This window comes from Gigantopelta aegis, chromosome 4 (genome assembly GCF_016097555.1).
Source record: "Gigantopelta aegis isolate Gae_Host chromosome 4, Gae_host_genome, whole genome shotgun sequence".
Lineage (NCBI taxonomy): Eukaryota > Metazoa > Mollusca > Gastropoda > Neomphalida > Peltospiridae > Gigantopelta > Gigantopelta aegis.
In genome coordinates this window covers 33,110,293-33,222,716 of record NC_054702.1, presented here as the reverse complement: position 1 = coordinate 33,222,716, position 112,424 = coordinate 33,110,293, and the positions used below count along the sequence as shown (strand labels likewise).

The 112,424-nt window shown below is 36.9% G+C and overlaps 2 protein-coding genes and 1 long non-coding RNA gene across 7 annotated transcripts; 1 reads left to right on the top strand and 2 right to left on the bottom strand.

Moving 5' to 3' along the window:
- Window positions 1–9,011: 9,011 nt before the first annotated feature.
- LOC121369796 (baculoviral IAP repeat-containing protein 2-like) lies at window positions 9,012–25,217 on the bottom strand. The gene is made up of 8 exons (XM_041494869.1): window positions 25,128–25,217; window positions 24,454–24,571; window positions 21,657–21,820; window positions 21,311–21,359; window positions 19,261–19,425; window positions 13,828–13,983; window positions 12,236–12,292; window positions 9,012–9,780 (listed from the first exon to the last, which is right to left on the bottom strand). The coding sequence occupies exons 1-8, from the start codon at window positions 25,215–25,217 to the stop codon at window positions 9,584–9,586; spliced, it is 996 nt and encodes a 331-aa protein (XP_041350803.1). The 3' UTR covers window positions 9,012–9,583.
- Window positions 25,218–25,283: 66 nt separating this feature from the next.
- Window positions 25,284–77,389, bottom strand: LOC121370419 (baculoviral IAP repeat-containing protein 7-A-like). Of its 3 annotated transcripts, none has more exons than XM_041495636.1 (2): window positions 75,466–77,389; window positions 25,284–27,175 (listed from the first exon to the last, which is right to left on the bottom strand). In XM_041495636.1, exon 2 carries the CDS (start codon window positions 26,726–26,728, stop codon window positions 25,748–25,750), a length of 981 nt encoding a protein of 326 aa, XP_041351570.1. In that variant the 5' UTR covers window positions 26,729–27,175; window positions 75,466–77,389; the 3' UTR covers window positions 25,284–25,747. The 3 variants fall into 3 exon arrangements, with proteins under 3 accessions (XP_041351570.1, XP_041351569.1, XP_041351571.1); XM_041495635.1 differs by lacking the exon at window positions 75,466–77,389 and adding an exon at window positions 64,083–64,181; XM_041495637.1 differs by lacking the exon at window positions 75,466–77,389 and adding an exon at window positions 42,796–42,813.
- Window positions 64,446–80,108, top strand: LOC121370421. 3 transcript variants are annotated; one of them, XR_005957679.1, is made up of 5 exons: window positions 64,446–64,509; window positions 65,150–65,335; window positions 65,762–65,860; window positions 71,208–71,299; window positions 80,052–80,108. It is a non-coding gene; the product is annotated as an uncharacterized LOC121370421 (long non-coding RNA). The 3 variants fall into 3 exon arrangements; XR_005957678.1 differs by having other exon boundaries at window positions 64,454–64,522; XR_005957677.1 differs by lacking the exon at window positions 64,446–64,509 and having other exon boundaries at window positions 64,664–65,335.
- Window positions 80,109–112,424: the final 32,316 nt, after the last annotated feature.

The window sequence follows — 112,424 nt, the reverse complement described above, 5'->3', positions numbered from 1 at the left end:
TGACAGGTACGGTTACCGTGTGTGGCGATTTGCACGGCTTTTATTACAAACTGCTAAATACTGTAGGGCTAGAGGAGGACCAATATATCGTATTAGCGTAAAACCCCAGTGAGCTCATACATTGTTAGGTTATATTTCCAAACAAACAACAAACGTGGCAATCGAAAAAAAAACAATCAAGGATTTCTCGAATAACACATGCACACACTAACAAGTCATCGCGTTTTTTCCTGGCATGCAAAGGTGAAGATCATTTAAAGCATATTGACGCTTAACAATTTTCGTTGTTGGCTACTGCTCTAGGGCCTAGGTACCCAGAATGTGTTAATATACACGGGTGTGAGCCTGTAGGAAGATACTAAAAAAGCGGGGTGGGTGGGGCACACAGGAACACGTATAAAATTCATATATAAACCATCGATGCTGATTACAAAGTACCACTTCCCCGCTTACGATGCCAGTGATGTATAGGCCATAATAAAGGCGGCGCATAGGTAATTAATTAAATAAACGGAATATTCAAGAATAACCACAAACATTAAAACAGTTCCATTATTGCAGGGTTTCATTTAATGGGGGAATAAAATAATTTGGGTGTGATTTTTCGCAGGGGTCCGTTCAATAGGCTAAAAAACATTAAAACTCTATAGTCCGTCCAACAGGGAACGCCTTTTTTTATACTATGACATTTACAAGTTATTCATTTCCTAAGCCGATTGAGTTTAAATTGAACACAAAAAATAGTATTGTTTTGTTATTTCCAATCCACTTTTACGTTTTCTGGTTACGTCAAACAAAAACGAAAGTAATAGCAAAAAAATATTTTATAGGAATGATGGGACAGGGACTTTGTTTTATAATGTCAAAATTTGTCATGGAAGAATATAGATAGACACACAAGCCCCAAGTTCAGCCAGCAAACATTTGTCTAATGTTCGTGAACTATTTGATTGGTTCTCACACGTTGACCATTCTGGTTATGTGAATCTGAAGCGAATAAAACAGGTCTAGCGGACGTTTTCCCACGGCGGGTTGGGTTGAAAGCAGCTGACATTAAATAGCTATAAGTAATAATAGTAATAATCATCATATTAATTAATAATAATTTTTACCTGGAAATAAGGAAAAACGTTTTGGCAATTTTTGGCCCTCGCCTTACGTTGTTTCTCAGAATCTTTTTGAGTCTATTTACTACTCAGGCATGGTTTAGCCGAAAATAAAAAAATAAAAAAATGCCCCTGGGATTCTTTTTCGGGTTTATTTATGTGGTTTTTGTCGTAAATGGTACGACGTTAAAAACTTTCTGCAATTTACGGTGGGGGGTGTTCCCGTAAACGCTGTGAAATTTCAACCGTATTTATAATTTATCATTTGTTCCGTTCGATATGTAATTTATGAATAAATGACCAAGAAACTGTATACAAACCACTACCAAGGAACATCGAATTCGTTGAGTTTTTAAACGTTTTAAAATAAACGTGTGAGGTGTATTTACAAGTTTAAAAAAACAAAACAAAACATACAACACAAAAGGGCACCACGGGCAGGTAAATTAACATTAATATAAAACTAGACACGGTTATTCATAGGCCGTAAAGTAACTGGTATTTTTAGGACAGCACGGCAAAAAGCACAAGGCATTACGGCAAATGCCGTGGAGCCGTCGTGAATGTCGAGCCCTGGAGTTCCCCTTACTTTTTCTATGTGGGGATATTGGAAATGATAGGGTGTATAAACTCGACTCGTGCCATATACCATATTGAATTGTGTATTTTAGTTGCGAGATGTCAAGAGGGAGATCGTGCCATTAACAGAGAAACGTGCCCAAATGTCATCAGTATACTTTAAACCACAGACTGGACAGTCATAATTGCCCAGACTGGAACGTCATGTAGAACATATTTTATGAATGGACACTGAAACGTATTGGCTGTCATGAAGGTAATGTCCAAGTATTATACATCAAGTAAATATTTATTATGTCTGCCATAAGGCTATGCTTTCCAATTTATTGTATACTGATGAGTGTAGAAAATACAACTGTACAGAATAATAAAGACAAATAATATGAAACACTCTGTATGTAGACAATCCCACAAAATGTACATGCATATGTAAATGATCTGGTTAGTCCTGATATGACACCACAGGGGCAGTTTTACCGGCTCCCAGCCCCAAGGTCAGCGAGGCAGTACATGGCAAAAGAAAAGGACCAATGAGCAATTCCCGAAACTGGTAATGTATGTCATATTTTCTTATGAATGTTCATTGTTTTAGAATATCTCCTTGTTCTTTCAACAAATCGGTTAATTAAAGATAATACCTTTTAAGATATATCATTTTAGTTTAGTTCCTTACCAAAAGGGAATTCTATTGACAAATTCAGTTATTTATTAAAACAAAGGACTGTTATTAAAAAGAACAAGAAAAGAATAAATTATTCCAATATAGAATATATTAGTAAATACACATATCAATGAAAAATGGTTTTTCCTGGGCCCATGCTTATAAAACCTTAAGTCTTGGGACTAAAATATTAATGAGATCAATGCATCAATTTGGATGACAATTTGTATTGTGTATTGTAGGACTGTGTTAGTCTTGGGAATCGATCCCCGGTCGTTGGGCCCTCATTGGGCTATTTCTCGTTCCCGCCAGTGACCACGACTTGTATATTCAAATGCCCGTGGTATGGCTTATCCCTGTCTGTGGGATGGTGCATATAAAAGAGCCCTGCTACTAATGACAAAAATGTAAACCTATCTAAGACTATATGTAAAAATTACCAAGGTTTGACCATCCAATAGCCAAGATTAAAACAACAGCAATGTAAGGTCGCTCTATTGGTGTTGTTAACAAATAAACTGTAACTGTTAGGCTAAGGTTCTAGACGAAATAAAATGTTTTATTATAAAGCAAAAGGGTACTAACCATCACAAAACAGGTAAACACAATTATATTTAGATTTAGGAGGTCTGTATGAAAATATTATTCACCTTCCCCCCACCCCCCCGCCCGAGGAGTTAAAGACGATCTGGACTTAGAGGGAATGAGAATAAATGGACACAGCAAAAAGGCGAGCAGGGGAGGCTGAAAGGGGCGCGACACGAGGTTTCTAGTAAAGGAAGTTCAAGTTGTTGTTTTTTGAAAGCTTCCTCTTGGGATGCCCATCATCATAAAAAACAGTGCGCAAAATAGGGCAGTCCTATTTATTCGGGCACTGGACATGACTGTGGGTCAACAGTGCATGCCTTTCCTTTGCTGAATTGATATTGCTGTGCATTTCACCTTTGGGAACCTTAATATAAAATATAATACATGCCGATACAGTTTTTAAGTTAATACTGAAATCTGCCATAGTAAAGACATATAAAGTCACAAACAACAGAGAAAATTTGGTAGGACGGGTCGTGGATTGTGCGAGCAAGTTACAGAGAGCAGTACACAATTCGTACAATGTTTTAGAAAATTGTTAAATAGTAGACGATAACAAAATCAGAACAATTTAAAATTTCATCCAGCTACATGTATCGATTAGAAAGGTGAAAACGCTAGCTGAACCCGAATGTGGCAGTCCGCATTTCAAGAACAAAAGGAATAACTTATGTTTCACGATCTCGATATCATACTGACACACCACTTGTTACCCTTTGGAATTATGATGGCAGTTCCTACCTAATTAGGACAGTGTCTAATGTACGTGGTCATCTGGTTGTTTTTGGTTGTTTGTGTTGTGTTTAATGGTGGGTGTGGGCCAATTTTGTAGGCATTGTTTATTTGGGGGCAGATGTATGTGTTACTGGGTTGGGGATGGGCGTTTGTTTTTTTTGGGGGGGGGGAGGGACAATTGTTGAGGGTTTTTAGGTTTTTATTTTTTTGTTTTGTCTGCCACGTACACTTATAATCATGTATACAATAATGTTTCATTTATGTATACCATAATGTCTTCATTTTAACATGTGGGGCATATACCTACCTTAAATATGTTTACACAAATATTTGATGTAAACGAAACAAGTACTGTTACTATAGGTGATGTTTTTTTTGTTCTGTTTTTAGGGTTAAATATATATTTAGCTGCAAACTTTACACTTATAATGCAATGTGTATAGGCCCTAATTTGGATTTGCAAATAAACCAAATATAGTGAGGAAACAAAAAGGGATGTGAAGGAAATGGGTAGAGGAAGTACGAGACTGGATAGTGGTGTTTTTAGGGGAGGGGTCGGGTCATGGTCCCCGTAAAAAATTACATTAAAAAAACATACCAAACAAACATAACACGGGGGAATAAGGGGACTGTTTCTGATCGGAATATTACATACTAGTCCGTCCAATCCTCCTACAAAAAAAATGGTATGTGTTTTGTAAATAATTTTAGTGTGGTTTGACGTAAAAATAAAAAGAAAGGTGTTCGGAAATAACAAAAATATTATATCTGTGTGTAATTTAGAAAAACAAGCGGCTCAGAAATCAAATAACTTGTAGTAAATTCAATAGCGATGAAAAATGTGTTCCCGGGGACGCACTATGTTTATATTATCTATTACAAACTGTGTTACGTCACAACAATCATGTAAAAAATCTGCAGCGTGTTGTTTATATGTTTAAATGAATTATGATAATTTAATGTGAGGCAAGATTGCCAGCGTTGGAAGAAAAAAAAAATTCCAAGAAGTGACCAAAATAATCAGGGGGGGGACAGGCTTGCTGACCAATCTCATATATTTAACACATGGTCAGTATAAAAAAAGACAATTTATAACGTAATAATAGAACAACGAGTGTGCCGTAACAAATTGCTAGATTAGCGTCCAAATGTAATTATACAATGCCAAAAAACAGCGAATTTACTGTGAAGACCAATCTGACTTGATCACCAACAAATATTCATGCAAAACATCTGCATGTTTCCAAACATATTCATTCTTGTGCAGTTGATAATTTTAAGATATTTCCAATATACAAACTATTTGCTAATCATCAAAAACAAAATGTTAATCTACTTTTGGACTCCAAAGAAATACATTTTATTGAGCTGTTTAACCCTCCATTGAATCTAGGGTTATCATAGGCCAATGTCAATTGTGTGCCATCCACATGTTACTTACAATTATTTATTTTATAATAATTTTCCATGTTACAATGTTTATGTCTCCAAAGTTCTATAGCTACACATATGTACATGAATGTATAAATACTGTAATAAAGCTGAACTATTTATGCCTTCTGATGACATGGTATACCATCAAGGAAAATGAATTAAAGGAACATTGCAAAATAGTATTTAAAAATTATTCTCCAAGTCAAGAATTATTTAAATCTTCATATACATATATAGACATACATATATAGACATACACAGACATACATATACATATATAGACATACATATACATATATAGACACATATAGATACATATAGACATACATATATACATTCAAACGTCGATAACTCCACCTTCAATCTCTCGAAAATTTCGATCTCTCGACTTAAAGCGACGGTCACGGCCGAATTGCTACACAAACTAGTAACAACGACCTTCGAAAACTCAAACTTTGAACACTTGATGACCTTGATCTCTCGACATAATTCTTTAGTCTCGCCATAAAGATTTAATTATTTATGCACCTCAATGTGTGGATTGGTCAAACTGTCATTGCTGTTAGTATTTTAAAGACGACCGACTTGTCTATCAAGTCAATCAGACGAAGCACGCCTGACGCAGGTGGTCTGGGCTGTCGAGGATTAAGGTGATAATTACAGAATAATAGATCGCTGGCTACGTGGAACGCACTGATCCTGTGTTTGGGCGTCGGTGTTCGTATATGGTGTCATACATAATTACAGATAGTGTCTGGTTAACTTCAAAGAGCACTTGTAATAATTGTTAGCACTTTAAAAAAAAAAAAAAATGTTAGTTCCTGATTTACATTAGTGCTTTTTAATGATTTTTCTTATTTAAAATGATAAAAATTATTAAAATAATTTTGTGAACAAATCTACTGAGTGTTATTTGGCATTCCGTGTTTTATTGGTTAATTGTGTTCCAACATGTTTTGATATCTGCAAATACATCAACGTTCATTCTATCATTTACTTACTTTTAATATATACGCAAAATAAGTGTATCACAGGCGTTGGAAAATGCCAACAAACAGGGTCGGGTACACATGTATACACATTGATAAAAAAAACTAAAATAATCTTTGCTCATGAAATGACTCAGTCAGTGGTGAAAGAAATGTAGAAAACTTTATGCCTGAAACTTACTTGTAAGCGTTGTTCTACAGCTGTTGACGAAAATTAAATGGTTCCCTCAACAGTGTAAATGTTTCACATGTTCCCTTCATTCACATTCATAACATATAAACTAAACACGAATCGGACAATTCCTCCCAATATAACTAAACGATCAGTACAAATACACACAGCAGCAAAAGGAAATGGCATTACTTGTAAAAATTATGTCATTTACCAAATGATGTAATTAAAAAAATTACCCGATTCAAATATTAGTGAATGAACGTTTGCAATCTTAATCACATAAGTATCATTGAAGTTTACACAAACAATACTACAAGCATATTTAAAGGTAAACAAAATAAATTCAGTCATGTATTGTTCAAATATGCATATCAATTTAATTATAAGATCTGACTGCAATTATTTTTTGGTTTATGCATGTATGCACTGGAAAAACCCGATGTGCACACTTGTATGACTCGCAGTAAATCACAGTACTAAAATTGCCTCCATCGGTAATGACATCATCACGATTAGCACAAATTAGTTTGACGACACGCATTTCAACTAAATCAGTTGGTCATATTTTAAATTTTAATACTGATAAAATGATCTATGTATAGGTTAGATGGCATTAAGATGTTTCTTCATTTCTTATTTCTGAAGAGACATCTTAAGCCTTCTAACCAATTTAGACGGCATTTCATAGGTTCATTACTTGATATGGGTCACAGGGTGGGGCAAGTGTCATTACGTGTTCGCGCCAGTTGTTTTGACATCATTCGTACAGCTCTTAGCAATGATGTCTGGCCAATTGTGTCGAATTTTGGTCACATGACTTGTTATTAAGACAGCTTTTAGTGCGTCTTCACGATTAAGACGATCGAAATGCTGATATCCAATTGGTTGAATTGGAGAGAAACCGTCTAAATAAATATATATATAATAATTAGTCCTTCCCACAGGGAATGCCTTTTTTACAACATAAAATTAACTACAAGTTATTTATTTCTGAGCCGATTGTTTTCTAAACTGCACACAAAAATAGTATATTTTTTGTTATTTCCAAAACACTTTTACTTTTGTTTTAATGTCAAACCAAACAGAAATTATTTACCAAAAAAACATTTTTGTAGGATGGATAGACCTGTAACTGACAAGAATTAAGAGTAATTTGCTCTATGGTTTTGGTGGACCACCTCCCCCCTCGAGGGCAATGATGACGAGTTTCTGTGTGTTAATTCAGTTATTGTTAGTGGAGACACAGCTTTGGCGACTCGTATCTATGGGGTAACCAAACCGTAAAGGACGAGGAGAATGAAGGAGAAGCAACCCGAAGAGACAAGGCTTTGATGACTCGTATCTATGGGGTAACCAAGATGAAAATGACGAGAAGGAACCCCAAGAGACCCGGCTTTGGTGATTCTTTATCTATGGGGCAACCAAGCTGTAAAGGACGAGGAGAAAGAAGCCGAAGAGACGTGTGCCAGGGGCAGTTTGGGTGTGTGTGCGCGCATCAAACTCAGCAGCTCAACTATCAGTAGCGCCCCCTTGTGCTTTGCCAGCCTTTTGATGACAGCTTCAAGACTACCAAGACTGACTCACAGAATGGAAGGGGGAGCTGAACTATAAGCTCAACTGCCAGCAGCAGTCTCATCTGCTTTGTTGCACCCACAGAAGACGGTGTCAAGGTTACCACAGAGGAGGAGATCAATTAACATGTTATGCATGTACATGTACAGGGTGTTTCATAATATCGGCCCTTATAAGAAACTGTTATAGCTAAGTCAATTTTCAAGATATTAAAACTATTTATGCACCATCACGAAGTAGATATATGGAAAATTTTACCAACATAAAATTATGGGAAATCAACTGAAGTCATGGCATCATGAATGACGTCATTTTGTGTCGGATTGTTTTCAAAATAATACCGTCCAAAGACCAGTGTTGTGAAGTTGTTAAATTGTACTACCAAAGTAAATCACTAAAAACAGTCGTAAAAACGATGAAAAAGAATCATCCAGACATAGGGCAGTTGAACACTAAACAGATCCAGAAAATTGTAAAAAGATTTAAAGACTCTGGATCAGTAGAAGACAGGCGGCACGGAAATCCGTCCAAGATCTAAGAAATGCTGAAACCGTTGAACAAGTGAAAGCTGCGAGGAAATTCATCCCAGCATTGAGAAGGAAAGGTATACATTGATGATATATGGCTTCAACAAGATGGGGCTACTCCCCACAAGCTGGTGATGTGACTGAATGGCTATGACAAACATTCCGATGCAACTTGATTTCTTTCAGGGCTGACCAGGAATGGCCACCACACTCGCCCGATTTGAGTCCCCTTGACTTTTTCTTGTGGGGATATCTGAAAGATAGGGTGTATAAACCTACTCTTGCCAATACCAATGAACTGAAAGTTGCAATCAAGAGCGAGATCTGTGCCATTAACAGAGAAACGTGCGCAAATGTCATCAGTAACTTTAAACACAGACTTGACATCATAATTGCCCAGAATGGACGTCATGTAGAACATATTTTATGAATGGACACTGAAACGTATTGGCTGTCATGAAGGTAATGTCCAAGTATTATACATCAAATAAATGGAGGTTGGAGGGTGGTGTGCGAGTGGGGGGGGGGGGGGGGGCAAGCAGAGATGTTTTTTAGACACCCCCACCCCACTTTTTGGCACCTTCTTACGCCGTGCCTGGAACCCAGACTAGACATGCCTGGACGTGAATGGTATTATACATCAAATAAATATTTATTATGTCTGCCATAAGGCTATGCTTTCCAATTTATTGTATACTGATGAGTGTAGAAAATACAACTGTACAGAATAATAAAGACAAATAATATGAAACACTCTGTATGTAGACAATCCCACAAAATGTACATGCATATGTAAATGATCTGGTTAGTCCTGATATGACACCACCAGGGGCAGTTTTACCAGCTCCCAGCCCCAAGGTCAGCGATGGCAGTTACATGGCAAAGAAGAAACACCAGGCCAAAAGGAAAGTTAGCATACCGGAACAGGCCCTGACAGATATCCAGGTACCTGTTGGAAGATCGCATGTGCCAAACTGCCCAAGAGAAAAACCTTTATAGTCCGTCCCAATATCCTACAAAAAATGTTTTTGTAAATAATTTCAGTTTGTTTTCATGTAAGAAAAAAGTAAAAGTGTTTTGGAAATAACATAAAAATACGAAGTTTGTGTGCAATTTAAAAATCAATCGGCTCAGAAATAAATAACTTGTAGTAATTTCCATAGTATGAAAAAGGCGCTCCCTGTGGGAAAGACTATAGGCCTGGGAACACAAAGCAACTATGATAAAAATGTGCGGACTGTGCCACGAATATTGCCCCGACAAATTGGACATTTTCGCATTGCCGGAGCACAAGCTGTACAGCAAACGAGGTGACCGCAGGGAAGGAAGACTACATTAACCTCAGCATCCATACATATGCGACACTGACGCTGCTCTTTCAGCTGTCGGTTCTCTTCCAGTAACGACTCGGTATCTGTAAAACATGAAAGCAATTTAGTTTTTACCAGCAAAAGAAGGGCCTCTGCAAAGCTAATCTCAACCTACTAATAATAGATAAAATAGAGCAAGCCATTCAACAATTATGCAATGTTTTTTTAACACTGAGACCACTAACACATCTGTACAATTGTAGACATAGTAACATATTGACATCATAGGATCCTATAACTTATATTACAAAACAACAAATTAACAACTATGATAGTAATAGTAACATGGTGTAAAATTCAAATCCATTGGCCTCATTTTAAAACATGATTTCTGTAAAACATGAGACAGTACCAAGTTTTCTGCTATCGTAACAACTAAAATTATAAATCAAAAGCATTTTTGGGTTTATAATACCAATGTCTGATTAAACAATGTGTTTTTGTTGTCCTGATATTTGTAGTAACCTAAACTGAATTTTATCTCTAAATAATTAATTTCCGTTATATTCATTACAACATAACGTCATCCCATTGGTCCAGACATAGCTACCGGAGTTTGTTCATTTCTAGATGAACGTAAAAATTATGTCTTATGGGAATGTCATATTTGATGACGTCATTTTATATGGGCAAGTTGTCTAATTAAGCATTATTGTTTATGCACCAAAAATATTCAAAATAAAGAATGAAGTTTTAGTGTTATTATTAGCTAGTATAAACAAAAAAAAGTCATCCGCAAACTTATGTGAGAACAGCTTCGCCGATTCACACAGTTTGCGGATGATTTTTTTGTTCATACCCCGATGAACATAAAAGAAATAACAGACAATCCTTAACAAATATTGACTTGAACGAAAGACGATTTACTATGAATATCAACCAGAAACGCACTATATATATAGGGAATAACTGATTTCTGTCTTAAGATATTGGCTTTATCCTGCGAAGGTTAGAATGGCGAATGCCATTCAACCTGAGCAGGATCAAGCTGATATCTTAAGACAGTAACCAGTTATTTCTTTTATCCTGCAATCCTACAGAAATATTCAGAAAATCATTATTTATTCTAGTTTTGTGTACGCAAATCGAGTATTGTCAACCTAGCAAGGGTTTTGCCGTGTGACGTCATACAAGATACATGACGTCATTATTTGTAAGACGCTAGCTACATGATGCCACATTAAAAAAACGTTTTTAAACTCTAATTCATAAATAAATATAAAAGTTTTGTATTTATCGCAAAACTAAAAGTTATTTGTATTCACTGTACTTCAACAAATGATTTAAAGAGTATGTTTACCGAAAACTACTCTGAAATACTCGAGTCGAGTCGGGCTTATGTCACGTGACCTATATTTTTGGTCAGTGACTGAAAATATAGAGATTTATCTAGTCATCATATCTTGCCAATGTATACAGTGATTGTGGGATAAATATATATACACAGACATTTGCACTATAATCAAGAAAATGTATTTAAAATTTGCATGTTACAATGGCAGTGAGATTTAGAATAGGCCTCTTAAGAACATAAATGTACATGCAGGAAAATTCATGTTTGAAATTTACTTGTGTTGTTAAAGCTAAATGAAACAAATCTAGTCATGCATGAACATTATCTTGCACTAATCAAAACTAATTCAAGCTTACATTTCACCTGCATCTATTTCAGTGGTCCATACGTAGGAGTCATTTACAGTGTGGATTTGATCTTTCTTGGCTCCTTGTTTTCAAAACTTATCTGGAGTTCAACCTTATTAGACTTAAATGTTATATACAAAAGCCATGTAGTTTATATACATGGCCTATTATGTTTAATTATAATTTCATTTATATATAATTAAATTTCTTTGTATGTCCATCATTTCACACCAAAATTAGTGGTAATCCATGTTCCTAATGCATATTCATTACTTTTCTCCCACTATATAGCTGTATGGAGGCAAATGCTATCTGAATATATTTTGATACCATGATACACTTTTTTTCGGGCAAAACCCAGCCTGCCCTGTAAATAGAAATGGGAGCCCGTACACCTATAAGTATACATATTGTTGTTTGGGTTCATACTTGCATGAACAAAAAAATAAGTACGGTCAATTCTTAAATGTGTTTTTCTTGCCTGTTATGTGCCCAGTTAAAATTATTTAGCCATGAGGTAAGGATACAGAATCCTCTCCCCCTCACCCCCAGAGTACACTTAACAAAATTAATTATGGGCTAGTAGATATTTCTGGAATTTTTCTTTATATATGGAACAAAGCTTGCATCACTGGTTAAAATTTACAAAAAAATGTAGGAATCGTTTGTGATCAAAACATTTTAACTAACACTAACAAAATTTTTTCAAAATGTCTACTGGCCCGTAATTTATTTTGTTGAGTATATGTAAATGCCCACTACCTATAAATAACTAAAACACCATATGGATATTGTAACTATAATAGTCGTACTTTAAGGAAGCCACCAGAAGATTCAATGATTCAATGTTCTTTTTACCTTCATTTGTGTCAGCAAGTTCTTCTTCTTCCATTTGTGAAAGCTTTTCTGTTTCGGCTGAGAGAATAAAACAACATTGAAAACTTTTATAAATTGTGAAATCTACTGAAAATTGTAAAATTATGTTAACAAGCATTATGAGAGTACTGCTAAACAATACATGTCCCCTACTGAGCTAAAAACAAAATAAAAAATTATCTCCTAAATCCAAGGGCCATAACTGTGAAAAATGGGTAATTTGCCATGAAAGCTTGTTAATCCCAGCACTATGAAAAGTAAAGTAAAGTTTGTTTCATTTAACGACGCCACTAGAGCACATTGATTTTTTTATCTTATCATCGGCTATTGGGCGTCAAACATATGGTCATTCTGACACTGTTTTAGAGGAAACCCGCTGTCGCCACACAGGCTACTCTTTTATGACAGGCAGCAAGGGATCTTTTATTTGCGCTTCTCACAGGCAGGATAGCACAAACTATGGCCTTTGTTGAACCAGTTATGGTGCAAGTGGTTTGACACCTACCCATGGAGCCTTGCGGAGCACTCACTCAGGGTTTGGCGTCGGTATCTGGATTAAAAATCCTATGCCTCGACTGGGATCCGAACCCAGTACCTACCAGCCTGTAGACCGATGGCTTAACCACGACGCCACCGAGGCCGGTGATCTGTAACAGAACATGAATGAATGAATGTTTAACGACACCCCAGCACGAAAAATACATTGGCTATTGGGTGTCAAACTATGGTAATGCAAACAAATAAAGTGATGATCAGCATCAATACAAAAACTCAAGATTTAAATAAAAACACAGTGTAAAAAACTGTGCAAAAACACAAATATCACAGATGGATACTGACTTTTACTCAAAACTTCAGTTTTGTGCTGTATTGGCCATTCTCAAAGAGAATGTTACACCCCTGCACCACGGTGAGGTTACAGCAGTAACAGAACATGATAAAGCTTTACACAAAATTTCAACTCAATATCTTGAGGCATTGCAAAACAAATCTGGAAAATAATAGGTGGAACGAATAGACAGACAGACAGGAGGACAATGACGAAACCTTTAGTCCTCTCCAGTTGGACCAGTAGGGTACTAATACTAATATGAAACTAATCCTAGAAATGTTACATAAATGTTTCTGTGACTATGAATACAAGCAACAGAGCCTGCACCTACAATGATTTTTTCCTGCTTTATTCAGTTTTATTCCTTCAATACAATCCACTTGTAAGATTTTTCTCCAGGCATTTCTTCTAGAGCCTTTTTACTAGCTAACTTAACCAGATATCTTTTACAAGCAACATTTATGCAGGATACATTTAGCGTGTTATGGGGAGTGGGAGTAGAGTGAGATGAGGTTTTAACCGGCTATCTGGTGTCTAATATATAGTGTTTTTTTGTTAAAGAGAGAGGGAGGGGACTGACTGTCGCCACATAGGCTGATTTAGCAGCAAGGGGTATATGCACTTTACTACAAGTGGGGGAACGATAAACAAAAAGGGTTAAATTGGGAATATACTAAAAGCAGAAGATTGTAAACAAAACTACTAAGCAAAAGTAAGTTAGATACAAAGTTTTTAGACTAACCTGTGTCTGCTGCCGTTATCTCTGCCATCATCTCTGTTTTACCACTGCAAGTCGAAGAAGATGCTTCAGATGCAACAGCTTCTGTTTCATTTTGTTCACTGTTCTGATTAGCAAACACTGCTTCAAGAAGAGCCTCCGCAGATGAAAAATCATCACCTGTGGTCCCACAGAGTGGGGCAAATATAGTTTATTATATGAATCTGTCATCTATAGACAAGTCAGTTTACGAAATGTTTTTGTTTTTGTAACGTAATTCTTTATATTACCAACATGCTGGGTAAACCTTAAAAGCAAGGATTCCACACGTACAATAAACTTATTCGGTTGCACCCACAGATGTTCATCTCAATACATGTCTAAACAAAAATAAAATAAAAATTAAACATATTTAAAAATAAATATAAATAATTTTTTTTTATATTTTTTTTTAAATCCAACATTTGTTTGCACAGTTAGAGATGCAACTATTTCATTGATCTAGAACTTATAGTTTGTAAGAAATGAAGCTAAACTAGAAAACTGACAACGTCGATGTCACTCGAAAAGTAACACAGTTGAATCTCGTTGGTTCGAACCCTGTCGGTGCTCGAGAAAGTGTTCGACCCATGAGGTAGTTTGACCTAATCATTCGGTTAATGTGTAAGTGTAACTCGAGACTTCATTTTTGGCTCGAGTGTTGTGGTGTATTCGACACTTCCGAGTTCGACCCAATGAGATTCTAATGTACCTATATCGTGTCTTTTGACATCGTCTGGCGATGCAAACATTCTGGATTATTCAATCTTACCAACTCGCCAAGATCACTAACCATCACCATTTCACATCAATGTACTGCTAATGGGTTTTTTTGTTTGTTTTTATTTTCAAAGGCAAGATTGCACAACTGTTGACATATTAGAGGTAAATTGTGTGCCTTCAAATATATACTGTGTATACATTCCTCACTCCAGCTAGCCATTGTGTATGCATTCCAAACAGCTAACATTAGCTAAATGTTAACATGCACAGTTTTTCTGATTGATGGTTATGTGGGCACAATTCAGTTATGTACTGATGGAAAGAAATAAGGGAACAAGTGTTATTAGGGACTTTTTATGTGATGCACAACATGAAAAAATTCTCTTGCAATTTTGTTGAGATCAAATTTAAATCACTACTAGTTGTCTTGATGAACTACAGAGATGTATTGTGGTACTTAATGTCAGTAATTTGGTTTTCTTACATACCCGTTGGTGAGAGCATCATCAGTTATTTTTGGTAACATGTGGCTTGTTTACACACATATGTGTGTTAACAATTTCAAGACATACGATTGGCTGCTCATAGGTGATGACCAGGTCACCAGTGCCATGCATCCAATGAAAAACAACACAGTGGAAATAGATTACACTGTGACGTATAGTTAACCTTACAATCATGTGTCTGTGACATGTACCGGTAAGTTAGCTACAATGGCAACGGCTGTAAATAACTTTTAGTCAAAAACAGATGTTAAAATTTGCTTAAAACAAGGTCTTTGAGGATATGTTAGAAATAGAATAATACATTGGTGTCCGTTAGATACCATTTATCTCACAACTCGTTTAAAAACGTATCAAACTCACTTTCACTCGTTAGATACATTTTGAAACAACTCGTTGTGAGATAAATGGTATCTAACGGCCACCCATGTATTATTCTCTATATCTTACTGATACTGTGGACGAGGGTTTGCTATTATGTGTTCCCTTATTTTTTCCCATATCGTTAACTTCACAAATGGAAAATGATGACAATACTTTGAGATAAAGTAAATGAATATATTTTCAAGACATATTTTGTTGAGCCACTTAGTAGATTAACTGCCATATGGCATTGCCTTTAAAAGATAGTTGCTCATGTTTCAGTTTTGTTTTAACTATGTTGACTGACCCAAGTGCTGTTAACATGTTGGTTAATATGGATGTTTGTTAGAATATGCTGTGCCAGTTAAGGTAAAAATCTGTAATGGCTGTCCTAATGGCTCTATAATGGGCTTGTTCTTTTATAAACTAATTAGGTACAATTGATCTTAGCAGTTTTGGACTACATTTTATGTTGCATTCGAGTGTGCCCAGAAGTTTTGTTTGTCTTCTTCTTTTTTTTTCTTCTTTTTTATTATTATTATTATTTTTTTTTAAAGATTTATTGCCCCCAGAACATAGACAGTGAACAGGTTGGGGAGCCGTGGTCACTGCCTTACAAAGTACATATTTAAACAATAGTATCTAAACAAAATGTGCTATTTAAATATGTTAATGCTTTCTATGATATTTATAAGATGGAAAGGAAGGGAGAGAGAGAGAGAGAGAGAGAGAGAGAGAGAGAGAGAGAGAGAGAGAGAGAGAGAGAGAGAGAGAGAGAGAGAGAGAGAGGGGGGGGGGGGGGGAGCAACAGCAGTAGATAAGTATAAAGAAGTTGTGGGGATATTGAGAGAGTATTAGAGATGACATTTTAATTAGTACTCTATTTCCAAGTGAACTTTCAAAGCATTATTTTTAATTAAAATATTCTTTCAAAGAGTGTTTTATAGGGTGTCCATTGCTTATAAAATGCTTCATAGTTGCAATTTTTGTAATAAATATATTTTTCTATTTCAAAATTATTTTGTAGAATATTTTTCGCGACATTGACATGTAAATTTCTTTTTTGTATTTTCATACTGTAAATATAATATTTTATGTTGATAGTCAGCCAATTTACAAAATCACCTTTTTCGTTGTTGATCATGCCTAACATAACTATGTCTCTGCTTAGAGTGATATTAATTCCAGTTTCATTTCTTATCCATTCTTCTATTGCTTCCCACAGAGAATATACTAAACTACATTCAAATAGGTGTTGTATGATTTCAGGTGATTTGTTGAAAAAACTACAGGCATTGGAATCAATATAATTAATCATATTTAGAAATTTGTTAGTTGTAAGAATTCAGTGTATGATTTTATACTGAAACCAAGATAATGTTGTGCTTTTGACAGATCTAAAGGGTAGAATGTAATATTTTTCCCAATGATATATATCATACAGGGTAGAATTAAAAAAAATTCAGGGCACGGCCATTTTGGCTTTGGGTTTGAGGAAATTTTTGGGGCACCAAGGCCAGTGGGCAGGGCACCAAGGGCAACATTTCTTTCAAGGGTAGGGCACCAAGGCCACTTTCTGTAAAGTTTTCACTGATGCGAGTGAGAGATGAGGTTCCATTCCACAGGACACACAATGAATGAAATAAAGTAAGTGATGATTTTTCTCTCAACAAACGAGTAATTTTAAGACTAAAACTGAAAGCGAAACAGAAGAAAAACGGTAGTAAATCGTTGATTTTAGCAAAATTTGAAAACTAATTGTAATAGGTTTTTAAAATTTTGATTCAAACTGACAATTCACTACAGTTTATCTTCATTTTTCCCTTTTTTATAACCAGATTTACTCTTTATATTTTGAAAAAAAACCTTGAAATACACAGCAATACAGCCAGTTTACAGTGTTTTGCCAGCCAAATGGCTTCAGTTGATCACGTGACTCGGCGTGTGACGTCACCGTGAAACATCCTATAAAAAAAAGTGCGTCTCTCCCATTATCGCGTCCTGGACAGAGGGAACCGGCCAAGGCCGGTCCCTGTGGCCAGGATAGGCGTGTGCTACAACAGCTTGCTCTGAATGTGCACGTAAATCTCTTTGTCCTTGTCCTTGTCCCATTATCGCTTTTAGATCTTGGCTTTGTAATTCCCTTGTAGCCGGTATTGTTTTTATTTTGGAGCCAATCAATTGCTCAATCAAAAACTCCCTCTTTTAGGGCAATACTTTATTTTATAATTTATACCCTTTTGACCTGAGCACAGAAAAACATATTTAGTCCTGACATATAAATATTTATAATTCAAAATTTTAATAATAAAAAGTCCATTAATTCAATAAATGATTATTATTAAAGCAATAGCAGTCTATTTCGCCTTTTCTCCCACGTGATCTTCCCTGCGCAGAACAGTCTTTATAGAGCGACTGCGCAGTTACTTCTCGGCGACCACGTGGTTCTCGGATCTGTGGCTTGTAAACAATAACAATATGGCTGCGCCCATCGAAATTGCGTGTCTGAGAGTCAGCAATAATTTCTTTGGATTTCTGTTCTTATGGATGAATACACGGCAAGTGACAAATTCTGCAAAGTTCAATTTAGTTGGTACCAGGCATGAGAAGGGCACTTGGGCATACAAGGAAGGCAACCACGGCTACTTATGGCCGTGGACACAGTCCAATTTATCGGGGCACCATGTCCAGTAACAAGGGCACCTACGGCAATAGCGTAGTGCCGTGGGCCAAAATCGATCCCTGATCATAGATATATCCTTCTTTAGAATATTTTATTTGTGATTTTGGAATGGTGGTTTGAGTGTTCAGTAAATCATATATATGTTTGCAACCTTTCTGATCTTTGAATAAAACCCTTAAGTTATATGGAAGAACAGGATTTTGTAATGCTATAAAAACGTCATCATTTAAATTATCTAGGTTGTAAATGAATGATTTTATAGCACTGACCAATGAAGCATATTCCCGAAAATTGGTAATTATGTCATATTTCTCTATGAACTGTTCATATGTTAGAAAGTCTCCTTGTTCTTTCAACAAATCGTTAATAAAGATAATACCTTTTGAGATATATCATTTTAGTTTAGTTCCTTACCAAAAATGAATTTCATTGACAAATTCAGTTATTTATAAAACAACTGAATGTTATTAAAAAAGAAAAGAAAAGAATAAATTATTCAAATATAGAATATCATTAGTAAAAACATATCAATGAAAATGTTTTCTCCTGGGCCCATGCTTATAAAACATTAGAGTCTGGACTCAAATATTTAATGATATCACATGCATACAATTTGTATGACATTGCTATTGTGTAATTGTAGGACTGTGTTAGTCTTGGGATCGATCCCCGTCGGTGGGCTCATTGGGCTATTTCTCGTTCCAGCCAGTGCACCACGACTTTTATATCAAATGCCGTGGTATGTGCTATCCTGTCTGTGGGATGGTGCATATAAAAGATCCCTTGCTACTAATGCAAAAATGTAACCTCTCTAAGACTATATGTCAAAATTACCAAATGTTTGACATCCAATAGCCAATGATTAAAAAAATCAATGTGCTCTAGTGGTGTTGTTAGACAAATAAACTTTAACTGTTAGTCTAAGTCTAGACTAAAATGTTTTATAAGCAAAGTGTACTAACATCACAACACAGGTAAACACAATTACTATTTAGCATTTCTGGATGCTGGATGAAAATATATTCCTTCCCCCCCCCCCCCCCCCCCCCCCCCCCCCGAGTTATTAAATACTATCATTTTGACTTATAGGTGAAGATATAAATATGACACATGCAAAAATTCTATCATTATGCTAAATTTCTCTACCCGTTTCTCGTAAATGACGTTCAATTGTTTTTTGAACAGCTTCTCTTGGGATGCCCATATCTAAAACAGTGCGCACAATAGGTCGATCCATTCTGGCACTGACATGACGTGGGTCAACAGTGCATGCCTTTCCTTTGCTGAATGCTTGCTTTTCACCTTTGGAACCTAATAAAATATAATACATGCTAATACAGTTTTTAAAGTTTAATACTGAAATCTGCCATAGTACAGACATATAAAGTCACAAACAACAGAGAAAATTTGTTCAGTATCGTGTCGTGATTTGCTATGCAAGTTACAGAGATCATTACACAATTCTACAATGTTAAATAGTAGACGCTAATCAAAATCAGCACAATTTAAAATTTCCATCCAGCTACATTTAATCTATTAGCAATAAAACTCTGTCTGAACCGGATGCTGGCTATTCCGCATTTCAAGAACAAAAGAATAACTTATGTTTTAACGATCTCTATCTCAACTGACACACCATTTTACCTTGGAATTATGATGGCAGTTCCTTAGTAATTAGGACAGTGTCTAATGTACGTGTTCATCTGGGTTGTTTTTGGTTGTGTGTGTGTGTACTGGTGTGTGGGCTTATTTTGTAGGCTATTGTTTATTTGGGGGCAGATTTGTTGTTGTTACTGGGTGGGATGGGGTTTGTTTTTTTTGGGGGGGGGGGGACAATTGTTGAGGGGTTTTTATTTTTTTGTTTTGTCTGCCACTTACACTTATAATCATGTATACAATAATGTCTTCATTTATGTATACCATAATGTCTTCATTTTAACATGTTGGGCATCTACCTACCTTAAATATGTTTACACAAATATTTTGATGTAAACGAAACAAGTACTGTTACTATAGGTAGATGTTTTTAGGTTAAATTATATATTTAGCTGCAAAATTTACACTTTATAATGCAATGTGTATAGGCCTAATTGATTTGCAATAAACAAAATATTTAGTCAAACAGGCGCATGTGCAGGAAATTGTGTAGAGGAAGTCTAGACTGACTAGTGGTGTTTTTAGGGGAGGGGTCGGGTCATGTGTCCCCGTAAATACATTGAAAAAAATACCAAACAAACATAACACGTGGGGAAGGGGACTGTTCTGATCGGAATATTACATATAGTCCGTCCCATCCTCCTACAAAAAAATGTTATGTTGTTTTTGTAAATAATTTAAGTTTGGTTTGACGTAAAAATAAAAATAAAGGTGTTTCGGAAATAACAAAAATATACTATTTCTGTGTGTAATTTAGAAAACAAGCGGCTCAGAAATAAATAACTTGTAGTAAATTCCATAGCATGAAAAAATGTGTTCCCCGTGGGACGCACTATGTTTCTATTATCTATTACAACTGTGTTACTGTCACACACAATTCATTAAAACTGCAGGTGTGTTTATATGTTTAAATGAAATTATGATAATTAATGTGAGGCAAGATTGCAGCTTTGGAAGAAAAAAAAAATTCCAAGCAAGTGACCAAAATAATCAGGGTGGGTGACAGCTTGCTAGATTCATCTCCTATATTTAACACATGGTCAGTTATAACAAAATACAATTTCATCAACTTAATTTTTACCTGTATCATTCTTTATTTTAGGTAGGGACGTTTTATGATGCCAGGGACTGGCATGCATAAATTTCAGCTGAAGATTCACAAACAACTGTGGTCATCAGCCATATTTGCTATAACTGGAACGCGCCGGAAGTGGTTAGTGGTTAGGGGATGTAACTCTGCCTATTTCTAATAGAGGCTATAGTGAAACATCACGAGTCAGAGATTTAACAATCATCATAAGCCATTTGTGTGTTATACAAAAACAAATTCAGGTAACCCTATTCTATTTTGAATATCCCATCAAGACTATGTAAATATTGTTCTAAATTTAATGAGAAAAAAAAAGAAAAAAAGAAATATGCTAAATTTGACATGTGTGAACGATATAATAATAATTTATTTAAAGTATATTTATAAAAATAAAATGGTCAAAGTACTTGGAAATAATTAAATTAAATGTATATTAACAGTAATACACACCAAGTGTTCGGTTTTTCTTGTTGTCATTTCGGGTTCTGGCAGCATTCGCCTAAAATTAAATACAAACAGTATTCAAATGCAAATATTTTAGTAAATTGAATACATTCACCACTTTCCATTATGGAAAACATACCTGTGAATTGTGAATGTTGTATTGTACTGTTGGAGTAAACATATTTGGAGTAAAAATATTAAGGATTAAAAATTTCATAAATAACTATAAGGAATCAGGACACTCAATTATCAATAACATGGAATATTTAAAGAAGTCCCTAATATTTATGTAAAATAATGAAAATGTATATGCTTTGAACTGTGAATGGCTGCTGAAGTATATGTTACTTACATTGGCGTTCCTAGATGCTGCTGCAATGAACTCGGGCCCCTTGACCTGACGGACATACGGACATTTTGCAAACCAACGAGCATGTTCTCTCCATGGATCATCACCAGGTTCCCAGGTTCTTAGACCACCATCACAGAAGAAACATTTAACGCTGTCTCCAATTCCTAAAACATAATTTCATCATCATCAGTAACCTTCAATTCCTAGAACACAATGTAAATCATAAAATTAATGTGAGCAAGATATTAGTGCAAAACAAAATGTGTCGGATGTATCAGGGCAATTATTACATGACACATTATCATTATATTTCTAACCAATGTCACCCTCACCAAAAATAAAGCTAGTACAACAGAAATGTGCATCTGTTACAGTGAAGTTTCCTACATTGATTTAACCGACATTTTGGAAACACCTTCATATTTTGTTTTGCCACCTTCATGTATCAAAAGACCCAAAATTATTTTTAAACTTGTACTTCTGAAGATCGATGGCGCAGATGCAGTTATTTATACACAACAGTTCATGGAACTTCAACACAGGTAACATGATTACATTCCTGTTTATTTATAGATCATGGGATGGGAATTCTGTGGCTTCTGCTACAATTTTTCCATCAAACACAATAATTACTATGAGATTGCCCGATTCAGCATCAATATTCACTGCTAAAATTTGGGCAATCATTAAAGCCCTGGAAGAGATTATGGATTCATGTGCATCCAAAATTTCACAGACTCAGCATGTGTCTCCAAGCATTACAATACATGAAGCTAGAACATCCCTTGGTTGGGATGGTCATATGAAAGTATGTCTTTTTATCCACTGCCAATAAAATGTCATATTTTGTTGGACACTTAGCCATATTGGCATCAAGGGCAATGAAAAGGCAGATTCAGCTGCCAAGTCTGCTTTGAATTTGCCCCATGCCAATGTTAGTGTCCACATCAGTTATTTTAAATATATTAAACAATATTAAACAATATATGTTTTCGACTTGGTAAGATAACTGGAATGGTGCAATAAGCTTCATTCTGCCAAGCCAGTCCTGATAATGGCAGTCCTTCTACAAGAAGTGCAGGAAGGATGAGGTGGTCTTGAATCATGCTCGCATAGGTTATACACATTTAAACCATTCATTTATTTTAAAGAAAGAAAGAAATATTTTATTTAACGACACACTCAACACATTTTATTTACGGTTATATGGCATCAGAAATATGGTTAAGGACCACACAGATATTGAGAGGAAACCCGCTGTCGCCACTTCATGGGCTACTCTTTTCGATTAGCAGCAAGGGATCTTTTATATGCACCATACCACAGACAGGACAGTACATAGCATGGCCTTTGTTATACCAGATGTGCAGAATTGGCTGGAATGAGAAATAGCCCAATGGGTCCACCGACGGGGATTGATCCTAGACCGACTGCGCATCAAGCGAATGCTTTACCACTGGGCTACGTCCCGCCCCTTATTTTAAAGAAGGATCCTCCTAAATGTGACAGTGCATCACATTTTGGTGGAGTGTAGTCGTCCGAAGCCAACGACAAAAGATATATTTGGTAACAGAAATATATTCGAATCTTTTAAATTCTATCCAGAATATTAAAGTTTTAAAAACAATTTGATTTTTATACAAAGTTTTAAAATATTTTACTTTGATATTCTTTTACCTGTGCATGTCTTTACACTGTGTTTTTTTCAAAAACCTAATTATGCTAGTTTTATTTTTAATTTAATCCTATTCATATACTTAACGATGTGTACTTTGGTGCTGGGTGTTGTTAAACATTCAATCATTCTGTTACAATGAAAGTACTACTAGTATTAAAAAGTAATCATACATGTAATGAAAAAAAAAGACAAATGTAAAAGAAATGTGTTCTGGACTTGTAAGTGAATCAAACAGTCCTTGAATTGTTGGTGTTGCATAACACTGTCATAAAAAACCACCAATTCCTAAAATATCATAATTTTATTATCATCATCATCAGTAAATACCAATTCCCAAAACATTTCATCATCATCATTAAACACCAGTAGTATTCCTAATACATAATTTCATCATCAGTAAACACCAATTCCTACAACAATTTCATCATTATCAGTAAACACAAATTCCTAAAACATTTCATCATCATCATCATCATCATCATAAAACTCCAAGTCCTAGATCATAACTTCATCATCAGTAAGGGGCCATTCATTGAAGGCTCATGAAATTGTTAATATTTATGAACGACCACTAAAAAGCATACATGTCAAGTAAATATGCCTCAGTAAGTTTATCATAATACCGGTATACACTTTTTTCAAATACAAGTACATGTATTTCTGAAGGGGGCATGGGGAAATTCTAAGAGAGTCTTTTTTAAACTCTAAAGATTAACTGATTCAACAAAAGGTTATTTCATTCTGATATATTAAGCAACTCAATGTTCCTTCAAGATATGAAAACTTCTCATTTATATATCAATTCAGTAAAATATGTCAGTGCTTTAATCTCTGGGAGGGGGTATATGACCCTCATGTCTCCTTAGATTCATATTTTTTTTTTTTACATAAAGTGCTACTAACGAACTTAGGTATATTACAAACATGACATCCTTAATCATGATTTTATTTGTCACCACATGTCACAAACGTAGACAAAATTCATAAGTATGCGCTTAAAATATCACTTTATTTCTTTTTAATGATTTTGCACAAAAGCAATATCACTACATATACAGGTATGTGACCTCCCAGTGAGCATGGGAACATCAGGTCACATTTACGTGGTCGGTATCTCACCTGCATAAAAAAACATCCTCGCCTTTGCGCATTTCTGGAGTCTGTTCCTTTGTAGTGGGCCAACCACGAACGAATTCAGTCGTACAGCCTCAACTGCATAGTTTGTCAATGTCTTGGTCTGTCAGTCACAATACCGAGAGTCATATCAGAGATCTCACATCACAAAGTCATTGCCTGCAAATAGTATCATCAACAATGCAACAGAACTAACAGTCTTTTGTTTTGAGCAAAATCAAGGGTGACCTGACCTGAAATGGTGCTAGATGAGCAATCATATGAAGCTTCAATTAAAATGTATTAAAAAATTCACAAAAAACCACAATCAATTTGCCACTGTCCTAATACTTCTTTTTAGTGATTTTGGCACAAAAGCAATCCTTGTGACAGATACAGGTATGTGACCGGCCTCTGTGGCGTCGTGGTTAGGCCATCGGTCTACAGGCTGGTTAAACACTCTCACCTGCATAAAAAAGTCGAGGCATGCCTTTTTAATCCATTTACCGACTCCAAACCTGAGTGAGTGCTCCGTTCAAAATCAATTCAGTCGTAGGTGTAAACCATAGTTTGGACCGTCCGGTGTCAGTCCATAACGAGAGTCAATCAAAGGCCACATTTGTGCTATCATTGCCTGTGGGAAGCGCAAATAAAAGATCCAACAGAACTGTCGTCTTCACCATGTAGCCTATGTGACGACATGGGACCTGAAATGGTGCTATGTGACGATCAGCGGAAGCTTCCTCTAAAAACAGTGTCAGAAAAACCATCATGTCTGACGTCCAATTGCCGATGTCCTAATAAATTTAATGTGCTAATATGGAGCAGAGTTAAAGGTCACTTGCCTTCCTTGTGAAGACTGACTTAAGACATATGATATTGTAGTTAATAATGGTTTTTATTATCAATTTCATCAAAATTAACTTATGGTACAACACTAACACATGCATACTATAAATACACTTATCTTACATCCTTAAAACATGCATCATCTGGATGGAAATTATTTTGTCCAGTTTTCAACCCCTCCCTATCCTAAATCTTCAAATTCTTCTTTGTGAATTGTGCCAATGTTAGGTATCCTGAATCTGGGTATGTTTTGTTAGTATAGATTCAGGGTAACCGTATTATATTGATACTGCCTTTTAGTAATGTGGACTCTTAAAAAAGGAATTAATAAAGGTCAGTTTGAACTATATTAGATGATTTGGTTGAACAAAAATGTGGCCTCTTAACACAGATGTTAACAAAGCTATTAAATACAAATGGCTGCTAGAGCAGGTTTGACTATACATAGTACTTAGAACAAAAAAAGTATATATGTTTTGGGCCTCAAGTGGGTCCAGTTCCTAATACTACTACATTGTATTAAAATGTTACCTTCAGTAATGTGAACATCTGGTATGTTACCAACATTTTCACCATTGACAAATGGACAGTGGGGAAAGTGCTCCAGATGTTCGTCTGCAGGATTATCCTCCTCTGTCCAGTTCCTGAGAATGCCTCTGCAGAACACACACTGCACTCTGTCAGCAATCCTTGTGTATATGAAACCATTCCTCGCTAGATCACGGGGGTCGGCCCTCGCAGTGCTAGGCCAACTGTTGAATGTGGCAAATCTGGCAGCTTCAGCTTTGAAACGGGCAAACTCCTCCCGAATGGGAGCAGCTTCAGAATCTCTAGAAATGTAGTCCCCTATTGCCTGCTGAGTGGTACCGGCAGACGCACTGTCTCTAGCCACAATGGGATAGTTGTGACTGTCTGAGGAAGTGGTCACAGTAGCAGCTGGTTGTCCAGCTAGCTGTCTGCCTGTAGGTGGTGGCGGTTCCAATGCATGTGCTGCCACTGCCACAGAACTTGATCCTCCCGATTCAGGATGATGTCCAGCAGAAACGCAGTATTGCTGATGAAGCAGATCATTAATACTTTTGTAGGCATCATCATCTGGGATAAACACGGAGATGTTAATGTTGGGAACATGACGCACAAAGGGACACTGAGAGTTCAGTTTGACATGTTCCGTCATAGGGTCCAAGTTCTTGTTCCAGTCTTGTTTGTTGCACCGACATACAAAACACTGCACAAGAGAGCTATGCCCAGTGTATACAAAGCCTGCTTTTGCTAGTTTGATTGGACGGGCTTTGTCGTAATCATTCCATTGCTCATAAGTCTTCAAACGAAGCATCTCAAACTTTAATTCCTCTCCAGGCGTAAAGGGTGGGCCTTCTACCAGCCGTGCAAAATAACCATGATCTAAAGTCACTGGATTCAACATCATCATTTTGCTCAGTTATTTCAACCAAAAAACAAAACACTTTTTTTTTAAATGTTAAATACGGAATTAAATTGATTGTTAACAAGATACACATTTATACAAGCACATAGAATTATGTAAATTACATAAACTTTTAGTTTTTCAAGGTATTTACAAAATTTTCTTTACACCGAACCTATGGCACGAAATCGCCTGCACCTTACAGACTTGTTTTCTTTACAATGCAGTACTTAAAATATTTTGGTCTGTTTAGATGGATGTAAAAATGCATTCTTTCTGCCTGCAACAACAATTAATCTTGATTGTACTGTAGAGTCTTTCTGCTTATTTGGACAGTCAAAACATTGAACATAAACAAAGACAGGCTCTTCATTTTTCCATATATAGTTATATTGGAGGAAATACAGAAAATTGTCTGTAAATGGACCAAGTTCACAAGGGCACATCATCTTTCTGAAATGATAACACACACAGCACTTAGACAATTATAACAGGCAAAAAACCCCAACATATTACCACCTACATAGTACAATCAAACATTAAAATACAACAAGAGTACAGGTGACGTACATGATACGCCCGTCAGAAGTTTGATGGAAAACCATAGGTATTAATGAATATGTTATGGGTATGACTCAATTCTAATTATGTGAATATAGACAAATTATTTGATTTATTTGTATCATAGTGATCTTGTAATTGTATATGAAACACTACCCAAAGTTGTTCCTACATGTGAGGTTTGATGGTCCTGTATGCATTTGAATGTAAGATATGATCCGGACAAGGATTTCTGTTATGTGCAGTAGACCGTGAAAAGTAGGTCACAGCGACCTAGTAATAGTACGCGACACACTGCCATTCCAAGTTGTTCCAACATGTGAGGTTTGATGGTCTTGTATGCAAGATATTGTCCGGACAAGGATTTACTGTTATGTGCAGTAGACCGTAAAATGTAAGTCACAGTGACCTAGTAATAGTATGTGACACCCCACACCACTATCCCAAGTTGTTCCTACACGTGAGGTTTGATGGTCCTGTATGCAAGATACGATCCGGACAAGAATTTACTATTATGTGCGGTAGACCGTGAAAAGTAAGTCACAGTGACCTAGTAATAGTATGTGACACACCACCATCCCAAAGTTGTTCCTACATCCGAGGTTTGATGGTCCTGTATGCAGTCATTGGCTTTTGGAAAACCATAGCGAGTGAAAAATCGCACAGCTCAAAATGCTTAGGAGAGTGAAAAATCCCCCTCATCAAAATGCTAAGGTGAGTGAAAACCAAGCATTATTAATTGATGAAGTAATTGGTACAAGAGACATATGTTGCAAAAATGAACCAATTAACCAATAATGTTTTCTTCTAATTTTATGTTGTTTGGTTCATTAATGTACTCTGACTTATTTTTCCTTTCTGGAATGGAGTTCTTAAAACTGTCAGGAGCAGTGCTATAGAAATATAATTACGACATACACTGATGCAGACAATTTCATTTTTTAATTAGAATATGTATTATTCAGATAATTTGATGCACACAATTATAGACACCTTTTCAGTGTTAGATGGTTTGATGAATGTGCAGCTAAACATGTGTAGGAATCAACGTGTCTTGAATTTCATTATTATCTTCAACAAACATGATTAGGATAGTTGGGATGGGAAAAACCCACTGGTTCTGAGGAGGTGGTTCAATTAAAACTACGACCCAAGCATCTCAGGTGTGCACTATGGACTGAATTAGATCCCTCATATTTTTTTAAATAATTCATTAAACGTAGGCCTACAATTAGTTCAAACCATAGTGTTGGTTGGGGCGATATATTTTCTTGTGGTTACGTAGAGTAAAGTGTGTGCCCACATGACACCTTACTGGTTAACAACATGTAAGTTTAATGTCATGACTAGACTCGAGAATAATCAAACTAAAGCTCTGTAGCATCAGATTGAGATTCAGGAAACAATGTATATCTTAGACACTAGCTGGCTACCATTTGGTCATCCACGATTGCTGCAGTATTACACACAGTCCTCTCTAGCTCTACCTTACAATGTATCAATAAGGGAAAGGCTAGAGGTGACCGAAATACTTTTTTCTATTCTTATTCATACCTAGATCGAGTCACCTCCAACCCTCCCTCCCCTTATTGATATTGATATGTAGGGAAAGAAACCCAATGCCCCTATGCAAAACGAACCAGCGCTCTACTTCCTTGTGGTGATGTAGAGCAAGGTGCGCGGAAAAAAAGTCAATAGAATTTTTGTTTTGTTACAACAGTAATCTCAAATAACAAAGGAAATGCTAATAATAGAAAAATATTTTACTTAAAAAAGTACATAACTATATATATACATAGAGTAAAGCGTGTTTCTTTGTGTAGCATGGTACTGGTTAACAATATGTGGCAAGTCGTCCTTATCCCCTCCCCCCTCCAAACAATTTTAAAGAAATATTTGATTTGTTAGAATTAGTGGCATGAGTTCGACCAGTAACCCCCTTTCAATGGTTAGGGTAGTTTTAGGTATAGGGTTAGGGTTAGTCTTTAGAGCCTTTGATATAGAGGGGTACGGGTCGAACCAACATAACGTTTATATTTCGTAATCCAGTATCGCTCTGTTTTACCTTTCAAAAATGAGACATTTTGACTATTCTGTGTAACATGTCCTCCACAAGGATGCTTTTGATGGTGCTTTTGGAAGAAATATTGACAAGTTGGTGATATCCACCATATTTTATTAAAAACATAAATTGTGCTACATGCATTTATTATTTAAGTTACCTAAATTTGTTTGCAGCAAATAAAGAAAGAAAAAGGGAGCCGATTGTATAAGTATTATTGTCATCAGTGACAGATGTTAATATTTCTTCACAAATACATGTATGTGTATTCAAATATTTAAATAATATTCAATATAAGATAATATTAGGGAAGAAACATGCTGCTGTCACACAATGGATTACTCTTTCCGATTAGCAACAAGGAATCTTTTATATGCAGCAGCCCACAGACAGAATAATAAATAGCGTAGCCTTTTTTACACCAGTTGTGGAGCACTGGCTGGAATGAGAAATAGCCCCATAGGACCACCAACAGGAATCAATCCTAGATCAACTGCGTATTAAACTATGTCCTGCCCCGCATGGGATTAGGTAATTAAAATATTAATGGCAATTTATATATATATATATATATATATATATATAAAATAATGCTAGAAAATGTCCTGAAGATGGAACCGCAAATGTGAGGGACCAAGTAAATTTAAGGTGTATCCGGTTTGAAAAGGCCAAGTTCTGTATTAACATTTAAAAAGGGATGCTGTAGCTAGAGGGACTAATGTATGTGTGGTCATTGAACAGGTACTGAAACTAAATGTGTTAATATGTATCCGATATCATCAAGTTTAAGGAATAAAAAAGGACTTAATAAAATTAATAATTTTAAAGTTTTTGTAGTTTTCTAATAAGATACTTACTTGCTTAAACTTTATTGTTGATGAAAAGCCTTACAAATGAACCAGCAGACAGTCTGATGTGTTATATATATAACTACTGTCTATATATTGTCTACTGGTTGTTCATTTGTAACAAATGTTCATATATATATATATATATATGTGTGTGTGTGTGTGTGTGTGTGTGTGTGTGTGTATATATATATGGGGTATTTAAAATTGTTTAAAGAAATGATTTCCTTTAACAAAGTGTAGGCCGATTGTTTCTTTTAAAGTTTTAAATATCTATAAGCCTGCTTGTTTTATTTTATAATTTTTGTGTGTGCACGCCTGCTCTTTGTAATCAAACTAATGTTTTGCTTTAAAGATGGACCAGACGCCTTAAAAATACATGGACTTAACCCGTAGTGCTGCAGTGTATACTATACACGTTCTAGGTCAAGTATTATGACGTCACATGGAACCGTCGTCATAGCGTCGCTATGGTTTTGACGGTTTTAAATTTTTTACATATGAAAACGTTAATGGATAATAGGTGCATAAAATCCTCAAAGATATAGACAACTGACAGCTCAGAATGGGTGTTTATTACAAATTTAACAAAAAAATAAAAATAAATAAAGATGCGTTTGTTTTCAATCTATGATGTTGCAGTTTTTATTCCTCAGTGTAGGCCTACCCACATGCTACAACGAACTGTATTATACATAGCTATATCACCAGAATTACAAGAACAGTGTAGTTTCACTTCGAAATATTACTAAAGCGTAGTTATATGGAACACGTTTTATTATAACGACCGGACTACGTCTAGTACCCAAAAGGACATTCGCGCCATTTTCGACAGCTGATCACGTGAGGTCATTGTTTCCCCTTTCCAAATCGATTAAAAAAAATAAAAATGATTTGTTGTTATATTAGATGTTATAAAGCAGTTGATATTTATTACAAAAATGGATCATTTGACAGAACAAGTACCACTTCCTTTTATCACGAAAGATATCAGTAGCGCTAACGTATCAGCGAATATCAGTGTTGTTTTGTTTTGAGGGTTTTTTTCTTCTTTCCTTCTTTTTAAATTTTTGTTTGTTTTTGTTTGGATGTACATTAAATCACCAAGTTATTATTGTTGTACTTCATAAAAAAAATCACTAAACTTTATGGTACGGTAATACAGTGTAATTTTGCATGCGATTTACAGGCCTATAATATTATAGCTATTCACAAAGATGAATTGCCTAAACAAAAATAAATAATAATAAGAATTGTTTTTGTTGCACTAATAAAGGTGAACTGCATTTACGCTCGGTAATGTTTCTCTCCCCAAATCCCATCAAATCACTCTTAAATTAAACGAAACTACCGGTAGGTTATGTATTCTTACAAGTTCGGGAAGGCCGATAGGACCGCAGAGGGGATTGCTTTGAACTTCATCAATTTTAGGAACCAATCACAAAATCCGAACATAGCATGTCACACATATAATTATGGAGCGGCAAGGCGCAGCATTTGCATTAGTCCAGTAGATGTGGTTATGCTTGTATGCAGGCATTTTAACAAGGATGGGAGCGGGGGGGGGGGGGGGGGGGGGGGTTCTTACTCAGACATGCGCAGTTTTATGGGGTCATGCTCCGGAAAATATATTGGGGGGGGGGGGGGAGAGAGAGAAAATATCTTTGAATACGGAGGGGTTCCACCCTAAAACCCTAACTTGCACGCGCGCCTTAACAGATACAAAGTTTCGTTATTATATTAAAATTTTCTGTTCGTTTTATTTTTATATTCTTCAAATGAATCCATCGCATTGACATCGCTAACTGATAAAAGTAGTTTCGTTTTTATAAAGGCGATCAAAATAATATTTGACACCCAAGATAAATTATTTTAATGGTGAACACTAGATTAAAATAAAACTGACATCAAAAACATTTAGTTTCCATGGTTTCGGGCTTTCAGACAGAGTTAAATGGAGAATCACGTGACCTGGATATGCAAATTAGGTGTATCCTGTTTCGATACAGTCTGTTGTATCGTAGTTTTTAGTAATAGGCCTACATTGTTCGATATAATACATTTTTGGTAGAAGAATACAACTTTTTGTTTTGATTTAACCATTTTCGTTAACACATATCATCTGGGACCTTCGGCAACACATTCAATGCGATATTTTCTGTGCGAGTTTAAACAGACGATCTTATTTTTCCAAAATAGTACGGTTTCATATGTATTCCAGCTAGATTTTTGTGCCAAAATGGATTTTATTGTCTTACTTTATTAATTTTGGTGTGCTGATTTCAAAAAAGTTGGGTGCCATTTTTTTTATCCACATCTTCAGCCGCCATTTTGAATTTCAAGATGGCGGCCATTTTTGGATTTTTTTTTTTCTGGTATTAATTGAATGTATGAGTGCCTAAAACCTTTTTTTCAAATTCTTTTGATCAATTTTGATGTAGAGGAGCCTCGCCATAGAATAGACATTTGAAAAATTCAAAATGGCGACCATTTTTGATTTTTCGGGTATTAAATGATGTATGCGTGCCTAAAACTATTTTGATGTAGATAAGCCTCATCATAGAATGACCATTTGAAGTATCTACACTATTAAGAAGGTTGCTTAAAATTTAACCAACACTATTTACTATATTAACTCAACATCTGTCTGTAAAAATTAATGTTAAAACAAGTTGCGCTAATTTTTACAGAAGTTAAAATTTGCACAAATTGTTTGACATTAATTTATATAAACAGTTGGTGGGTTCATATTGTAATCAGTTTTTGTTAAATTTGAAGCAAGCATTTTAACAATGTAGGTCACAAACATGTAGCAGCAATACATATTAAATCGTACTATATTATCTATAAACTTAACATACACAGTTTATACATTTTGAGTTATCTTTTCAGTACACGAATCAAGGTTTGATCAGAATATTCCAATTCCAATCAATAAGCATTTAAGCTAGGGCCTACTGGTCACCTAGTCAATATCTTCTTGACATGTCATATTGTAATCAACTGTGTCACCACAGTCAGTACATTTGCAAAGTGCTGTACATGGCAAGTTATTTTTCTGGCAGGAGCAGTTATTGGCACATTTGCCATGACACCCACACTTGGCAAGTTCAACAACTGCCTGAGGTGCAGGTAGCTTAAGGCATTTCTTAAGGGGAATTGTCCCATCTGATGTTTTCTCCCATCCATTGTCAGTAAGCGATGATATGTTTGGCCGTGGCTGTTTATACCCTTTACCAATTAGCGATATGAGATTGGTTCTCTGAATGTGTGGTTTCAGTGCTCCAAGAGTTGGTGGCAACTTTTTAGCTTCAATGTTTTTGGATTTGAACAGTTCCCATCTCAGTTCCTTTACTGTGCTGCATTTGCTGTTCTTGGCATACACTGCGGACACAAATCTTTCAAGCTCATTTGACATGCTGTCCAAGTCGAAACCATCCTCACCGAATTGACGGAAAACGTCAACTACTTCAGAACTGGATCCAAGGCTTAGATAATGCTTTATCCACCTACTTTTGGATATACCGGCACATTTTCCTCCCCAATCAGCACTAGTAAAAGCATGAAGGCCTAGTAGTCCTTTACTTCTCTCGCTTCCAACTGCTATACATCTTGGCTGTATGTCAATTGTCCGTTTCGCTTTCCCCTTCCCAGTGATGAAATGAAGCTTGCCTGGAATGTTGTAAGTTGAAAACAAGTCCATTAAGAAAATGAAGACATCTGTATCTTTATCCGTCAGTCTTGGATGCATCAAGCACATGCATTGGGATCAAGGTATCCGCTTCCTCGTGTGAGTGCTCACCAATATTGGGATCAAAGACATCTGGTTTGTTGGAATGCGTTGAATTCAACATACCCTAATTAACAAAAGTAGTCCAAAAAATTTTTGGCATGAAAATCTAGCTAGCCCCAAATATCTGACATTTCATACTGTACTAAAAGGTGTGCATATGGTGCGAACTTTTTCCCCCACATTATTTATTTATTAAAAAAAATAAAATTCTGACAACGTCTTTGTAAGTTAAAAGTAGTTATTACAGTAGTTGTAAATTAAGTGAAAACATTAAAGGGACACACCCTAGTTACGGCTATTTGTTAACCATTACGGCGTTGTTTTTCGCTATTAAACCCCATTTTTCACAAATAAAATTGCACTTTACTTACATTTTATTATTTAGAATACACATTTCCATTCACCTGAAGTGCTTTTTGGTAATCCTGATGTTTGTAAAACCACGAAATGCATTTTTTCACAAGACGTGTTGTCAAGAAAAAAACGTTAAAGGTAGGGTCAACTCAAACAAGAGCCTTATGTGTTGGAAAGATGCATACCCGGACCACCAACACATACTGACAATTTAGCAAATGAAAAACGCGTAATTTTAGAGTTAATAAAAAAAACATGATTATTCCTGCTAACTGGGGGCAGCCATTTTGTTTCGTTTTTGTGACGTCCGGTGGGATAGCTTGGGGCGAAGTGACGTCAGCTCCTGATCATCTCCTGTATGTACAATGTAAACAAAAGCAGTAATTTTCGACAAGGCGCTTTTCTTTGATCAACCTGACTTGTAAAACAGCATAAATGACGTAATAATATAATAAACTAATTAACTAAATACATTTCAAGTTGCATTAACGGAACAAAATGGGGTTATAGTATTTTTCTCTGTTTAATAATCCAAAGGAAAAATGTACACTATTAGGCCTATTGATATGCTACGTTGGAGCAAAAACGACAACCTACGACACCCAAGTGATAATTTTCTTTTCTTTGGGACTACGTAATTGGTCAGTTCTGGTTTTTTAGATGGAAAAGTCTACTTCATCAATAGTTTTACAGAACTATTTACAGTAATAAACCATGTCCATTACCATTTTAGGGGCGACAGGTAATATTCCACAATACCGGTATGTATTTTTGTGTCTAGACAGCGTCAGTTAATTGGCTCGTCTGGTTACCAATCAAATACACACCTGCCAATCAGGAATTACAGGTAGAAGCAACTAACAGCATAGACCAATTAACTAAGAAAACACCCTGTGTATCATTTCAGTACGTAGGTTAATGCATGGACAAAACATTGTTAATTATTTCGACTTGTTGTGTAGCCACTTTAACAATGGTATTTTATTTTGTATTAAAAACAAATATATATAGTGCTGGATATACTTATTGCTGGCTTACTGGGATGTGTATTATTACAGAACATTGCAATGTATGACTATTTATCATCCCGCAAAAACCAGGTAGATTGTGTTTCTCTAGTTTTTAAAGGCTCATTCCTGACGTGACGCGTTAAGTATTACGTAACCACCAGCTCGCCAGAGGGCGTACTCACTGAAATGGTACAAAATGGCACAAAATGGCTGCGCCCGTTATATATTATAGCCGTCATAATTAACCGTTTTATTAATTATTATTTAACTATACGATTATACGTGTTGATATTAAGCAATAATGTGCATTATATATGATTGAATATGCATACCAGGCCAAATGCCTTAATTGTCCTCTCCTTTAAGCAAGCGAGGTCCAATCTATTTTTAGAGGGGATATTTCCATTTCAATATCACAGACGTTGGTATATCACATGACCGTTATCATTTTGGTTCGGTTTATTTTCTCGTGCACGGTTCACGCAATCAACATCCGATTTGTTGTTGTTCATTTGTGAGATTTTTCTTCACAGTTCGTGAACATTTTCAGTAACAATAAAGTTCAGACAAGTAAGTGTCTCAATACAAAACGTTACAAACCCTTAAAACCAATAATTTTGCTAAGTCTTACGATATCTGGAGAGGGGATACAACTAGGACAGAACAGTTGGAACATGTCCAGGAGAGGTGAAACGAACGCACCCCAAGTCTGTGAAATTTGTCGTGACGTAGGCATTGTTGTGCTTCGAGCGACATCTACCGGTGACATCAGAATACTAACTTTCAAAATTATTTCAAGCAATTGGGACATGGGGATTCCCATGGTATTTATCGATATAAAACCTGCTTTTTCACTCCATTTGATAAAAACGTGATCTAAGTGTGTTACAGGTTTGTAGATTAACCAAATTATAATTTATTTTCGCTGGATGGAACTAGGGTGTGCGGCTTTAATTAAAATGCGCAACTTTCTATTTTTGAAGTAATGTCCGTGCTCATTATGTAAAGTCATGTGTTGAACAGCACGTGCGTGTTTGAACACGGTTAATAGTTCTGCTCAGTGACCATTAAATTGCTAGCTCGAGTCACCTCCAGCCCTCCGCGTATTGATATGTAGGGGAACTACATATCAATATCAATAAGGGGAGGACTGGAGGTGACTCGAACTATTAGATTACGTGTCGTTCTGGTCAAAAATTAGAAAATTTGTTTCTAATTTTCATTATTATTCATACTTACCTAGTGCTAGCACAACAAATATGCTATTCAACCTGAGTCGTACCTACACACTGCAGAATTCTCTCCCTTGCCGGATATGCGCAATGCTATCCTTGCACGGGCTACCTGTAACTTCATTCTCGGTTCAAAGTCCACCCACCGAGGGAAAGCCTCATAGGGGTGGGTGGGAGGTATAGTTTGTTGTGCTAGCACTAGGTAAGTATGAATAATAATGAAAATTAGAAACAAATTTTCTAATAGGCTTATTCAACTTACTGTGCTAGCACAACAAATATGCTATAACGGACGTGCAATGACACTGTTAGAGCACGTGAATTCAACATTAATGGGAGGAGGTAAGAAAATAGAGGACTTACCCGTACCCAAAAAGCTCCTTTGAAGTAATGACATGGAGATAGGACGAACCACGACATACGGTAACAAGGAGTCAAAAAACATTTGGGAATAAAAAGGGGCTTCCCAAAAGAAAAAACTCATCCCCATGAAAAGGAGGAAAAACATCTCCCCAGGGAGAGGAAACGGTAGACAACACTACAAAAAAACCCATCCCTCAGAAAAGAGTGGAGTGTTAAACATGTCCGAAGCGTGAAACGATGGCAGTCGGACGGAAAAGAGGTCGACCCCTTTCCGTTGCCCTGCGCACAGACACGACGTGTTGAGCCGCAATGACTGTCTGGATCCTACGCGTACCGTCAGGACCAACCGCCATATCCCGGAAATAGAAACGGTCAAAAGTGTGCCGTCCTTTCCAAACCCCTGCATTCATGACCTTTATAATATCTAAAGAGTCATGAAAATTCAGGGAAGCAGAAATGGCTCGGATCTCATGTGGTTTAACAGAGAAATTCCGTAACACATGATCACCCGCCATCTCATATGCTAGCTTGATGGTAGCTGCTATCCATCGAGACAAAGCATTTTTTGTGACATCACCCGGCCTAATGGTATAAGAAATAAACAATCTCTTTTTACCCTGCCGCCGGTTTTTCGTACGCTGCAAATAATACTTCAATGCTCTCACCGGGCAAAGAAGTCTATCCGAGTTATCAGATGACAGTGTACGAGATAAACTGTGAATGACAGTAGGTGGAAACTCTTCCCCTGGAGACTGGTTTTTTAGCAACAAAGATAGGGTCGGTACGTAAAGTGACAGACCCGTCCGAATTGTAATCAACCCAAGTCATGCAAAAAAGCATGTATCTCACTGATCCGACGACAAGCTGCCAGTGAAACCAGAAACAGAGTCTTCCACGTCAAGGCACGAAGACTAGCAAACCTCAACGGCTCATAAGGCGCACCCTTAAGAGCATGCAACACCAGAAAGACATTCCATTTCGGAATAATGGAAGGTCGTTCAACCGTGGATTGTAATGATTTAAGTAAATCATGCAACACCAAGTTGGTAGAAAAGTCACGACATCCACACTGTTTAAGAGTAGTGAAAATCGCAGCTCTGTGACTTTTCACTGTCGTGACTTTAAGTTTCCTTTCTTGGACCAACGCCAGAAAGTACTCCGCTAAATCGTTGACAGTAGGCGATAAGGAATCGAAATCCCGTGCGTTCGCCCAACGAACCCACATACGCCATTGACACTGATAAACCGACTCGGTAGATTTGCGCTTTGCTGAAGAGACGAGATGCGCAATTCTTGTCGAAAAACCTCTGCGTCGCAAGGAAGCCCTGATAACCTCCACGCGTGAAACCGGAAGACCTCCGGCTTCGGATGCCACACCGTCTGACTCAGTCGCTGGCTGAGTAGATCGGACAACACTGGTAATCGGAACGGGACTGCCACTAACAGTGACAGGAGCTGTGGAAACCAGGGCTGCGCCACCCACAGAGGAGCTATCAACGTCACGTGACAAGGTTCCTGGACCACTTTGGTCAACACCTTGCCGAGTAAGACAGGAGGAGGGAAGGCATAAAAAATCCAGTCCCGTCCAATCCATACTTAACGCGTCGTACTCCAACGCCAATGTGTCCGGTACCGGGGACACGAACACCGGCAATTGGTTGTTCAACCGTGTGGCAAACATGTCCACCTGTGGACTGCCCCACACCCGAAGAACCGCTGCGACCACCCCTTTGTTCAACATCCACTCCGTCTGAACAGGGGTATGTCGACTGAGGGCATCTGCTAACACATTCACCGATGAAGGAATGTGTTTCGCCCACAGAGTGGTCCCTAGTTGGTCGCAGAATTCCAAAATCGCAAGAGCTTTGCGACCCAAAGTCTCCGATTTGGTTCCACCCCAACGATTGAGATATGCCACTACCGACGTATTGTCGCATCTCAACAGAATTCGACGGTGTCGAAGAACACACCGGAAATGAAGACAGGCACGATGCACTGCCTCCATCTCCAAACAGTTGATATGAAGCTTCCTCTCGGAGAGATTCCATACCCCTGAAATGTGTTGATCCAACAGATGCGCCCCGTACCCGTGCAGCGACGCATCCGTGAACAGGATCAGATCCGGAGCAGGGGGGTGCAACGGAACCGATAGGGACATGCACTTGTCCGACAGGCACTCCTGTATCGGATGAGTGAACCATGGGCCCAGAGGCACTATCGTGTCCCAATTGTGACCGTCCCACCGTGGGGACAAATGCCACTGGAGTGGTCGTTTGAATCGTCTGAACCGCACGATCAATGAGGCCAGAGATTCGAGGTGGCCCAACACCACGTGGAGAGATCGTACCGTAGTACTTTGCTCCCCCATCAAACGTCGCGCCGACGTTTGGAAATTGTGTATACGCGCATCGGTGGGACGAACCGACGCTACCACAAGATCGAAGACCACTCCGAGATATGTGAAAATCTGAGCCGGCGTTAACTCCGATTTCACCCAATTGGGAATAAAACCCAATTGGAGGATCGTGTCCAAAACCAACCCGACATTGGTCTGACACTCCTGTTGCGACGAAGCTGGGATCAACCAATCGTCCAGATAGGTATGCATTCGAACCCCTAACAAATGAACATGACCTACCACCGCTTTTACCACACGTGTAAAAGCATGGAGACTCGTCGCCAAACCGAACGGAAGCACACGAAACTCGTACGCTTTCCCGTCGAACAGGAAGCGCAGAAACTTCCAAAACGGACATGGAGGTATGCGTCTTTCAGATCGATCGACACAGCCCACTCCCCAATTTGAAGCAGGTTCCGGACCGAATGAACCGTTTCCGTTTTCATGGAAGGAACATCGACGTAGACGTTCAGTGGCTTCAAATTTAGGATTGGTCTCCATTCCCCATTTTTCTTCCGGGCGAAGAAAAGATGAGAATAAAATCCAGTAGTGTCCAGACTGACTCTCTGGATGGCCCCTTTGTCGAGAAACTCGGCAATCATACTCTCCACTAAAACGCGCCGATCCGCGGACGGTAACGGCGGCATTCTCGGAGTGGAAGTAAGAGGGGGGCTCGAAGAAAAGGGTATTTTGTAACCGTGTCGAACGACCGACAGAACCCAGGCAGCTTGCACCAATTTCGAAGGAAATGGCGGAGCCTGCCCCCCACGGGTATGGTTGCTAACGGTACCTCCGAAAGCAACTGCCGATCGTTCACGTACCCTCACCCCAACCGCTTACCACCCGTAGGCGCAACGCCTTTGGTGGACTGAGAACGGAACGTAGTACGACGTTTGCGTCCTCGCTTAGCGGAAGACGGGTTGTTACCTGGTTGCCTCCTAGTGTCAGAAACCCTAGGGATCTGAGCCGACTGTAAAAAAGCAGCCTTTTTTACAGGAGGAGGCTTGAACCCCGAAAACGTGGACCGACGTTTACCAGAGGTTGAGGGTCGAGTGTTCAGGACTGGTCGCGACAAATCCTTGTCTAGGACAATATTAAAATCGGGACCGAAAAGTAAATTTTCCCGTACCGAACGTGTACGAAAAAACGTCTTCGCAACGTTTGACGCACTCAAACCCGCCAGGTAATGGTCACGCCGTAACAAAAGACTGTTCGCAAACAATCGGCCAGATAACTGAGCGATATGCTTAGAGGCTTTTGACGCAGCCTCCAAACAGCCTTTCGCCATCGCGGGAAGGCTCTCGACAGCCTTATCCAAGCCAAATAGGAACGTACCTAAATGGTTATTAACCTGGAACATCGACTTAGCCAGCCGTTCGAACGATTCCAGATCCGCGATTGGCAATGACACATGCGGCGATGGGGAACAAGCGGCTCGGACACTAGCGGGAACGACCGCCGGATGTTCGAGAAAATCCGTCCCCAACGTCTCATAGGAGTCGGCACGAAAAATGCGCGCTCCCGTTAGGATTTTCCCCGTAGGCAGTGCCGTTGGGTACTCATCAACACCCACTCCCAGGATACGATCACTGCCAGTGATCAACACATCAATGTCACAAAGTGAACTGTGCGCCTCCTGTGCAAGTGGTAAACCCGACTCCTCACGAGGAGTGACCAAATTCAAAGAACGGTTCCCGAAGGAGACACCCTTGAATGTAGGCTGGGCCTCAACCTGAGGTATAGCGTCCCCGCATACCTGTCGGACCTGGTCCCTGACAAAAGCCAGAACCGCCGGATAATCGCACTCCTCCTCTACCTCCGAACCGAAGTGAGAGAGAGCTGGGTCAGCGACAGAATCCGGTCCAACCGACGCTTCCTCTGAAGCCAGGTCACTGTCCACTGGATCCCGAAGATCGATATGGACTCCTCCCCCTAATCGAAACGCCCCTGGGGCAGCGTCTCCCGAGACGGAAACAATAGGAACCGAACGACAATCACTAACTGCATCGTCAAACTGCTGTCGAGACGCAGTTTCTGCTGGTTTTGGCGGAAAACCGGGGGGGGGGGGGGGGGGGGGGAGGAGGAATGGGAGCCGCACCCGACGGTCCCGTCTGCGAAAGCAATGATCCCAACTGAGGCGAAGCGTTCAAAAATTCCACAAAACTCCGAAACAACGTTTCCTGAAAGCCTAACGGTAGTTTCCTGCGCCAAGTGCGGAACGGTCGGAGTTTGCGGCCACAGAGTACCCCCAGCCGAGGGGTATCTGCGCGAACCTCGTCCTCTATCGAGTAAAGTCGAAGAGGTAGGGGACCAAAGACGGTGCAAAAAAGGAGATGTCCGTTGCTACCGAAGTCACCGGACCCTTGGGGCATATGCAAACGGAGGACCCAAACGGGATGAGTCCTCCACCCAACGGTAAACATCGGTCGGGATGCCATCAGAGACGGATCCCGGCATCGGAACAACTGGCTCAGTTCGAAGCAAACTGGCAGAACTCTCCTCGGGCCTTGAGAATGCTGAGGTGCCGAAGCGACTGTCAGCAATCGAAGGCAAAGTCGGGGCCACCTGCTCTGCGGACGAAGCAGTGGACCTATGCACAACGGAGTGCATGTGCTCGGTAACCGATGAAGTCGTCAAAACCGGTGCCGCGACGACTCCACCCTGCCCCCCTTCTGTTTGTAAAGGTAACCGTAACGACGATGGCGACGCCCGCGACGAAGCCACACAAACAGACGAAGGCGCCGTCACTAACGAAGACGGCTCACGTACCACGGTCACAATAGGAGGGGGGGGGGGGTGCTCCCCCGAAGTATCTGTAACTGTACTCGTAACACGGACCGAAGAAGAAACACCCTTGTGTTTCCCCCCCTTTCCGGACACTTTTCGAAGTGTCTACAGACTTATGGGACCTACCCACTAAGTCCGACTTGCCGACTACTGCCGAAGCAGACGACAAGATTTTGCTGGTACCCGAAACCTGAGTCTGCGAACCGAACCGAACCCACTGGTCAGGAGACCACGTGGCGCAGATCTCACACTGACGGTCTTGAGAACAAGACCGACAGTCCGGACACAACACGTGTGTGTCTTTACGTCGTAAAGGAAATGGACAACCATCTCGAGCACAAACTTTCCGTGCGCTAGCTGTCAACGAACTCGCGTCGGACATGGTAAATTCAACACAGAATTCCCAACTACCAACCGTATGTCAAGTTCAACCAAAAAAACAAACACAAAATTACAAGTAAAGAAAACTTTTTGCCAAAGCTTAACAGGTGTTAACAGGTGGACTGCAGAATTGAGAATGAAGTTACAGGTAGCCCGTGCAAGGATAGCATTGCGCATATCCGGCAAGGGAGAGAATTCTGCAGTGTGTAGGTATGACTCAGGTTGAATAGCATATTTGTTGTGCTAGCACAGTAAGTTGAATAAGACTATGTACATTTACCGACCAGCGATATGACTAGAGCCCTGTCTCCACCGTGCCTGTTTACGTAACGCTCTCAAGGAGATGGGGGTATCGTGGGATGCGTTTCTATACCGCTTTTGACTGAAACATTACAAAAATATAACTTGTAAAGGGTTGCATGATTAAAAAAAAAAGTCGCCAAATAACCACGTTATCAAAAAGTAAAAACCTGATATTCTATATTTTATTGCGAGTGTGAAAGAGAGCGGGTATTAAAAGTGCAAGATTTTGCATTACTTGTTGTTGACTTGCCACAAAGATCAACAAAAAGGTGGGGGGTTTTCAACGACACCACTAGAGCACAATAATATGTTACGGCTATTGGATGTCAAACATTTGGTAATTTTGACATATAGTGTTAGAGGAAACCCTCTATGTTTTTGCATTAGTACCAAGGGATCTTTTATATGCACCATCTCACAGACAGGATAGCACATAGCACTGCCTTTGATATACCAGCCGTGGTGCACTGGCTGGAATGACAAATAGATTTATGGACCCACCGATGGGGATCGATCCCAAACTGACCGCCATCAAGGCTAGCGAGCGCTTTACCACTGGGCATCGTCACGCCCCTCAAAGATCAACAAAGGACCATTCAACATTAAGTAATGCAGACATTTGTTTTTACCCTAATTTTTTAACGGCCTTTGTCCCATCCCATACTGCATATACTACAATATAAGGGCAACCCATTGGAAATGTATTAAAATAATTGGGTTCAATTTACAAAATGTATTATTATACAGAGCTCAGGAGTTTGGTGTTGTGTCTGTTGAGTTTGATCTACATAATAATACACTTCTTAGTACAAACAAGCCTAATACTAGTGTAATAGGCCCCTATGCACTATAAAAAACAAAACAAATTTCTTTCGCAGTGACCTGCACCTAAAGATCTTAGTGAAGCCTGTCCATCCTCGTGTTACAGGTTTTAGATGAACATGTCAAATGGATTGCAGTAAAATCACCTAGAAACCTTTTACAAAATTATGTACAGTGACCTTGATATTTGACTCTGTGGCCTTAAAAGACATTCTAAAACTACTCTTTACATGAGGATTTTGTGTTGTTTGTTCTCAATGATTTTAACAGCAATACATAGAAATCTAATGTACATGTTTTACTGATAATGACTTAAAATCATTTAGCACCTGTTGAAAGGTTTGTAAAAAAAACTACTTTGAATTTTTTGTTTTTATGTAAATAACTTTGACCTAATGACCTAAACCCAATATGTGGCTATCTAGCACTACAGTCATGCAGCAGACAATTGAGGTCAGTTTGTTACATGGGGGGTGGGGGTGTGTACAACTATGTATGTGTGTATAATTTTATAAAATTTAAGTTAAAAAAAAGGTTTAATTGGGGGTGTGACTCGGTGCCCTCCACCCCCCGCTGGTTTGTTAAATAGTTTGATAGTGACACGATGAGCAAAATATGACCTTGCCCTTTGACCGGGTGACCCCCAAAAGCTAGATCGTTATGGATCAGTCTAATATAAAAGTCATAAAGTAGAAGTTTAATGTTAGTTTGTTAAACAGTTTGTAGGAAATACATTGTCAATTTGTCTCCTTTTACTGTGACCTTGACCTTTGATCTTGTAACCCCCAAAGAAAGCAGAATATGGATCTGCTTAGCATAATGGCCATGATGTAGAAGTTTCAGGTCAATTTCTTGAACAGTTCCAAAAGAAATACATTGACAATTGATTCTTTCTATTCATTGTGACCGTGACCTTAAAAGCAAAATATAGATCAGTGTTGCATAGTAGAAGTTTTAGGTAAGATTGTTTAACAATTTTGTAAGAAGTTTTGTCAGAAATGCCCAACAATTGTTTCTTTTTTGTTAGAAATACCCAACAATTGCCTCTTTTGTATGTGACCTTGACCTTTGACCTGATAATCTATGACCTACAAAGTAATTAGTTTGCCTAATTTAAGTTCATAAGATAGAAGTTTATAGTCAATTTCTTAAACAGTTCCATAATAAATACATTGACGATTCTTTCTATTCATTGTGACCTTGACATTTGACCTGGTGACCCCAAAAGCAAAATATAGATCAGTGTTGCATAGTAGAAGTTTTAGGTCAGTTTGTTTAACAATTTTGTAAGACATGCCCAACAATTGCTTCTTTTTTTTTTAGAAATACCCAACAATTGCCTCTTTTGTATGTGACCTTGACCTGTGACCTGATAATTTATGACCTACAAAGTAATATGTGCATTAGGTAGTTTTCGTAGTTTGAAGTTCATAAGTTAGAAGTTTAAGGTCAATTAAGTAAACGGTTCCATAAGAAATACATTGACAATTGATTCTTTCTATTCATTGTGACCTTGACATTTGACCTGGTGACCCCAAAAGCAAAATATAGATTGGTGATGCATAGTATAAGTTTTAGGTCGGTTTGTTGAACAATGTTTGTAAGAAATTCCCAACTGTTGCGTATTTTTTGTTAGAAATGCCCAATAATTGCCTCTTTTTTTAATGTGACCTTGACCTTTGACCTGATAATCTATGACCTACAAAGTAATATATGCATTAGTTAGTTTGCCTAGTTTGAAGTTCATAAGTAAGATGTTTGAAGAAATTTCTTAAATGATTTAGTATGTAATGCAATAGAAACTACTGTTTTCATTATTAACTATGTACATGACCTTTGACCTCAGGACCTTAATATTAATCAGATGCATTCTTGTTGTATAAGGGTTTGTTTAACAGACAGAGGATTATAATAACACTATTCAATGATTTTTGTAAAAGTAAACCTGCATCAATTTCACCTTTTTGGCAGTTACCCAATTTGCAGTGGTTACCATGGTAACAGACTTTAAAAATTATATTAATTTAAAGGACATTTAATATTCTTAAGGTATGTGTAATTTGAAGAATAATTTTTAAAAAATGTAGCAATTATTGCTGCAATAGTAACACTTTTAAAACTCTTAGTTAATGCCAAAAATTATGATGAAACAAAACTGATAGTACTAATCATTTCATACCATTTTTTATCAAATAAAGGTGTTTTGTAGGGGGGAAATCCATTAAAATCATAAATATAGTTAATAAATAAAGATATAGTCTTATATTACAAGAACTTTATTAACTTAAAAAACTATTTATTAAGTAGTATCAAAGAACAAATCTTATGAACTTTGTACTTGTTGCCATGGTAACATAAATAAAATAATTTATTTTAAAATATTGTAGTAAAGTAGCCAGTCCATTATAGAATATGTGTGTATATTTTCATTTCAATATGCCAAAAATTAAGAGAGATATCATTAAAAATGTATGATAGGTCAAATTCTTGATTTTTTTTTTAAACAATGCAGCCTGATAAGGGTTAAAATATTTATCCATGTGAAAAAAAGAAAAAGAAAACAAGGAAGTTTGTTATAGTCTTGAACTCTTGTCAATCGTAAAATTTTATAGGTCAAAAGAGTACCGTGTCTCCTCCATACAGGAGCTATACATGTAGAATAGCGTTCCCATGCTAAAGCGGTAATTTAAACATGTTTTGGTCATTGTTTGCATTTCACGCTACGGTAGTTCGCTTTGTTACAACTGACCATTCTCGACTTCTGCCTACCAGATGCGCGTGCATGCTGATACATGACGTCACTTCCCTAAACACCTAAGCATTCAAGGACCATTTTCTATGTGAACACTGTGAAATACTTAATAAAATGTGTCTCTCACCAATGAAGTAGTGCCTAATCTGAAATACACTACAAATTGGTTTATGTCTGTAGTAAATAAACATTTTAAAATGGTGCATAAATATAGGCATCCTCTTGTATCCGAAATGATTTGCACGTCCGGTGATTCAGCGCAGTAGATGTGGATTGTTGACCCCGCTATTTATAGCCCGCCCATGACCTCACTTTTAGCCCTAAATGCTACACTATTGTCCCAGAATTATTTTAGTACTTTTTTGTTTTGTCTTGTTAAAATATTACTATGAAAATTAACGATCACACATGACCCATCTCATGATCAGTTTCGGAATCGTTTTCTTGAGTGGCACAATACTGCAGATGCATCTACATGTTCATTGTCATGCATGGCTAAGATGCCTACATGGATTTTATTTTTCTCGGGTAGACTGTGCACACACGTGGATCTTATTTCGCTTTTATTTTTTGTAACAATGTGACAACTGTGAACTGAAATGACTGTCAATTAAGGTGTAAAACTTTGGTTTTGTTTGCATTTGTCTGTGTTTTCCTTTTCAGTTTAAATAAAAATAACCGAACAAAAATAATTACATTCATACTGTTTACTATAATTTTAAAAATGCGGGAAAGGTGTTTTAGACTGGTTTTAACATTCTTAATATCAATAAGGCTGACCTACTTCGCGTTTATATGTACACGAAAACAGGTGAATTATTTATTTTGAAATTATGATATAATTAATGATAATTCTAAAAACAAAAAAAAATTGCACCAGTAACAAATATGTTGATACTTGATTAACCATTGAAAAAAAGAATTGAATTCGTTAAAAACACAGAGAACATGACAACTTCCTAAGTGTAATTGGCAAAAAACACTGTGTTTTTGTTTGGCGAGCTGCACATGAAGCATACTGTCCCGAATGCATGTCTGTTCCAAGTCAACAAAGGGTGTCGAATATGATCTGGGGCTGCATTACATGGCATGGTGTCGGAACTTTATGTATGGTTTATGGAAACATTAATGCTTGAAAGTATCGTGAAATACTCGACAATCATCTCTGGCCTGTTTTAGCACATTTTATCGATAAACCATATCGTTTTTAGGATGACAATGCACCTTGTCATAGAGCTCGATTAATTGAGGCATATAAACAGAAAATAATATTCGTGGTATGAAAAAAATACTGCAAAACAAGGCTCTAACCAATAAAAACGTCTGAAGAGTTGTTCGCTGCAGTTCTTGACATATATGGGAAAATTTGAATGTGGAATACATTCAAAGTTTATATTTTTCACTTCCACGTCGCATTATGGCTTGCATTCGTAAAAAGGGACACGTAACCAAATATTGAGGTATGGTTATTAATTCTACTAGTTGAATTTTGTTTTTAAAATTTACATACTGACCGTGTTTACGTCGGCCATTTTGGATTATCGCAAAAACTTTTGATACGGCGCTGTACATTAATTTGGAATACTAAACCTCGCTATTGTATCACCCAAGACCTTTTAATTGAACGACGATTGAGGGAATCCGATGACAACCTGTGAGCAGCTTCGTTTTTAAAACTTGGAACACTTTTATGAGGAGTCTATTTTAACGTACGACAAAGTTCAAAACACGTATTGCTCTACTGATTTCATAAGGGACCAAAACCTTACCAGCTCTGTACAGGGCGTTCATACACAGCACGGTCTACGGTATACGCTGCAGTGAACGGTTACCAGTCGTTACCAGTTGTTCTACACGTGTACTGAGATATGAGGGGGTGAAGTCAGTAATAATCAATAAAATATATGTATATTGTGGATAATAATCAATAAAATATATATGTGCATATATATAACGTGTGTGTGTGTGAGTATTACAAAAAAAAATATATATAGTGATAACGACTCTATACAGGACGTTCCTACACGGGGCGGTCTAGTATTTCATATACTTAGATATGGTGGAAAACACATTAACAGTAAAGGAAATAAATATATATTTTGTACATTTCCAACACCATAGCTAAAATGGGTAACCGAACACAGACGAATTTTTTTCACCCTAATGACGGACGGATAGCGGTAGATACAGACGACAACATCAAAGCAGCCAGAGACGGGAAATTGGAAGTATCGATGGAATTTCTAATTGACGAAAGACCTAAGACATTTTCAGACCCAGCAGTACACCCTGTTACTGGTACTGATGCCAAATACATGCTATTCGATTGGTTTCACCAAGAAAATTGTCACATACCAAAAGAATATCTACGAAGATCAACACTGGTGAAGGAGCTAGCAGGATATGTCAACACCCAGGCAGCAAAGCAGCTCCATCGTGACAAAGCCAGGGATGTATACTGGCTCAACGAGATGACACCAACGAATCATGTATTTGCATTCAGACTCGTAACGCATCTGAAAAACTATAGAATAAACGCGGACACAATAAAGAAACAGTCCAAAACCATTTCCAGTCTGAAACTGAACGATTTTGGACAACTCGTGAAAGGAGACGCACCCGATTATCTCCATGTAATACCAAGTCAACAACATTACGACCAAGCAATTCTAACCAGTCCCTCAATTTCTGGACCCAGCCAAACAAACGACAGCCCCGAGGCACATCCAACAACAAATGAGCATGATACATTACCAAGAAATGACACCAACACATCGACACAGACAACAGACAACATCATCACAGTTTGCGGGACCAACTACAAAATACAGAAAGTTGCTGGGGATGGGAATTGTCTTTTTCCATCTCTAGGTGTTGTTATTCCAGGATGGACTGAACAACAACACCTAGAACTCAGAAATAAAGCGTTCGAGTGGTGTTCTGAAAATCGAAACAGCATGGACATCAGCGACGAGCTGAAGGAACTAGCCACTCCAGACACACCTGTAGGACAGTGCGCCCTGACTGCTTTGGCAAATGTGTTACAGGTATTTATATATTACTAATTGTTATTCAACAAGAAATGACTAAATGAAATATATATATAGACAGATAGATATATACATGTAGATGGATAATAATAATAATAATAATAATAATAATAATAATAATAAATAAATAATATTTATTGTAAATTAAATGCAGATTATTTTACATACTTAATAATGTGTAAAGCAAGGTTTGTTTTTTGTTTAAGTGTGTAAAGAAAGTGAGTGGTTTTTTCAATTATTATTTCTGGTGGGACTGATGGTGGCTTACAAGACCAAAACCGGACAGGAACAACAGATATTTGAACCAAAAGGAATCAATACCGTTGACCTGTTCGTCGTTCTGATCGACTTTTCGGGACACTACGATGCAGCGATACCTCTGAAAGTTGCAATGTTAATGCTTGTTAATTACAGAATTTGATGTAATGAACTGAAATGAAATGTTATATGTCAGATAATTAAATAAACCGTTTTAATTTAATAGACATACATAAAACAATAAGTTTTTTCCCCGATTGTTGACTGAAATCCATAGTTTCTGCGAAATACTGCTGTTTGAGAGTTATAAATAAAGACATACTAGTATATCTTCAATTTAAATGCTACGTGTGTATATATGTATATAGATATAAATATATAGGTATAAATATAGGTATAGGTATAGATATACAGGTATGTATTGTGTTTGAAGTACTGTTATGCTACTTGTGTATATAGATATAAATATATAGATATAGGTATATGTATAGATATAAAGGTCTGTATTGTGTTTGAAGTACTGTTATGCTACTTGTGTATATATGTATATAGATATAAATATATAGGTATAAATATAGGTATAGGTATAGATATACAGGTATGTATTGTGTTTGATGAAATGAATATGCTACTTGTGTATATAGATATAAATGTATAGATATAGGTATATGTATAGATATAAAGGTCTGTATTGTGTTTGAAGTACTTTTATGCTACTTGTGTATATATGTATATAGATATAAATATATAGGTATAAATATAGGTATAGGTATAGATATACAGGTATGTATTGTGTTTGAAGTACTGTTATGCTACTTGTGTATATAGATATAAATATATAGATATAGGTATATGTATAGATATAAAGGTCTGTATTGTGTTTGAAGTACTGTTATGCTACTTGTGTATATATGTATATAGATATAAATATATAGGTATAAATATAGGTATAGGTATAGATATACAGGTATGTATTGTGTTTGATGAAATGAATATGCTACTTGTGTATATAGATATAAATGTATAGATATAGGTATATGTATAGATATAAAGGTCTGTATTGTGTTTGAAGTACTTTTATGCTACTTGTGTATATATGTATATAGATATAAATATAGGTATAGGTATAGATATACAGGTATGTATTGTGTTTGATGAAATGAATATGCTACTTGTGTATATAGATATAAATATATAGATATAGGTATATGTATAGATATAAAGGTCTGTATTGTGTTTGAAGTACTTTTATGCTACTTGTGTATATATGTATATAGATATAAATATATAGGTATAAATATAGGTATAGGTATAGATATACAGGTATGTATTGTGTTTGATGAAATGAATACTGAGGTGTAGCAACCGGGCCGGGAGTAAATATTGTTTAAACCATATCTTTAATTAACAACTGTGAACTTTAATCTCTCAAGCTATACTTGTCCAGCATTCGATGAGAGAACACGTTTCCCAGTACTTTTTTTTTTACCTTTTAAAAAGGTTTTTCTACTGGGTTTTTCGTGTCGGGCTGCAAGTTATTAACCTTGTAAATAATTTAAATGAATTCAATTAAGTACTAATATATAGGTATAAAGGTATCTGTTATGAATAAGAAAAGTATAACCATATAGCCATATAAAGATATAAAGGTATCTTTTATGGATAAGAAAAGTATAACAATATAGCCATATAACCATAATTAAAATGTGTTGAGTTATATTCAGGCCTATTCGGTATGTATTGTATTTGATGTATATTGTTTCTGTATATAATTATGTACGTAAATAAATTTATATTGATTTCCATGCTTGTTCACTGTTTTTTTCATTTAATTAACGGGGGGGGGGGGGGGGTTGAATATGAACACCCTGTACACTATGTGAGTACCAGAAGTGGGGTAGGTAACTGAATTCATTACAAAAAAAGGTCAGTTTTAACTGGAGGGTGGGGGCTGCTACTGGTCCATGTACGTTGCAGAACTCGCTAATGTCAAAACCGATATTAGCTCCGGAACTTTCTTTTTGACCAACCGTTCAAAATTGCGCACAAATTCCTCAATCAAACATGCGCACCTTTTCTCTTTTAGCATAATTCTTGCTCCATTCAAAATTCCACAGCACCATTACCCCCCCCCCACACACACACACACACACACACACACACACACTACCAACCACGGTCGGGCTGCTGGTGCTCACTTGCACCTGCCAGTGCAGGCGGTCCCTCCCCCCCCCCCCCCCCCTCCATCCTTTCCTGTCCTGGACAGAGGAGCCGGCCTCGGCCGGCTCTTGTGCCCAAGACAGGCGTGCGCTACAACAGCTTGCTCTGAATGTGCACGTAAAGAAAGAAAGAAAGAAGTGTTTTATTTAACGACGCACTCAACACACTTTATTTACGGTTATATGGCGTCAGACATATGGTTAAGGACCACACAGATTTTGAGAGGAAACCCGCTGTCGCCACTACATGGGCTACTCTTCCGATTGGCAGCAAGGGATCTTTTATTTGCGCTTCCCACAGGCAGGATAGCACAAACCATGGCCTTTGTTGAACCAGTTATGGATCACTGGTCGGTGCAAGTGGTTTACACCTACCCATTGAGCCTTGCGGAGCACTCACTCAGGGTTTAGAGTCGGTATCTGGATTAAAAATCCCATGCCTCGACTGGGATCCGAACCCAGTACCTACCAGCCTGTAGACCGATGGCCTGCCACGACGCCACCGAGGCCGGTGAATGTGCACGTAAAGCCCTATGACCTGACCTGACCTAATTGCGGACATCGAGAAAATGCGGACAATCTCGACCATACTGCCGCTACATTCCATTTTCGTACATTAAACATTTCATTTTATTGTCTGCAAATTGATAATGAAATAATATTCCAAACATACAATTCAATTCAATAGAATAACATGTTCGCGTTTTAAAAATACATGTGTTCCACTTCCATATAAAATGACCGAAAGGCTGTGAATCACGCGTTCATGTTATGCCGGTTAGTGTGTCACGGGGTCACGTGATTTGACTCTTGGAATTCAGAGGCTTTTTTTTTATTGATACTTCATATATATTGTAAAAGGTATACGTAGATACCAAACAACAGTGAATTACGTTTTTGATAAATGTAGACCTTTAATTTCATACCCAAACATTTCTTTCCAGCAAAAACACTGGGTAGGTCACTAGGTGTCTATGGAAAACGTACACAAAAGGGTCTGTTAGATTCATATTCAACCCCCATTCCCCTGTTTGTACTTAGTATGTATTCCTCCTGTTCCAAGTGGTTCGGTAATATGGATCAATCAAATACATGTACTTATTTACCGCCTATATATATTTTGGCTCTGTTTATAGGCAGCCCAACGGAGGCCATATACACGGCGGTCGTAATATAGCCACTTCGTATACAAACACCGTCTAATTCACAGTATTCTTTAAAAATGTAATAATTCCTATCCCAAGCCAGCTGTAATCATGGCCTAATTAGTCGGGATCGTCGCCATTTAAAATGCTTCTGTTGCTAAAATAAATTAATGTATACGGTTATTATTATTCAGTACATGTTTATATAATTTTTATAACTTATTTTCATTGTTTTTCTTTCGATTTACCCAACGTCGCAGAGGACCGTCAAGCGTTCTCGTTACACGAGCTTGGCAAATCGTTTTGACACTGCGGTTATTCGGGGGTTGCCCATCACGTGACTACAAAAATAATACGTCACACCTCTTCGCTCCAAAGAGCCGTTATTTTTTCCTGAATTATGGACCGTCGACATAATTCAATTATTTTTAAAAAATATCAGTAATAAGTGGGTTATGTAGATGGTTAAATAAAGTACTTTTAGCGACAACTCAAATGTATATATTTTTAGATACTACTTTGTTAGGTCATTAATTAGGTCAACCATCCGTGACAGAGCGCCTTTAATTAGCAACAGATTACTTAAATTACTCGCTACTAAAATATCTTATCCTCTTACTCTTCTCTTCAATTTATCTTTGGAACAGTCTCTGTTTCCGTCCTCTTGGAAATTTGCAAATGTGAGCCCCAATCTGCAGTGCTGGATATTAACCAGTATTGCTGGATTTTGGCGGGGGTATAAATACGGACCCCGCAATGATTTGTCAGTTTCGGTCAATCATTCGCCCCGATAGGTGGGTTGGGTTTATTAACAGAATACTAAATTACACGGGTTTTACATATGTGAATATTATTGAGATAACTTATAGAGACCAAACTCAAAACCTTAATGATTAGATAATTAATAAAGATTAAAAGGTATTATTTTCGGTATTTATTATTCATAGAATTTAGGAGATAGACAGCACCCATTACACAGAAAAGGTGTATGCCCCGGGTGTTGTGGTTTTTATGTGGCAAAGTTTAATGCATATTATATAGAGAGGGATAGAGATAGAGAGATACCTATGTAGTGGAAATAGGTCTGTGTATCCAAAGTATTTAAAATGTATATTCTTGCAGTTATTGACGTTCTTGGTCCAAAATTTAGATTGTATATAATATAACGTTGAGGACTTAGTGTATTAGGAATAATTATTATAGTGCAACTCACCTGTCCTAGGTGAATTAAGACTCAGTCTTTTAAGGTATTTTAAGAATTGTGGAGAGGGATAGAGATAGAGAGATGCCTATGCAGTGGAAATAGGTCTTTGTATCCAAAGTATTTAAAATGTATATTCTTGCAGTTATTAACGTTCTTGGTCCAAAATTTAGACTGTATATAATATAACGTTGAGGACTTAGTGTATTAGGAATAATTATTATAGTGCAACTCACCTGTCCTAGGTGAATAAGACTCAGTCTTTTAAGGTATTTTAAGAATTGTGGTCTATTGCATAGCCTGAAAGTAACCTAGTCATATTTATTTATTTAATTATTCATGTGAATTTTATTACTAAATGAATCAGTGAACATACAGTTCAAATGCGTATGTGATTTGAGGTTATTGTTAAATAAATATTATTGAATTTTAATCTTATTGGTGATCTTTTGCTTTCATAGTTAGTAGTTACGGCCATTTACAAGGACATCCTCTAATCCAGGGTCGTCACAATACATGGCCATTCTTCGAGTGCAAAAGAAATGCCTTCTGGTGCCTCTCGGGATTCTGTGCTTGGTCCAATCTTGTTCTTGATTTATATCAATGATATTGTAAATAGAATTACATCCAGCATACTACTTTTTGCTGACCATACCTCTTTATATCTCAGTCGAAAACCCAGACGCCTGTGCAAATATTTTTAACAGATCTTGAGCTAATTAATACTTGGGCCAAAACGTGGTTGGTTAAATTTAGTCCCGAAAAAAACTAAAACTATCATATTTAGTCGAAAATGTTCTGCTACAAATAATCCATCCCTATTTTTAGATAACGTACAGAATGATACCGGAAGTTGAATCTCATAAGCATCTGAGCCTAACATTTCAACGATCAGGTGACTGGCATTATCACATAAACAGTCTTATCGATAAAAAGAGTAAAGTGATAAACTGCCTCAGGTCTTTTAAATATCGTCTTTCCAGAAAGTCATTAAAAATATAGAAATAATATATAATGGCCCGATCACACTGGCCCGAATGCCATTCCGTTTGTTTTCCGAATAGGAATTTGGGTGTTAGGGGAGCAAACGGATCATATTCGGGAAGCATTCGGTGTGTTCTAGGAGCATACTGGCTGTTCGGCTCCGTACGGATGCATACGGAACGGCATTCGGTAGCTCCAAAAATTTGTTGTGCATGTTCAAAATAATTTTCATCGACCATCCGAATGTGGCGTCCATGTGTATTCGGAAAGTATTCGGGAAGCATTCTAGGAGCATACGGCATGTACGGAAAACGTTCGGGAAGCATGCGTCTAGTTCTTGGTGCAGTCGCAATAAAAATTTGGAGGTGCTGGGTTCCGTATGCTTTCCGAACACCCCGAATGGACCTAGAACATGACGAATGCTTTCCGAACGTTTTCAGTATCCGTTCGGAAAGCGTGCGGAAAGCATGCGGAAAGAGTTCGGTCCATTCTAGGTCGATTCGCCGTGTTCGGAAAGGAAACCTTTCGAAGTCAACATGCGGGAAGTATTCGGTCTATTCTGAAAGCATTCTGAAACCATACTGAAAACATTCGGAAAACAAACGGAAAGCATTCGGTGATACATTGGGGAAAACACATTCGGAGGGACATTCGGCCAGTTTAAAAAATCACACCACTTTCGTATACGGAAAACAAACGGAAGCTCATTCGGGCCAGTGTGATCGCCCCATTAGTCATTTATTCTTCCAGTATTTGATTATGCTGATATCATTTGGGATAACTGTTCCTTTCAGTTAGCACAAACCTTAAAAATATTCAGTTAGATGCTCTTAGCTTGGTGCTGTTAGGGGAACTTCGCACAATCTTATTTATACAGAAACCGGTTTCGCACCACTCTCAAAAAGGCGTGAACAGCACAAATTATGCATGTTTAAAGTGTCAAATAACTTGTTACCTACTTATTTAGCTCTTCATTTACCACGACCTGTCGGTGAAACAAATCTATACTCTTTACGTAATGCAGATCACTTGAATACTTACTTTTGTCGTTCAACGCTCTTTGCAAATTCGTTCTTTCCTTCGTCAGTTAAATTATGGAATAATACGTTTTCTAACATCAAAAACTGTAAATCACTAACTAGGTTCAAACATGCAATTAATATAACTGAACCTATTCCACCATACCTTTATTATGGTGAAAGATGTCAGCAGATACTTCACTGTCGACTTAGAATGGGTAACAGTAGCCTAAATGGTCATAAATTTAAGCGTCATATCTTGGATAATCCAAAATGTGTTTGTGGGCATCACGTGGAAGATGCCGAACATGTCTTGTGTCATTGCCCTCTGTTCAGTGTGCATCGAAATACCCATCTACAGAAATATCTATACGTTAACTATAACATTTTATTATTTGGCGATCTACACTTAACTAATCAGGAAAATATAGACATTTTTAAATCCGTGCATGACTTTATTGTAAGCACTAAACGTTTTAAAACTCATTAGCACTGTTACATTTCTCTACCTGTATTATTTCTATGTACGTACCTTTCCTTTCTGTAGCTCACTTTTATGTTATTCATCTACTATTATGTTTTATTATTATTATTATTATTATTGTTATTGTTGTTAGTTATTAATTGTACTTTGTCTGTCATCTTGTCAGTTTGTTTGTAAAAAAAAATGTGGGGAAAGGTCCTAATATAGGCTTGTGGCCTGTCGACCAATCCCACCAGCAAATGGAATAAAATATTTTTAAAACTATATTTCGTAAAAGGTAAACAAAAATTAATCACAAGATTTTTTTCAAACATTCAGGTGCATTAGTAATATTAAAAAAAAAACCAAGAAGATATTTCAATAGGAATTTGTCAGGCAGCCAAACGCCATTTTTTTAAACTGAACCTGGAAATTTTGTATATATATATTTTTTAATCATCGATTTGTATAGCCCAGGGTGTCCCATTTCATAATCTGATTGATGAACCTCAGTTATCATTGAGCGTTTTGACAAATTCAAGATGGCTGCCAAAATGGCCGCCATTTCATGTCATCGGTTGTAACGTCCAGCATATTAAACCTAGGATGATAAAAACATTTCGTCTAGCTTTAAATGTAAACAATGCGGATTATTAATGCACAAATATGTTGTCATTTCATATACTGTTTCCAGTGTATGACGTAACGCGTATGACGCAACACTGAATGACGCACTCAGACTGCATACGAGATGCAGACGTCTGCCTTTGTTGTTATGGCAGAGAACAATTGTATTTTTAATTGGAAATTCAATTGTGACCAGAAGTCGGAAATATTGACCGAAGCAGGTCCTGTAAGAATTTATAATGTTATAAAACATAGCAAAATTTATGGGGATGATATACACAATTCACTGCAGGAAAAACTGAATGATAACGATAACTTAACTGTTACATGCCATCGAAGTTGTGTTTCTACATACACCTCAAACACTCAGGTTAAACTATATAATAAAAGAAAATGTAATTGTAGTGCATTATGCGTTCCCCCAAGACCAGGAGACTGGTGCTGGTATTTCCTTCAATTTTCTAAATCACTGTTTATTTTGTGGAGAAAACTGTAACCTCAAAAAAGACGGAAAGAACCCGTCACGTTGGAGGTCTGCCTATCCATGTCGAGAAATAGGTAGTTCAGATGGGAAGAAATCACTGAAGGAATCAATCTTAGACACATGTAGTGACAGAAGTGATGAGTGGGCAGAGCAAGTGAGACTCAGAATAAGCGATCTCCATGCAGCTGATGCCAGGTACCATGTTGATTGCAAGGTCTGCTTTATGTCTCCTTATAATGTAACTTGTGCAGCTGCTAAATTGTCCAAAGATAAACAGGTTGACTCTGCGGTTAGAAGATGTCATTGGTGACATAAGAAAAAAACCTTCACAACTTTGGAATTCGCGAGAATTGTACAAGATGTACTTGGAGAATGGAGGTAATACAGACACGCAAAACACTCCTAAAGAAGTTATCTGAACACTTCGGAGATGATCTTGTTGTGTTGCATTCAGCAGGTTTAGCTATGTAATTTGCGTTCGCAGTAAAGCAGCGAAATCCTTAAGACTTGTAGAGGAAGATGATGATAATGACACTGATATGATGTTAAATAGACTGGCTAAACGAATTGACAATGAAATAAACAAAATTGTTGTAGATAAAAGACACTCTGAAACTAGTCAATATTGAAAAGGCAATGGAGACAGTAAGTGAGACATTACTGGCATTATTGAAAACATTATCCTCAAAACTGGCAATGACTTTTCCAGCTATACTCATTGGGTCTATGGTTACTGGGGTTATTAAAAACAATCCTACTGCACTGCAAATTGCACTAGGTTTAAAAATGGGTAGGTAAAAAAAGGCTTGTCAAAACAATGCAGTATTTTGGTGTGACGTGTTTTTAAAACGAGATTTTGCGTTTTAGACGTTCAGCAGCCCAAGCTGCTACAAAAGAACTTTCTTTCCCTGGGTTATCTGATGCATCATCAGGTTTGGTTCAAGTAGTTGTTGATAACTTCGATGCATTCATTAGCTGTTCTAGTTACACAAACAGAAAGAACAAATGATACTGGTGAACACCAGAGAATCAAACGAATTACAAAGGAGGAAATGTCGGAGCCAATTGAATATGTCATGGTTGTACAGAGGTACAGTGGACCTAAGATGCCAAAAATGCCAGAGAATGCAGCTCTGAGGTCAGTACTGCCACTCTAATTCCTCGCAAAACAGGTCATTTCCAAATGCAGAGCTGAAGAAATTGACTTCTCTTTTATGCAAGATGTAGTACAGAAGTCTGACTGCCCAGAGTATAATGGATATAACACTTCACTTGTTCGAAATCAAGGACAATCACCACATCCAAAAACCCAAGCTGTATACTTACCTTTGATTGACCTTATTCCTTCTCATCCTGATACAATTATGACAGCTATGGTAGAAGCACAACTAACACAAAATACGAGCCAAAGGTTTGTACAGTTTACGTGTGACTTACAACTATATAAAGTAGCTTTAAGTGTGAAATGGACATACCGGAAACGCTTTTGAAATGTCATTCCACGGCTAGGAGGGATGCATAGTTTAATGAGTTTCGTAGGATGCATTGGCACATTAATGGAAAACAGTGGATTGTCAGACGTTCTGAGTGATGTTTTTGGAGGTGTAACAAAGATGTTGAGTGGGAAAAAGTTTCCTCAAAACATTCAAGCCTTGCGAATACTTGTTGAAGAAATACTACGTGGAGTTATAGACAATCACACACTCGAGACCAAAGGAGATTTATTGAAGGTTGTGGAAGAACTAGCTGCTAAAAGCAAGACTACCAAGTTGTGGGTAGACATCTTAATCAAACCAGTATTCATTATTATGATGTTTGTTAGGGCAGAACATGAGGCCGACTGGCCATTGCACCTAGAAGCGTTTCAGCAGATGCTACTATACTTTTTTGCAGCTGGCCACGTTAATTACGCCAGGTATGGAACGTGTTACCTACAGTCCATGAAGAAACTCTCAGCAGACTTGTTTCATGAAAGGGGAGCATGTCCTGAGACATCAGCATGGTTTGTGGAATGGCATATGGAGTGACATGTTCATTGAGACCACCTTCATGCGGTATGGTCATGCTCCTGGTGGAATAATTTGTATATCTCTAAGACCAGAGACCTTGAAAGTATGGGCATTTAGTCTTCATGCTTGCAGTCGCTTGGAGGCGGACCTGGACAACATGATTGACAATGAAAATACCAATGAACAATGTGTTGAAATGCATAAAAAAGAGGGGAAGGCGAGAATAGCCAATGACAAAAAAGACAGAAGCCATCAGGTTGAAAATTGAAAAGTGCATTGATCCTCTAGATCCTGATAAACATCCACATGCTGTTCTTAACATTGTAACGGGACAACATGGAACATCATCAGTCAATGTCCATGACACTGTACAGATAGGTCTGGGCCAGATGAATGAATTTTATCAGAAATTACCAAATGACTTTCATGAGACCATAAGTTATTACCATGGAGGTTACCAAAAAACATGTCAGTGTTGGAGACACAAAAGTATATGACACGAATGTAATTTACTCGAGAGTCATAGGTTGCAAGCTAGTGGTCGTGATATCAACATCAAAGATGTCTTTTCACATGAACTAGCTCCACTGCCAACATCAATGTTGAGTCCACAGGAGAAATGAGAGCAACTACATCAAAATCATCTTTAAAAAGGCAACTTCAGGTTGAGGTATCCGCTAGGACATCCAGTAACATATCTGTCTCAGTCATAGATGGTTCAGCTTTACTCTGGGTAATCCCTTGGCCAACGAATGGTACTGTCAGGGATTATGCAACAAACATGAAATATGCCATTGCAAACAGATTAAAAAGTGGGGATGTGTACCTAATATTCGATCGGTATTATGATGTTGGATCGCAAGTTACCATCACAAAAAATAGTACTGTCAGTGTCTGAAAATAAAAAGCAGCTAATATGCTTTGTTGTCAATAGCTTAACCGATGATGAAAACTTCCATAAGCTTCATACCCATAACCATAAGTTAGTTCTTATTGGTGAAGCTGCTCCAATGGAAATCAGCAAGGGGGTGCAGTAGTGACAAGAATGGACCTAGCCACAACATACGGAGAGGCAGACAATATAATTGTCCAAATGACAATGATGCGTGTAAGTAACAACACACTAGGTACAGTAATTGTTGTCTCTGATGACACAGATGTCTTTGTCCTTCTTCTGCATTACTACCACTCCACAAATATCAAAAATCAAATATTCATGGAAAAAACAGTGGAAAAACACGCTAGCATAATGACTGAAAGCCTACCAGCCCACACACTTACAGGGTGTGACACTGTAGCATGTTGCTATGGGATAGGTAAGGGAACTGCTCTAAAAGTATTGAGAGCTGGGTATTCCCTATCACTTCTTGGTGTGTGGTGGACACTCCAATTCAGTCAGTTATTATGCAGGCCACGGCATTCATGTCTGCATGTTATGGACAATATTCCAACAAATCAATGTCTGAAATATGCTGGAAGGTATGGGCATCCAAAACAGGATGTTCTTCATCACCACCTAAACTGTGCTGCCTTCCTCCAACCAATGAGGCAATTGCAGAGAATATAAAGAAAGCACATCACCAAGCCATTGTGCGGCATTCTTTGAAAACCAAAATCCACCGGAACTGGATCCCGAGTTATATGGTTGGATAAAGAATACAAAAGTGAAAACACTGAAACCAGTTTCTCTTCCAACAAGCACAGAACTTGCTCCAAATTATATCATGCAGTTAATCAGATGTGGGTGTAAGAGCACCACCCCGTGCCGTACTTGTTCTTGTAGTTGCACAAGGAATAACGAAGTGCACAATATTCTGTGGCTGTAACAACACAGATTGTTGCCAAAATGTAACATCACAGTTGCCGAATGATAAATGTACTAACGTTGATTTTGATTGGTAATTCCTCCTGAATGTCTGCCACTGCAACTGAGTTTGTATATATCAGTTGCTGTTTTTTGTACACTATTGCACTACTTTAGTAATAATATGTGAAGAAAGGTAATTCAAGTGGTGATCAAACATGGACTCTGTAGTATAAATATTTAATGTCCATATAACCACAACTGTTTAAATAACTAATGAGCATTGTCTCATACAGGCTTAGATTTGCAATAACGTTCGAGTGCCAGTTCCACAAAGTATTATGTACGTACCAGTATTTCTTTAGGGAGTGGAAGGTTTCCCATAGATGACACAACTGACATTGATTCTGGGGGAAATCAAAATCTTGTCAAAACAAACTTACGACTTTGCTGTTACAGAGATACAATTTTGAATTTTACTGTTCAAAGTGCTTAACACTCAAATAAGTTATATATAGAATAACATTATGTGACGGTACATGCTCTTAATTATCTTTTCGCCTGTGGCGATATTGTTTTAGAAGGCTGTGTGCAGTTCTAAATTGCACTTAGCCAGGTGGGCAACTTGTTATGTAATACTTCTGCGTGATGGTCATCGAGCTTTTCTAATACACACCCAGAGTAGGTGTGGAGGCCATGTGGCTAGTAGTTACGTAATATCTCCGGTAGTGCTGTTTATGGCCAGGGGATTGCTCGCGGATTGGCGACAGCCAGACTGACGATCAGAGAGAAATATACCGACTCTGTGAGAGGTGGAATATCAGATGATAGGGGGAGGACCGCCTTGTACCCCCATGCGATATTCTGATTTTTATAATAAATAGCTAGGGTTTGGAGATATCTGGGAGAACCAAAAAGGAAGGCTTCCTGGGAACGTTGTCTGTTTGGACTTTGGTAAATATTTTATTTCTGCTCTGTTGTATAACCTTGCTGTGATTGATGTGACTTTAAATATTTTAATACTGTATTATACCAATATTATTTAGACAGTGTCTTCGGTCATCTGACGAAGTAAATCGTAGTCTTACTGTTCTATATTTATACGAGTATTTGGTAATATAAAGCTTAGCCAGTCATCCTAGAAGACCTAGGTAAACTGTAGGTTATTGTCTTTATTGTGATAGGTACCAGTATTAATTCTGTGTTACAAGGTTACTGAATGAGTAGTTAAGGGTTAATTAAAAATTAACCAGTTAGGAATAGTGTTGTAATTCCTTTATTAATTAAGTTCCCCTGGAAGCGTTTCTCAATTATCACACGTGTGGGTGTTGTGTCACGGTGAAGTGATTAGCATATTGTGTAAACTAGACACCTAGAGATTAACTAATTAAGTTATCAGTTCTGGGTTGTTATTATTGTTGTTATTAAGTAACTACTGCGGCAGTACATTTGTCAGCGTAGGTTAATACAGATTCCAAAGTGTATTGTGTTTTTGTTGTGTTTTCTAGTGAACTAAACGTGCTATAATAATATATACTTTATATAAGATCTTATCTTTGATCATACCTAGACGAGCCAAAGCGGTTTTGAACTGCCCGTTACAGAGAGATCTAACAGTTAGGAGAGATATTTGGATAATCGTGTTTTATTCAGTTACGGGTATTATAGAATCCCCGTGACACATTACAAAACATGTCTATCAAATGCTACATTGTGCCATGTATATATCCATTCCAAAAACATGAATGTTCTCTGATCAGAGAGCATCAGTTTTGACCGCCATCTTGAAATATGGATTATGTGAAATCTTTTCTACATTCTAGATCTATTATATGTATATGTCTAACTCTTGATCCCTATACAAGTGTCGTTATAACTAAAAGTACCGTCATACATATAATGTAAAGCTAGTTATAGCAGACTAAAGTTGTAACTGATTTAACTGTATTATATGACACCCAAAACCTACCATTAGACACAAACATCATCATCCTAGGTTTAATATGCTCGACGTTATAGCCGATGACATGAAATGGTGGCCATCTTGGTGGCCATCTTGAATTTCTCAAAACATTCAATGATGACTGAGGTTCATCAATCGGATTATGAAATGGGACACCCTGGGCTACACAAATCAACAATAAAAAAACCTATATATAAAATTTCCAGGTTCAGTCAAAGTTCTGCTGGACTATAAGGAGATGCAAAGTGACGTCAATGAAATAGTGACGTCATTCAAATTAAAAAAATAGCTGTATTATTCCTTATTTTCCCCCATAACAATTTTAAAGAAATATTTGTTAGAATTAGTTTAGGGTTAGGTTTAGGGTTAGCGATAGTTATATACAATACCTTTTAAAACAATTTGTTCTATAAAACGAACATAATGTTTATATTTTGTTATCCATAATCCAGTATCGCTATGTTTTACCTTTGACTTCAATTATGAGACAACAGTCACAATGTGATCACAAGTTTTCGCCATTTCTTACTGTGGAACTATTTATAATCGGGAATTCCCATATTTAAAATTAATAAATGAGTGCTTAGGTCTTGGTTGCAGAGAAGTAAATTGACCAATGAGCGTCGGACAACGCGTCGTGTTGCCCCCACGAAGATAGTGCTTTTAAAGTACACCCCCTATTTGAATAAAATAATTTATGAGTTTGAAAATAGGTAAGAAATTGGATCTTTGACAGGAATTGCACCTACATTTATGGTGCACAGTTGTGTTGAATGAGATCTCACTTTCCATGAGTGATTTGTACATACCGAGTATGAATACATCGTCGGGGTGAAACTGAATATTCTAAACAATAAGTAGTATCAAAAATGGCTCTGATCTTGAAAAGTTCTTGGTTTGCAAATATTGTATTTAATTTTATGTTTTCATTTAACTTATATCCAGTTAATCGTTATATATATATATATATATAAGGCAAAAGTACCGTATTTTCCCCCCCTCTATTTTAAAGAAATATTTCTTGGAATTAGTTTAAGGTTAGGGTTAGGGTTAGCGATAGTTATATACAATATATTTTAAAACAATTTGTTCTGTAAAACCAACATGAAGTTTATATTTCGTAATCCAGTATCGCTATGTTTTGCCTTTGAAAAATTAGACATTTTGACTATTCTGTATAAAATTTCTTCCACACGGGTGCTTTTGATGGTGCTTTTGGAAGAAATATAGCACAGAAGACAGAATGAGGCATCATGGGACTAAATCTTTGTTTTATTCCGTACACGTTCGGTTCATTCCGTCAAAATACACCCTATGACATTTATAAGTATTAAAATGCAGTTTCACTTGTTGATCCACTGCATGGTCGAGTGGATACAGTGGTCGGCTACAGTCCCGATGGTCTGGAGTTCGAATCCAGGCCTAGCACTACATCGTTTGTAGTGTTTAATGCAATACTCAGTTCATATGGTTAATTCAATACCCCAATAGTGGGGAAAATACGGTACTCTTTCCATATATAATTCTTTTTATAGGTATGTTGTTAGTGGGCATGTGCAGGTTGTGCTGTCGAATCCAGTGGACGATAAATGCCCATTCATGGCAATGAAAGCAAAGGTGACTCCTTCACAGAGAGCGAGAGACAAGCCCCATGACCCATGGGTTTACTTGGAGAAAAACAGTGGCACAGTTTACTGTGCACATTGTACCTGTATGGCCGGGTATGATCTTTGTTGTCTAAATACCCTAGAAATCATATATGTGTTCTGAATATTTTATTAACAAAATTAACAGGGTTACACAACACTATAGACCACATAAGATATTTACAGCAATGATAATGTATACATAAATCACTTAATATTACATGTAGTACATTTATTGTCAACATTGTTTATGGTATTTTTTTAAATTATAGTAAAAGTTCATTTATTCTTTTGTTAAACTTTCATTCCTAAATGGATAAAATGAGTGTCTTGCTTTTTTAAAAATAAATATGATTTGTATCTTTCCTCTTTGAAAATTTTGTTCCATATAAACTGATATAATAATAGGTATACATTTTTATGTAGCATATACATATATCAAAAGTGTTATTAGTATGCGAACAAACAAGGTTTTACATATATTTTCTTATTGTATTTTAGCTTAGGTGAAGTGTGCAGCCATGTTGGAGCACTCTTGTTTAAGGTTGAGATGAGTGTCAACTAGTCAGGCCTGTCAGTGGAATAGTACTTTCCGAAGAGGTAATTTGAGCAGAAACTTTCAGGGTTGGATATTTTATATTTGATTGATTGCCCGAGGGCTGCAATGTATCTGAAATGTTATAGCCTAGCAACATGTTATGCTTTTACCATGAACTACAGCATATGATAGTCCACTGGGGTTACAACCTTTACATTAGTGTTTGCTGGGTCATATATCTGGTAGGCCCCAGGCATTTTACAAACTATGTTGTTAAGGTATATTGTAGTATTTGGTTAAAATATAGTATTGTTTGTTTTCTTTGATATTGGATTTACAATGTATTCCTCATGTGGACAGTATGTTATGATATACTTCGCTGCTACCTCTTACTACACAGTTGACTTCCGTACAGCGTGATTGACAACCGCGCTGGACCAATCATATTTCGCCGTTCAAAGACGGCCTCAGACCACAATTAATTTCGCTATATGTTTCTACATAGCCTTAGTGGCTATAACATTTTTATTAATATCAGCAGGCCCGTGAAGTTTTGTATGTACCTTTGCCTGCTTGGGTTCGGATACCCTGAAAAGGACAACCCCTGTTGTCCAGCTCTTTCTCCCAGCATATTGGTTTAAACAAACACACCCTCTAAACCAGGCCGGAGTACAGTGTACACCAATTTTACACAAAAAACACTAGTTTTGCATGGGCCGGAATTACCACAAACATGTCTTCAATGTCAACAAGTTATACATGTTTACAAACTACATGCTCTCTCCTGTCACTTCAGTCAAATAGTTGCCACTTCATAGCTGTCTGTCATGAAATAATCACAGTCAAACAGCAGACTACTTGCGCGGTTAAATTTCCGGATAACCAAATGGGAAGATAACTGTAATCTGAGGCCAGACCACGAGTCCTACTTTGCTTGGACGCCATTATGTTAGACAAAATAATTTGTTCGATGTGTAACTTTTTGTATAGTTAGCATTAAAAGTAATTAAAATAATTGTATCCTCCAACTGAATCATAATCATAGTAAACATATACTTCTGCTGACGTATTAACAGCGATGGCAGCTATGCGGAGCCTACGATTGATCCAAATCAGTGTTTTCCTGCAAAACACGTCACATCGTATTGAAAGTGAAATTTTGCCGAAATCCATCAAAATTCAACTGATATAAATTCTACGAACGTAAGAGTTTAAGAATTACTTTCCCTCCAATGTAATGGAATTTACTGACTCATTTAATCAGTCTTCGGTGTGTATATTGTCGTTAAGAATCCGTCGTTAAACTGCAGTCTGACAAATGGCCAAAATAAAAGTACATTCACACACGTGAACGATGATAAAACGGGATGTGGTGAACTCGTATGGAAACTAACTCGTATGAATGGAAAACGAACTCGTATGGAAAAAATAACGGTGAACTCGTAAGGGGATGTATGGATATGCAGATATATTTTGACACTTGTTTTGTATAGGCCCTACATGCTTCTTGTGTGTCAACGACAGTCACCTATAATCTAAACACGCATGTCATTAGACTTATTTCCTGCGACAGAAACCCACTAACCCAAACTTAAAAACCACTAGCCACGGACGTTGGGCTAGCGGATTTGTCGAACTCTGCATAAAAATTACACACAAGTTGCTATACAGTATTGGATATATCAGTTTGTAATTTCCATACAAGTTTGTCTTCCATACGAGTTCACTTGTGAATTTCCATACGAGTTCACTGCATTTTCCCCCATACGAGTAAGTTTTCCATACGAGTTCACCGCAAGCCTGATAAAACCCAAACAAAAAACAAGTCGAATAAAAGGTGAAAAGACCTCTATAATTATAGAGTCTATATGTCCCTTCCTATTTTGTAACTAAACCATTTTTAACCATGATGCCTAGTATAACAAAAACTCTTTTTTGTGTTTGTGTGTTTGTGTTGGGGGTGAGGGAGTAGCCTATATGGTTGTGAGTTTCAGGGAGATAAGGAAGTATTGTCTGGAAAGTTATAAATTAGGCCTAATATATATATATATATGTATGTATGTATGTGTATGTATGTATGTATGTGTTTCCAGTTTCCCGACGTACCCTAATTTTACATGGGGACCCTGAAATGTTTTGAATCAAAAAAGAAAGGGAAAAAAAGAAGATAATGCACCTTTAATAGAATCAAACGTTTGTTTACATTCTTGTTTACACTTATTTTAATGGCAAGTTCAAAGAAAGAAAGAAATGTTTTATTTAACGACGTACTCAACACATTTTATTACGGTTATATGGCGTTAGACATATGGTTAAGGACCACACAGATTTTGAGAGGAAACCCGCTGTCACCACTAAATGGGCTACTCTTTCCGATTAGCAGCAAGGGATCTTTTATTTGCGCTTCCCACAGGCAGGATAGCACAAACCATGGCCTTTGTTGAACCAGTTATGGATCACTGGTCGGTGCAAGTGGTTTACACCTACCCATTGAGCCTTGCGGAGCACTCACTCAGGATTTGGAGTCGGTATTTGGATTAAAAATCCCATGCCTCGACTGGGATCCGAAACTCATTACCTACCAGCCTGTAGACCGATGGCCTATTGAATTATTCACAATTCATACGACCTATCATTTGATTTGTTTAGCATTAATGGAGGTATTTATTACCGTATGACCGATGTTATCAGTTTCCAAGTGGAAATAAGATGGAAGATTAGCAATAGTAGCTCGTAACATGTATGTTATACAAAAATGGCACCAGAGCCTCGTTCTGAAATACTTCCTGTCATAAACAGCTGTTTTGCAGACATTCACCTTGCAACGGTAAAGTGCTATTTTTAGCAGATTATGTATTTATGTGTTTTTAAAGAACGAGAAATGTCTTATAAAAGTTGTAAAATATGTAAAATTAAGTACAGTTGACTAAAATAATATAATTATTACTTTAAAGAGTTAATTTTAGTGTTATTGGCAATTTATCCAATAAGGGCAGAATAATTCTGCCGTTCCAACCATTGACGGGATTGGAGGAATTGTACAGTGTAAATTCTGCAAGCGGCTGAAAATCCAGCAATAGCAGAATTACGTAGAATGTGGCGGGGGTATAAATAGCAATCTAGCCAATGTTTGTTAGTCTGGTCAGTTGTGTCATATAGTGTGGTCATAATCACGTCATAGTATAGTCAGTTGGGTTGTTGTCAGTATTTCGTCCCATTAGGTGAATTGGTGTAGTAATTGACAATAAAGATTTAGCAGATGTTTTAGTATAACAAATAAGGACCAGACTCATTTTTAGGCCATGAAACGAAACTTGTTAAGATATCGAAATAGGTTTTGACTATGCATTAATTAAGTTAGGGAATAGAGGAAGCAATACCCAGCACATAAAGGTGTAGGTCCCGGGTATTGTGGATATTTATGTGACAAGTTCAATTACAAGAATAGTGTGTGCACACATGATTCTTGTGCATGTACAGTGATTAGGCAAACAATTTGATATTGTTTGTATTGTTTTGTACCAGTGAAGTAAGTGCGAGTGCACTAGTATTTTGACATAAACAACTTGAGATATTGTTTGTAAACTATAGTATTTTTCTAGTGAAGCATTGGAGGATTTTTTTTTTGTACAAAATCCATTGTAACTAAATGTTTGTTGGAATACAAAACAAATTTTTGTTACTTAAATGTAATTAAACAAGGTATCATTTACAACTGACAGATGCTAATAGAGTAAATGCTTTGTAAATTATATAAGTTATATAAGAAGTGCCTAAATATAAGGGAATTTACAAAGAAAACATAAAATAAAAGTCACAATTAAATATATATAAACATAATCATTAATGACAAAGTTCAGTTTATGTTGAATCATTTGTACATTTTTTCATTGAAAGCACCAAATATTTGATGTATGAAGGTTATGCATTCTAAAATTCATTCAAATGAGGTACCAAACATTATTTAGTGAATAATATGTGTATATTCTACAAAACATGGACTGTGAACAATTCTTTTGAAGCTACAGTTTGTTGTTTATTATTGTCCCAACCATAACTGTCCAGGGTAATGCTAAGGATGTGGGCATTTGAGTTGCAATGTGTGGCTAATCATAGATTAAATGGACACTAAGTACATAATTGAGTAACTGAGTTATTTTTATTTTGTCCGGGTATTTAGTTCTGTGAAAGTTTAATTGTCTTTCATTTGACATTTTGGGAGGTGTTCAAAATGTCACAGTTTTTGAAATAACACTTCTATGATCACATTTATGTGAGTTTTTAGGAAGCTAAGATTGTTTTAAATGATTATCATCATTATGAATGTATTATATGTTTTTATGACAACAGTAATAAAATGTCAACTGTTAAATTGTTCAAATTGCTATTGTAAAGCATGTGTCCCAACCATAACGGTGAAATCCTATTCAGAGTGAAATATTTAAGAGCTTACATTCATGCACTTTCAGGAAGTTAAGTAAGCATGTCCAGAATTATAGTTAAGACATTTTTACTAATCTAAATATGTGCCTTGTTATTTTTTTAAAATTCCAAAATTCCAGTTTCTGAAAATACATGTACATATAATTTTCTATGTATAATGTCAATATTTTTTATCAGCAACCATTTATAGACAGACCTGTCAACGCTCCCGGATTCTGCGGGAGACTTCCGGTATTTGATCAAGTCTCCCGCGGGGAAAACGTTTCTCCCGGGAAATCGTTATTTTCTAAGCATAAAAAAAATTCAAGCTACCATATATAATAAATATAATAATATTTAAAAATAATTAAAACAAAATTATATATATATATATATATATATATATATATATATATATATATATATATATAATTATTATTATTATTTTATTATTAGTAGTATTTTTTTTTTAATGCCAATAACTAAGGTTGACAAGTATACATGACATTATGTAGTGTTCATATAACTTATTGTAGTATTTTTTAAAAACTTGTTTTAAATCGTGTGCAGTTAAAAAATCTCCTGCTTTTTAACACACACCTCCTGCTTTCTCTTGACTAAAGGTTGACAGGTCTGTTTATAGATGTATAGATGTTTATAAAATTGCATTAGGTCCATGCCAACATATCAACACTAAAAAAACCTTGAAGATAATAAATAAAACTTGTATTATTAACTGGTCAGAATATTACAATGAAATTATGAAAAGGTGTCCATTGTATTCAAAATAGATACAAATTTTCCTAGTTCTATACATCTTAGCCACAAAATTATTTTTGTCATCAAAATATATACTTTTCCCCTGTTGAAATTGCTGAAAATCGGACTTTGTTAAAGTTAATTTTTTTGTCAAATGTCACACTTTATTTGCACCAGGCCTTAAGCAGGTACTACATGTATTGGTGTGGGTTTGTTTTTTCATTTCAGTGTATTGTCACCAAGAGTCCCACACTTATTCTGTTAACATTTGCAAGGAAGCCCCACACCAAAAGAACAAAAGTAAATTTGGACATTCATGGGTAAGACTTGTTTTATGCTCCTCTGTTATCGCATTATGTTCAAGTGTTTGTGATCTTTGACCAGCCCTTTGATATTAGAATTTTCCACTTAATGGTTTCTGCCAGAGGGTACCGAGGTTAAAATTATGTACCCTAAAATCTTGGAAATTAATGAATATGATTTTTAATGTTTAGATAAATGATAGTAAAAGAACTGCTGTTCACAATTGGTCATGTGCTTGAAAGGTAATGTCCTAACCCTAATTTCAAAACATTTCAAACCCATAATCACCCAGTGCTCAATTTTAAGGATTTTGGTCGCTTGCTCGGAGAGCAAGTATGGGTTCACATTGAGGTTGCCCTGATTTCATCCGTGTTTTGAAAATAAGTTATATTTATATTCCAATAAAACAGCAACCAACAGGTTTGGAATTAATATGTTGGCAATGTAAAATGTAATATGTACTATCTGACAATAAAATACCTTACTTTTTAATAATGTTTTTAAATGTTTGTAGTTATACACATGTACACATAGGGCCTAATTACTTAAGATGTTTGTGATTTGGCAACACATCAGCTATTTTCCAATTGAATGCACTGGAATGTTTACTATTCGGCAGGGGTGGGGAAAAGCCCTTTTTCCCTGGTCTGGGACCGATTCTCGATCTCTGAGACCGAAATTATTTTTTAAAAACGCGCGTTTGCCGGTCCCACTTTTGTCATTCTTGTCGGTCCGAAGCACCTGTCCATTTCTATTACTGAAACAAATTCCTATCGGTCAAGCGGACCGGTCAGCCCAGACATCGGTCAATAGTGGTCTGGTGTTTCAGACGTTTGTGATTTTAAAGTCGGCCTAAGTATATCGCCAGTCACTGAAGTCGGACCTACAGTAGTGTCAATCGACTGCCACTAGGCTACACATTTGTCAAAGTCGCTGAGTCGGTCAAGAGATTACACAGACATTAACGATAGCACCATTCTTGGTTTAGAGAGCCATCAATGTATTACACTCCAATTAAAACAAAGGACCCAGAATTTGCAACTGGTTAAAATCAACATCTGTCAACACCTGTGTAGGGAGCTCTGTCGGGTCGAGTGTCCTAGTCCGAAGCAAGAGGCTTTTGTGCAATACAAACTGCTTAAAATAGCATAAAATAAAATGAAATAATCAATAAATGTATTTATTGTTGACTGTTCAATGTAGTGTATCCAATAATTATAAAGGATTTTAAAATTAACAAAAGGTTTCCACCTTTTTTTTTAACAAGTGGGAGTAAGCAGAACAGCTACATGTACTGTTATCTCAAGAGCCAGTAGAGGTCAAATTTCATCCAATCAGTGATGACGTTATTACTCTCTTTGTCTAAACATGTGCTAGCTCAGGCTGTCAAACGCTTCAACGATGCCATCTTTTATTAATTTTCAAGATACAGTACTGAATACTCGTACTTTTTATACATACTTTTATTCCTTTTTTATATTATTTATTCTATTATGTAAAATATATACAATTTGTGGGGTTTTTCACTGATCATATGTGATTATTATTTTTTTTGATCCCCCCCCCCCCCCCCCCCCCCCCCCCCCCCCCCCCCCCCCCCCCGGTTGTGACTACATCAAGTGGGACCGATTGACAATTTTATTTCCCCCCACCCATGCTATTCGGAATACTTCAGCTGATTACGATTTTCCCCGATGTCTCACAGAATCAGCCGAGGAGTTCCGAGTGGCAAACAAACCCACATGATTTCGACTGATTGACGCTTTAGTAGAGGGGATGATTTTCCGTTTCAGATTTTGCCACATTCCGTTTCAGATTTTTGCAAATTCTGTTTTTTCCCCTGTTTTTGTTTTTGTGTTCAATTGGTGTCATGTTTTATTATTATAAACTATATCCATTTATGTTTTATTGTTCCAGCTCTGAGCTTGGTGACTATTGCCATTTTTTAAATACCTGTAAACATTTTTGTTGACACAAACTTTAAAAAGTTAAGTAATGTTTACTTGCAACTAATAAAGACAAAAAAAGAAAAGTGGTGTACCATATTTTCTGGCCTATTACACACACTGGTGTTTCTAATGTCAAATGTTTGGCATTTATGCACTGCCTATTGTGACACAAATGAGAGATTTCAAACACTCCTTTATGAACTGCCATATCAGATGGCCATTTTTTGTCTTATCATGTATGCCAGTCTGTGAGCTTTCTCTATTTTGGGTGCAGGGGTGTTGGGCCAATGCACTTTCGGGTGGCCATATCCATCGGCATTCATAGAACCTAACCACATGCTACATGCATGTTCACCTACATTAAATTCCGTTTTTTTGTCTAAAAGATATTGCACTCCATGATTACTAATTAATTCAAAATGGCAGTTACACATCAATTAAAAACCGCAATTTATGATAATTAGGACATACCACAAAATGTCACTTTCTCTATAGGTTGGACTATACCAATTAAAATCCCATTGGTGACAGTGTTAAGATATTGGCCTAAAACTACTATACACAATGTATCAACCAAAATATGAACCATTATAGATATGAATACTACAACCCCTCACCCAAAGTAGTGACTGAGTTAAATGGCACCTTTCATGGCTAATTTTCAAGATAATAGGATGTTGTTACAAGCCCCGTCAATTCCACACAAAATGGTAGTGTTTAGTTTTACAGGCACCCTGTTTATGTTTCAAGCACAAGTGTATCTGACACACTGGTACTGCACAAAATAAAATTGCATGCATTTATTACCTATATAAAACTGTACTTGATGCAAGCAACCACTGTCACATTTATCACCAATGGCAGGACTTACAGCTTCAACTCCTCCGTTGAAAGTTCGGGTCACTTTGAACTTTGACCCAGCCGAGATGCTATTTGGTGGAGTACTACCTATAAGCAGAACTGCACGGTTTCAGAAAGTGTCGAATCACCTGTTTCTGGTGAATGGCAGGTTCACATGTTTCACAACATAAAGTATAAGTTGACTGAAATGTCCTATTTGGAGTCCAGCGCTTATGAAAGTGCATATGACAATATTAGTAACTACATAATAAAATAATATGAAATGTAATGTGTTTTTCTTTTGTGTGTTCAAGGAGTACAGTTGAAGATAATAACCTGTGTTTGATTATGCATATTATGTGTGATGTACTAGCTTGTTAATCCCAGCACTATCAAAAGTAAAATAAAGTTTGTTTTATTTAACGACGCCACTGGAGCACATTGATTTTTTTATCTTATCATCGGCTATTGGACATCAAACATATGGTCATTCTGACACTGTTTTTTTAGAGGAAACCCGCTGCTGCCACATAGGCTACTCTTTTACAACAGGCAGCAAGAGATCTTTTATTTGCACTTCCCACAGGCAGGATAGCACAAACCATGGCCTTTGTTGAACCAGTTATGGATCACTGGTCGGTGCAAGTGGTTTACACTTACCCATTGAGCCTTGCGGAGCACTCACTTAGGGTTTGGAGTCGGGTATCTGGATTAAAAATCCCATGCCTCGACTGGGATCCGAACCCAGTACCTATCAGCCTGTAGACCGATGGCCTAACCACCAAGGCCGGTCCCAGCACTATGAATGCACCATGTCACCCTACATACAGAGACTAGTGAACTATTTTCTCTCGTAACGTAAAAATTAGAAATTTCTGCTACAGGCAGGTCTCATTAACCAACATTTATCAGAAATTAGTCCAGTGTCATGGGTCTTTTCAAATGTGCCACGTTGTACAAGACCAAGTATTGCAGGAATGTGAAAATATGATGCCAGGACGGACAATATCTGACAAAAAGAAATTACAGATCAAATTCTCCAATGACATTGCTTTTAGGTGCCAGGCAGATTATAATCAGGCTTATAGAATACACACAGGAAACATTCCAAAATTCATGCATGCACTGTCATACACATCCGGTGCCATGGCAGCCTGTTGTTAAGGCAATCACAACCAATGTATAAAACATTCATTTGTCTGCAGATCTGCAAGTAAAAACTGGCTGGTTAAGAGTACCTTTCTTGATTCGCATTTCAAAATTCCCACTAACAATGACGCTGACTTAAGGAAGTGCATAGGCTATCGTCTCGGACCCAAAATGTTACAAATGACTAAATTTAATACAAACACAAAAATCTGAAGCTGTCAATAAAAGTATTAGAAAATCATTACCAAGACACAACTTTCAGCAGAAACTTCCCAGGAAGGGCACACAGTGCAGTGCACAGCATCAATAATGGGCCTGTAGAGTCATTAGTTAAGTTGTCAAGGGATGTGGGATGTTCATTCTCATCGGGTAGTAAGGTCATTTCAGCTTTGCACAAAGTCGAACACAACAGAACTTTTCAACTAAATAGAAAAAAACCAATGACATATAAAATTAAAAGATGTCAGAAAAGAAAGGTTCTGTATGCACTGTATGAAAAACACCCAAGAAGATGAAAAATATGAAAAACATTACATCTTAAAAAATCATGCTTCAACCTTGAAAGTCTAACATAATTACGCAAAATCTAAAAAATATCCCCACAAGTTACAATAACACACACAATTAAGAAAACAATCACAGACTAACAATACTTCACAACAGACAGTGTGGTGTATGTCCCTTGAGACGCAGGCCCTGGTGTTTGCAATTAATTCTATCACTGTTATTTGCATGTGTTTCTAATGTCAAATGTTTGGCATTTATGCACTGCCTATTGTGACAAAAATTGGAGATTTCAAACACTCCTTTATGAACTGCCATATCAGATGGCCATTTTTTTTCTTATCATGTATGCCAGTCTGTGAGCTTTCTCTATTTTGGGTGCAGGGGTGTTGGGCCAATGCACTTTCTGGTGGCCATATCCATCGGCATTCATAGAACCTAACCACATGCTACATGCATGTTCACCTACATTAAATTCAGTTTTTTTTTGTCTAAAAGATATTGCACATGTTCAAAAAATGACTGATTACTAATTAATTCAAAATGGCAGTTACACATCAATTAAAAACTGCAATTTATGATAATTAGGACATACCACAAAATGTCACTTTCTCTATAGGTTGGACTATACCAATTAAAATCCCATTGGTGACAGTGTTAAGATATTGGCCTAAAACTACTATACACAATGTATCAACCAAAATATGAACCATAGATATGAATACTGGTACAGCACAAAATAAAATTGCATGCATTTATTACCTACATAAAACTGTACTTGATACAAGCAACCACTGTCACATTTATCACCAATGGCAGGACTGGCAGCTTAATTCCTCCATTAAAAGTTCGGGTCACTTTGAACTTTGACCCAGCCAAGATGCTATTTGGTGGAGTACTACCTATAAGCAGAACTGCACTGTTTCAGAAAGTTGTAAATCACCTGTTTTTGGTGAATGGCGGGTTCACATGTTTTATAACAAAGCAATGTCCTATTTGGAGTCCAGCGCACGAAAGTGCATATGACAATGTTCATAACTACATAATAAAATAATATGAAATGTAATGTTGTTTTTCCAAAAAGATTTATAATGGTGCTTGAACAAGAAATACAACTTTTGAAGGTTATTTTTAAAAAATCGTGAATTCCGTTTCAGTTACTAAATTCCACGATTCCGTCTGTTTTTCCGTGGTCGCGGAAAATCATCCCCTCTACTTTAGATAACGACAGTTTAAAAGTGATTTTGGGCATGGAAACTGCACATTATTATGCGATACAACTCTCCTTTTGGTGTAAAAAAAAAACGTCAGTCGTCCGACGGGCAACTAGTATGATAGAATTAAGTTGCCCGACTGAATATTAGTCGTCACAGACGACCGGACGACCGTAAAAATTGAGCACTGCCACCTAGATGAGGCACTTACATCTGTTTTGTTTTTATTACCTACCCTAAACAGGGTTGAAAATTAACATGAAAACCATGGTCGCCAGCAGGGCCAGTTGAAATTTTTTTTTACTGGCCCTTCTCAAATTCAACTAGCCCTCCAATTTAATTGCACAGCGAAAATCAAAACTAGAATTTTCTTTGTTGAATAACAACCATGTATAATAATAACCATGTATATAGTCCCATTTCTGTCAAACGGAAAACGATGCATTGGCATGTAACTTCATAATGAATAAAGTTAAAATTCATATTAAAAAACCATTATATAAGTTTTAAACCCATCCGTACCAACCCAAATAAAAAATTTGAAAAAAAGAAATCCATTATAAATAAAAATGTTTCTTTACAAATTACCATTTAATGATGCAGAGCAAATATAATTTTAATACAGGTATAAAAAAAGAAGCTAGAACAGCCAATTTATGCAGCTTCACTTGCATTGTCTCTGAAGTAATCGATAAAGCAGTACAAAGAGACCAAAGCCTTAAAAGGTTGAACTGCACGTGTTTTAGTACATTAGTCTGGGAGTGGCAGTCCTCTATGACGATGCAAGAGGGATTGAACTCCCCTGTAAAGGATTTCCTCGGGAGTGGCTGTCATATAGACAAGGCACTCGATAAAGATTGATGGAATCATCCACTATTTTGCCAAATACCCATTCGACTCTGCATTGTGCAGAAATACGACCCTGATCTCGTATTATGGTTTTGTCGTTCAGGTTACCTTGGAAAATTTCATTGTTAGTGTGACTTAAAACTACAAGATAAATTTCGATTTTGTCCCAGAATAAAATACTAGTACGCTAATTAAATATGATTAATTTGTACCATAACATTTAATAATGTCAAAAAGTAGGTATACTAGATAATTATGGCGTATCCAGTCCATTACAATAAGCTGACGACTTTAAAGAAAAAATTCATGTGTCTGCAATATGTTTTGAGCTATGTTTACAGCCCCAGACCAAAATCGTAGAAGCTAAAACTGAGTCTGGTCAGTCCAGCGCTGTCAAAGTATAGAACACGTTCTATACACAAAGAAAAAAGTTAAGCACCCCCAGATATGATTACTTATATAATATTGGCATGCATTGCAACTGAAATTGCAATGACGATTCTGACAGGCATGGCATTCCATAGAAAGGATGAGATCGTGCAAGCATGACAATGGTGTCACATCTCATCGTCGCGTGCACGTGCAACATACCACCCATGACTTTTCCAAAGTGCAGTATGGGTGCGTGCCCAAATTGGGTATTTAACGTGGCTGTCTTGCACTGTTTGATCATTATCAGTGAAGATGAAACGAAGGAGAATATCGGTGGATCAAAGATCACAAATAATCGGCATGCGTAATGCAGGAATGACATTCAAAGCCATTGGCCATCAGCTGGGGTACCACTATACAGTAATTAGCAGACTCGTCAGGAAACATGCCGTAACCAACTCTGTGAAGGATTTGCCACGGTCAGGTAGACCTCGTGTGACATCAAACCGTGAAGACGTAGCACTGGGGCGGCTGGTACGGCGTCTGCCGTTTGCAACAAGCACGGCGCTGAAACGTGAGTGGCTGCCCAATCGCCAGCTATCTACAAGAACAGTGAGGAACCGCCTCAAACTGTTGGGATTGGCGTCCAGACAAGAAATCAAGCATCTCTTACTGTCAGAACGACACAAACGCTTACGTTTGGCATGGTGTCTAGCACGGCGAGCGTGGAATCTGAGAACATGGAGAAGGATTTATTGGTCCGACGAAAGCCGGTTCCTGCTCCACGTCACGGATGCGAATGAGGGTTTGGAGGCGGAAAAATATGGCTTATGCACCCAAGAATATCTAACCAACTGTCCCATATGGAGGAGGCTTGGTAATGATTTGGGGGTGCATCTCCCATGACTGCAAGCTGGACCTGGTCACCGTTCAGGGCAATTTGTCAGGTGACCAGTACATCAGTCAGGTCCTGGAACCAGTTGTCATGCCACATTTCGTCAACCACCCACTCGCTACAAGGCCTCAGTACATGGATGACAACGCCAGGCCTCATCGTTCCCAGGCTGTGACGGCGCATCTCCAGAACAACGCTGTGATGACTTTGCCATGAGCCTCGATCTGAATCACCTGGAGCACATTCACCACAGCTGACAATTGTTTGTGTTTTCCTATTGTCAGAATGTTGTTCTTGCCTTTCACATACATTGCCATGACTTCATTACGTCAGTAATTGCATGCCAAAACATTTTTCATTCGTCGGTCAGAAATTTCGTGGGGGTGCTTAACTTTATTCTTTGTGTATATAATATCATCTCTTGCCAGATCTGTTATTCGCAGCAGAGACGCAGTGTGTTTTGTCACATTGGTCATTCAGTTTCAGTGCATTTCTTTTTTAACTGGTAGTACCATACTCACCAGACTCTAAAATCGATGGTCGCCCAACAGATTACCTTTGTAAAATACTTAGTCCTTCTCAGCCAATAAAGCGGGCGACTGCTAATTTTCAACCCTGCCCTAAATATGATTTTCTTTTGGAGACAGTAGTTTTGTTTTTCGTTATTTTATACCCCAAATTTCAGCAAAGCATAGGCATTTTTCTTCTTCCACATGTCATTTTATATGTAACTTTATGCAACTTTCTAACAGAAATCAAATAACACTGTCAAAGTTAAATACATTGTTTACTACTTTTATTAATGTACATTGTACTGCTATACTTTTAATTTTATACTTCGATTAGTCACACTGATTTTGTTTCCTGTTAAAAAAATGCTTTCCTAAAATTAAATTAAACTTTAAATTAATACAACGATATGTAATTAAGTTACAGACTAATATACTTCTTCAAATGGATGTGAAATACTGAACATGTTTGTTTTTATATATTTCAGCAACTGAACCAATGGATGTGGAGTCAATGATTAGATGTCGAAAATGAGATTCTGAAGACAAACTATTAAACAAATTACATTGCATCTTGATATTGAGAACAGAATGATAGAAATAATAGAACAGTTTCAACTAATATGTGAAAGAAAAACTGGGGCAGGGGGTGAAATTGCTGCTGAAAATGAAACACTTTCAACAATTTCATTTAATACAATATTCATTGTTTTTTGTGTTTGACATATTGCTGCTAAGGAGTAATTTAGACTTGCAAGACTTAGGATTCAGTTTGACACCACCCATCAAATGGTAATCCTTAATTGCTCAGTTGACTACAAGTTTCGAGGATTTGGAGAGGATTTGGAGATGAATGCCACAGAAAGATACATTTTTGAATAAATATATTTACCGGTACTAGACTGCATGGCAATTAATATGTAAAGACCTTTTTGAGAAAAAAGAAAATGTTGGGAAGTATTCTCATAATAAATATTAAACAAATTGTGCGAACTGTAATCTGTGATTTAGTTTCATGTTAAACTAGTGTAATATACTACTCAAAAGAATTTAAGGGTCAAAAATTTATAACCAAATAAGTTTCAGAGTGTATTAGATTGATGATGTAAACTACACCAAAAATTTAATTTATTGTTCCATATTTACAAAAAAACACAAATAAACGTCACTGTATACAAGAAAGTCACATGACATGCTGTCAAAGTTGAAGGTTGTCAAACATGGATTTTACACATTAGAACATTCGAATACACTTGACACATCGTTGCCTCATGCTGTTGATCAGACGTCTGAAGAACTCTTGGGGAATGGCCTGTCACTCTGCCATAAGAAGTTGACCCAGATCATGAAGGTTGGCCGGAGGGGCATGGTTATCCCGAACTCTCCTGCCTAATTCGTCCCAGGCGTGCTCTATTGGGGCCAAGTCAGGCGAATATGCTGGCCAATCCATCCTGGCGATACCTTGTTGTCTGAGAAAGTCTGTTACCACCCTGGCGCAGTGGGGTCTGGCATTGTCATCCTGCAGAACTGCCCCGCCGCCAATCTGCTGAAGGCCTGGGAGAACCAACGGCCGGATAATCTCATTCAGATAGCGGATTCCATTCAGATTGCCATCCACCACATAGAGGGGGGTCCTGTGGTGGATAGAGATGCCGCCCCACACCATGACGCTGCCACCACCGAACCGGTGACGTTGTCTAACGTTAACGTCAGCGAAACGCTCCCCAGGACGTCTGTAGACACGAACCCGACCGTCGTTGAACTGGAGACTAAACCTGGACTCATCATTGAACATCACTCGACCCCACTGAACACGTTGCCACCGCAGATGAAGCGTGCACCAGTGACGTCTGGCCGTTATGTGACGTGGTAGGAGTGGTGGTAGAACAGCCTGGCGACGGCAGCGTAGATTATTGGCTCTCAGACGATTGCGTATGGTTTGATCAGACACTCGAGTTCCAGTCGCAGTCCGCAGATTGTCACGTAATCGGCGTGCAGTGGTTGTGCGTTGACGTAGAGCCATATTGGTGATGTAGCGGTCCTCTCTATTTGTAGTGCTTCGGGGTCTTCCCGAACGTGGACGATTTCGAACAGAATTCGTTGCTTGGTACCGTTGCCACAGTCGGCCAACGACACTCTGACTGACACCAAGTCTCAGAGCAACATTTCGTTGCGTATTGCCATCCTGAAGCCAAGCAATAGCCCTTCCTCGATCTTCGATAGTCAGTTGAAGTCGTACCATTGTCGAATTTGGAGTGTGCACCGTACACGAACGCAAACTCCAATTATACGGAAATTCAGCATTGGGAACATGGAATACACGTGCAAAGCGTGCAAATGAAGCGCTTTGTGAAAAAGCAAGTTATGGGCACTTAGCAGACCTTTCGCTTTCGCCCTAATTTACGTGCAAATGTAAGCATGTTTTCGCCATTAGAACTAGTCGACAGTGTCAATGACAGTGGATTTTAATTCATTTATGGGTTGCTTAGACCAACTTTCGTCAAAATGGAACAATACCATGCGTGACATTATGGTCTAGCTAATATAATTGACATTCAGAAAATAATGTCAAAAATATCGTCTGACTCTTAAATTCTTTTGAGTAGTATATATTTTCGTGTTTAGAATATCAGTGTCTGTATATTCAATGTGTTTTTGGTTGTCTTAATATTTGTAAGAAGCCCATACTGGATTTTGTCTTAAAATAATTTCGTACGTACGAAAAAATCTGTTTGAGGAAATTTAACCTAGTACAAATATTAGAACGATCAGAAACACGTTTAATATACAGCCACTAATATTTTATGCAGAAAAATACATTTGATATGTAATTACAGTCGTCAAAAAGTCTCTGTTAGTCAATAACATCTTAAAAATTGCAGGAAACTCAGGAATGTCCCTTTAAGGAGAAAACATAATCGGCAGATTGATTTTGCTATCGACCTTTGCGAATCGGCAGCCATTATTGAAAGTTTGTCTAACCTTGCATCACGTGTGACGGGGGTTAACTTGTCATACAGAGGGGTCAGTTGTGACACATATTATGGTTCACATATTCACTTCCAGGAAATAGTTAAGAATTAAAACAATATGTATGTTTAAAGGTAAGCCTTCTAGCAGTATTTTGTCCATGTTATTTTGTAATATTTAGCATTGACCTTTTGGGACATGGGTGTATAGTGCAAGAGACCGCTGAAGTGAATCTGTTAATGAATCACCTGTTCGGACCGATACTACAGCCAGATGCGGTTATGTAGCAAAAAACAGACGGAAATGTTCTCAATTTTGGATTCTAATACAACTTTCATATAAGCCTTTTTTCTATTGGTTAATTTTTGTGATAAATCGGATGATAGATGTACGCTGTCATGGGCAACCAGGATTTATCATGACAACAAAATTCCGAGAACTCGTCCGAAGGGCTAATGATTTGTTTGTGTGTGCATATATGGCCGTGTGTGTATTATACATGTATCTTTCTTCTCTTACAGTTTTTGGAGTTGCACATGCTGTGCAGTAATATTTCAGATAATTGGAAAATAACTCGCAGGATCTGACATATTACTTTAGAAATGGAATGACAACAATATAATTAAATCTGAATAATAGACAATTCAGCAGTTACAATAAACTTTTTTGAGCACTAGTTCTGATAATGATAACAAATGCAGTAAAGTACTCGTATAACAAACATGCTTATACCGAGCTACCTGTTATAAAAAACTAATTCTGATGTATTGCTTATTTCTTATGTATTATAATAAAAATGCTTATAAGAAAAATAGTTAACATAGGATCTATCACATCACTTCAGAAGTGGAATGACAAGACCTTTAAGAACAGTGTACAAATGCTGTTAATTGAAGGACACATAAAGTAGCCCAATAGTATCTTGGAAGGGCTCACAATTTGTTTATGTGCATGTATGTCTGTGTGTATATTGTATCTTAGTTCCTCTACAGTTTTCTCAGAATACCAAATGCAGTACACTAATAATACTAATATTTCAGGAACATTGTAATTAGGTTAAAACAATACACTGATCCATGCATCACGATATTCAATATGAAAGTATGAAACACAATGGGGGTTTTCATATCATGATACAAACAATATTTCTTATTTCGTGTGGATGGATTGACAATGTGGAAGGATGATCATCAGAAAAACATTTTTGTAGCAGGACAGTTGTCAACCCAGACAACCAACGAGCTCATTTCACTGGTAAATTTTTAAACAAAGAACATCACACATATTGAATTAAAATTCAAATTCATCTAGCCCTCCAATTTAACTGCACAGCGAAAATCAAAACTAGAATTTGCTGTGTTGAATAAAAACCATGCATAATAATAACCATGTATATAGTCCATTTCCGTCAAAAGGAAAACGGCGAATTGGCATGTAACTTCATAATGAATAAAGTTAAAATTCATATTGAAAAAAGAAATCCATTATAAATAAAAATGTTTCTTTACAAATTACCATTAAATGATGCAGATTAAATATAATTTTAATACAGGTGTAAAGAAAAATACTAGAACAGCCAATTTATGCAGCTTCACTTGCATTGTCTCTGAAGTAATCGATAATGCAGTACAAATAGATTGAAGCCTTAAAAGGTAGAACTGCGGGTTTTAGTAAATTAGTCTGGGAGTGGCAGTCCTCTATGGCGAATCAAGATATTTTGCCAAATACCCATTCGACTCTGCATTGTGCAGAGATATGACCCTGATCTCGTATTATGGTTTTGTCGTTCAGATTACCTTGGATGTTGCATCAATTGCCTTAAAACCTGTATCAGAAAATATTTAACCTATGCAGTTTTATATTTAAAAAATAAGAATTTTTTATTATTTACACTGATTTTACACTGATGGTATGGGTTTACAATTTAATAAATTAATATTTTTTTATATGAATTTTATATTTACATGCCAATTCATTGACTTTTGGAATAATCCCTGTAGTAATGGAAAATTTCATTGTTAGTGTGAGTTAAAACTACAAGATAAATTTTTATTTTGTCCCAAAATAAAATACTAGTAAGCTAACTAAATAGGATTAATTTGTACCATAACATTTAATAATGTCAAAAAATCGGTCTACTAGATAATTATGGCGCATTTAGTCCATTTCATTAAGCCAACGACTTTTAAAAAAAAAATCAAATGTTTGCAATACGTTTTGAGCTATATTTGTTTACAGCCCCAGACCAAAATCGTAGAAGCTAAAACTGAGTCTGGTCCGTCTGGCGCTGTAAAAATATAGAACATGTTCTATAATATCGTCTTCTGCCAGATCTGTTATTCGCGCCAGTGTTTTGTCATATTGGTCATTCGATTCAGTTTCAGTGTGTTTCTTTTTTAACTGGTAGTACCATACTCACCAGACTCTAAAATCAGTGGGCGCCCAACGGCCAATAAAGGTCGCGACCGGGCGACTGCTAATTTTCAACCCTGGTGTTCATATCCTGGAAGGAGTGAATTGCACTTAGGAGAGTTTATTTGTATATGGCAGTGTCGAATGATCCAAATTGATGGGGATTATACCAAAAATCCATGTTGAGAGCTTGATTCCTTGTGAGAAAAGCATAAGTGGCATCATCATTTCTCATGGCAGCAGTTTGATAAATAAAGGTGGGGCATAGCAAACAAGAATCTGAATTTGGGAAAGATTGAAGCATTGCTTTAATGCATTCATCAATGGCATCGCAACAAAGCCAAACTCCATGTTCCAAAGTAGCAATTGCTGTCTTTATACGAGGTATGGCAAAAAAGAAACGAGACTATGTCAATAAATCATTTATTATTTAAAAATTGAAGAAATCAAAGATTATCTCCTTTAAAATAATCCCCATTGGCTGTTATGCACTTTTCCATTCTTTTCTTCCATGCAGCAAAATTTTTTTGGAAATCCTCTTCTGGGATGCCCTTTAACTGTTCTTTCGTACATCTCTTTATGGCTTCCACATTGTCAAAATGGGTTCCTTTCATGAAATATTTCAGTTTTGGGAACAAACAAAAAAGTCACATGGGGAAAGATCTGGCGAATAGGGTGGGTGTTCCATTGTTGTGATTTGCTTCTGTGCCAAAAACTGTTTCACCTATAGCGCCGAATGAGAAGGAGCATTGTCGTGATGAAGAATCCACTTGTTGGACCACAGATTTGGTCTTTTTCTACGAACCTTTTTCCTTAAAAGCCCTAGAACATCTCTGTAAAAGTGCTGGTTGACCATTTGCCCTGGTGGATGATATTCATGGTGCACAATACCTTTAATGTCAAAAAACACAATTAACATCGTCTTCACTTTGGAACGGGACATTCTTGCCTTTTACGGTCGAGGAGATGTTATTGTTGTCCACTGGAGGCTTTGTCTTTTAGTTTCCGGGTAATATTGGAACACCCATGACTCATCCCCTGTGATAACACTGTCTAGAAGGTTTGCCTCTTGTTCAATTCGCTCAAGAAGATCAGTGCAAATGTCCACTCTTTTCTGTTTTTGTTCATTCGTCAGAAGTTTTGGCACCATCTTTGCATACACCTGTCTCATGGACAAATCTTCAATTAAAATCTTCCAAATCAATTCCTTGTTCATGCTAAGCATTTCAGCCATCATTCTGATTGTTAAACGGCGATCACTACGAACTACCTTTTGAACTTTTTTAATGTTTTCATCAGTTTTTGGTGGTTTTTGGTCGACCTTCTCGACCATCCAAAAATCTTTTATGCCACTGAAATACCCGAGCACGAGACATTGTCTGATCACTATAAACATTTTTTAACATACTGTTTTGTTAGATTTAGCTAAAAATTTAATGTTAATGCGTTGTTCCAAATTTCTTTCACTAATTTTCTGACAAGGGCGATGACACATGTCTTCAAGCACCCGAAACAAGCACTTGAGCACTTTCTGGAACCAGAAAAGACTGTAATAAAACAACATAAAAGCAGTTTGATCATATAGTGGGTAGTGCCTAAGCTAAACGATTAGTCTCATTTCTTTTTTGCCACACCTCGTATATTCAAGGACATTTTGGAGATAGATCACACTGGTTTCCATCATTGCCATCAGAAAATTCCATTCGAACAGTTTCATGCACAGTGTTACCATCTAGTCGCAAGCTCTTCATGAAATGAATACATCAAAGGGAAAAAATATTTGTTCTTGATTGACACATGGATAAACAATTCAGTAACAGTCCAATTATTAATTATGTCGGTTTGGGTGAGGGGTGGTTGCATTTTCTTTTATATATGGCAACAAAGTTCATGATTTTCTAATGAACATGGCGAAAATTCTGTGTTATATATGCATTTTTTCTGTTGTTGCCAGTTCAAAACAGAAGATGAAAGAATGACTCCACACATCAATCGTTCTGGTCATTCTCATTGACAACATGGTTACATGTAAAAGACTATTTTGCTAGTGGTTCAGTTGTATGCATTTGTACAGAGTTCTTCTAAGTCTATCATTCATACTAAATTATGGTGTTGTCATTCCATTTCTAAAATAATATGACACTGACAGATGCTGTGAGCTATTTTGCAATTTCCTGAAATATTAAGTACTCTACAGCATGTGAGACTGTTAACAATGTAGGGTAAAAAAAATATAATATACACATACAGTCATATATGTACACCAACTATTCATAAGCCCTTCCAATACTGTCATTCTGTTTGTCATTCCGTTCTAAAAGTGATATGATAGATACTATTAAACTTGTATGTGTACCTCAATGATCAGCATTTATACATTATTCTTACTAGTCTGTCATTCCACTACTGAAGTGATGTGATAGACCCTGTTAACTATCTAGTGATTCAGTTGTATGCATTTGTACAGAGCTCTTCCAAACCTATCGCTCAGATTAAAGTTATGTATAATACATCAAAATAATACAAGGGGAAGTAATATTAAATACATGGGCAGATTTATATGCACACACCAAAACTATTAGCCCTTCCAAGTACTGTTTTGTTTTATATTCCAATTCTGAAAGTAATGACAGATACCATGGATACATATTTTAAATTTTCTTAAATATTATTAGTGCATAGTATTTGAGAATATGCAAACAAATTAAGTCAGTAAACTGTGTATGCACAAAAAATTACTGTTTGAAGAGAAAAGACTGTCATTCTGTTTGTCATTCTTTCAGTGTGCTTGTGTGGTATGTGCGAGTGTTTGTGTGTGTCTGTCGGTGTGTTTGTGTGTGTCTGTCAGTGTTTGTCAATGTTTGTGTACGTCTCTCAGAGTTTTTGTGTGTTTGTCTGTGTTTGTGTGTGTCTGTCAGTGTGCTTGTGTGGTATGTGCGAGTGTTTGTGTGTGTCTGTCAGTGTGTTTGTGTGCGTCTATCAGTGTGTTTGTGTTTGTCTGTCAGTATGTTTATATGTGTCTGTCAGTGTGTTTGTATGTGTCTGTTAGTGTGTTTGCGTGTATCTGTCAGTGTGTTTCCGTGTGTCTTTCAATGTATTTGCATTTGTCTGTGAGACTGTTTGCATGTGTCTGTGAATGTTATTTATGTCGTATGTGGGTCATTGTCAGATAAAATCCCATTTTGATGTCGCCAGCCTTTAGGAGCTAATTTTTACAATAATACTCACAACATTCTCATGACTTGTAAGTATATAGTGACTTACAATATTAATTCATTATTCCACACAAGATATTGTTTTTCAAGTTCCCTGATTATGAACTTTGTTATGCTAATGCTATCACGTGTCAGCAAAATCAGCATGTCGCCAGTATAGGGGGAAGCGATATATTACCAGGACTATCATCGATATGGGTAAATGATTAACAAATAAATAAGTTTTTTGATATAATTAAAAGTTGGGTTTTTCATATTGCAGCATGTAAACATCAATTTCATTTACTAAAAATATTTCGGAGACAAAGGTTACTCTGTTGCCAAGTTTCGTGTCAGTACTGTAACGCGACGTTAACAGAAGCAACATTGATATAACGTATGTTGATTTCAATAAAGTTATTGTTTGATGATTTGAAAGTTGTCATAACCAGTATTTCACGAGCACCGCAGGAAAACTCGTTTGTGTGATTACAAAGTTTTGGTCAATTTGCTACTAAAAGTAGAATTAGTATGTTTATTTAATGTCAGTACCGTAACACAGATTCGCAATGGATTTTGTGAGTTTGGTGTTTAAATGACTATATAACTATGTAAAAAAGAATGGCGTATTGAGTATGGCACCATGAAACATTGCATACAGCTGTGCATTTTAAGTAAATAGTGTCATTTCTGTAAAATGTAGTCAGTACCGTAAAATATTTTTTCGTTACGGTACTGACACAGTGTTACGGTACTGACACATTATTACACAACAACTGACATAATGGGTACCATAAAGTGCAAAATAGATATTAATATTTGTAATTTTATATAACAGTATACTACATTAGACCGAAATAGGTCAAAACTACCAAATGACGTATTTGTACCATTTTACATATTAAATCGAACTTCTAAAAATATTAAATACAATATCTTTTTGAAATGGCAGGAATCTTTCTATAGTAAATTTATAGCTACTTAACTTTTTTACTAATCGCTATTTTCAAAATTCTGCCCATTTTGAACAATACACACCCCCCCCCCCCCCCCCCCATCCCGAGTCAGGCCACCGATCTTATCTAATTTCTTTTTGACCACCCGATCTAATTTAGCAACCAAATTTAATGAGTAGAATTTTCTTTATTAATTATATTAATTAGAGATGTGCATGAACATTTTAAAGGACCACTATTTAATTTTTGGATGTAAATTTCAAAATTGTCCACTTAAATTTTTTTTTTTTCTGTCCCGGGACAAGCCCCTGGCTATCCAGGACAGGCCCCGGGACGGACATGCTCGAAACTTTAGTGGTATATGAGCATGTAAAAATTATTCGCACTGGCACTCAAGACGAAAAAAAACCCCATGATGGTATAGCCATAAAATATGTGTATTCTAGTATACAATCTAGAGTTTATTACTGCACCTTTCTCCTGTTTTTTCAATGTTGAAATAGACCAACAAGTTCGCCTATTGCATAAATAGTCTCGCCCGATATTTTTAGAATTTATATGCTCCCGAATAACGCTATAAACGGCGAAGTGTAATTGGTCGATATTTAAATTGTTATTTATAGATGAAATGTCACCTGGACATGGGAGTCCACGCAATGCTGTTAGATCTACTGGTTAAGACGAGTAGGGCCTAGAGCAAATTTTAATCAGATTGATATCGGGCGAGACTATTTATGCAATACGCGAACTTGTTGGTATATTTTAACATTAAAAAACCCGAGTAAAAGAGCAGTAACAAACTCCGGATTGTATACTAGTATAAAGAGATTTTATGGCTATACCATCACAGTTTTTATGTCTTGAAACGAATTTTATATAAAATTTTATATTGAAATTAGTTTCCGGCATACTTTGTAATTCACCCGAATCATTTCGTATACCCTCGGCATAATCCCGAATCTTTTCAAATTCTTTTCAAATCACTGGCATGATTTTGCAAGTAAGGTTGTGATTGGTCGAATGAACGGTCAACCGGACATGAGCTCAACGGGCTGCTGTTAGATCCACATGTAATAGTGGAGCTAATTTTAATTAGATTGTAGCTCGCAGTAGCTCTACACAGCATGTTTCTGCACAGGATGGTCTGTAGTAGGCTATAGGCCATGTGACGTGTATGGATCATTGCAGTCAACGCTACATGGGACGGCGCTACCCAGTACGCTCATTATGTGTGATACTGGTTGTGTTTTGTCTGTTTATATCAGTCTTTTACCGTCACTATAGACCTACAGATATATCGATATTATTATACATTTCAATGAGCTAACTTTAGACAATATAAATGTTTGTCTACCATGTATAGACACACACCGATAGAAAGAAATAAGGGAACACGTCGTTTTTGTAGACCAAATTTAATTCACTATTACTAATAGAGGAGTGATATCTGTGTAAAATACTGTGTACGATCAATGTTAGGTGTATTGGATATTTGTAACAAGCCTGTCAAGCCTGTCCCTAACTTAACAAAACTGGATGATAATTAGTTGTCACTACTTTATGTAATCCGTTATTTCTTTCTATCATACAGGCCCGTAGGAACCGGGGTGGTGGGTGGTGGTGTGGTTGGGCACGTGCCCCCACTTGTGAGCCTTTTTTTTTTATCACATTGATGTTTGCCATTATAACCAAAATCTGATATAGAGTGTGTACCCGTTCCGTCAGGGATATTTTGTAATTTTAAGTGTGTTAATATAAAAAAATTGTAATTTTAAGTGTGTTAATATAAAAGTGCCCCCCCCCCCCCTCCACTTTTTTTGGCACCTTCCTATGCCACTGTAAATACAGAGTGATTTTTATTTTTTAACAATTATTCTCCCTGTCAAGCACTATTTAAATATTCACAATATTCTGTTTAATTTAACGTAACAAGACACAAATAAAATATTGTGAACTGTTCAATATTGAGAAAATTACGTAGGGAGATAGTTTTGTTCTAAATTTGTGATATATATATTTAATAGCCTAAGTTCCTTCAGCAGATTGAATTTCTTTTTAAAACTATTTTTGACACGAATACAGACAGACAGACAGACAGAGACAGATATATATAGATAGATAGATAGATATAATACGCTTGTATTTAGGGGGAAATAACTTCTAAATATCGTGCCACTAACTTGACAATGACACTTAGAACTCTGGGTAAAAAATATTTTCGGAAAACAGAAAACCTATTCTGCACATGCTCAATATTTTGGGAGACACCTTTTTTATTTAAAATTTCAATCGACTGTATTTATTTTATTTTGTTTTATGAATTTCTGTATAATTTGTGAATCGTTCGATGACTTCATCATTTGCGGAATAGACAAATCTATAGCTGTTCAAGTAACACACAGGTTAGAACCCGTTCAGATGCGAGTTAAGTATCAAAGAAAGCACACAAACAATCGGAAAAAAACATGTTGTATGACAAACTCCAAAACCTACACAACAGTAACCCACAGGCCTATTGGAAAATAATAAATAACCTAATAGAAAGAACCAGCAAATGTATCAACCTGCCAGAAAATATGGCAAAGAAAATACACGAACATTTTAGAGATATAAATGCTGAACCTACCCAACACACAACCGTGAATGTAGTATCTGATGCTAGATTGCTCGATGAACTTTTGATAACGGAATCCACCCAAACTAATAACAATGTACTAGACCAAAGTATCACGATCAAAGAGATTAAAACAGCCCTACAATCACTGAAAAACAATAAGGCATGTGGCTTAGACCAAGTTACAAACGAAATGTTAAAATATGGAAATGAAATCATCATATCACCCATAGCAAAATTATTCAACACAGTATTCCAGTATGGGATACTACCTTCCTCTTGGACAGTTGGTTATATCACACCAATACACAAAAAGGGATCTAAACAAGACCCAAACAACTATAGGGGAATTACCATTACAAGCTGTCTAGGGAAAATATTCTCCTCCATATTAAATAAACGATTAACACGTCACATTGAATCAGAAAACCTAATAGCAGACAACCAAGCTGGCTTTAGAGAGAATAGAAGAACTACAGATAACATTTTTATCATAAAAACGCTGATTAACAAATACATTGAACAGAAAAAAAGCAAGCTTTATCTCTGTTTCATTGATTTCCACAAAGCATTCGACACTGTTTGGAGAACCGGCTTACTCCTTAAATTACTTAGACTGGGTATTGGCGGGAAATTCTTTCAGATCTTAAAAGCTATGTACAGCAAAACCAAACTAGCCGTCAAAATTAACAATCAAATAACTGACATGTTCCCATCTACAGTAGGAGTGAAACAGGGAGATAATTTAAGTCCCACTATGTTTAACATATATTTAGCCGATATGACATTCTCCAGCGACTGCCACTCGCCCCACCTACTAAATGAAAGAGTGTCGCATTTATTATGGGCAGATGACCTAGTACTTTTATCAGAAACTCAACAAGGTCTACAAAAAGCGTTAGACGAACTCCACACTTATAGCCAACAATGGCACTTATCAGTCAACTTAAAAAAGACAAACTCCATGGTTATACAGAAAGGAAAACCAAAACATGTAGCATTTCAGTACGGCATGGAGCAAATCGAACAGACACACACATATATCTATTTGGGCTGTACCATTAACACCAATGGAAACTTGAGTACAACCAAAACAGATCTTGCTACTAAAGGACGTAAAACCCTATTCAGACTCCAAAAATCCTTTTCTGGATCACCTCCACCTCCCCAGATATATAACAAACTATTCGACACCCTAATCAAACCGATCCTTCTCTATAACTGTGAAATCTGGGGCATTGAACTAAATAATAAGATGAAAATACATGACCCTAATAAACTACTAGACATTTTAGAATCGGAACCATTCGAAAAAGTACATATAAAATTTTGCAAATTCAACTTACAGGTAGGAAGAAACACAACCAATATTGCATGTAAAAGTGAACTAGGCAGATACTCACTAATAAATGAAATAAATCAGAAAATTATAAGCTACTGGGCACATCTACAAAATCTACTTCAAGAACGCACACTTCTACTTGATGCAGCTCAATACAGCAAGCTACTTGATAACAATAACAAAAACAGCTTTCACAACTACACAACAAACATGCTTAAGAAAAACTGCATCGACATAACAGCTATTGACACTACACCAAAAAACAAGAAAACTCTCATCAAACTAGTAACCGAAAAACTACAACACAACTACAGGCAATACTTTAAACAAAAATTAAAAGACTCCGAAAAACTGTTATATTATAAACACATAGTACGACCATATCAACATGCCCTATACCTCGAAACATTAAATAATTGTAACCTAAGAAGACATGTAACTAAAATTAGAATATGTGCACACCGCCTCGAAATCGAAAGAGGCAGGCATCACAATATTCTCAGAAAAGACCGACTCTGCAAGCTTTGCAAAGAGGCAGTGGAAGATGAGGCACATTTTCTCGTGGACTGCAAACAGCTAGAAACGAACAGGAGAAAATATTTTATTACACTCACACAAGAATTCCCAATATTCCAAACACTAAATAAATACGAAAAATGTTATTATATCATCAACTGCCCTAAAACACAACTCATTACAGTCGCACAACTCTGCTCAGATTTGGACACAGCACGAACTAGCCTTCTAACTAGACCCCCTGCCACTTAATAATATTTATTCATTTTAATTAACCAAATATTGAAGAACAGACAAAAGACAATAGAACCTGTTACACTACATGTACTTTATTAAACAAGAGTTGTAGTTTAGTTGTTGTTTTTTTGATGTTAGCGTTTAATTTTATGTACTTTATTTTTGCTGGTCAACCAGACTATGTTTTTATTATACATATATGAACATGGAAATAAAGTTATTGTATTGTATTGTATTGAATCCCCTGTGCGGGCAAGAATACAACATGGCTGCGCGCAGAGGGAAAATTAAAGACATTTCTACATCTAAAGATGTAGGCAAGCTTCGCTGCATTATACATGCGTGTCAAGGTGTGGAAGGTAAATTGACAACCTTTTCAGCTACCACATGGGATAAATGCGTCGAGTGTGCTACGAAATGGTCAAAATTAACGGGCGAACTTAGTGATATTTCGAACAATCTTTTTAGCAGTGGCGTACTTGACAATGACATTCCGTTTTCAAAAGACGCTTGTGTACACTTTGGCTATCATAAATCATGTTATCAAAAGTTTACAAACAAGATATACATTGAGAAATCACAAAAGGCTAGTGAGAAAACAGCATTGGTAGTGCCAGAAGAAAATGAATCAAATGACGATGATAATGATGTCAGCTCTCCAAAAAAACTCCGGTCCATTTCTGTTGTGTCAAAAGTCGGTGAAACCAGCTGTAGTGTTTTACCAGCATTATGCATCATATGCAAGAAGAAAGACTTATGTGTCACTGTTGGACACAAACGAGTTAAAGACAAGCTAATACAAGTAGAAACTGAGTCAGCTGGTAAGTAATTGTTTATAACATTTTTATTTTATTTTAGGCCACACAAATAAATATGCTTCTGGTCACCACCCTTGTTCAAATTGTTATTACCAGAAACATTTTCTTCTTATTTTCAAATATTTATATTGCGAAATATATGATTTAAATATTTAATTATTTCAATTAGGCATACCTTTTATAACTTTTATTTTGACAGTCACATTGTGGTGTGCAGGGTTGGAACAATTTTACATTTTAATGGCAGACCATGGACTACCAGGTATCTAAAATGTGGTTTATGCAGTGAACAATATGGTTGCCCAGTTAACAAATCGGGTAGCCCTGTGCATCCGGGGACTGGATTTGGCTAAGCCTGCTGGTCTACATAAAAAAAGCAACAAACAAATTGATGTTATATTGTAACTGACCATTATTAGTATATTGCAGCTTTAACTGGTTTAGGCTGGAAGAAATGTTTTCAGTTCACTCATGTCATAATCTTGCATTGCAGGTCAGTTGTGAGAAGCAGCCACTCAGAAGTGTGATGAAACAATTCTACTTCACATTCGAGACAAGGATTGTGTAGCTATTGAAGTAAAATATCATCGTTCATGCTACAAAAATTACACAAGATTCCTGAGAAAGAAGAAAAGGTTTTTTCATTACCCCCCCCCCCCCCCCCCCCATTTTTTTATTTTTTATTATTATCCCCGTAACATATGCAAAGTTAAGGTTGATTGGTACAGTGGTAAACATGGTATCTTAATTAATAATATTATGATGTGAATTTAAATTCACATGTATACTTACAAACGTGTATATGCCATGCACACACATCCACAACATGCATGCACATACATACATTCACATACACACAGTGCTTGTATATGTAAGTACTTAGGTTTTAATAAGGATTAATCAAATTTTAAATATAAATATTTATGAGGAAACCCACAAGACAGAATCAGATGAACTGAACCATTACTACAATTGTAATCTAACTTCTGTAGAAGACAGTGAAATTACAAGGAGTATTTCAACAAATGTGGTTAATAATCATGCTAAATACCATTGTACATGTACTGCATCATCAGCATTAAACATAAAAATATAGAAACTAACTTGTATATTGTTACATGACTTAACTACTATGAATAACCCAAATGACTTTGTTTATTTCAGTGAACCTGTTCCAATACAACAGTATTCAACTGCATATGCCTTGTTTTGTGAGACTGTGGTGGTAACTCGCCTGCTGAAAAATCACGAGATTTTGAGAATGTCATTGCTGCTACATCTGTTTATTCTATGTCATACTGAAATACACACAGAGCGATGAACCAAAAATTCCAGGCTGGCATGGCTTCAACATACACCTTCAAGAAGATGGTCCATTACAGAAGTCGGCAATATATTACATGCCTGTCATTGAATCATCACCAACTGAAATGAGCACAGTAAACACTGTGTTGAAGAAAAGTCTGGACATGGCAAACAAGCTACAGCTGCAACACATTGTATTAGTTTTCGATCAAGCCATTTATGCCAAAGCCCAACAGATTAGGTGGAATGACGAAACATACACACACCGCATTGTTATGCGTTTAGGCGAATTCCACACATGCATGTCATTCTTCAGTATCCTTGGAAAACGCTTTAAAGATGCTGGTTTGCAAGACATTCTGACCGAGGCAGACATTGTGTCTGAAGGCTCTATCAAAAGGTGTTATGACTGGCCACCATTACAACCGAACCATCAGGGCTCACAAACTCTTTTATGAAGCTTTGGAAAGACTACGCTTCAGGGGATTTCTAGACTCTCTTCCGGAAGAACAGGTGACACAGCAGTACATTGTCTTGGCTGACAAAATGGAGGAAGCATATTAGTCCAATGAATTACTTGCTTTGCTAGAGTCTGAAGAGTTCAACACATTAATAGATTCATACAATGTCTACATTACCACACAAAGTTGAATCTGCATTGTCACCAAGATTTTGCCAGGCTCTTATTGGGATACATGTGTTTTCTGGCTGTGATTCAACTAGTGCGTTTTATGGGAAAGGAAAAAAGAGGGCATTTGACTTAGCAAATGAATCTGATGAATTTGTGGAAGGTTTCATGGAGCTAGGAAAACATTTCACATTGAATGATAAAGTTTTGCTTGTAATGGAAAGATTTGTGTGTCGGTTATATGGCCAGTCCACATCAAGTGTAAATGAAGCCAGATACATGGTCTTTTGTCTTGCAAGAACATCAGAACAGAGCATGCCACCCACACAAGATGCACTTCAGCAGCACTGCAAGAGGGCCAATTACCAAGCAGCCATACACAGAAGATCTCTTGAACAGTCAATATCTGCTCCATCACCCAACAGCCATGGTTGGGTTGTAAAAGCTGGAGAAATATCAATCAACTGGATGACTAAAGACCCTGCCCCAGAAGCTGTTCTTTTGTCAGTTAATTGTAAATGTAAGACTGGAATGTGCTCCACAAATAGGTGTTCGTGCCAGGCTGTCATGCACAGATTTGTGTAAATGTTGTAACTGCACCAATCGGAAAGATGAGGCTCAGGATGATGTGTTTTCTGATTATGATGATGATGATGATAGTGGTGATGAGATGGACTAAAATCTATACAAATACATAAATATACATTATTTGACTGTATTTCCTTTAACAGGTAATACAAATGTAAATATGTGCAGAACAGTTGTGAGAAAGCAGAAACATAAGCCAAAAACGCCTGCACAGTGCATTTCACAGCTAATTAAATTTTTTTTTTTTTAAATGCAGGCCTATAAGGAGTTAGAACTATGGTACTAATAGGTACTAGTACCTATTCAAAGTGATTAGACCATTTAAAATAATTAAACATCTCAAATCTTCATATCAGTAATATCACAATCTGATATATAAGATGGACTGCAATTTCTTAAAAGTCAACCCGAGTTATTTGCCTTTCAATGAAGAAAAAAAACTTGTTTGCACTTAATTGACCTTTGACCTCTATCTTTGACCTTGTCGACCACTGACTACCCTCCTGGATTGACTTTTTGAATAGTACAGACTATTAACTCTTTAGAAATACACCTGGTTACTTCCATTAAAAATGCATTTACCATAGCTCTTGTTTTAAATTTATTATTACAAATATATTTAGTTTTGGTGTATTTTAAAATAGTACAACTTTTCACTTTATATATTATGGGTTGAAACACATTCAGAGTTGATTTTTAACACTTAAATGTATTTCAATACTATGTTTCCATAGAATTAAGGCAGTTAAATTGTATAAGGAGCAGTAACTTTTCTGAAATTTAATTTTATTAGGGCATACCCAAAATTTCAAATTTTAAATTTGTTTTTATGACATTTTGACCTCTGGTTATCCAATTAAATAAAAAATATTTGCATATTTATTATTGCATTGTATACAGGACTCTAATACAAATGTTTTGAGTGGTCACATGTTGTTCTATGTGTTATAGTTACAGAGTTAGATCCATTTTAGTTGCCCACCCCTATAAACAATTTTCCTAAATTTGGTCGGGGGGGGGGGGGGGGGGGCTCCTTTTGACATCATTTAAAAAAAACCTGCAGGAATTATCTTGGTAAACTTTTTTTCTGTGATAGATAATGTATTTATTTAGCCAAAAACACAAAGATTTTTTAGACCCCCGATATGTGGAACGAAACTTCATTTCTAGCCACAATTCTGAGCTTAGCGGACGGCCTATTTGACTTCGCGATCATTTCAAGGAGCACTTTGGTTTGATCCACTGACATCGCGATATATCACGGATTAAAAACGTCTTAGGTACACGCACAACAACATAAAGACATAAATAACTATACGATCGATAGTAAAAAGCGATTATTAGCTTTGTCAATGTTATCAGTATAACTAAGAATAGTATTTACAGAAATTATTTTATCATGAGTGCAAGATCAGTGTGGGTAGGTGAAGAAAAAACAGCATAATTTTATAACTTGAAACATTACCAAGAAATAAAATTGATATGGCATAGGCCTACTGAAATTGTTTTGAAGAGCTATGTAGGCTACAGTTATAAAAATACGAACTTGACCTTTTGTGTGGAATGGTGCATATAAAAGATCTAAGTCTTGCTACTAATGGAACAAAATGTAGCGGGTTCCCTCTCAAGGACTGTATATCAAAATTACCAAATGTTTGACATCCAATAACCGATGATTAATGTGCTCTAATGGTGTCGTTAAACAAAACAAATTTTAACTTTTAACTCGACCTTTTTTCTTCTCTTTGTTTTAGTTCATAGGGTGTATACCACCAAATCAAATCCCATAGACGACGCTATAACTCATACATGCAGCGTATCAATCGACATATACACCACGGATACAAATACTACCACCCTCACCTTAAATTGAATCAGAGAAAAAAATGGAGTACCTTTTTTTACAGGTACCCCATATATGTTTCAAGCACAAGGTTACTTGACAGTGGTACTAGATGAAATAAAATTGCATACATTTTTGCCCAGATGAAACTTCTTTTTTTTTTTTTACAACATTTATCACCAATGACAGGACTTGACTTGTGGTATTAACCGATCTGTCAAAACATGGGTGCACCTCGAACTTTGACCCAGCTGGAAGTTATATGGTTTAGTACTACCTAAAAGTGCCCTTTTTCCTTCAGCTGGAGAAACATACATTACTGTGTCTTGATTTACTGTTCACGGGTCACCTAGCATGTGCGGGTGTAGAATGTTTATGGAGGGGGTATAACGTTGTGGGTTTTTTTGTTTTGTTTTTTTTGTTGTTTTTTGGGGGGGAGGTCCCAAGATTCTAAAACCCGAACTTCCGAATGGAGCGAGATCTGTTGGGGATCCGGGCACATGCTTTACGAAAATGTTTGAAATGATGTTCAGAGACGAATTCCATGGTGATGTAGTGTTGTTTTGCTACTTTTCTGTTTGAAATATTTTGTGTGATAAAGATTTGTAAAATTTATCAATCACATGAATGAGACGGTCCTAGATTTAGAATTTTTTTTTTTTTTTAATATCTGAATAAATACCAAACCAGTCGTTTCCCTTTGACTAGGAATTTATTAGAGAGTTTATGGCGATAAAAATGCAGACTAATTTTACTCGGATCAGTTGATTATAATGGCTGGAACTAATAACAGTATGCTTTCCTGAACAACATGAATCCACGGTGTTACAGCTTGTAGCTAGCTTGTTGCTTGTTGTTTAGGCAGGGTTTATGGACTAAATCGTCCTAGGGCTGAACTTCAACACATTGAAAAACTAAGTCCACCACACACCGAATTACGGAGTGTTTGCAGGTTTCTGACAGACACGAGTGACTTGAAATTACATAACAGTTTGTTTTAACAATAAAGTCATATTTTAAATATCAGAATGTGTTTTGTTGCATTTTTCTTAGTGTCTATCTAATAGGGAAAAGCAAAAAGAAAATGTGTCGGGGGGGGGGGGGGGGGGGGCAAAGTTGAGATTTTATGCTGTTTCATGTATATCCATAAAGTGGGGATTTGAAGGCAGGTGCCGTCCTGTGTACCCATGCACACGTTTTTATACTAGGATTATCATAGCTATAAACAGTGTCAACACGATAGCATTGAGTATTAAACAAAATATATATTTATTTTCTTTACTGTTAATGTGTTTTCCACCATATCTAAGTATATAGAATACTAGACCGCCCTGTGTAGGAACGTCCTGTACAGAGCCGTCATAACTACTGGTACATGTGTGTAAAAAAAGACCAATGTCTTGACATCTTCATACACATTATAACACAAAGCATATTGAAAGAAAATAACAAAAAGAAACATTTTGGAAATATATCAAAAAGTGAAAGGAAGGCTCTAAGGAAACTAATAATGGATGACTCAATAGTCATAAAAAAAAGCCGATAAAAGTTCTACCATTGTAATTATGAACAAAGACAGTTATATTGCAGAAGTCAAGAGACAGCTATCAGACAAACGATTTAAAAAAAAAACACCCAGAAACAGACTTAACTGAGGCTCATATAAAAACTGTTAGCAAAATAATACATCAAATGCGCAATAATCAAGAAATTACAGAGGATGTATTTAAATGTTTAAAACACGAGGAACGTCAGACTCCACAGTTCTACATTTTACCTAAAGTACACAAAACTGTTAATAAAGACCTCCCTCTGGGATATCCAGGACGCCCAATCATATCCGTATGTAATTCACCAACAGAACGTATTTCGTGTCTCATAGATGACATTCTGAAGCCACACGTCCAAAAATTAGACTCAGATGTACGTGACACATCGGACTTTCTTACAAAATTGCGTAATATACCAAATGTATCCAAAGAATCATTCCTCGTAACTATGGACGTTTCATCTTTATATACAAACATTCCTCACAACGAAGGGATTGAAGCAATAGAAAGAACTCTAACTGGTGATAATTACAACTCCAACATACCCATTAAAACAATTAGTAAACTAGTTGCAACAATATTAGAATCAAATAATTTTCAATTTAATGGTGAAAACTTTATCCAAATACAAGGCACTGCAATGGGTACAAGAATGGCCCCGAGTTATGCTAATTTATTTATGGGTTGTTTTGAAAATGTTCTGCTGAGCAAATGTGTTAGATCGCCGCTACTTTGGCTTAGATATATAGATGACATGTTTTTTTATTTGGGACCATTCTGAACAAGATCTTAATAAATTCATTGAATCTGCCAATCAACAGCACCCTACCATTCAGTTTACATACACATATTCAAGGAATAAAGTTACATTTTTAGATGTCTATGTCATTAAAACAGATAGTGGGTCTTTTTCATCAACTGTTCACACAAAAGTAACAAACACACACCAATATTTACATTTCAAATCAGCTCACCCCAAGGCATGTAAAAAATGAATTCCTTTCAGTCAAGCTAAAAGGTACACCAGAATCATTTCAAACAGTGACACGTTACAAACTGAATTAAATAGTTTGAAAAAACACTTCTTGAATAGACTTTACCCTCCTGCCATTGTAAATAATGCTATAGAAAAAACATTAATTGGACCCAAAGAAAAACATATCGAATCTCCTGCATCTACGTCTGAACAAGAAACAATGATACCTTTTGTCGTAACATACAACCCATGCCTACCAAATATTGGCCATATATTACACAGATATTGGGGAATTCTCGAACAGTCAAGTAAACTCAACATACTAGCACAAAGTAAACCAATTGTTGCTTTTAAAAGACCACATAATCTTAAAGACATGCTTGTTCATTCTAAACTACAATCTAATGATGATAATAAAAAGCACTCTGCATTAAAATGTGGTAAAAGTAAATGTAAAAATTACAAATTCCTTGAAGAAAAAACGCACTTTGAAAGCAGTCAAACTGGACGCGTTTATCCCATAAAACATACTATGACATGCTGTTCTTCAAACGTGATTTATCTTATCACTTGCACAAAATGTAGTATGCAATATGTAGGACAAGCTTTCTTTACGTATGAATGGACATCGTAGCGACATCAATTTATATCCTAGCAAATCTACGTTGGTTAATACCCACTTTAATACGAATTATCATTCCATATCTAACTTTTCTTTTATGCCTATTGAACAAGTATTTAGCAATGATGAACATCATCGACTAGTTAGAGAAACTTTTTGGATACACGAACTGAGAACCAAAACGCCACATGGACTTAATGATAACGTTATATTTCATGTAAACACATCTTAGGCATTCAGTAACGTTATAAATATCCAATGCAGTACAGTGACATTACTTTGTGTTTCCATGTTCCATAATTAATTAAATAATCTTGTCTTTATAGTAATTGAACACAATTGCTATAAAATGCATTTATACACTTATTATTACCTTTTTCTATTTAAAATGTGACATTGTTCTTTAAAATTTCAATATGTTCAGTTAGTGGTCTAATGTCTGTTTTTACGGCTACTTTTCAATGCATTAACCTGCTGTTTTTAGACTACTGTTGTATCTACGCAGATCCTGTACAAATTGATAAAACAATATTACAATAATGGAAATGAGAGTGTATAAAAAATAAAAAATAATCTGTTTGTCTCAATGATGTCATGGTGAGAATGACGTCAGGATGACGTTACGTCATCTTATTGTTAATTTGAAAAAGGCAATATGCCGAAACATGTCATTATTAAATAACTGAACTGTTGGTTGTAGTTTTATTATTATTATCTTTTTAAATGTAATATATATAATACTCACACACGCACACGTTATATAAGAATAAGTATTATCCAAAATATACATATATTTTCTTTATTATTACTGACTTCCCCCTTATATCTCAGTACACATGTAGACAAACGTCCTGTGCGGCAACTGGTAACCGTTCACTGTTGATGATGATAACTAGTTTAACGTGCCCATATACCACTAGGGTTTCGAACACGCCCATCCCGAGTCCGACCTCCGATAAGATCGGTGGCCTGACTCGGGATGGAGGGAGGGGGGGGGGGGGGGGGGGGGGGGTGAAAATGGGCAGAATTTTGAAAATAGCAATTAGTAAAAACGTTAATAGATTAAATAAAAAAAGAAAAGGTTACAATCCAAAAATAAAACAGAATTGACTGCTCGGCCGAATATTTATATAATTTGAAGCATTTTAGAAGGACAGTCCAAAATTAAATAAGAGAAAGAAGAGGATCGGACTATTTAATAATATTTTAAAAAAAGAAGTAATTTCGACATAAAATTTTGAACGCAGATCTAAAATTTTAAAGTCCGATCGATTAGTCCACGCGAGTTGCCTCGTTAAGGCCGTTTGGGTGCACAGCTTAAAGGGACGAGATGGGTTGCACCCCGTCAAGAAAACCCCTAGATTGACAGTCGATACATGGGCGGATCCAGGGGGGGGGGGGACCAGGGGGACGCGTCCCCCCAAAAAATTGTTCAAGTGCCCTCAAAATGTCCAAGTGCCCTTTTTGTTTGTAGAATTTTTTTTTTTTTAAGTAAACAATAATTATATTGTAGATAAATGAAATCAAGATTTTCGTGTACATGCGCAAGCTTGCAGATATGTGTCTGTGTTATTGAGTCTCAATGGGGCCCCATTGAGGTTCTAACGCGAGTGACGCCAATTTACTTCATTATTGCTAGTATATTATGACGTAGAACTGTAGGAATTCATATTAATTGTAAATATCAAAACTTGTAGTAAGGTGCCCTTTTGACGAGTCAATGTGCCCTTCTTTTTTGGTCCCCCCCCCCCCCTAAAAATATTTCCTGGATCCGCCCATGCGATAGACGTTGAAGGTGTAGTGCTGTGCTGAAATACAGATCTTGAGAAGCTGGATCCGTCTGAACGAGAGAGAGTATCAGACTAGGGTATAGTCCAGTCGTCATGGGTTGGTATAGTGGTGCGGACGGGCCAGACTCCGGAGGATACGAGATGGTATCACTATAAAGCAAGGTAAAGTCTAGAAAAATAGTAGTAGGAGCCGACCCCGCTTCCTATTTCTTCTTAGAGTGGGGCGGTCAATCTTCCAGTGCTGCTAGAACAGGCTCGGACATGTAGAGACTGAACGCGAACAACCGTGGCGTTCTGCCAATGGCCGTCATACAAGTCACAGAAAAAACAAGTCGACAGTCAGACGGAGAAATGACGTGGAGGCGAGGAATCTCGCTAAAAAAGAATCCAACCTGGTGGTGCAGGCTGTCGAAACGAGAAGCGTTCCAGCGTTCAATCAGTTCCAATGGCCGCATACATCCCAGTAGAAAAATTCATTTCGCTGACAAAAACAACGAAATGAAGGACCCCCAAGTCGAGCACACGAAAGCACGTGCAGTGTGCACAAGCGAAACAAACACGTCTTACCGCGTGGAGCTCCAGACTGGGAATCAGTAACCTTTGAGCAAAACTGTCAAGAGCCATTATAACGATCCATTATACCGGTATTAAAGGTGCTATCTCAATGTTACCCAATGACAGCTATTGCAAATCTTTTTTCTTCTTTTTGTTTTGAATAAACTTTTGATTTAACATTTAAAGAAGACACCTTTAACAATATGCCCATAAATGATTATAGGAAATAATTTTATCTACTGGTAGAAAATACTTTTTTTTATCGGAGAATCTTTATCACAGCTCGCATTATATAGCACCTTTAAATTGTTGCAAGATTGTGTACATTTTTAATTACGGGCGTGCGCAGGAAATTTTGCCGGAGGGGGGTGGGGGTCGAGGTGTTTTCTGCTGGCTAGCCGAGCTGCTTTCTGACAAAATAAAATTCGCCTCCCCCCTTGCGCACGCGCCTGCTAATGTACTTATATTGAATTTATATTCAATAAATATGCTTGTCATAATTAATCATTTATGCTGCAATTCAAAATAATCAGTTAACTTGCAGTTTTAAATTAAAAGTTTGTTTAAGGGTAAATGGAATTGACACATATCGATCAAAATGTGTTATAGTCTGTTCCAATAAAGGTCACAAATCACCTGTTTACTGACATATTTAATTTAATTGCAAGAGTAAACACCACCTTATAAATCAGTGAGAGCCCAAACAAGTAAATGCTAAATTACACAATATTTACATGTCAGTTTAATATGTAAGAAATAATCGACGAAAATAATTTTTATTATATTTCCGACAGTACTATAGTATACCTGAAGGTGTGAAGATCAGTTCTTTGCTGCACCTTATCGCTGTTGTTAAATATCCCTTTTATATAATAGTAAACATTTACTGTGGCCGCTTAATACAGGTATTTTAGCGATTTGGGATCCGATTAGACAGGTGACCGCTTATTACAGATGCATTTACCTTATAAATCGTTTGGAAGGGAAAAAGTGGCTGCTTAATGCAGGTGACCGCTGAATACAGGTTCGTTCGGACTAAGCTGAATGTTCTTTGTTGAATAAAAAATTTAATGTGCACACCATGTGGCCTCAAGATGAATATTTTATATATCAATATTTTGTATTACTTTAAAATATTTTACATCATTTTAAATGATTTTAAAATAACAAATATTGAAAGAAAAATAAACATGTAAAAACGTGATATACATTGTTAAAGGTAGACTAAACTCCAACAAGAGCCTATGTGTTGGAAAGATTAACAAATGAAAAACGCGTAATTTTAGAGTTAATAAAAAAACATGATTATTCCTGCTAACTGGGGGCAGCCATTTTGTTCCGTTTTTGTGACGTCCGGTGGTGGGCCATTCCGTGGTATTTGGTCCATGGGTGTGGAAATTTCAAAATGATCTATTAAACTAAGTTTTTATTATAGCTTAAAGTTAACACCCTTAAGCACATACAAATATACTTTTATTGCCAATTTACTTATGTTTTATGGGTTTTTATGACGGTTATATATATATATATACTATTTAAAAGAATTTAAGGGTCAAAAATTTATAACCAAATAAGTTTCAGAGTGTATTAGATTGATTGTATTAGTTTACATAAACTACACCAAAAATTTAATTTATTGTTCCATATTTACAAAAAAACACAAATAAACGTCACTGTATACAAGAAAGTCACATGACATGCTATCAAAGTTGAAGGTCGTCAAACATGGATTTTACACATTAGAACATTCGTTTAATAGTGTGTGAATCCACCCCTGGCGCGAATACGCTCGACACATCGTTGCCTCGTGCTGTTGATCAGACGTCTGAAGAACTCTTGGGGAATGGCCTGCCACTCTGCCATAAGAAGTTGACCCAGATCATGAAGGTTGGCCGGAGGGGCATGGTTATCCCGAACTCTCCTGCCTAATTCGTCCCAGGCGTGCTCTATTGGGGCCAAGTCAGGCGAATATGCTGGCCAATCCATCCTGGCGATACCTTGTTGTCTGAGAAAGTCCGTTACCACCCTGGCGCGGTGGGGTCTGGCATTGTCATCCTGCAGAACTGCCCCGCCGCCAATCTGCTGAAGGCCTGGGAGAACCAACGGCCGGATAATCTCATTCAGATAGCGGATTCCATTCAGATTGCCATCCACCACATAGAGGGGGGTCCTGTGGTGGATAGAGATGCCGCCCCACACCATGACGCTGCCACCACCGAACCGGTGACGTTGTCTAACGTTAACGTCAGCGAAGCGCTCCCCAGGACGTCTGTAGACACGAACCCGACCGTCGTTGAACTGGAGACTAAACCTGGACTCATCAGTGAACATCACTCGACCCCACTGAACACGTTGCCACCGCAGATGAAGCGTGCACCAGTGACGTCTGGCCGTTCTGTGGCGTGGTAGGAGTGGTGGTCGAACAGCCTGGCGACGGCAGCGTAGATTATTGGGTCTCAGACGATTGCGTATGGTTTGATCAGACACTCGAGTTCCAGTCGCAGTCCGCAGATTGTCACGTAATCGGCGTGCAGTGATTGTGCGTTGACGTAGAGCCATATTAGTGATGTAGCGGTCCTCTTTATTTGTAGTGCTTCGGGGTCTTCCCGAACGTGGACGATTTCGAACAGAATTCGTTGCTTGGTACCGTTGCCACAGTCGGCCAACGACACTCTGACTGACACCAAGTCTCAGAGCAACATTTCTTTGCGTATTGCCATCCTGAAGCCAATCAATAGCCCTTCCTCGATCTTCGATAGTCAGTTGACGTCGTACCATTGTCGAATTTGGAGTGTGCACCGTACACGAACGCAAGCTCCAATTATACACATACACATGCAAAGCGTGCAAATGAAGCGCTTTGTAAAAAAAAGCAAGTTATGGGCACTTAGCAGACCTTTCGCTTTCGCCCTAATTTACGTGCAAATGTAAGCATGTTTTCGCCATTAGAACTAGTCGACAGTGTCAATGACAGTGGATTTTAATTCATTTATGGGTTGCTTAGACCCACTTTCGTCAAAATGGAACAATACCATGCGTGACATTATGGTCTAGCTAATATAATTGACATTCAGAAAATAATGTCGAAAATAGCGTCTGACCCTTAAATTCTTTTGAGTAGTATATATATTTGAAAAAAGAATTTTTGTAAGCCAGGACGTGACATTTGTTTTTTGGTAATATTTCATTCCTGTTATGTCAAATTTAAAAATTAGCTATCAGGACATCACATCTAAAATATACTACATATGAAAATACTACTTTGCCTTCTTTCATATCATAATTAGTATATTAAATTATTTTTCAAAATATATAATGTCACGTCCTGGCTTATTTGACATATAAAAGTTAGTTTTATTTTAAAACTATTTTTCAGAAATAAAAATCCTTTTTAATACTCCTCCTTCTCAATGTTCCAAGTATAAATAAAAGGTATAATGATGACTGGTTGTATTAAATGATTAAAATAACCACCTCAAACTTTGAGCCAGGATGTGACATTAAGCCAGGACGTGACATTCAAGATGGCAGGTTAAATTGAGTAAAGATTAAAAATGTATTAAATTTCTAGACTAGATAATGCACATGTACCTAAAAGAAATTACTTTTATTTTCGATATTTTACCCGTCACCATTTAGAATCAGAAACAGAAAAAGTGGAAGTTCGGGAAAGCATGTTCGAATATTTAACGTGGATTTATGTAGATTAAAAAAAATACTATTATCAATTCTATGCTTCTATGTTTTGACCAAACAGTGAATTATTGATAATCTACCAATTTCAGGAATATTGTATTTATACCAAATGTTCTATTTTGTGAATCCAAACTGGTGTACACATACAATAAATATTGTGTCAAAGAATTGTTAAAATAGAATGTTCTGCTAAAATCTTAAGTTTATTCCTTGGCAGATACGGGTATCCAAACATGAATTAGAATCTATAAACCAACATTCCTCTAGTGAAGGATGTAACTGGTAAAGATACATGTTGATCATAAAATGAGGAATTCAAATCAGTTGTGTCGATGAGATTTTTGCTATTGTCAACCATCAACAGTTTATATATTAATATACATTGTTGACAGTTAGGCCTATCAGATAATGATAAACAGAAAGAAGAAACTGTCCAAAGACTAATTTCTATACTGACTGGGGTTCATATTTTGAATTCCACTTAAATCAGATGATCATAAAAATACCAGCAAAAGGCAAAATATAATATATTTTAATTCTAAAACATATGGTAAATTGCAAACAAGAATTCTTCAGAATTAAATGTCTTGCCTATACCCCAAACTTATTCAGTGTCATTGATAGTACATCTGTAGATATTCATCTCAATGCATATTAAAAATGTTTCTAAAATATTTTTAAAAAATCGAACCTCAAAATGTTTTATTAAAATTTTAAAATAATAAAATTGAAAAACAAATTTTGACGTGCATTAAGGAGAACATTCGTAGATAGAACTATAAATGAAGCTTTACTGATGCAGGACATGTGATTTTATGAGAAATGAAGCTACATTTGTACAATCAATGTTGAGCTAAATGCAAAAATTGATGCCGCAGCCAACGAAAAAGTAACACCTAGATACAGTACGCGAACCAACCATAATTGCGGCTAGACGGCGTCTAGACTAGTCGGCAAAATTTTAAAATTTAGTTTAGACGGTTGATCGGCGGTAGCTGCAGACACTGAAAACGTGCACGAGCTACTTGATTTGAGCCTCTAAGCTTTTTTTGGGGGGTTGTTAATTGCCACTACATGATGTTATGAAGAAAAAAAAGAAAAGAAAAAAAAAATATATATATATATATATATATATTTATTTCACGTGGTTTTTCTTAAATCGCGATTGACGTGTTTACAAGGCATTCGCACTACATTGAAAATAATAATTAAATAATTTTTATTAACCATTAGCCCTTGTAAATCATTCAGTGGGAAACATTACAATAAACAAACAATGAACAGGAGTGTATTGAGAAGGAAGAGTTCTTCGGTATACTAACGAAAGAAGTGAGATCGAGAGAAAAAGGGGGAAACGAAAGAATAAGCTTGCTTTTGCGTACGTGATAATTAGCACAGCAGTGGACAGTTCATTTCATTTGTGAGGGGATGTCGAATCTGTTTTTACGTTTACTACATTTAAAAAAGTTAAATAAATAATAATAAAAAAGAGAAAATGATAAAAATGTGTTTTTAAAAGGAGGGGGGGGGTGGGGGAGGGATACTGCGTGTTAATAAATATTTTAAAATAATAAGTTTGCTTTTGCCTACGTGACGATTGTCATGGGCAGCTATGGATATTGTTTTATTTGTCGGAGGGAATCAGGTTCCCAGGTCCGTAGGAATAATATCTGGGAGAGGGTGCACAACTTAGCGGGGGATCACAGCCCCCATAGTGTGGAGATGGGACACGGGCCATATTTGTACTTTATTTTTGTCCTCGAGTGCAAGCGGGGCGGGCTGCTCCCCCCCCCCCCCCCCCCCCCCCCCCGGTCCACCTAAATTCCCACAGGCCTGGGATGTCGAATCTGTTCGCCGCCGATGTGACCAACGATCCCAACGATCGCGGGCTACATGTCGTTTACGAGTTTTGTTAAATAAATGTGTGTTGGCGTGATTTCCAAAAAGAACATTGGTACAGGTTTTTTCTTGAGCTGTTGTTGTTTCAGGTTTATTCTCTCTAGCACCCATTTATATTTTCCTCCATTAACTATACCAATATTACCTGTATACGTTCACCGCCGATGTGACCAACGATCCCAACGATCGCGGGTTGCATGTCGTTTACGAGTTTTATTAAATAAATGTGTGTTGGCGTGATTTCCAAAAAGAACATGGGTACAGGTTTTTTCTTGAGCTGTTTTGTTTCAGGTTTATTCTCTCTATATCACCCATTTATCTTTTCCTCCATTAACTATACCAATATTACCTGTATACGTTCACCGCCGATGTGGCCAACGATCCCAACGATCGCGGGTTACATGTCGTTTACGAGTTTTGTTAAATAAATGTGCGTTGGCGTGATTTCCAAAATGAACATGGGTACAGGTTTCATCTTGAGCTATTGTTGTTGCAGATGTATTCTCTCTAACACCCATTTACCTTATCCTCCACTAATTGTACCAATATTACCTGTAAACGTGTACCGCCGATTTGACCAACGATCGCGGGTTACATGTCGTTTACGAACTTTGTTAAATAAATGTGTGTTGGCGTGATTTCAAAAAGGAACATGGGTATAAGTTTTATTGGGAGCTGTTGTTGCAGATGTATTCTATCACCCATTTACCTTTTCCTCCACTAATTGTACCAATATTACCTGTATACGTTTACCGCCGATTTGACCAACGATCACGAGTCGTTTCGTCTGCGAGCTACTTTGTTAAAGGGACATTCGCGACTTAGCTGCAATTTTTAAGATGTTATTGACTAACAGATACTTTTTAACGATTGTAATTACATATCAAACATATTTTTCTGCATAAAATATTAGTGGCTGTATATTAAACGTGTTTCTGATCGTTCTAATATTTGTACTAGGTTAAATTTCATTTTGTCTTTAAATAATTTCGTACGTATGAAATTTTTTTATTTTAGGAAATAAAAGTAAAGTAAAGTTTGTTTTATTTAACGACGCCATTAGAGCACATTGATTTTTTATCTTATCATCGGCTATTGGACGTCAAACATATGGTCATTCTGACACTGTTTTTAGAGGAAACCCGCTGTCGCCACATAGGCTACTCTTTTTACGACAGGCAGCAAGGGATCTTTTATTTGCGCTTCCCACAGGCAGGATAGCACAAACCATGGCCTTTGTTGAACCAGTTATGGATCACTGGTCGGTGCAAGTGGTTTACACCTACCCATTGAGCCTTGCGGAGCACTCACTCAGGGTTTGGAGTCTGTATCTGGATTATAAATCCCATGCCTCGACTGGGATCCGAACCCAGTACCTACCAGCCTGTAGACCGATGGCCTGCCACGACGCTACCGGCCTCGGCCTCCGCAAGGCTCAATGGGTAGGTGTAAACCACTTGCACCGACCAGTGATCCATAACTGGTTCAACAAAGGCCATGGTTTGTGCTATCCTGCCTGTGGGAAGCGCAAATAAAAGATCCCTTGCTGCCTGTCGTAAAAAGAGTAGCCTATGTGGCGACAGCGGGTTTCCTCTAAAAACAGTGTCAGAATGACCATATGTTTGACGTCCAATAGCCGATGATAAGATAAAAAATCAATGTGCTCTAATGGCGTCGTTAAATAAAACAAACTTTACTTTACTTTTATTTCCTAAAATAAAAAAATGTCATACGTACGAAATTATTTAAAGACAAAATCCAGTTTGGGCTTCTTACAAATATTAAGACGACCAGAAACACATTGAATATACACACTGATATTCTAAACGAGAAAATATATTTAATATGCAAGTTTAATCGTAGAAATATTTTATTAGTCGGAAACTTCTTATAATGCAGCAAACTCAGGAATGTCCCTATAAAGGGACATTCTGAGTTTGCAGCAATTTTAAAGATGTTATCGACTAACAAGAGACCTTTTAACGATTATAATTATATATCAAATATATTTTTATGCATAAAATAATAGTGGCTATATATTAAACGTGTTTCTGATCATTCTAATATGTGTAAATTTCATTTTATCTCCTAAAATATTTTTGTCCCTTTAAGACAAATTCCAGTTTGGGCTTCTTACAAATAGAAACACATTGAATATACAGACACTTGATATTTTGAACAAGAAAATATATTTAATATGTAAGTTTAATCGTAGAAATATTTTATTAGTGGGAAACATCTTACAATGCAGCAAACTCAGGAATGTCCCTTTAACACAGGCACCAAGCAGAACAATACTGTCGAATTACGTACTTCACATGAACATGTACGCTCTTTGAACTGAATACCC

Excerpts from the sequence above, each read along its gene's own strand:
- LOC121369796 (XM_041494869.1), bottom strand. The coding sequence starts at position 25,217 with ATGGTTTTTCTGACACTGTTTTTAGAGGAAGCTTCCGCTGATCGTCAC. Across the intron at positions 21,360-21,656 it reads CAGCATCTAGGAACGCCAAT|GCGAATGCTGCCAGAACCCG; the intron begins GTAAGTAACATA and ends ATTTAATTTTAG. Across the intron at positions 13,984-19,260 it reads ACGTCATTTACGAGAAACGG|GTGATGATTTTTCATCTGCG; the intron begins GTAGAGAAATTT and ends GTGGGACCACAG.
- LOC121370419 (XM_041495636.1), bottom strand. The coding sequence starts at position 26,728 with ATGATGATGTTGAATCCAGTGACTTTAGATCATGGTTATTTTGCACGG.